This window comes from Pagrus pagrus (assembly GCF_965226575.1).
Source record: "Pagrus pagrus genome assembly, chromosome: 17".
NCBI classification, from domain to species: Eukaryota; Metazoa; Chordata; class Actinopteri; order Spariformes; family Sparidae; genus Pagrus; species Pagrus pagrus.
This window is the reverse complement of record NC_140201.1, coordinates 15801459-15907514: the sequence shown is the minus strand read 5'-3', so window position 1 is coordinate 15907514 and position 106056 is coordinate 15801459. Positions and strand designations below refer to the sequence as shown.

Genomic DNA, 106056 nt, shown 5'->3' with positions numbered 1-106056 from the left:
TCAGATTATACCAACACCATCGCTGTCAGAGGTAATGGACCAATGTGCACACAGTTTGGCAGCTGAATATCACACACACACACACACACACACACACACACACACACATACAGTATGTGAGGAAAAACGTTGTTTTATTTTGAACAAAAGCTAGTCGTAACATTTCATCCATGAACATGTTAAACTGATGCTGAATCCAGACTCATATGAGGAAAAAGAACAGTGATGTGCTACAAAACTCAACACAGACACGCAATTGTGACTTATTGTAGCCTCTGTCTCCATTGATCTCCATAGTAGTGTCACTGTCTCCGTTCTTATGGCAATACTTACGTTACACACTATTAAACATTACACAATCTGAAAGACCATACAGGATATTAAGTAAAGATTAACCAAGTTTCACTCTCCATTGACATTTTTCTGGCTGAGTTGTCAGATCCAGATCGCAACTTAAATTTGGCTAAGAACAGATCTATACCCTGCTGGAACAATGCAGACATAAGCATGACCCGTTTTTGTCTAATTAAGTGAAACATGTGAACGAAGAGAGGAAAAGCATTAAAAGCTGTCAGGTCCCATCTCATGCTCATTTTCAGGTTGATACTTTAATTTTGGGTGCTTGCTCCAAAAATGTAACATTCTTTAAATGCACAGTGTGTAATTCCTGCCACTAGGGGTCGCTCAAACAAAACAAAAGACGTAAGGAGTGTGGATGAAGATCTACTGTATCTACATGAGTCAAGCAGAAATGTTCACGGTAGTGTCACAGTATTGGAATTTCTAAATTTGGTACAATACAGTGAAAATATCGATATTCGATATTTTATTATAAGTATGTATGTTAACAACAGCATCTAAGTTCATCTTCTTCAGGAGGAGGGTGGGGATATATGAGCACTACAGCAGTGCATGTGTCAACTTGCTGTCGGAGAGGAAAGTGAAAAAACACAGCCAGTGTTGGTGTAATGATGTGAATGAGTATTGAAACCATTTCAAATATTCGATATGTGTCAACACTGGTTCACAGACGAGATCATGTTTGAAAGTATCATACATGATACTTTCGCTAACTTCCTTCCTCACTCTCGGATGGATCATCTTACAGCAACAAGCGACCAAATGAAACAAAGGTCTAGTCATTTTTTAGACAAGTCAATGCAGAAATGTTACATATTGTATCTTCAACATTATTTTTCTCAGACCATTGCTGCAGCAAACAATCAAAAGTTCAGCAAATTCTTTATAATTACTGCGTGGGTGTTGAATGGTGGCAATATGAACAAGCAAATCCTGACTGGGGGATGAAAATACGCGACATCATCTCCCCCACATCAAACCAGTGAGAGAAGAACATGCAAAAAAAGGAAACGCAGAAGGCTCTCATGTGAAACAACCGAAACCATTCTATCTTTGGTAGGTAAATAGCATGTTCATGTAAGGCCCCATCACTCATAGTAAGATAGTAAGATGATGACTGAGGAAAGTGAGTTTTTGGTGCCTTTCATAATTTTACAATCATGGTAAAAAAACTGGTTTCACTTGCGATTTGACAGGGGTATCTTTGCAGACGTTAGTTAGTTTAACTGTTTCTCCATGGAAATCACAAAGAAAATTGTGGCATAATCTGCTGAAGTGCGAAAGGAGAGCTAAACACAATAACTAAGAACCAAAACCAATTGGACCTTCACTCTGATCATTGTTCAGATAGCTGCCTTCTGAGATTTGGCGCCAAGGGAGAAGCTGTGAAGCTACAGTCAGCTGTGAGGAAGAGATATTACTGTTAAAGAAGATACTATCAGAGAGGCCACTGAGATTTTGCTTGCACTGAAATAAACAAATGCGAGTGTGAATGGTTGTTTGTCCCTATGTCAGCCCTATGATGAACCGGGACTTGTCCAGGGTGTACCCCACTGCATGCCCAATGTCAGCTGGGATCGGCTCCCCGCTGCCGCCCTGTAAAGGATAAGCGGTTCTGGGTAATCAATGAATGAAAATGAATAAAATAAACAAAGCCATTGGACATTTTTACAGAATTCCTGCAAAGTGACATACAGTTGTACAATTGTGTCACATTGAACAAGACTGAGGAGAAGTTTGATAATCATCGGCGGACTGAAGCGGGGAGCTGGTGCCCCCATGTTCGAAAAAATGCCCCGACCGCATACAGCAGGCGCCCTTTTTCTTTTGTCCGCCCCTGCCCCTCAAACATCCTGAGTCTGCCACTGGGTGTCCAGAAGCTGATTTTCAAAGGACTTCAGTGTCCATCACATGATTAGTAACTTCAGTAGCTCTACAGTAAATTATGAATAAAAAGCAGCAACATTTGTATTTTGACTCATAGCTCGAGTCGCCGCCTGAAAGTGAAAGAGGGAAATAAGGAAAATACTCTGTGTTTGTTGAATTGCTGAAGAAGCAAAAGAAGAGAAGGGGACTTTGGGCTTTCTTGTGCCGAGTCTGGAGGATGATGAAATATGCTGATCTGTGGTCCCTGGGGACGACTGGGACCAGCCGCTGCTACACACACACACACACACACACATGCACACACATACCGTCACATATGCACACACAGCAAAATCAAACAAACCTGATTGTACAGCATTTGAAGGAATGAGCCCTACATAGTAGCGCACATACGGTGCTATACAGTACACCAGGGTTACGTGATGATGCACAGGGAAGAGAATGGATTATAGGGGGAGGGGAAGTGGAGTAAAGGAGAAGATGGGGAAAGACAGAGCGAGGGGAACAAGGGGGCCGAAGCAGGGAGAGGGAGATAGTAAACCAATTACCACAGGACTGGAGAAAGCCTTTCATCCCAAAACTGTCACCACACACGCAAATATACACACTTCTATCTGCCTCTCTCCTGCATACAAATACAGTGTCCACACACACACACACACATGGTCAGACATCTCTCTTTATCACACACGCACACACATACTCGGAGCTCTCTTCAAACAAATGCACTCCTGATTAAATATTGAGGAGTGCCTGTGGCGAACTGAGCGGAGATACAATTCCTCCCGTCTCTTATGGAGCTCCCCATCTGTGGAAGAAGGAGGAAGAAGTGCCCAGAGGAAGTCAGAGAGAAGAAGGAGAAGAAGAAGAAGAGGAGGAGGAGGCAAGAACACAGTGGCCTGAGAAAAAGGCAGAAAGGGAAAGGGGAGGATGAAGGAAGCGAAGGATGAGAGGAGGAGGGATGGGAAAGCAGCTGGGCAGCAATGAAAAGAAGGGAAAGGGGAGCGGGCTGAGCAGAATCAGAAGGGAAAGAAAAGTGAGGCCTGCCATATTAAAAAGAGCTAGAAACCCGAGCACAATATGACAGATAAGGTCATGTATTAAAGAACAGAAGCAAAGCTCACACCATGAAAGAGCTGATAGTACTCTGTTTTAAGTAACTGCACTAACCTTTGGTGCATGACAGACATAAAAATACTAGCTAGCTGGTCGGTCCACTACTTTGGTCCAGACTGAAATATCTTGCCATGAAAGTGTGTCCTGTGTCCCCCAGAGGATGAATTGTAATAGCTTTTGCTTATGACCAAATACCTGAAAAGCTAAAACATATTCACTCTCAGCCGTAGCTACATTTACCCTGTGTGAGCGTTGTGACAATGTTAGCATGCTTACGTTAGCATTTAGCCCAAAGCACTAGTCAAAGTTAGACCTCCTGACCTCTAATCGTTCGAGGGGCATAACGCCAAAAGTTAATGAAAACATGGCTGACCATAACAAAATGATGTCTCAAGTGAACACGAGTGAACCCTCAGCAGTGCAGCCTCCTTTCATACACAAATGAAATGGAAGGAAATCGACACAGGTGGTAACGTTACCATCGCACATTTTATTTTACAGCACTTTTATACTAACACTGTCATCCTACCCCTTCCCCATGATGTTATTCTGTACTTTTTCTAGTAGGACGTTAAAATTTTTTGAGTCCAAGTCATATGTAACGCAGCATAAGATGGTGAACATTTCCAGCGTTGTGCTGTAATGTATCGCAAGTCGCAATTTAGACATTTCCGAGTCCATACTCCAAAATTACAATCTAAATGTGTCTAAAAGAGCGTAGAAAGGTAAAAAGAGAATTGTTCACTGTGTCAGTAAAGTTGGGATTGGTGGATCTTTCTCGACGATGGATGACCGTGGTCGTTTTTCAGAGTTCTGAGAACAATGGACTGCAGCGTTATACCCTCACAACATGTGAATGCTGATGATCCTCTGTGCTTACAGCCTCACAGAGCCGCTAGTGTGACTGTAGACACTTGTTTAACTCAATCTGGAGACAGGGTCCACTTTCGCTTCCAAAACGCTCACATGAACATTTTAGTGTTTGAGGTAGAAAATGATATAGACCCACACTGGCGGTAACATATGAGATGAGACTCCAAAGCAATTGCTTCCAACACATGTAGTACAGACTTTTAATCGAGCTCAGGGTGATGCTGATCCATTCCTGCTGAGACAATTAAAAAGTCATTAGATGACTCACACACTCCACAGTAATTCATACATTGACTCATTTACATTTCCTCAAACTCAAATCCAAACACACTTCAATGTCCACACAGGCCCTCAAGCAATTTCTGCTCAATGTGAGGGTCATACATTATTGCTGTGGTGGTGCGTGGGCAAAGCACAGAACAGTCGCTGCTGCTTAAGGATGTCAGAGAGGACTGAACGCACCTCTCGTCAGAGATGCTGCGTGATTGCCATCTAGCAGTGGCCACGGTGAACTGCAGACTGAACAGAAGTTCACTGTGACTTTATTCCAACCTCTTCAGTCATCACATTGTTTAGCACAAACCTTGAATACTCTGATTTCAAAGGTATGTGACCAGAGGTGCAGGCTTTGAGCAGTTCATGGTTTTTAAGATCAGACGCTGTTGTTTACAAAGGAAACACCTGGGGGCAGGTGGGGGCAGAGAGTTTAGAGAGAAGCCAGCGCTAACACACAGCTTTTATCTGGATTGGTATCTCAAAGGAGCGCACAGTGAGCACAGACAACAAAGAAGGACTATTTGATCCAGTGGGAAACTTTTGTGGAACCCTTTGAGATTCAGTCCTTCAGGTCCACTTTGTTCGACTGAGCGCTGCACTTAAACACTTGGTAGCACTTTATAATAGACATCATAGATTAATGGTAAATTTACAGTTAATAGTTAACAGTCATTTCCCTGTTAATAAACAATGAAATGCTTTATAAACCATTTAGTAAGTAGTTGTAATGGTTTATAAACAATAGTTGCAACGTTATAACATCATCCAAATAATGTTTATAGAAACAATTGCTTCATATGTTTATTGTTTGTTAGCATTGAAATAACCATCAACTAAAGTTTATTTAACTGTTAATTTACCATTTATTAAAGATGTGATTGCACATCTGGTCTGCATTTTTTTATTGTCCTGATCTCTTTTGATGACACAATATACTTACCATCCATCCATATTTCTTTATATCTATAATATAATTCATTACAAGAGAGCGCAAGTTAAACTTCTGGTTGAATACACAATGTTATTATTGCAATGCAATCCTGGCATTCTGGTTTGGCAGCATTATTATCAAAAGGAACCAAAACAAGACAAATTGATTTATTATTTATTTAAAAAAAATAGATTTTTAAGTATTGTTTCTACAAACTTCGACTATCTACATAATTTAGTATGCTACTTCACAGGGCTGTATATGAGAAGAAAAAGAAGAAAAAGATACAGTAGAAAAATAAGAAGAAGATACAGTAGAAAAATAAGAAGAAGATACAGTGTACAATATATTTAAACTGGCTCTCTACATTTAACACCTGGAGGAGCAGTGGGCTGCCAAAGGCAGAGCTCGGGGACCAACTGAAGATATTGGCCAGTGCCTTGGTCAAGGGCCCCAAATATACATGTCTTGATGGTGAGGGAAAAAGTACTGAAGGAAAGAAACCGATAAATGCATGGTGAGAATATGCACACCCCCAGCCAGGTTTTGGGGGCCTTCTTGATGTGAGGAAACATCACTAACCACAGCGACACAGTGCTATAATTTACATATCTGGCCAAGTTGATTGTCCCAAAGTTGGATTTACAAGACCCAGACCCTGAGGGGATCCAAAAGTCCCAGGTTGACTGCAAATCTATTGGTTTTGGTAGTATATGTAAATGTGTTGGGGAATTTGAACTTCTGTAGAGCTATTCAAATGTCTGTCCTTGTACATTATTAGGCAATTTTGTGGCTCTGTATATATAAATAAAATTGACTTCAGAAGTAATTGTATGTGTAGGAGTTTTGGTTTCACTTGACTTAATGGGAACGTGGGGGCAACACTTGTGTTTGGTCATTGAAGGCAATGTTGCACATCACTGAGTCGGACTTCTTTATGGTAATAATGGAATTTCAGGAGCATCAACGCAGTGAAGTATGTTGATTTGTCAAAAACAGACATTCCCTGGGTGCCCCGGTAGCTCAGTTGATAGAGCGTGCCACCTATGTACAGAGGCTTTGTCCTCAGTGCAGCAGCCCATCCCCCCTCTCTCTCATCCCATTTTCTGTCATCTCTCAAGCTACCTGTCCCAAAAAAATCTCATCAACATACAGTATTATGGCATATATTGGTATATATACAAAACATTGCATAACATTATATTGGCACTGGTTAGCATCAATCATCATCATACTACAACTAACAAAACAGGAAAGTGAACTGAATTTCCTTGAATTTGAGTTTCACTGATAATGAAAGAACCAAAAAAAGGATCTGACTAATTTAGGCACTAATTTTTTTCCGTTCTCACAGTGGAAATAAGATGGAATTGTCCGATAAGTGAAGCAACATATCAGATTCAAGTGAAGATTTATGTAAATACACACACACACACACACACACAACCACACAAACACTGGTGGGAGGTCAAAGTGTTAAAACCATAAAAAAAAATGTGTTAACGACTTGATCCCTCCCTTTCTTAGTCAGAAGAACTTCGGTGGAAGTGTGGAGGAACAAAAACTGCAGCGCAAGAGGAAACTGGCTGACGATGGACTGGTTCAAATGTGTTGAATCATGTTTGAAGTGTGAACTTGGCCTTAACCCTCTCTGCCACACTGTAAGGTGGGTGGGGGGAAAAGAGTTCAGTGCTATATGAGTTATAATGTTCTAATATTTTAACTCATGAGTTTAAGTGCCAGTCATGATCGTGATGGGAGTGTCCCTGCAGACGGCAGCATGACTCAGCGGGGAGACGGTCGGGGGTTTGTGCCCTGTAACCATGGGACCACCGATCAAATTTAAATGAGAGACGGGGAAATTAGGCAAGCTTTTTCATATTCAGTATTCAGTGAGAGTGACACGCTCGCTTATTGACTGCAACCCAATCTCCAGAATGAACGTCAGCTAAGTATGTTTCTACCAAACCACAGATTAGTTTAAATTGAACGTTGCAACTTTAGGTCAACTTTATGCCACAAAATAGGCTGAAAATATCCCTAGGTATCCTTCAAAATATCCCCAGGTGTCCTTCAAAATATCCCCAGGTGTGGCTCACACTGCGGTCAGATGTTTGGCAGCCTTGTTAGATGTTAAAACGCCACATCCGTCCATTCCACCTTGTGAAAGTCAGCTTATAAGCATTTGATGTGAATGTGATATGCCACATTTGCTACACGTCAGCCTTGAATGTGTCTGTGGTTTGCAGAAACATTAGCTGCAGACATAATCTGGCCACTGTGCCGCTGGATGTAGAGAGGGTCAAGTTCAAAATACTGTCCTCTGTATTGTGAAGATCGTAGCTTGATAGACTTTACTGGCCTTCAGATGATATGGTTGTTTCAGGTTGGCCTGGTCTTGCAGTATGTTCTACAGTCGTGTACTGATTTCTATAAATTTGTATGTATGAAAGACTTTTTTATTGGCCGCATGCGAGCGGATTGAACGTGGCGTGAAAAAGGAGACCTTCCCAGCGTCTCTCGGTTGCCTATACAAGCCTGTGGATGATTTCTTTATGTTGTTTAGTGCCGCTGGAGTGTAGAATTCTTCATGAAGGACTCGGGTCGGATTTTCCACGACAGTCCAAAGGATGTGATTTTATGCACGTTCTCTCAGTGCCTCTCTCAGTTCTGCTAACAGAGAACAACAGTAACTAATGAAGTCCACTAACATAAACTAACGGTGCTTCCTGCACAACACAGAAGTTCAACAGAGCTCCTTTAACCACTGAGATGGTTCCTATTAATGATGTTCTGTTCATGAATGAGCCAATTCTTTTTAACAGCTCCTGTTAAAAACGAAGGGATCAGAGAAATTTCACTGCCGGGGCCTAAATCCAGTCCAACATAATTTTAATGCACCCTCACGTAAAAAAAAGAATAATTTGTTACATTTTTGTTCGAGTTATCATTTTTACAACAAAAGCAAAAGGCAAATGTTTTTAATTTGGGACAAAAAGTTTGGAAAATGTTTCTTGATGTGCTTTCATAGTGCAGCACTCCTTGAGAAAAAAAAAGCATGCAATAAATCTGAATGTACATTCACTCCAAGCTGCTTAGTGTAAAGCCCCTTTTAAAATGCAAAGTAGCAGAGCGGAGAAGTAATGAGCAAACTTTACGCACACACACATACATGCACATCCAGATCAGAATCAGAACTGGAACAGATGTGTCAGTCAAATGTATTGCATGTCCACAAAGGAAACCAGAAGTGTGTGTCGAGTTCTTCATCGGGGAGGAAAAGGCCCCTGACCGGCACTTCCCATTAACCTCAGAGGCTGGCCTGCGGCAACTGAGCTATTCTAAAGTCTCAAACTGTTCACTAAATGTCCCGAAACACTCCCCAATCAAGAAGTAGGCACAAACCCGTTCTTACAACATCCTTCATAGAGCACATCTAGCGCCAGCTAGTCAGGCAGGCTGCTGCTTTTTTTGACCCATTTTGGGAGTTCTGCCGATTGATTCCCCATGAGTAATACCAACAGACAGAGGGAAAGTTAAATATCAAAAATAGGAGCAGGGGGAATTATAAAGAATTAAATATTTTGATTGTAAAGCATCTCACAGAGCCTGTGGAGTAAAGCACTTGTGCTAATGGTCTCAGATGTTGCAATGCTGGATTAAATGGAAACAAGTAAAGGTGAAAGTGTGAAGAGAGAAAGAAAGTTGTGAAAACATAACTGACCATTTTGTGAAGAGAGACACGTTTTTCTTTGGAAGCTTACGCAAAAAGGAAATGTGATATCTGGAGTTGGTTCTAAGATGAAATCATCAGTACTCACTTCTTCTATTAAATCTCCTTCGAGTGATTACAAGAAAACATTGTGCTTGAGTGGTTAGCAATTCATGGAAAAGCTCATATTCAGGTTAGGGTCATATTTTGGCAAAGTAATCGGCATCATCTCCGGGCAAAGTTTCACAGAACGATGACACAGTGTTGAATATCCTGGATATCGACATGCTTTTTTTTAATCATGGAAGTTGAACTCATGAAGGCCACATAGCAAAATCAAAAATCCCTTTTTCTGCATGTTGACAGACAAACAGATAGAGTCTTAATATTGATGGTTATTAACACTGCAAATGAAAGTCAAAACACCAATCTTACATCATCAGTGGAAATAGAAGAAGTATTCCCACTGAATACCAAAAATGGAAGAAACACAGAGAGGAATCCTTCTCTTCTGCTGACAAAAAGGGGCTGCGACACAAATAAGAGGAAAAAAGTTGACTGCAAATGTCTTTAAAAAAAAGTTAGTACATACACATTCACTGTTCTTGAACTAATTCCTATGTACAGGAACACCAACGATCGTGAGCTTCTCCTAAAACTGAGTTACTGGAATACAATTGGTCATATGACAGTCGACATAAAAATGTTGGACTGTGAATGAAAACATATTTCAGGACTTACGTTTATCATTAGAGCAGGGAGAGCCTTCCAGGAAAATGAGGGAGATGAGAAAGCCTTCTGCTGCTTACAGGACCACATACAGGAAGGAAGTAGTCAGAGCTTCACAATCAGTGGGTGCATGGTGGTAAATGGTACAGTGATAGCAGTGTTTACATTTTATATAAAAAAACACCTGGAAATAATATCAAAATTGAACTGTGTGTGTGTGTGTGTGTGTGTGTGTGTGTGTGCGTGTGTATGGAATAAAGAAAAGACGAAAACAAGAGTCTGCGGTTCGCGGCTCTGTGAGGCCGTACATGAGCACAGCAGTGCTCTGAGCTAAATGCTAACATCAGCATGCTAAAGCGATCATGTGACAATGCTAGTCTGACAACGTTTAGCCCAATTATTCCTATGTTCACCATTTTAGTTTAACATGTTAGCATGCTAATATTTGCTAATCAGCACTGTCAACACAGTTTAAATAATAAGATTGTTTGAACATAAAGCGGTAAAACAATAGTAGTTACACTGAAGACAGTAGGCAACTGCTGATTTAATGTAACTGACAGACACTTTTGAAGTTTAATTATTTTGCAGACTAGATTAAATTATCACAGGTCAACACTTAGTGTAAGATGCGTAGTTGGGCTTGCCAAAATCGCGCTATAGCTACAAATAGGCTAACAACTCGTTTTGCAGCAAGCTATCTCAGCTAACAGGTGATTGTTTTTAACATTAGTGCCTTCAAGACTTCTACAGTGGGATGAAGTTAATCACACTTCTGTTAGCTAATGTTAAATTTTTTATTAATTTGTAATTTAAAACACCTTGTTTTTTTTTCAATGTTCTTGCTAAATGTTGCTAAACACTATGTTGCTCAGCCAATAATTGTGTCCCTGAACTGCAGGAACTTAACATTTCCATACATACATTAATTTTATAAATGGTTTGATATGACGTTGTGTGGCATAGATGCTGCTCTAGCATCGGTTATATCAGAACTGGAGAGTATTTCTTCACTGAAAGAAGAGTAAAGAATGCTTAAAGGATGCTTTTCTAGATGGAAAAGATGTTTTGGCTCTTCTCTTGACCTTCTTGAGCAAGAGTCATCGTGTATGGAAATATCTAGTATGACGGAGGGGTTGTGGAAAATTACAACGTATATCTGAATCTGTATTTGACAAAATATCCAGTGACAAAGACGCAGGACTTTTTAGTGAGAGGAAGCACTACAAGGGGGAAATATCAGTGGGCTAAGAATTGTACCTTGTGGTGTCCCAGCATTTAGTTTGACGTGAGATATAACATGATTTGTGTAAGAAAACATAACAAAAGCACAACATCTAGAATGGCAAGTCTGAAAACCATCTCATATTACAAAGTAGACGACCATCGATATTTCTGGAATAAACTGTCTTCTTTTATTGTTTCTTTTCTTTTTTTTCTTTTTTAAAGTAAAGTTTAGGTTGAAGTACTATCACAGTTATTTGAAAAAACTCCACACACAATGTAGACATGCTTACTTATATTATTTGATGTAACGTAGGATTACAAGATTACTTACGAAATATGAAAAAGTCCTGTAATTTGCAAGATTTAGCTGTGATTAATCAGATAGTGAGAAAGTTATCGATACCACTCTGTATTTTTAAATAGATCTGTGAGGTGTTTTATGAATTCACGAGCCTAATGGATCATTTTAGAGTAAGCTTCTACCAAGTTAGCACACATTTTTGTGATTTAGCAGGTCAGCAAATGTTTACACGTTTGCTATAGCTCTTACTCAAGTAAGACATTATACAAGTGTTAAGGGCTAAGCAATACATTGACCTTGATATGTAAAAAATATAGGGACCTCTGAACAGAAGCAAAAATCTCCAGAAAAAGATTGGTAACAGGAGTGCCCCAGTGGGTGTTGTCCCTGGCTACTCACCACACATTGGAGGTGATGATGGATGGAAAATAAGTAATCCATTAGTAGGAGTTGGCATTCAAATCCAATTCCAGGCAGTCAAGTGGACAGTTACAAGCCCCAAATAAACATGTGGTGTATTGTGAAATACTAAGATGTAGAAGCACACGTCATGTGCACACAGATTTTGGATCATCATGAGGCTGAAAAACTCCAGGTGAACTTTTATGGAGTCTGACAGGTACCCTTTCCAGAGAGTATTCTGGTGAGCATACAAAAGATAATCACATTTCTGAGTCCCATATTAATTGTTGCCATCATATTCAAATCAGTGAGGATTAAGAAAACAATCTTACAGGCTGTGTGACCTGGATGGGACTTTTAAAAGCACTATTTCACTCTCTCATCCCTTTGAACAGCTCCAACTCATACATGGAAATATCTAGTTTCATGACTAATATTGAACAGGAACATGACACACAATCAGAAAAACACCAATTGCATGAAATAACAGTTAACCGTTGGAACACATCCCTTAGATACCCACCAGAATCATAAAAATACCTGTTTGATGGCACAGTGTCACAGACAGAACTACAGATCATGACGTCTGGCCTCGTTAGAGAAAAACATCTCACATCACACAGGTGTTACTAAAACTGGGAAGACTTCTGTACATAGACACGAATGGGCAAATCAGTGTGTTAACGAGATAGATATTTGAACAAACAGATATTGTTTGTTCATTTCGTCTATGGCGATTTTACCATCACAGCCATGCAAATGTAAGGTTTTCAGTGGATTTTCCCTTTAAATTATGGTTGTCCACGCAAGTTATTTCTGTGTGTTTTGTGTGGGTGAAACGTGCTTTTTTATTGTTCCAGTTATTGAAGCTTTTATTTTAAATGTCACTGTGTAGTTAAAGGGAAGGATTACAAACTCTTTATTTGTTTTTTACTGGTAATAACACAAACTCAGAAACACTTAGTTTTATTTTTTCCATAAATTAATAAAATATAAAGGAGAATGGGAAGAACAGTGTTTGAAACTAGAAAGGTGGCAGGGTCCACCAAATATAAACAAAGTAGAACAGTATAACTTTGTGTTATCCTGTAAGGTCAGTTTGTTTATTCAGATCTTTATTTTCCCCAAAACTACATAGTGCACCCTTAACTATAATTTAATTTAATGTAGACAACAGAATCAAAGCAGCTTCTCAATAAATTCCTGCTCTTGTCATTTTGAAAATTGGCACATCTCCACTCCTGCTATCATAACCGAAACCACCCAGTGTTGTGAAATGTACCTAAAAGTCATACTTGAGTAAAAGTAAAGATTTTGTGTTAAAATAGTACAAGCTAAAGTCTTAAAGGTGCACTATGTAGTTTTGGGGAAGAAATTTTAACCAAAAGTGAAAGCTCTTCATTGACTTTGACTTGATTTGTTTATGCCTAAACAAAATAAATAAACAAACCGACCTTAAACAACAACACAATTTCATACTGTTTTACTTTGTTTATATGTGGCGGACCCTGCCACCTTTCAAGCTTCAAACAGTGTTCTGGGGACCTTATTTTCCTCTGAGAACAGCTTGTTTATTCACAAAAATTATTATTCCAGAGTTTGAATTATTACCGCATTAATATCGTAAGTATTAAAATTCTGAGTTTGGATTTCTTCTCTAAAACTACACAGTGCTCCTTTAAAGTAAAGGTTTTCAAATGTAGGTGTATCAAAAGGTACTAAAGTACAATAAATGTAGGTTCAAATTACAACTGAAAGTAAATGACACATATATTACACATGTATATATTTTAAACTATGGGTCAGCCGATTATCCGATGTGATATTCTGTGTTTTTCTGTTCATCAGATCTGTTGTTTTGTTTTTAAATCAATTCCCTGTAAAATAAATTAATATAAAAATGTGCTACCTCTGCAGTCTGCAAAGTAACTAGTAACTTAAGTTATCAAATGAATGTAGGAGAGTAAAAATAATATTTGCCTCCAAAGTGTAGTTGAAGCAAAACATAGCAGAAAATGAAGCTATTCAGTAAAGTACAAATATCTCAAGTATTTGAGTACATGTAGCCTACATTCCATCACTCAAAGCATCATCATTCAGACAAAGCCAACCGGATGCTCGTCGTAAACTTTGACTTCCATGCCTGTTGCAGGGAGGGAAATCCCTGCTGGTCTGAAGACTATAAAATGACAGCCCATCGTAAAGATAAGACAACTCCCTCCTACCCTGACGGGCCTCAGCATCAGAGGAAACTCAACAAGTGCTTCCCAGCAGTAACATGCCCTCTAAACTCAGTAAGTTATTTGCAGCCTGTGGTGCGCACACTTCCTGCATTCCTTCCTCTTTTCATTCATTCAGTCATTCATGCTTTCTCTGCTACACAGACGCGTACTGGCTCTCTGCGGTGATGCTGGCCGCTCTGCTGCAGTGTGCTCCCGGGGCTCCGATTGATGGCGCATTCACTGACAATCCAGCAGGGGACACCTCAGGTGAAGAGTGGGAGATGGAGAGGCCCACTGGCCCACTGATAGCACTCTTGAAGACCGTGCTTGGAGCAATCAAGAACCACAGGAAGGAGGTAAGTGTCTTATCTTTCAGGGATCTCACTGAGTTACTTTTAAAGTTAGATTGGTGTCTCACTTTCTGAACATAAGCTTCACTCCTGACCATCATTTTTCTTTTATCATCAGTTTGAAACTGAATTCACCCCCTTTGGATATGATGTTCTGAACCAGTACAGCATCCCCTCACTTCCAGCAAATTGTCCTTCCTCCAACTTCAGCATGGTACTTCACCCCCTCCTTCATCGACCTGATACACTGATAGAAAAAGAAACTGGCCGGACGCAGTTCATTTGAGTGCTAACAGTGATTTTCTGTCCTCTATCCAGGAGGCTTTACTCCACAGGTTGCTCCAGGGCCTACCAGTTTACACAGTTCTTCTCAAGTATGTGGAGAAAGAGGAGCCACAAAGCCAGGTCCCCTCAACATTCAGACAAAACAGTGACAGCCTGAAACAAAGGATCACAGAAAAGGTAGGTCTGAGATGCTGCATACATGTTGCTGTGGTGGCCTTATCTTTATTATATACAGAGGTGGAAGAAGTAGACTTTGAGTAACAGAATCACTCCTCCTGTTAGTGTTGCATTATTAAAGGGTCACTATGTAGTTTTGGAGAAGAAATTCACACTCAGAATGTTAATATTTAAAATATTAATGAGGTAATAATACAAACACAGAAATATTATTTTTTCCATAACTGAATAAACAAGCTGTTCTCAGAGGAAAATAAGGTCCCAGAACACTGTTTGAAGCTACAAATTTCTTCGCTAAAACTACAAAGTGTGTCTTTGGGATGCACAGTATGTTTTTTTGCTCATATCCAAAATGCCAATATTTTTCATTTTGGCTGATTGCCAATGTTGATGTATGCACATTTTCTCTGACCTAATGGCAAAGAACATCAAGTTTTTCCTGGAGTGGAATTATTATGCCACCTTTTACGTCATGACCCACTGACAGATGCAGACATTCAGTTAAAAGGTCATTATCAGCGTGTCATGGTCACAAATGTCATAATGACGTGCCACTGTTACTGTGCATCCCTAATTCTGGTGGAATTGTGTGCAAATTGTTATTATCAAAATTACAGGTGTAGCTTGCCAAGGAGAAATTAATATTACCCACTTTGTATACTGATGGGTAGTTAAACAATGTCAGTGCTTTGTATAAACTCTGTATCTCATTGTCACCTGCAAAGTAACTAGTAACAAATGATTGTAGTTGAGTACAAATTAAAATGGTTCCTTTCTATATATATATATATATATATATATATATATATATATACATATATATATATATATGCCAGAAGTTTCTCGTAAAAAACAAAATTTTACATTAATTAAATAAACTAAAGACCATTTTGTGTGATGCCTGTCAACATGCAACATGACTACTCAGTCGTCATTACTGCAATATTACATGACCACGCTCATCTTCCAACACAGCCTTGATCGTTATCTCAAGTTTTGTGACTGCATCTTGCCGATTGTGACACTCATGTTGACAAAATCTGTCTACAGACGCACAGACTGTCATATAACCCTAACTAACAGTCCCTAATTGTTTATTAATTTTCATACGTTAAAAATGGAGGGCAGAGTGACGCAAGTCAGTCACTTATGGAAACTTGAGATTATTGTACAATAAAAACAATACAATAAAAAATAGGGAACCATTGATTTTGTTCACCACTGTCACTTGTGCCCCACAGATGAGGCACCCCGTTCAGGTCACACCACTGACCAGCAGCCAGGAGGAACAGCTGCTGAGGGACATCGACAGCTCCGACACTTTCCGCAGGAAGATGATTGCACACAGCATCCTGTACCAGCTCCGCATCTTCCTCGTCGATTGCAAAAATGCAATCAGTAAAAAGGAGATGCTGAGAGAAAGTAGGGCCAACAGGGGTATGACACCTGTCACTCTCTATTTCCAAAGGTAAAAGTATTAGTAATCAATTGTGAAGGAAATTGGGTGGTGTTAAGGGGTACATTCTGAAAGTGCATACTCTGACTATGGGTATGGGTCTATAACAAGCTATGATTGTGTAAATTTTGAGGCCTAAGGGCTTCAGTCGCCCACTGTTGCATAAGTTATTTAATCTATTTATAGTTGCTGAGAAGTGTTATTTATTAGTCATAGGAAAATCCATGAATGTAAGTTTCTTGCACTAAAATGTGTACTTGATAGGGACTGTATCTGACTGCTGATTGATTTCTGAACTGTGATATTACTTGAGCAGCATTGTTACTTTTTATAGGAAAGGTGGCAATAATTGTATCACCTTTTGGTGTGATTTTATATTTACAGTACAGTGTCGACTGTTGTTATTTATTTAAAATTATTATTATTATTAACTGAATTTGCTGTTTATTTAATTATCATGCAACGAGCATAAACTGTGTCAATTCGTGTGGAAGGAATATTCTGTATGCACATGCAGAAATAAAAAAACAACATTTGCATAGATAAGAAACGAGCATCTTCATTCCAACACTTCTCACATTCTCCGTGTCGCACAACAGTTGAGATTTTAATCAGTCTTCTTATATGCGTACGTAAGCTCAATAGAGGCTGGAAAATATGACTATCAGAAATAGATAAATATCTCATGAGCAATGGTTGATGAATCATTACTTCGGTTTTGTGTGGATGTTCCAAGAAATTAGTTAAACATACAACAATCGATTCTGTTTTTCTACTTTTGTCTTGTAATGGACCAATTTTCAAAATCAAAACTCAGCTTTGGTTGACTACAGATTAAGCATCAACGTGACTTCTGGTCGGTGGAAGTATTCTGATCCTTTATTTAAGTAAAAGTACTAATACCAGACTGTGAAGATACTCATACTTCATTCAAACCTTCCTTGAATGTACTATTAACTGGTTATAAAACAGTCTCAATTTAAAACCGATGCCCACCAGAAGACAGGCTATTTCTGTATAGTTATTACAGAATGCTTAATGTCTTATTCTTCACTGAGCACCAGTAGAGCAGCATGACATATTTGGGTCAGATAAGTCATAAAATAAAACTATTTTCATACTTAAATTAAGGAGAGAGCAGCTGGCACTAAATCAAAATTTACTTCCTTTCACCATCGCCATCTTTTGTCCAAGGGGGCCACCCGGATCAACAAAAAGTGAGAGTTCATTGCTTTGAGCAAAAGTACGTATATAAACACAGCCAGCTAAACATACTCAAAGTATCACAAGTGAAAGTCTCATTCATACTCATACTCATACTCATTCTCATACTGCAGTGAAATGGTCCCTGTAAGATGTTGGATTAATAATACAGGTGCATTAATGTGTATGTTGCATTTTAAGGTGATACTAACTTCCCATGAGCTCAGAGCCCTGAGCTCTGTGACAATCTATTTTCAACTTATCCATGAGGATTGTGAATAATTGTTTATTTGACACAAGAAGAATAATTTTCCTTTAGTTGATCATAAAAATACTGAAAATAGCGAGAAATGCTGTTACAATTACCCAGGAAAAGTGCCTAAAATTTGTACTAAAATACAGTATTCAAAGTAAATGTACTTAGTTACATCCCACCCATGCTCCTGATAAGAAAAACAAGAGTGACATTTCAGTGTGGATTTATTTCCAGATATTTTAAATTACAAATAAAAAGAGAAAAAACATGGAATGAATGGTATAACCAAACATCAGCACACACTCCCAACAAATACAGACAGTCCAGTCGAGACCGCAGATTTTCAGCGAAATAGTCTCGATTCCAGCTTGTTAATCCAAATATCTTCTGTCCATGTAGCTGACACTCTCCATTCATGTACTGTATACATGGCCGTAAACAGTACAGCAGCAGATAACATTCATTCCTTACTTCTCGCACACTGGGCAGTATGATTTATGGAGGGGAAAGTGAGGAATAATGTCCATCTCCATGGTCTCGGTGGCAGGAGGGGACTCGCCGTGTGGAGACAATCCTCAGCCCCATAGCAAACTAGAGAAAAGAAAAATCAACGGTCAAATCAGCCCACTAAAAATAAGACGGTATATTAAGGGCTATTCAAAGACATATTACAAACGAAAGATATCCTGTAACACCTGACGTACAGTAACAGCAGAAACCGATCTTGTAAGATATCTTGTGATGCAATGACTGTATAAATATTCGTGTTATGACACTGGTTTAAGATAGCATTCATGTGATTACAAGAATGACTGTGGTCATATGTCACCAAGAGTTATCTATATCTGGTAGTGTGGGAGATCTTTAGTAATTATAATTTAGTAATTTGGAATTTAAAGTCTACTATTCTGTGTTTGGGACTTTGGGTAAAGAAATTAAGTCATATGCATAAATGGCAGCAGAAAAATTTAAAATTGTCCAAATTATGGACAATAATGACCACAATTTGACTGTAATCACTATCACTATCAACCAATCAATTATTGTTAAAAACTTTTCCATTTCTCACCACAATCTTGATAACCCACATGTTGAACTACAGATTTCACTGTGCTGCCAGTTTTTAAAACCGAACCCCAATTCCCCAAAAAACATGATGTTGTGTAAACTTGCACCAGCCGGCCTGTTTAAGGCACAACCAGCAACCACCAGCCCGACCAGAAAGAATCAAACTAAATATTTTATGTCATTACCAAATGTATGTGTATTTCTTTCATTTCAGCCCAGTGCGAGAGTCTTTCCTGTGTTTTGCTGTCATTTTTGGGTGCACTTTCTAACACATTTCACCGGAGGAGTGGAGCAGGGACAGAGACATTAGTCGAGTTAACAACAAGGTGTTTCGTAAGACGGATTAGTTGCACCCGTTTCCTTTTCGGAAGTAAAACATTGTAGTTGAGCAGTTTAGGAGAAAATGCAAGAATTATTTTATTTTCAATTCAATATTAATTATAAACATACAAATATTTGTGTATGCCGTTAATTAAAGTTCAGTGAAAGAAAATCTGACTCAGGAAGTCTGACTTAAAAAAACTCTGCGACTCTGGTTGACATCTCTAGATGATGGAAATATGTCACTGTGGTTAATAGGCGTTAGAAACATCACATTTAGCATCACATTTCACACCGTTTGGTTTCCTGCTTCAAAAAGCACATATGACGGGAAGTGCAAATACAACACAATCAGTTCTCACCTCAATACCGTGGGTTCAGGCATTCCTGGATCCGCTCCTCGTTTGAAGCCTGCAAATCAAAAGTACAAAGGCGGATTTGAGCATACTGGTTTACATTTGAGCAGATGTCTATCTATTAATACAGCTAGTTGAAAGCATCTAGTATAGAAAATCAACTGGCTTATAAGCTATACAGTGTGGTCACAGAGTAAAACATATTGTGTAATGCCTAAAATGACACAGAAAACGTCTCCCCCTAACAATTAGGTGCATTTGTCTGCCACTGAATGCCTTAGCAAGTTTGTAAGGAAATTACAGTGCAAAGCATCAAAGACAGGCTCGGGTAACATTCAATACTGCTACGGGTACCGACTCAACGGTGCCCAAGCCTTATCAGAGAAGTCTGACATCATCAGAGGACTTGCAGATCTAATTTTTGAGGAATGGTGTAAAAGCACAATGTGTTACTACATCAAAACATAGTGGGCAGCACATCTGACTCACCACGTCACAAACATGCACGCTTAGAAAGGAAAAAAAGTCATTTCCCCATTATTTTTTTCTTGTTTCATTCACAGCCAATGGGCGTGTAAACCATGACGCAACTGTTTTCTAAAGAAAAGACGAGAGATTCCTGTAAACATAGCTTCAACTAACTCCTCCCTCAACCATGTGCTACAACTGATTGTTTGTTGGGTACTTTGATTTATCAAATAAAGGACTAAATGGAGTAGACTGATTATCGGCCCTGGCCAATTATCGGGGCTGATATTCAGTATTTTTATTGGTATCGGTGCTTGTCAGATTGCCGATTAAATAAACTAATTCAAAGCGTGCATCTTTGGTTCGGATGCAGCACCCTCTCACACAATATCCCGCCCACAACACTATCTGATTGGTAACACGTCACAGTTAATAGCCTATAAACACTGAATGATCTGAATCTGCAAAGTAACTAGTAACCAACTTTTTCAAATAAATGTAGGGGAGAGAAAATGAAAATATTCAAATAAAGTACCTGAAAATTGTACTTAAGAACAGTACTTGAGTAAATTGTACTCTTGACACAAAGAGTTTAATTTTTTCTGCAAGTGAATATTGGTCCCAAACATTGGTTTTCAGTCTCCTTGATTTCTAACCATTGGCATTGGAAAAAGCCATATCCTTCAACCCCTTATGAGAGCAGATTAAACCTAAAAAAGTGTGGCATGTCTAGTTTCATAATTTAGACTTTTACTGTTGGTTTACACTCATAATTGACTCAGTGTTTCAACGCTGTCTGATCACATTTAAGTGAAAGACGCAGCGCAATTCAGATGGTGGAGAGCAAAGCAACAAATTACATGTTTAGAAAATTCTGCCCTTGCAGAAGTAAACGAGTTGCGGGGAGAAAGTATGACATCAGCAATGGTCTTTCCAAAATGCTGAAGTCAGAGAAGATTCTCTCCCAGAGGGCAACTCCAGCGGCCGTGACGTCACACATGCAAAAAGCTTAACTTCCCCATCTCTACTCCAAACCACAACCAAGTATTTCAGTGCTCCAGACACACCACAAATAACTGCTAAAGTACTTTAAGGACAAGGGGTTTTTGACGGTTTTTGGATCCAAGCTGATGGGAAACTTGAAAAGTTCTGTCTACCACTCAATAATAATCCCCCACATGTTAGTATTTTTAGCCTGACAGCTTGCTTTCATAAGGATGAATAAGAGCAGTGACATCCTCCAACTGCACTGTTTACCAACGTAAATATGATTTCTTCAACACTTCAACCATTAAACACCATCAAGCATCACAGCAGCGTACATGCACTCCTCCTCCAGAGGGGGCATTTACAGGTCTACTCCCTCTTCGTTGTTATTAAAGCTAAACCTGTATGCTACAGAGCCACTTCACTTGTCGTTACTAATAAAACAACATTGCTAATGGCTACCTTGCTGTCTTCATATATTTTTAGCGGTCTATAATGGTTGCCGATTGCGGCTATATTAACTCAAAGTTGTAGCGCCCAACAGCCTTGAAAAAAAAAGACAAAAACAACATATATTAGCTAATAGTTGAAGGTTAGCGTGCTAGGCTAACTGGCTAACGTCAGCGAGGCATGCTTCCTCAGCCCGCCGTAACCCCCCACTCCTGTTCGGATACTGACCGAGGTACAGCACGGTTGGGATAAAACCCCATCGGATAACAAACTGGCTGCACTGGAACAGCTGCTGCAGCCGCTGTTTGGTCTCTTTGCTTAGTTTAGCCATGTGTTTATCCCGAATGGTGAGGATGCTGCCGCTGCTGCCAAGGACAGGGAAGAGGAAGTGACGTAGGGAAGCCGGCTGTTGTTAAATGTGTCCCTCTGTCAGAGGCCGCCATCTTGTGGACAGACGTGCAACTGCGTGTCTGCCAGCTACAACTCACACACTGATTTACCAGTTTATACATGTAAATTATTATTCACGAAAAACAGGACTGTTACTATAAAAATATATAATATTTGACCACTACTTTAAAGGTGCAATATGTAACAGCTAACTGTTTTCTGTTTACACATCTATGACTGTAGCTACTGTTAGCTTGTTAGCCATGTAATGCTGCACTACACAGCTAGCACAGTAGCTTTGGACCCCTGGCAGGAAGAGGTTACAGGCCCGGGGCTAGTTGGTAAGCATGCCAACTTCAGTAGATATCTCTGCAACACAATACACAGACGTCTTAGAGATGACATCGAAATATTTTAGAAACATTATTTCTTCGCAGTCTGTAAATTTTTGAATGTTTTAAACTAAAATTCTTACATATTGCACCTTTAAGTTGTTTTTTTTAATAAGGTACATTTTAAGAAAGTATATTCAGTCAGGTTAAAAATAAATACACATACATTGAGTTTTGAAGTGGATACTGAATTCATCATTAAAATGTTCAGCGATGCAGACACAAAAACAAAACTGAGCACACAAGTGAAATATAGAAACACTTTATTCCCAGAAGTTGTAGCAGTGAGTTATCTTCAGACATGAAAAGGCCAATATAAACCAACTTTAGTACAACAGTATGAATTACAACAAGAGCTTACCCATTCACATTCTGTAAACCCACATACAGAAACACGATGATTGTTATTGTCCCACCAAGCTACTGTAAGGACACTCGACAGCTCTAGTACACAGACAACAGGACACGCTTTTGCTTGAAGGTGGGGCAGCATGAACGCTTGATTTAGGACATCAAATATAGCAGATGGGTGGAGTTTATTTCCTTTTTGGTACAAGAGAATATCACCATGTCACGTGACGTGATGGTGATGATGATGTGAACAACAGGGAGGGACACAGGGAATACGTCACCAAAGTACTACAAACAGCTGGAATGGAGTGTAAGAGAGTTAAGATGCCTTGTTGCCCCGCACGCCTTCTTACTGCACAACACAGAGGAATAGGTTCAGTGACAGTTTTGCGATCAGATTCTTGTGCCTGTGTGCAAAGGTGGACTTCAAGCCTGGTTTTCAACTTGTTTTTCCCGGAGAAATTTGTACGGAGCAACAAAGCATAAAATACCACAGTTGAGAATCAAACGTCTCTTGTTCATCATAAGAAAATACCAAAGTTGAGAACACAACTCATTTGCTCCTTCAAGTGCAAAATTCAATACTTAAAATCATACACACCTATCGTCCCCCATCGTCAAAATCACCCTGATCATTTCTCAGAATTTAAAGTTTAATTTTTTCCATCAAATACACAGCAATTCAGGAAAGTGCTAAAGGAGCGTGGGGGGACACAAATATTGCTTCTCCATCATGATGACAATACTGTGCAGTTGTAAACATGAAGAACCGTTTCTTTTTGTACTAGTTGATTATTTAGTTGTTGTTTTTGCTGATGCTTTAAGGGAAGGATGCAGATTTTCTTTAAAGAAGCACAGCTGTGTGAACAGAGGGAGTTTGGAGGATCTTCCCAAAAGATGGAAAACACTGAATAGGAGAAATTTGTATTGCTACGGGAAGGGATTTATTATTTTTAAAAAAGTAGTAGAAAGACTTGTTCCAACTTGTAGAATCATACCTTGTTCTCTGTATCAATCAGCAGCCTTTATTCTAAAAACAACCGTACACACACACATACAGTACACACACTCAAGCATGCTCACACATACTCAACATCTGCCCTCTGACAAACATGGGCAAGGTCAGGATGGATGTATGGAAAAGCCATGCAGGGCAACAAATGCCAATTAAAATACTTTCCAAATACTTTTCCACACAGTTTGTTTTAGTAAAGAGTTTTAAGTGCACCCATTTACGACAGGCTGCTCTGCGACGGAGTGCAGTTCTGTCCTGGCACGACTTCACAGCAACAGTGCACTGGTAAAAATCGTTCGAGCTGGGGTGGATATCCTGCCTCCATCAGTCCCAGAGAAGGAGACCCTGCTGAGGGGAAAAGGAGCAGAGGGAGCTGACGGACATCCGGATGTCTGAATGTAGCAGGGCAGCAGGCTGGTTTACAGTACGGACAATCAAACACGTTAAAAAGGAGTGACGAGGGAACCAGCGGGAGTGTTTGTGCTCCGTAGTGGTTGGCATGGCTTGGAGTTCCAGGTCACAGGTACAGGGTCACAGGATCAGAGGCGACGGGTTCAGGTAGTCAGGAGTCATAAAGGGTTCAAAGGTCAGAGCCGAGGTGCACGCTGATGCTGGGAGAGCGCTGCGTGTGGTTTGGCGCCGGACTCAAGTACCCCAGCCCTTCCTCCTGCAGGCTGCATGAATAGCGTCCAGCTTCAGAGGCGGTGTGGTTGCTGGAGGGAGGGGCGTTGCCGCTAGCCACCTGCTCGAAGGAGCGGGAGAAGACGGCGCTGGCGGTGCGCGTCAGGCTCGTGAGCGCTCCAGCCTTGGGCACCGACTGGCTGGACGTGAGCGTCAGTCGCTTCACAGACAGCTCTGTGCTCTCGCTGGCGGCCCTGCCCGTTGTTAGAGGGCCCGCCTCCTTGTCCTTGTCCTTGCTGGTGCGCCCGCCAAGCCGACACTTCTTCATGGCCTTGGCCCCCAGGTTCAACGTTGTGACGCTGTTGCTGATAGTGATGGTGGGTGGGGTCATGTCAGGCCCCACGCCACCTGGCCACACCCCTTCATCCACCTCCGAAATATCCATCAGCTCATCCGGGGAACCCAGATCCACTGCGTCTGTGAGACAGACACACAGAGGGAGACAAAACAAGCACTGAAATGAAGAACAGGAGCGAGCAGAGGAATACATAAGCACCTCATCTGTCATCCAGCCCATCTGATCCAATCAAATTATTAAGATTAACATGCTTTAAAAACATAATGCATTAGCTGTTTGAATGTGTATGAGAAGACTTCGAGCTTTGTGTTGGGCTGCATGTCAGAGGAGTTCCATCACTGTCCAGCAGGTGGCACCTTCACACTGTAACCTCAGCTAACAGGGACATTTCGCCACCTGAGACAATGCAAGTTGTGTCTTCCAGGCCAGCACACAGGTTAGCTTAACAGTCAGTGGTTTATTGGCAGAGGAGTGCATGTTTTGTCCCAAAGGCAGGAGAGGGCAGAGTCTAAGAGCATAAGCCTTGGAAAGACCACGAAGGGAAAGAAGAGGAAGGCAAACAAAAGGCACGAATAAGTAAACCCTAAAGAACTCTAAAGACATACGCACAAAAACACCTTTCCTGCTTTTTGGGGCATGAAAACACACCTGTGAGTGGCCAACCAACCACATATGCACAAACACACACTTTTGATCTGATGCTATCACTGTAACAGAATACCTGGACAGCTGGTAAACAGACAGATAGGCAGGTCCTGTGAAATTCTTTCATGCTCAGATTTCAGCTGTTCAATAAACAGGTCCGGAGTCATCAGATTCAAGTCTCAGTTTAACATTGTGAGCAGCTTTTGCCGCAAGTAATTCAAGACCTGCATATCTTTCCTCAGCTCCTAGCTACCAGTCAGGAGGAAGTAATCTGTCTCCAGGTGCAACCCAGGGGAAATGTGTCGAGGCGTACAGAGGTGCGCCATCAGGGACCGAAAAGCTTGCCAATCCCACCAGTAAAAAAAAATCGAGGAGTAACCCCAGGAGCATGGCTACATGTACCACCAGAATTAAGGAGAGTTTTGAACAGCTTTCTCCTCATTTCAACGATCTGTGACCCTGTGTTAACCTACATATGACTAATAGAACGGAACTGAACTACACCGTAATCTCCTGGCACTGACGCTGCTACCACAGATATAATATCTGGGTTGATTCAAGGTCATCAGGGCATTTATGTTAGAGTGACTTTTACTAAACAAGATAGAGCAGGCAAAAGAGTTTGCAGTTTTATAGCTACAGTATGTGCGTCATATTTACTCCCCGTAAAGCTGCTTTTACACCTGTTGTTTATGTTCCTTGTTTAACTGATGTTCTGCTTTTAACAGGATCAATTCAACATAAACACGGAACATTATTTTTGATAAGCACATTTCATTATTATGCATTTATTAATAGGTTACTGATCTGTTATTCAGTTAGATCTTAAATAATTAATTGGATTCGTCTCAGCAGGAGATCTTCATGAGGAAGCTTTAGCCACAAAGGAGAGAGTAAATGAATGAGTGACGTTGGAGAGACAGATGAGAGGAATAGTGCAATTAGGCGAAGACAGGTTGGTGGAGCCCAGCGCAAAAAGGTAAAGGGGGAAGTCATCATGCAGCTTTTCAGACCACGCCCCCACACACGGTTACCTAGGTTACCCCAGGAGTGGGTCGGGGGGAAGGAGGGGCAGGACCTTAGTACTGGCTCCTCCCTGTGGAGGCCGACCCAGAACCCTCATTCTCCACCATCCGCCTCACAGACTTCTGCCTCCTGACCTCCTGACCCCGCGTGCCGGAGTCATGACCTCGGGGGTCCAAGCTGACCTCAGAGGCGGCGCCCAGGGCGTCGCAGTCGGGCTGGGCACGGCCGTCAGGGCGCGGCCGCAGGGAGTCTCCGTTGGGCATTCGCTCGCCGCCCACACCTGTCACACTGATCTCGGGGATGGCCACGCCCCCCATCGCGGCCTCACTGTCTACACTCACCTCCTGGGACTCTGGTGGGGGGTGGAGGGGCATGGTGGGTAGTGTGACAGTACATTGATACACACAAGACACACACACACACGTACACACACAGATGGACAGACGGATCATGCACACACATGAGAAAAACAAAAACAGTCATGTGCACAGGCACACACGACCACAGTAACACAAGACACACAGAAGTCATCAATGTAATGGCAGAAAAATAAAAAGACAAAATCATAGTGATCAGAACAGAACACATGGTCAAAGTTCATGCTATATGGAGATGAATACGGACACAGTATTTGAATGGAATCGCATTTCATACCGGCTCACTGCTCACCCCTACCCACAAATTAATATTTAATATTATTTTCCTCCATCATCTGCTCACAACAAAAGCTTTATGCATAAACAAGCAGCTGGCACCAATCAGCAGCTATCCATGAGATGAATAAGGGGTGTTAGGCTCAAGATGAAACCTACTTATTAAACTAGTTGAAGGCTGTAATTTACCTTTCGTATCTGTGCTCTGGGAAAAGGGAGCTACTCTCTCTTAATTCTAAACCACATACAGACTGTCTGAAATACAGAAAAAAAGTCTCATTTGTCCTACTGTCAAAATACCATGAATTAAAAATATTCAACACAGAGTTGTACAAACTGTACCTCATTTCTCTCCTCGCTGCTTTCCTGTCAAATTATCTCATAATGCTGTGTTGAATCTGTCTCAAGCTGCGAATGCTCTCCTGTCTCTGTACTGTCCTCAACTTGGGCAAATCCCAAAAGATCAGACAGGAAGTCATAGTTTTGAATGGGATGATTCTAAAACGGAGGTGGATGGATGGAGGGTCCTCTAAGAGATTTGGGATTGAAGGATGAAAACAACACTTATTAACACTGACTGAAGGGCATGAAATGATAGGGTGAGTGAACAATGAAGAGATCTAAACTTCTTGCTCTCTCCTTTGGCATGGATTTTTTCTTCAATCTAGTATTTATTTTTATTACTACATAAAAATTGGATTGCAAAATGTTTCAAGAAATGTGTGTGTAAGCTCAGGGACTTCCACAGTTGTGTCCCTACATCTCAATTTGCTCCTGTGTATGTGCCTTACCGTGTCTCTTCCAGCGGTGTCCCCTGATAGAGAGGGACGTGACAGCGTTTCGGGAAATCCTGGAGGAGGTGGGTGTGATCTCCACCTGGATACTCCGTGCACCCTCCTTGTTGTTGCTCTTCAGCGCTGCGCCATGCAGTGACGACTTGATCGCATTACCCACCTGGGGGCCGAGGAGAAGCACACAACCATGAATGTTACGGCTTCAGAGGATGCCAGAGTTCACAGAAGGATAAACTAGGTGCTCTCTGACAAACAACCAACCCAACATGTTTTATGTTTCACTTTTGTCTGTCCATTCTACTGCAGGCCCAATTCTTGTCTGTTGTGCACCAAAATAACAATTACAATTACTGCGAATTCACAGATGTGCACAGCTGATACAATAATTACGGTATTTAAAATTTAGAAAGCAAAAGTCAAAAGATACTTTCTTCAAGTGAATGACAATCCAGAGTTTGACACACTGGTGACTTCATGGTGCATTCAGGTGCACATCCTAAACTTTGAAATCTACATCGTTTCATATGGCAAAGGATATGTGCACTGACAGGAACGTCATGGTGTGTTCAAGTGCACTTCATTAAATATAAAAGGAGGAGGACAGGGACAGACATAAGTAGATCACCAAAAAATGGATCCAAGTATACAGGCACTGGTCATGTACACAATGCCCGTATGAGCAGCATTTCTGATGCCACTAAAACGTGTTTTGCTCTTAAGTCTGATTGAGTTCAGAACATGTTACCAAACTAATAACATCTAATCAATAAGCCCATTTCTACAAGATTTATACACAGGGATAAACCCACAAGCTTAGCCCAAACTGTCACACAGACTAGTGATATAAGAAAACAAAAAGGCTTTGTATTTCCCTCGATATAACACTAAGTCTTTTTGTAATAACCTCTGTTCTCGCCGGAAACTCTCAAGTGGCACTTGCATGAATGATCATGTAACAGTTGAGTATGTTACATGAAGTAAAAGGGATCATAATCACAACACAACATGTCTTTGTCTGTGAGGCTGCAGCACCTTGGTCTCATGAGCTACACGTCATCAAGCTATGCTAAGGTAGCAGCCACGTGTTGTGTTCCACCACAACAAATAAACACACTTGACAAAAATGCTAATATTTTTACCCTAACACACTAGTGCATGTGCACATTTGTGTTCATGGCATGTGTCCACAAAGCTTTTTCTTCAATTCGAAAACGTCTTTTAAAAAGCCCCATCACCATTCCTAATGATGTGAATCCAAAGGTCGTGTGTTTTGATTGTTGTGGAGGAATACACCTTGACTTGTGTAGTAATACTGTGAGCTTAGGTCCAATCCCCTACTCCCTGGGCCCCAAGGATTATAGCTTAACGGAGCAGAGTGGAAAGCATGTAAATAATCTAGCGGGATTACACTCTGCTTGCAGTCTCCGACACACACGGACAGCAACACAATACAGCACAGTGTGCTGTGCGTGAATCAAAACCACAGGCGAGCATGTGCGTCTAAATCACATGCTTTCGCCAACACTCACACACAAACTACAGGTCCAAAAACACACAGAGGAAGGAGATGTGCGATAGTAGCATAAAAAAAAAAGTATTGCACCCACCAACAGCGCTTCGGGGAATAGCTCCAGCTGGGCCCGATACAGAACATCATCCAGTGCTTTGGATCCCAGTTCCACTTCCCCATTACACCTACACACAAACACATGAACATGAAACACAGAATATGAGATACACATTACGGTTTCCCTGTGGAGTTTTAAACCTTTAGTAGAGCTCCAGAGATGGAGAGCTCGTTTTCTAAGAGTGGGTCCCAATTTTGTTTGTCTATCGAAGACACATGCATGAGCCACACTGCATGTAAACAATCCTTTTGTTTGTTTACAAGCATTCTCCATAGGGCCCCTTTAACAGCTTAGATAAGAGCTGAGAAAGTCTATACATATTCAAATGAGAATACCTATAGATAATGGTCGAGACGGCAGGCGCCAGTTAGTAAGTTTGATGCCAAATGCTTATACTAGATTCTGATAAAGATGTCAACTCACTTATGAACAGTGTTGCCAGATGTGCAGTAATTTTGCCCTCTGTACGATAAATAATGCCAAAAGTGCCATAATGTACGATACTTTGACCATTTTGGGATGCATACATTAGTAGATGGTTTTAGTCCTGTTTCCTGACATGATCAGGACAGCAAAATATAGATCCTAAATCTGCCATGAACTCTATCCAGCCAATCATGCATGGTGTAGGTTATGATGATGAACGTGATCTGCAGGCATGGCTGTTGTTATCTCTCCTGCCGCTCGACACTCATTTGAAGCAACTTGCAGGTGGAGCTTGAATTTTCTCACTATGGTTTGCCGTGTTAAGGTAGAGTTGTTTATAAGGCACCAGTTTGCCTAGTTATAATGTCGTGCTGTCTTGCAATTACCTCCACCAAGGAGGTTGTGTCGTTATTTGGTTGGTTTGTCAGCAGGATCGCACAAAAACTACTGAACGGATTTCTACAGAACTTGGATGGAGTATGGCTCAGAATAGACCCCATTAAATTTTGGTCAAATTCAGCTGTATTTAGGTGGCTGGTATCTATGAGTGAGTGCAATTTGATATGGATCCAAATCAAAATGTGGCTTGATTGAATTAAGGGTGGCTGTTGGCCTTGGCGGAAGTATGCGCTCTGCCATTCTAGTTTAATTTTGTATTAGTAGGCTTTTGCACACATCATGGCTGCATCAGCTTGCATAAAACTGATGTGATGTTTATATACATGTTCCGTAAAATTATGTACAACTTATGACTCGTGTATGATAACTTTTTGATCATTTTAAGCTGATATGAGGCCTTCCCATCTATGGCTACACTGTTTGTGAAATGTGCACCGTCATAGAGAATGAACACAGGCAGCAGATTGTAAGAAAAACATTTAGCAGTACACACACTTAGAGAAATAATCAGTGAGTCAGTGCTGCGTTGGTCTGGCTGTTTGTGCAGGCATGTGTGTACACTCACAAGGCATAGTGTATCCCTGTGATGAGCTGAACCAGAAACTCTGACGTGACAGTCAGCCGTGTGCTAATGCCCTTGTAGCGTCGGATCTGTTGCCGTGGGTAACCGCATATACACACCCTGGAGGATGACAAATGAAAAAACACAACAGGGAAGCTTCAATCGGGGAAACCACTCCACTGAGCTAGTTGGCTGCAGCTCCATTAAGAGGAATTTACTTCCATTAGGGGAATGAGAAATTAATTGCTCAGTATAAACACACACACACACATACAATATATATATACACACATATACATACAATGCATGACACACAATAATCGTAGTTAATTATTTCCAAGCAGGTATCACACAAGTTGCAACAAAGAGGATTCAGCTAAGACTGAGATAACACCTGTGCATTTGAAGCTTCACGAGCTGCTGTGTACTTTACACAGCTGACACACAGCAAACTGTCTAGGGGGAACTAAAAAGCTTATGACTTCTCTTTAGCTCTCTGCTTATCAGAGCAATGCTCAACTGCAGCTGGCAGATTACCAAAACCTCTGAGCTGGATGTGTCTACATCGCAGGGATACCGAATAGCGGTATCTTGGCTCTCTCTGGCACCAAAGTCTATAAGAGGATCAGATAAGCAAGAGCTTGCAAAATAGCGTCTGTGTGTGATTGTATGTTTTACCTGGAGCTGAGCTGGCAGAGGGACTGGAGGGAGGTGGAGGTCATGTAGCTGAGTGCAGCGTTGTAGCACAGCAGCAGGAAGGTCAGCACCTCAAATCTAAAAAACACAAACATGCCCTTAAAAAAAGCACATCTAATGATAATTACAGAAGTAAGCTCACGTCTTACGATTTTCAAACTTGTATTCGAAAGATAAAAGATGCCCAGACCAATAACTTTAACAACTACTGCTTCATTAAAGACATTAAGATCAAAGTATCTCTCACTGATCTTGAAAAGCAGCCAGACTTGTTTTCTATCATACGTTGGAAGTAAAACCTATTTTTAAAACCTCTTTCAAGTCAGTCTGAAACAGTATAAGAAGAAAGTGCTGAATGAAAAAAGTGGAGGACGTTTTACTTCCCTGACCTTCAGAGTTTGGCTGCACTGCAGCCGCATTTCATTAATTCAGGACACCCTTACAGCGATATAACGACTTCTAATGCAACAAAGCAAAGACAACTGCCATGGCCTATCACTGACGACAGTGCACCTTGCATAAAAATAATTGGCTCTGGCAGCAGCAAAATTCTCTATGACAAGACAGGAGTCACTAAAACTGACTTTTAAGGTAATCTACCATAATTAATGAGGCTGTCGGCTGTATTAAACTTGAAATGTTAGCTAAAATTCATACTTTTTGGATAGATTTGTGTCTCAACTTATCTTCACTATGACTGCATCAGAAACAGTGTCTGAGCTGGTTCAATATGTCCGAGTTTAATGGACTATTTACATTCACACACATCATGGCAGAAAACATGCAGCCTGACATGAACATGACTACTTATAATTTAAGAGATGACGCTTGTAAGATCTATGTATGATCAACATTAGGGCTGCACAACTAATCAAAATATAAATGAAATCGCCAAGTGCAATTTTCAGATCTCAATAAAAGGTGCAATTACAAACAGCATTATAACAAAGTACTGTAGAGATGTCCTGGCCTACAGGTCATGTCACATCATCAGAATTTTAATATTTTATTGAGTAAAAATGAAAACTGTGATGCAAAAATAATACATTCTGCTAATGTGCCCTTATCAAAATTCACATTTCTGTCAAATTTCATCATTCAGTTTTTTATAGTGCATTTAACTTTTTAAGACTGTTGATAAACCCTGTTAGTGACACAATTCAGACAGTCTGAAACGGTAACAATAGAAGAAAAGAGTTTCTTGGCATAATGTTGCACAGTTTGCTTTGAAAGCATAAGGGCATGGCCACTGAACTCCTCAGTGCTTCTTCGTCAGACTCCTCATTCTCCTTTGTGTGTGTGTTTCAAAAAATTGTGTTTGCTGCCAATTCTAAGCAGGCAGACTGGCGGCCTGCTGCCAGGAAAAAAGCCCATTTTAAAACAAGCTAAACTTCAACCCTGCTGACACGTCACCACCCAACAGGCCAGTCCAGACTCTTACCTGTTCTGTGCTGTAAAGGTTTCTCTCTGGAGGTGTGGCCCGCTGTACACCACCCTGCTGAGCCCATGATTGGCTAGAGCCCCTTCTGTAAGGGCAATGGAGCCGATGGCTGAAGGCTGGAGGCGTGGAGAAGAGAATTAAGTATGTAAATTAATATTTCTACAACAGCAAACTAAATGTTGTGTGTGTGTTTCTCACCTCATGGTACACCGACGGTTTGGAGAGGGAAGGGACGGTGAAAGATAATACTTTGCTTTGTCCATCTTTATCAACTATTTCCTGTGAAAGAGAAAGACAGGAAGACAATGAGAATGTTTCTGTGGGCGAGAAAAAAACAGAAGCTTTTTTTGTGAGTGTGCCCTGAACATCTAAAGAGCGTGTGCTCATCTCTTCAAGCACACTCATCTGTTATGTGTGGGTGTTTGTGTGTGTGGACCTCAGGGTCTCCGCTTCTCCGCTCAGTCTGCTGGTGTATGCGTGTGTGTGTGTTTATTCGTGTGTTGTGTGAAGAAACGCGCACAGACCCCAGGGTTTTGCTGTCCCCTGTGTGCATGTTAATGTCAAACAGATTAATGGGAGCCAGCCAGTGTGTTGACTGACAGCTGACCTATTCTGCTATTCAGAGAGGAAGTTAGGGGACACTGCACTTTGCTGATAGATAGGACAACGGGAGCCAAAACAGATGAAAATAGGACTCAACACACTGTAATAATAACTGCTAGTGCTCACATCTTTCTGTGGGAAGCTTGAAGGCATTTGCAAGGTGCATCCCATCCATATTGTGTGTTTGCAAAGTCACTGTGTTTCAATTCCCCTATCACTTACCCATACTTCCTGTCACTCTCCACGCATAGCTGTCTAACAAGGCAGAAAGGGCAGAAAGTAATCTTTCAAAACACATGACGCAGATCCTAGGAGTAGTTGAGCGGTTAAGTCCTCTGCTTCTGGAACTGCACGATCTACGCCCACTTGCTAAGGATAAAGGACTTTTTTCTCGTGTTTTTCCTTACCTTGCACTTATCACTCTGGAAACTATTTGTTATTATTAACAAAAGCAGCTCTCCTCTACTGATAATACATAAAACAGATCAGCTGTGACATTAGAATGTGCCACTGGAAAATACAATGCGCACACACACAACAGCAACCACCACTTTCATCATCTCCCCTACCAGGTTGTAAATGCCCAGCAGCAAAGCCTCGATGCAGCCGGAGGTGTGGGGGTCTCTGGCTGCACTGACAGAGAGGAGGCTCCACAGGAGCTCTGGCAGGAACTGTAGCGTGAAGCGCTGCAGCTGCGGCTCACCGCTCCGGTAAAACTCAAATAACTGGTGACACACAGGCTCCAGCAACTGGAGAAGACAGAAAAACAAAAACAACCGCAAATGTAATACAATTTGAATTTGGCATTTACGGTGCATTAATAATGTCGAGCATTATTCGGGAGATACAGTGTATTGGAGAGTCAGACAAAATAACAACAACAATTTTACACAGACAATATAAAATGAGACAACACTCTGTCTACATGATTTAAAAAACATAAAAGTGTGTGTCCATACGTCGCTGTAGTTCTCACGGATGACCTTGTAGAGCGCGGGTACCAGGGAACCTTTGTCTCTCAGTGAGGCGGCATAGTTGGACACAGCACTGTCCGGAAGGGTCTAAAACACACACGCACGCACACATCAACAGCTGAAGTCTGACACACTAACTGAATTCACAATATTCTAAAAATAAACACACAGCGTGATATGTTGGGAAGTCAGTACCAACTAGACAAACATTTGTTGATGTAGTCTAAATCTGATCTGTTTAAACTCGACACTCGCTGCACATTGATGAACATCCAGTCCAGGACACACAGATTAGTTTGCACAATATGAGGAAAATCTGCAACGTGTGATAACACTGTTCAAACCTGCAATGACTGTGTGACCTGTGATAACAAACTAATAATGAAGTGTGCATATAAGCTATACAGTTCCCATGTCTTGCCTTATAAATAAGTAAACTGATATCATATTTAGAAAATATGCCTATGTAGAACTGAATGGGATACTATGATTTTAGCATCTAATAATTAAAACATGCATCAGTAAAACAACTTGAAAATTATCACAGGTACCTGGGGATCTGTTGTACAAGAATGTGATCCAGTTTGCTGATAATTATTTGATGTTTTTAAATAAATGTTTTAGTGAAAGCACAAAAGAGTAATGCAAATGTAGGCCTAAACTTTCCCATTTTAAACAATCTCCATGGCAATTTGGGCATAGACAGATGTTATAAGAGAGGAGACAAACCACTTAAGCATTTCGAATATAAAAGTCTGCAACACCGGAGATGGCAGTTGTATGACACATATCCCGCCCCTTCCCTGCAAAAGCCAATAGTCTGCTTCATCAGAGCCACATTGTTTAGAGGCCTGATCTTGTTTGCCTGGAATAACTGTTCAGAATCATTGCCAAGATGGCTGCTGAGTGGCAAGACTTGCCTAAAAGGACTTTGGCGACATGCTCCCCTGATTCCACTGGGCACATCTTTGCTACCTGGCACCGCCACACGGTTTCATATCCACCTGGAAGCGTTTCAGAAGTGGAGCGTCATGCCATCCTAATATTGTTGACTTGCTCGGATTGTGTTTATTTCGTCGTTTCTCCTTGATTTCTGTGCCTGTACTGTGGTTGAGTAGGCTCTGTCGTTCATTATCTGTCTGTTTAAAGTGTGTTTATTGTTAATATTCCCGACTTCGCTTGGTTATAGATCCCGAGTCTGCACAAGGTGTTATATTTTGAAAACTGAGCAGATGCATTATGTCATTCCGCTGTCCGACTTCCTGTCTGGTTCGATCTGCTCTGTGCTGGGTGACTCGGCTGCGGCCCGCTTCCGTCAAAAATAGACTCGACGTGTTTTCTACGCAGAGAGCCGCTTCTGGGACACTGCTGAAACGTGCTGGTGGAAACACAAGCTATGGCTAGAACAGCTGCGATCAGCTCCGACACCTAACATGGCGGAGAATGGCACGGCGGAATCTAGGAGTAAGACTTTACGAGGTGCAATTGAATGCACCATGAAGCCTTGTCCCAGTGTCTGGGACACAGACAGTAGAGCAGAGGGCAGAAGCAGTGTGCCAGTAAATGGCACCAAAATGCAGTAGAGACTTGCTCCGTAGTTTCTAATTACATGACTATTTTGGTACAAACATTTACCCACGAGTGTGGTGGACAACCTTTAGAGTTTTATCACTGAAAAGAAAATCTACCCACGTTTGGCACTTGGCGGGAGTTAATTTTGGACCCACTGGAATGTGTAAACAGCCTAAAATGATTTGTCTTATTCATCACGTTTCAGTCTTTTGTAGTGACACATGTTCATATCTTGATGATGATGATTCATCAGTCAGCACTAATACAGTAACGTTTTAAGGCCAGAAAATCTGCCCAATATTATGGTTAGAGGTGAATGAGGCAGAACTGGTATCAATAAGAGTGATAATAATATTTTGACTAAAGCTTTCAGAAACAGGCAGTGATGGCACTGAAGCTGTCAGCCACATCCATCTGGTTGCATTTATAGGTCAACCTCACTGAGAGGGGACGACAGGCAGGTCCCCACACGTTCACACAGGAAAGTCTCATCTGCTCCTCTGTTGTTACACCTCACCAAGCCTCGGCATCGGCATCAGTCACGTATCGTCGAGTGCTCGTCTTTGAGTAGGAGCATGCAATTCTCTGGGAGCGGAGCACTTCAGAGAGAGTGTTTGTTTGTGTGTGGAAGAAATTTGTCAAATAACAAGCAGCAGAGAACGTACTGCATACTGATCATGGATATGTGCTTTTTAATATTGCTTTTTGCACAAACACACACACATACAAATACACACACACACACATAGTAAAGCAATACCTTAAATTCTGACAGCCATTCCTCCACCACTCCTTGGTCCATAGCCAACATGTTCCCTCATCTGCAGTGGAGTCACCTCTACCTGAGAGAGAAAGAAATGTCGTATAAACACACACTGCAGAATTATTGACACACAGCAAATATATAGCACGCGCACACAGACACACACAAATCACAGCTTGGCTCCTTCCATGTTCGCCAGTCTGCAATTATGTGCTATCCTGGTAAAAAATATCCTATTACAAACAGCAAACAGTGCCATGGCAGTGGTGAACAGTGCCTGCACACGCTCCAGGCATCAATTCAATACACCAAAGAAGCATACGTCTCTCTGTCCCTCTCGCATTTCTTTCCAGACACACACCTCTGCAGCAAGTACCTAACCTCTTCTCAACCCAGGCTTCCAAGTCGAAAAATCACCCACACAGAGAAGGCTGGCTACCGGCTTCACCATTGAAGCACTGATGGAAAAAAAAAAAAAGAAAAAAAAACATGGCACAGCAGAACTGCAGAATTTAGATGCTTGTTGAACAGGCTGTACAGTTCGGACGTATCTGAACAGAGATGGGCAGAAAAAGCAGTTCTTACCTGCTTTAGCTCACGGTGAAACGAATGCTCCCTCCATTGCTCTTGGTTATTTTTGATACCCCTCTCAATCCATCACAGCACTTACACCGTCTGCATCTTAACTTCTCTCTGTCACCCTCCAGGCACTCAACTTGTATGCAAGTATTCTTTTCTATTGAGCCTCCAATAATAACCTATCTTCTCTTGCTCACTCTCTGGACAGTGCTGTTTTCTTGGTCTCAATGTCATTTTAATTCTCCCTGTGTTTTTATTAAGCATCTGCTGGTTCCTATCTGACACTGCAGTCACAACAGAAGAAGGGAGACAGCAGAAGATATAAATATACATAGAGAGATTGCAACACAGAGCGAGAGAGAGAGAAAAATAAGAAAGAAATCAAATGAGCGATATTTCAAAATATCAATGTTCCCACAGCCCAAGTCAAAGTGAAATTTTCACCTGAAGTAGTAAGTCGACTAATCGATCAAAAAGATTAATCACCCAATATTTTGATAATTGATCAATAATTTCAGATATCTTTCAAGCAAAGATGTCAAACATCTGCTCGTTCCAGGAATGTGAGTCTTTGGGTTTTGGACTGTTGGTTGGACAAAAGAAACATTTCGAAGAGTCACTTTGGGCTCTGGAAAATTGTGATGAGCATTTTTCAAAAGGGCAGTAGATTTTAAGCATTTCTTTTAATTGATAGTTGGCTGCCTTAACAATTGATTATCAGTAAATCATTAATAATATATGAAGATAAGATATGTTGGATGTCTTTCCGTCAGAAAACTGTTTTAAACAACGACTTGATCCATGTTGTGATGATGAGTTTTCAGTATGACCTTTCAAAGATCGAACAACAATTCAATGAACTGAAACTAAGAAAGAGACATCATGATGATAATTTAAATATTCAGTGGTCCAGTCTTTCCAAGTACTTTGGTCGCCTTAACAAACTCTGCACTTTGTTGGTCACCATAAGACAAAAGCTGACCAGTGATATGCTGTCTCTACTAAGGAGGAGGACACATTCTCTCTGCATCTCTGATGGATTATCTGTTTTTCACTAGCAGTCTGTTTTCACTGCGGGATATGTCGCGTCTGTGCTCTGAAAATGCAACTGCACAAGGCTAAATTGGCTGTTGAATGCAGACGCAAAGTCCATGTTTGGTATGTCTGATCCCAGAGGCTGGGAAACAGAAAGAGGGGGGAAGAAGTCCTTCTATGTGCACACTTGTCATGCAGAAGTATGTGCTTAAATTTGATCTGACGGTGGCATAATTCTGCCTTTTAAAACTCTTCCGCTTCCAACGCGTCACTTAGAGGATGACAGACACACAGACACAATCTTTCCAGCTGTGAGATAACATTTCAAACATATTCTGGAAATGAATTCAAAGACATACACCACCAACTTAGCCCTGATATTAAAATCAGAGTGATAATCAAAAAACTTTGCCATACAAATAATCAAAATAAATCTGTTAATGTATGTGTAATGCATGGAAAATAAAAAATATCCCCCATCCTTGCTTCACTCCCTCCATTCCTCCGTTCATCCGCCCACACAACATCACTCCTCTCTTTCCCACCATCTCCCTTGCCCCTAAAATGTCTTTCACACATCCAAATGCTTTTTTCTGTATTATTCCAGTGCTTGGTCCCTCCATGGCAGCCAGGTGTCTATTTATGGACTGTACCAATGACAGGAACGACAAGGGGGGGAGGGGAGCCAGTGAGTCATGAAATGGGGAAGGATTATAAAAACAGAATAGCCTCCATTTAGAGAAATTAGTTCTTTGTGGCGCTCTGTTGTTCTGTTCTCGTGCTGGTGAAGACAGAAAGGAGGACAGCGATATCTACAGCCAGCGTTTTAATGGCAAGTTCGCTGAAAGACAAAATAAAGGGCTGTGATTAGAGTGTGGATGAGTCAGTCTTGTAAGAGGACGGGTAACTCCTCCTACAGGGTCACATTAACGTGTCAACTCTGTCCATGCCATCATCTGGGGCACATCATCTGTATCATCTGCATCCAGAAAAAGACACTTGAAGACTTAAATCAACAGCCGCCTACATATGTGATGCGTCTTCCTTCACCCTCAGCAGCAGAGCGTGGACGCTCGGGTACAAAGTAACTGTAACCAGATGTAGTAGTTCATTAAAGCCTATTTGAAGAACTATTTCCATCATGAGGAACTTGACATATTCACGTAACATATATGTAACAAAAAACATGAGAAGAGTGCAAAGGGTCTAAGGACAGATGGTGTTGTATGCTGAACAGATTGGCCTGAGAGAAACACAACTTGGATTTATGATTTTGGAATAAATAAATAAAATTAACTTGAAAGGAAATGCATAATATCAAAAACAAGTGTTCAGTAATAGTGATTATGATAATATGAACCGGAACAAATCAACTGTACAGAGCAGAAGACAAGAATGCTCAATATTCAAAGTTTTTAAATGCCAACTAAAGGTACAAACTAAGAGGTAATATCACATCATCATTTCCTGAAGCCCAAAAATTGACATTATAGAATAATATTCAGCATCTAACAGACAGTCCAAATTACACAGATATTCAGGTTTAAAAATAAGAATGGGAGGACATTTTATTGTGGATCAGGATAAAAACACTCTTAAGTTGATCTCCCTGAACTGCCATTATCGGGATAATCGTGAATATCTTCACATGAGTGAAGAATCTTGATTACTGGAGTCCTATACTGATTTCCTGATTTATTATGAATTGCCACAAAGAAGAATTACAGAATCCTAAGCCTGTCACCATGGATGAAGGTACTGCTACCCCATTGTATCCCACAAAACATAGCTAAATCCGATGTGTGTAGATGCCATGGATTCCTGTTCACATAAGGACAGGGAGATGAGGAGCCCACCATTTACTTAGCCTTTATTTGTACAGGGGGAAGTCATGAATTATGATTACCTTGTTAAGGCTGTTTGATTCTTTTTTACACAAAGAAAAAAGATGCCAAAAAAAGCACCATTTTAAGAGTTTTAAGCATATTTTGAAGATGATCTGGATAAAATCGTTTAAAAACTATTTTGGCCAGGATAATTGCAACATAACATTTTCAGGTAGTAAATAACCTAGACAATTAACTGATTGTCTAAGATTATTTTGCCCTTAAACTGGTTTATCAACCAACCACTTTTCAGTCAGTAATGATACACATCTATCACATAAAGTTAATAGAGCATGAAGTTTTCCATCCCCTTCCAACAGCTAAAAGAATCATCATTATGTTTGCTGCAGTGAATTGATTAATTGGTTTGTTTATAACAGTGAAACTTTTTAATTACCTCGAGCCAACATTAACCTCCAGCAGCCCTAAAGATATTAATTTGATGATAAGAAAATGTATACAACACTAAGAAGAGCAGCGAAATATCTCACTGGAGAGTAGCTGCCGTTTGATTATATGTCCTTGATCCACCAATTATTAAACCAAAAATTGTTCCAGCTCTAACATTGATATATTGTTAATTAAGATGAACACATGGCACATCATACCCGTTCTCAAAGATTTTTAGGCTCTTTTGACAAACTGCAGATGAGCACGAGCAACTGGTGGAGGAAAATAGAAAATAATTGCGATGGGAGCTAATCATGTTATAAGGCAGATGTTTGTCTTCCATCTTTGCCTGGCTAACTGTCATTATGGACTCACAGATCGTGACGGAAATCAATATAAGCCAGAGAGAACAAACAAGGACATACAAAGGCTACAAATGAAACAGCAGCTGGTGAGCTTCTTCTGTGCATCTCAACCACACTGACCGGCACAAACACACACACATATGAATAAAATAGTGTTAAGGATGAGTGGCTGAGAAGGATTGACAGGCACAAGTAACGAACCAAGGAAGTGGATGAACAAGGAGATGGATGATGAGGGTTAGGTGTGGAGTGCAGGATGAGGGCACAGATCAATGGCTAAATGAAAAGAAGGAGAGATAAATGGATGTGTAGCAAGATGAGGGATAAAATGGATGTCTGACGACCCAGGGGATGGATAACTCAAGAGGAATGAGACAGCAGGGTCAATAACAGAGGAGAGTTCATTTTGGTTTCAATCTGTGCTACCTGTAGCAATCAAACAGACTCTGAAAAACCTCTTTGTGATCTACAGTGGATCTAACTAGTGCGTTTACTAGCTTCGCCCTGGCTTACTGAGTTTTTCCACCAATGCAAAGCCCTGACGGAGCCAACTACTTGCAAAGCAGTGACAGAGAATGTGTCATGCATTGCACAAGTGTGTGTTTATTCAATTCTGGTTTGACAAAACCTGTTCCTGTGAGCTAGCTAAAGTTGACAGCCCGTTCTCTCTGAATTTACACCCACGCCTCTGCCACACACACACAAACGCACACACGCACTGGCCTGGCAGTCTAAATGAGCTTATTTTTGACTCCTCCTCCCGAAGGCTTCGTCCAACACAAACAGGTCTCCTTTTGAGTTTACATTCCTAATCCTTGTTGTAAGTGTGCTTGCGTGTCCTGACAAGAGTTGCTGCAAAACACCTGAGCCAAACACACATACACACACACGCTGTTTCATACAGTTTGATACAAATACCGCATGAAATCAGCACAATCAAAACACAGAGTGTCCTCCCGCGCTCAGCTGGAGTGAGAACATACCTGTCTGAGGAAGCTGGCGGAGATAATGTTGAAGCAAGTCCATGTGAGAATGAATTAAGGGGACACCCACACACATACACATCCCTCCCTGATGTCATTTCCTATTACACATATGCTTTGGAACGTTTTTCATTCTTTTTTTTTCTCCAGGAACTGAGTGGGCCAATAAGAATGAATGTTTGAATGGAGGGAAGAAAGGAAGCAGAGAGAGAGAGACAAATGGGTGCTTTTGAGAGCGACTGAGCTGCCCAAGCTGCTTTTTCCTGTGGTACAGGGTGCAAGCCACACAAGCTACTGGTTAGGCTGATAATGACACACACATTACTGAGCCCTTGATGAATTAAAGCTATAGGGAGAGATGTGGAATAGATCAAATCAGCTCCAATGAACCTTCAGTAAACTAGCTAAAGCGCCCGGAGCTGACTCAACACTCTTTCGAACACACCCAAACCACTAATAAACTGTTTTACTGCATTGGGCAACGTCAGAACCAGGAACTACAGCAATTCTTCCACCTAAAATCTCCAAACTAGGTCACTTAATAACTGTCAACAAGCTGTACCAGAGACGCCAAGCTTGTTGGAACCAAAAGCTGTTTGGGAACTGTTTTGAGGAGCTGTGAGATGTGTGTAAAGGTGAAGGCAGCGTTATATAACTGTGTTCATAAAAGGGCACACGCCTATAGCTCACAGCTTGACCTGGTCTCCTGTGCACCACCCCCGCAAAGAGCTGTTCACACCGTTGGTCCATACCTAAGACTTCAGCATTTTGTTTTGACATATCTCTTCAGTTTATATCACATCTGCCTCATGCAGTATTCTTTTTTTGGACTATCTTGGCCTGAGGTTAACCCTGTTGCATACACGCCTCCCACCTTGCTCTCCCCCTGGGTCTTCTTCAATAGCAGGTTGCGTACAGCTTTGAGGAAGGGGGAGTTCTGCTTTTTCTGCTTGTTTTCTTACTCATCCGCACACACATATATACAGCAGAGGACTGCCTGTAGCTAAGTAGACATGACAACAGAGTCTGTGGTTTGTGTGTGTGGTTTTTGCTGCTGAGGGAGACAGATAGAGAGATCTGACAGGGAGGAATCCTCTTATAGCAGCCTACGCGCCTTTCTCCTTTGCCGTTAAGCCAGTGATGCATCTTCGTCCCTCCTCTTGCCCCTCCAATACCCTGTCTTTCCTTCAGCAAGTGAGCCTGAGGAGACCATTGATTTACATCACGGATTTTTCCAATTTCAACGCTCTCTTTTATCTTATCCTTTTCAATGCATTTGTCTCGGCTTTTCTTGTGACAGTTAGATAACTCTCTCGTAAGTCTATTAATGTTCAGCCTTGGAATTTCACATTCAAATGTCATTTTTGGTGCAGATAATTTGCTTGATTTTCTAGATTTTTCACGGAGCTAAAAGTATACATTTCCTGGCGTCTATGAGCACATAAATATGCTTTAGCGGGGACAGTCAGAATCTGTATTTCACCTAGCATTTGGTGCAGAATTGAATTAAAGGGGGGAGCGATTGCAACCGTTTTATTGCCCAACTTGTCAGGATATTTCATGAAACCGCAGGCATGGGTGACTCTAGCTTTGATGCTAGATGACAGCAGAGACCACACGATCTTCATGCTCCGTGACCTGCCGGGCTTCACTGTCAAAAAGCATTAAAAGGCCTGAGACAGTAGGAGCCACACATTAACAAGTGTGCGAATTCTTTTCATGCGGACAAACGCCCCCACCCTAATGACAACACTTTAACAGCACACAATCACACAAACAATCTATTGCTTAAAGGCAAGCCTCTCCCTAAGGACGGACGCAAGCACAAACACATAAACAAAGCTAAATGGACAGTATCTTGTTTGAAGAATAACCGGCTTTGTGTAGGATAAGTAATGTAAAACGACACTTGGTTGTAACTTTTGACAGCATATGCAACAGTGAAGACAACACAGTGAAGGAGCTAATTTAATGTAGCAGGACTGGCTCTGCAGCAAAGCATCACACTAGCCCCCCTCAAGCAGGAAACCCCTGAACTGGCTGAGTGGTACAGAGGAAAGCTGCATCACATGATAGCTATGAGAAAAATCCTAACAACGCATTATCCAACAGCCCAGTCTGCAGCGGTGTCTCTACCCATGCCAAACTCGTACACACACACACACAATCACACAAAGGGAATCACCTGAGGATTCAGAAGTACCTGAACAAGGTCCTGCAAACACCCACACAGCTTTCACTTAACAGGATAAAGTCAGGTGCACAGTCCGCATGACAAACGGGGACTTATCTACTACTGTAGCAAAATGGTTGCAATAAAAAGCTCGTTAGCCGCTTTCTGGATCATGTTGTCTAGCTAGTTTAATTGATGACTATAACGTCACCCGTCCCTTGGCACTGCTCACCAGCTAGTTTGCCACAATGACAACTGGTAACACAGCTTGCGTGTGAACAATGTGATGTCTCAAGGCACTGGTGGCTAAATGGCAAACATTAGCTTTCCCAGACGAGATATTCATTAACCTGTATCAGCCAGGGACTGTAAATTAATCCCCCGCCGTCACACACTCTCTATCTCGGCTTGCTGAATGACTTACCAACTGTCACTACGGTTGCTTACAGATTAGCTTGCTAGTTAGCTTGCTCGGCTAAGGCGCGACACCAAGTAAACTGGGGGAAGTTGCTGTTTACTTACTGGCATGCTATCTGTCAATTTCCTGGTATCGCTGTCCTGTATCGTTCCCACAAGACGAGTACACGGCTATCACTTCGCTACTCCATAAACCGCCTCAATAATTCATCTACATCAGCTCCTTCCATCTTCATTACTTTCTCTACTCAGACTACCTTAGGCGAGAGGGACTCGGTCTCCGCGGAGTGACAGGCGTCCGCGCCAATGAGCGAGCAGTATATAATCTAACTGCCGCGCCCCCAAATTCCCGCATCCAATCGGATTCGACGCTGGGGCAGCAAGTTCATAATTTCCACGATCACGGTAGGTTGTCGCTGTCAGTCACTGCTCTTTGACAGCAGAGTGATCCCAGAGATGTTCTCAATTAATCACATAAATTAAGTCATTAATTGACAGCTGGCTTAAGATTGCATTGTAAGAATAACTGGTTATACTGCAGCATATTCATTTTAGTTGAATGATGTTTCATTGATAAATGCTTTTTATTCTTTGTGTTAAAATATATACACATTTTAATTATGAATATAATAAGTTACAATAGTTTAACCATTTCAACACGTAATTAGGACACAATTAATAAAGGTTGCCTGTATTAAACATACACAATTATTTTCTACAACATTTTAGCAACTGTTTTATTTTCCAGATTTATTTTCATTTAGAGATGAATAACTCAGGTTTTACTCTCCGCGTCCTGCACACTTCATTGCAAATTAATCTGTAAAGCTTAAGGCGAAAGCAGTGCTCTAAAACTGTCTCCCTTGGATAAATAATGCATGACCACTTGACAATGACCTCTGGAACAATGGATTTTCCAAAATTAATTATCAAGATGGCATATGACCATGTGTTTGCTCTCACATTAATAGCAGATGGAAAGCTGCAGATTGTAATCAGTTAACATGGGCCTCTGTGGATGATAAGCAGCAAATCTGCTTCCTCTGAATGGTACAATAATACTACACCCACAATCACAACAAACCTCCTGTCCAGCTCACACTGCTGCTATAAGCAACTGTGTCCTCTCCTGTCCTTTTCTGTATTAGAGAAGAAATGTGTTGTCCTGTGTAGTTAAAACCAGAATACTTCCTTATTTACATACTTTCTACAATCTGTGCCTGTGGCAAAAATGTAAGAGTCTAATCAAGTACAAAATAGAACAATAAAAAAAGTGACACAGTTATCATTTTAATACCTGACGTGGGGATTTAGGGAATAATTTTCCATGTAGCTATGAAAGACACAGACTAAATCTGAGCGATAAGAATTGAAGAGCAACTGTAAGAATAGTAAAGTGAGTGTGCACTGCCCCCTAACGTTAGCTTGTAAAAGCACAGCCGTCAAGGAAAATACTTCAAGTCTTTACACAAACAATATATTTTAAGTGTTAGAGTCCCTGCTATGTTTCTTAAAATTTAATAAAACATATAAAAGGCAGATATGGTGGCAAGTCTTCATGTTCTTGTAGCAAACGTGATACAAGGGGCTGCAATGGCCTGCGAAGGAGAGTGTAGACTGAATATATTAAGCACGATTTTCTGTGTGTGCATGTCTCATTTGCTGTTATGTAACATTTCTAACACTCCTGACGTTGTTGCAAATGCTTGGATATGAATGCAGGTTGCTGATGCTGGTATTTGGCAGCTCTGACCCTTTCCTATACTCGAAACTGTCAAATAGTGTGACCTAGTGTGAATATTTGAATCCTGTACTCCTGCATTGTAATTGGTGTATTCAAACAGAGAATTTAAAATGTGCACGGACTACAGAGAAGCCCCCGCTATCTGTGCAGCCTCAGTGAGGACCTCCCCGGCCTGTTGTCGGTATCCCAGCGACAGCTCCTTCGCCCTCCTCACTTCCTTTATGTTCTCCTCCAGGTTCTCATTAAGTCTTCCTTGCTCCTGGTAAGTTGCCGCAGCCCCATTCACTTGCTCAGCCATTGGATCCTTGCTCCGCAGCAGCCAACCAATCATCTCCTGAAGCGTGGTGCCCTTTGAGATGGTGGCCTTGGCGCTCTCGGATGTGCCCTTCAGTTCATCCTGAGCCAGTCGCAGATGTGGAGGCAGCGGTTCCTCTTCACTTTCCCCCTCAAACCCCACAGGAACCACATTGAGGGAGAAGTCGTAGCCCTTAATCTTGAGGGAGATTCTGTACTTGGCCTCTGGAAGTGGAGAGAACAAAGAAAGAAAGAAATTAGAGACTGGCATCACATTTCCTTTACAGGGAGGTGTGAGTGTAGGGAAGTGTGTCACTTACCATGCTCCTCTCTGATCCTCCCCAGACATTCAGCCAAAGCCAAGCTATCACTGTGGTTACAGCCGTAGATCTGTCGCAGGTTTCTGATGTGTCGGACCATGGCCTCATAGCGATGCTGCTGTTCGTTGAAGGTCTCAGCCATGTCACAAAACCTCTGGTCCAGCTCGGGCACACACACTCGCCTCATCACCAGCCTGCCGATACGCTTCACGGTCTGTGCATCTTGGAAAGAAAGAATATCACACACACACACAAAAACACAGTAGTTCAAATTGTTATTATCTTCTTATATGCATTGGAAGTTAACAGGTGTGAGAGACAGACACATAAAGATTAGAGGGACGATGTACCACTGTGTGCTGTCCGGGTCTGCCTGGCTGATCCAGCTCCGTCCAGGTCAGAGGGTCTGGGTTGCAGGAGAGGCTCCCTCTGAAATAACAGTTTTCTTTACATCTAAACTTCATTTTCATTAGACATTAAGCGCTAACGAGGGTTGTTAACACCTACAGTAGATGTGTGTAATTAGTATGCCATAAAGTCACCATGTTGTGTTTTCATGTTTCACATCTCAAACAAAAAATATTTAGTTCATATCGCCTTTATTGAGACCTTACTGTACGTGAAGGTCCTGTTGTACAGTGCTGTAAAAAGTACTTCTTTTTACAGGACTGTAAAATCATGATTGCGTAAAAGTAACAATATCATGTTAAAAAATTACTTTGGTTTAAGTCTCCCACACAAATAGTACTTGAGTAAATGTCTCAAAAGTCTCAAAGTATCTGATATCAAATTGTATGACGTAAAAGTATGAAAAAGATCTTTTCTGGAAATAAATGTACTTGAAGGTGCACTTTGTAGTTTTGGGGAAGAAGGAAGGGAAGAGAAAGATTGACTCTCTTCCTTGTCATGGCTGAATAAACTGAATAAACAAACTGACCTTAAAGGACAACACAGTTTCATACTGTTTTACTTTGTTTATATGTGGAAAAAAGTACAATATTTGCTTCTGAAATGTAGTGGAGCGAAAGTCTGAAGCAGCAGAGAATGGAAATACTCAAGTAAAGTACAAGTAACTCAAACTTGTAGGCTACTCATGTTCAGTCCTTGAGTAGATGTATTTAGTTACATTTCATTACTACTGTCGTGTACTTGGTATTTGTGGCAGAACAATACAATTATAGTGGTTTAGTTCATGGGACACCAAGGAAATACTGTTACATTGACTTTTTCCTGTGACAGCTGTATAACATGAGCACATTAAAGCTTTATAATGGGTGTAGACCTCTCCATTCTTACATTCAATTAGGCTATTAGTGATCAACTGAATCAAACTCAAGTATCTCGTCTGAACTCTAATGAAGCCACTTCATAAGCTCATCGGCACACACACACATACAACTCAACACATACCTCGTTGTCGGAGTTTTCATCTGAGGAGTAGCAGCAGCAGAGAAAACGGAGCATTTTCTGCAGCTCGGGTGTCTCTCAATTTGTTTTCGGTTCAATTATTTCTGACAATGCATCTGCAGTCCGCATTCCACGTGACGTCACTGTCATGAGACTGCTGGCAAACTTTTCTTCCTGGTTTTGTTATCTGGATCAATGTGCAGATATGAAAATAACTGACAGGTACACCTGCAGGTGAGCTGCTGCAGCGAGGTAAACAAAGCGCTGCTGTTGTCAAATCATTGGCTGTTACTGAAATAAAATCTGAAATATACTTTAACAAGGAACACAAGCTGCTAAAGTGATTTTCCTCTCAATGCCAGAACATTTTCCCAACATGAACTGTGTTGAAGAATAAATCAGTTTCGCAATCCTGCAGGTTTGGTGTGTAATTTCGCCGTGTCTGTCGGTAGAGGGCGAACGCGAGTATGTCCAAGCAGAGAACCGTAGAAGAAGAAGGAGGAGGAGGAGGAGAAGAAGTAGAAGAAGAAGAAGAAGAAGAAGAGCTAAATAACTGATTCCTAGCTTAAACATTTCACTACGCTAACCAGTTTTTATTACTATTCCAACTCTTGACAGTAAGTCCATCTTTATGAGCCTCCTTCTACGAGTCTTAAAGGAGAAGCTGTCGTCAAACTGGTGGCTTATTATTCTGTAATATCACAACAAGCTGCTGGCTACTGCTAGCGAGCAAACTGGCTGTAGCTTAGCGAAAAACAAAGAGACTGGAGCTGCACACTGCTGGCAGTGGTGCTGAGAGGGTTGTAGTGTTAACTTAACTGAACTGGTGGGTGACATTTATCAGGCTGACATGACGGGGGTGGCCTCTCCAGAGAAGGCGACAAGCTCCAAGAAGAAGAGCGAGAGGAAGTGTGCAACCAAAGAGGAGTACAGACAGCTGTCCAGCATCATGGGAGTCATGAACAACCTGAGGAAACAGGTGTGTGAGAGAGGAAATACAAAATAACAGCACACATGAGGGATGATCTGTTTGTGTGTGTCCCTCCTTGTCCTGGTAGTTTCTAACTGTGTGTGTGTTTCCATCAGGGCACTCTCTGTGATGTGACCCTGTTGGTTCAGGGGAGACACTTTCCTGCCCACAGAGTGGTGTTGGCTGCTGCCAGCCACTTCTTCAGCCTCATGTTCACCAGTAAGTGTGGACACAAAAGTACACAATCACGGACAGGACAGACATGCTTGATAGTTTATACTTTGAACCCAGGTAGACCAAAATAGTGATACAATGTGTGTCAATTGGTGTGTTGATTTCTGTCTAAATAATTTCATTAAAAAGATACTGCACCTTTCTCAACATGATGCCTATATTAGCTCCAGACACTAGAGAATGATTACTAACTTTGTAACCAAAATCATAATAAGATTATGCATAGTTCTTTGTGCACATCTCCCTAAACTGTAGCCAAGCATTGCAGAAAACATGTCATGCTGCTGTGTATTGTTGATATGTTTGTCATTTCTGTTAAGTCTACCTCTGTTTTTCCCCGCCTCCAGCCAGAATGATGGAGTCGATGTCCCACGAGGTGGAGCTCAGGAATGCTGAGCCTGAGATCATTGAGCTGTTGATCGAATTTATCTACACAGCTCGGTAAGAATCTCTGCTAAGAGTAGAGCATAAATCACAACACTCAAAATTGCTTAGAAAAACAGCTTAACGCTACGAAAGATTAGACAATCCTCTTCTAAATGTTACTTTCACCTACTTCCATCAGAAACACCTCTTTGATCGTAAAGTGTGTGCGTGTATGTGTGTACCAGGATCTCTGTGAACAGCAGCAACGTTCAGTCGTTGCTCGATGCAGCCAACCAGTACCAGATTGAGCCAGTGAAGAAGATGTGTGTGGAGTTCCTCAAAGGACAAATTGATGCAACAAACTGCCTGGGTAAGAACAGAAACACAATCATCTCATTTGGCTTAACCAGTTAACTCATAATTTGCCGAGGCCTTTAATGAGTCATTAGCATCAATTATACAACCAGTACCAAACAAAGTCATTGTCCCCTCACATGTATTTGGGTCAGGCCTGTAATTATGTATCCCATTAGTCTGACTGATCCTTGTCCCATCCCCCTGCAGGTATTTCCTCCCTGGCAGACTGTATGGACTGCCCTGAGCTGAAGGCAGCAGCAGAGGACTTTTTCCAGCTCCACTTCACTGAAGTCTACAAACTGGATGAGTTCCTGCAACTGGATGTCACACAACTCACACATCTCCTGCACCAGGACAAACTCACTGTCCGTGCTGAGGCCCAGGTACACATGTACACATTCTTCTTCTGCGCCAAAGTTTGGAGACTAGTTTGGAAATCATGATAACTTCAACCTGGAGGTTCTCATGTGTATTTTTTTATGATTTATGTTCAGATTTATGATGCAGCAGTGCGCTGGCTCAAGTACGACGTGTGTAACCGACAACAGTACATGGTAGAGGTGTTGGGGTGCGTTCGCTTTCCTCTGGTCTCCAAAACCTTCCTCTCCAAGACGGTGCAGGCTGAGCCCCTCATCCAGGACAACCCACAGTGCCTGAAGATGGTCATAAGTGAGTATGAGGAGGAAACAGAGAAACACTTACACACAGACCATAATTTACAAATGACCGTAATAAACACACAGAATACTGAGGGTATTGTACTCATGTGAAGGGAGGGACAAAAAACTATCCCTATCATACTGTAATTATAGTAGTAAAAGTTTTAAATATTCATTATTATTAAAGGTAAAGGTTCAAGGTTTTGGCAGGGCTATTGTAAAGGCATATAGAGTGAGCCACCACCACCACAGAGACTCTGGTGTTAACTCACCTAAATCCCAAACCCTGATTTAACATTTTATTTATACCCATTTTACCTTCATTATATCATAGTGCAGATAGTTCAGATAGATAAATGAGAACAGGTTGCAACACAAACACACACACACAAAACAAGAATCAAACAGCCTGTGATTTTGTCCCAGGTGGGATGCGCTACCACCTGCTGTCCCTGGAGGATCGGGAGGATCTGGGAGAGAGCAGCCGACCGCGACGCAAGAAGCACGACTACCGCATTGCTCTCTTTGGGGGCTCTCAGCCTCAGTCCTGTCGCTATTTCAACCCCAAGGTACCGGGCTCCACACGCAATGTTCCCTGGGGGCAGTTGATCTCTTGGGCTTACATGGTTTTCATTAGATATTGCAGAAACAAACATAGCTATAGTTTTGTATAGTTAGGTCTATTGAAATTATATTTGCCAGTGTTTGCATGACTTTCTGGCTTTCCTTGCAGGACTCCACTTGGACAGACATCCGCTGCCCCTTTGAGAAGCGCCGGGACGCCACAGCCATCTTCTGGGACAATGTGGTCTACATCCTGGGTGGCTCACAGCTCTTCCCCATCAAGCGCATGGACTGCTACAACGTCCTGAAAGACAGCTGGTACTCCAAGCTGGGTCCACCCACGCCTCGCGACAGCCTGGCAGCCTGTGCCGCCCAGGGCAAGATCTACACGTCCGGGGGGTCGGAAGTGGGTGAGCACAGGGAGGTGGAGGGGGTGCACTTGGGATCGGGGATTGGGTTTATGTATCTGGTACGTGGGTTGGCGATAGTGGATTGCTAGTGTGAGATAGTTAAATTAAGTTTTGAGTTTGATGTGGTCCATTATGATGTACGTTGACGATCCTTCATGGGGGAGAGACGAGCATTTAATCATGGTGTAATGTACTGTTTGTGTGTGTCTGCAGGCAGCTCTGCGCTCGACCTGTTTGAATGCTACGACACAAGAACAGAGTCGTGGCAGGTGAAGACCAGCATGCTGTTGGCGCGCTGCAGTCACGGCACAGTTGAGGCCAACGGGCTCATCTACGTCTGCGGAGGGACGGTGGGCAACAATGTGTCCGGCAGGGTCCTCAACAACTGTGAGGTGTATGACCCCAACACACAACAGTGAGTTCTGAAAACATACAGCTCAAAGCTGCACAACCAGAGGGATGATGTGTGATTTTTTTTTAGCTTTTTTACAGCATTGATGGATGTAAAAATGATGTAATGATGAAATCATGTTGTGTTGCACTGCTACAGTAATCCATGTCCCTGTTTTCCCATCTTTCTGTCCTCAGATGGAGGGAGTTATGTGGGATGAGAGAGGCCAGGAAGAACCACGGGCTGGTGGTGGTTAACAACAGGATCTATGCTGTTGGAGGGCAGGGGGCAATGGGTAAAAAAAAAAAAAACGGATATCACCATAACCACTACAGTGATGAAGAATGACTATTACTGTAATAACATGATTTAACATGGTAGTATATTGTAACGATATGATACAGTTTGTGTGTGTTTATTTTCTAGGTGGACTGGACTCAGTGGAGTACTACGACATCGCCAGTAATGAGTGGCGTGCTGCTGCGGCGATGCCGTGGCGAGGCGTAACGGTAAAGTGTGCAGCCGTCGGTGAGGTCATCTATGTGCTGGCAGGGTTCCAAGGTGTGGGGCGGCTCGGACACGCCCTGGAGTACCACACTGATACTGACAGGTTGGTGTAACAAAGGTCCCATATTGTGCCCATTTTCAGTTTTGTGTTTTTATTTGGGGTTTCTACTAAAAAAATATTTACATGCTGTAATTTAAAAAAACAGTAAAGCATATAAAAAAACTTATTTTCATCATACTATCCATTGCTGCAGCACCTCTATTCACCCTCTGTTTGAATGCTCCATATTAGTACTTTCTCTTTAAGGCTCCCCTTCCTAAAACACCAGGCTGCTCTGACTGGTCAGCAATCACAGGCTTGAGCAGGCACCACCCACTGTGTTTCCACATCAGTTGTGCTTGTGGTTTTTGACTCACTTATTAACCCTGAATCTAATTACACCCCCACTGCTGAAAGTTTGGATCTTTGTTAATGTTTTCATGCTGCCTCTGAATCAGTTTTCTTCTGTGCGTTCAGGTGGGTGACCTGTAGCAAAGTGCGAGCGTTTCCCGTCACCAGCTGCCTGATCTGCGTGGTCGACACGTGCGGAGTCAACGAAGACGACGACATGGACCTCATAGACTCTCAATCACATCCGGCGTCTGCTGCCTCGTCAACTGCCTCAACCTCATCGTCCTCATAGGACAAGAGGATTCTGAGCATTCTGTGTATATTAAGTTGGAATGGGATGGGATGAGTTAGGCCAGATCAGAGCTGATTTTCAGAAGGCATGGCCTGACAGCTCAGAACGATGTGTATATTCATGTTCGTATTTGGGAAGCAAACTGTTGTTTTTTTGTTGTTTTTTTAAGTCCAGCAGTCACAGTTCTTTGAAACTGTTGGCTGTGTCTGAGTTGTAGGTCCTGATTTTAAAGTGCCATTGGGACACTATCCACAAATTTATGTTTTAAAGGTCTTTTAGTGACAGAGGATTGTTAGGTTGGATACTCGGATTGGTTTAAGAAAAAAATATAAATATAGTCTGTGTATTAATTGCTGTTAGAGATTGTAGTCATACTGCAGTTATGTATAGTTGAATGTTGTTTGTGTTGTGTATATATTTAATAAGAAAACTTGAATGAGAAAGAGTAAACATTTTATTCTCAGCCATATGTTACAGGTAAAAACAAGCTCAATATGATCATTTAAAAACATTTGTTCATAAGTTTGATTTGTTTTTGTTTTTCTAATGTACATACAAAGAAGAGTTAAGGCAAGCACCAAATTCATGAGAATTAAGGCAAATACTTAAATGACATAAGACTTAAAAAGCTGCTCATTAAAAATGACACTAGCTGCCAAGAAACTTAATGAAAAATGGAATTTCACCTTCTGGTCAACCACTTCTGACATTTCTACATTCACTGTTAAATCTTGTGTTGGTGTTGCTGAATCAAACTGTCATGTTGAGAAGTGTTGCATTAATTACAGTGATGTTACTTTAATAAAAGCTCTTAAATCTGCTAAAATATGGCAAGAGAATGCTTTGGGAAAACTGGCCTGATTTGAGGGGCGGTACATATTGTAGATGGTTAAATTAGTGCAATAAAAGGTAGAAACTTGACAATGACTTTCTGTAGTATTCCCTGAGTATGTTTTAGGAAACACTGGAATGTCCTCCCTCATTTGGCACCTAGCAAGTGCTGATATGTTCAGTAATCATCATCAAACTCTTCCTCACTCATCAGGAGAGTAAACCTGTTGTTTATCTCCTCAGTCCCTCTTCCTCCTCCCCTTGCCCCCCTTGCTCCTCTCCAACCTCCGCCTCTTCCTCTCCTTCCACGTCCTCCACCTCTCCTCCTCCTCCCTGCTGCTGAGGCTGGAGGATGGGATTTGGAGCTGCAGTTCCTCACAGCGTCCAGCAGGGAGGAGTAGAGTTGTCCGGAAAAGGGACCCCCGAGGAGGAGGGATTCGGCCGGTTGGCCCCCTTTGAGATGCCTGAGGAGGCCGTGCACCAAGGTACCACTGAACAACCTGAGACAGAGGAAGACGGGGGAACCCAAGTTACAAAATAGAATTTCTTACTTACCCATGGTAATGTATTCAGATATTTTTGTTATGTGTCATTGTATATTGAGTGTCAGGGCATTTTTCTCTACTTCCTGACAGTTAATATAGTAAACGCTGAAAGAAATGTCACTGATTTATTGATACGAGTTCTCACAGGTGGAAAATGAAAACTGTGTATTATCGCTCTTCTTTCTGGTCCCTGTGTTTTACCATGACAGGTGGGGTCCAGGCATTGGCAGCAGCAGTAGCTGATTGAGAGACAGTGCACTCCAGAGGCAGGCCTGCCATTGGCTGAAGCTGTGAGCCGCTCCGACATCCAAGCCCCGTCTTTCCCCCGGCCTCATGCGCAGTCGATCCAGCCCTGACCGCACGTTGTGCTCTGTAAAATAGTTCAGCTATGGGACTAGATGATACACAGCAGCAAGGACAGATCACAGTTTGCCTTTTTCATTGAGATACATTTAACTGTTTTGCAACTTTGTAGAATACAAAATATACTAACCGGCGTGTTGGTTGTGGGTAGCTCCGGGCTGGTTGTTCCAGGACAGCTCTCCGTAAACCATGCCCAGCACCAAAGCCTGGAGATGGAGCTTTGAGGGTGTTGGTATGATCTCTCGCAGCCAGAAGCCTGTCACCGCTACAGCCAGCCTTAGTTGCTGAGGGACAGCAGCCAGGGCAGACTCCTTTATCCCCAAGACTTCTAGTAGGACACCAAGACGAGCTGCCACAGGAGCCTGGATGATAACATGAACAATTTATTTTAAAAACTTTTAAGTCCCAGATAATATAACCAAAATTGTTGCAATTAGAGAACTGTCATGGTTACCTGGCTGAGTGTATCCAGACGTAGGGGGGTTCGGGGCAGATGTGCCTCGACTTGGTTTTTCTTAAGGTTAAGATCCAGACGGTCGTATTCTTCTACACACATGGGGGCACTACAGCCCTGAGCCTGCACTGTACCTGCACCAGCTGCTACATTTACACCCTGCTGTGAGGGTAAAATGACCTCCTGACCTCCACTAATCCTTCCCCCTCGCCCTCTCCCACCTCTCGCACCCCGGCTGATGTTCTCCTGCGCCCACATATCTTGTGCTTGGACATCTTGGCCTCTCTGCAGTAATATCCCATATACAGCCTGGCGTATGGCTCTGGCACTACAGTGGCTGCTGGCTAGCTTGCTGTTCTCCACCTGTGGGATGAGCAGGACCCGGTGCATCACCGCAGCATCCACCACCAAGGGAGCCAGCATTCCCTGAGCTGCAGCCAGCGACAGACAGTCGTTCAGGCCAGAGAGCCGCCCTCCAGGAGCTGCCTTACCTCCAGAGAACCAGCGAGCCAGAGAGCTTTGAGGGGAGATTTGGTACTCCTGCATACATGCCCACAGCTGTGAGCTCAGCCCACCCTTCCGTCCTCTCCTGCCCCTACCACCTCCATCCCTGCCTTCCTCTCCCATGAGCCTGCTCACTTCCTCCAGGGCCTCCGCCGAACTTGGAAAAGAGGACAACCAGTGGAGGAGACCCTCAATACGGGATGAGCTGGCTTTACCCCTGCCACCACCTCTCCCTAATGCACTCACATCCAACAGGCCCAGGAGGGTTTCAGCATCTTTCGGAGCACCGTAGTCATTGCCAGTAAGGACGGCACATAGGGGGAGCAACTCCTGGTTCATGCCCCCAAACCAGCGACACAGGCCGTTGGTAGTGTAGCACCGAGCCGAGATGTAGCGTTGACAAGCTTTACCGTTAAGGTTGGTCCACTGGAAAAAATTGAATGGCAGGTAACCACCTAAAATAAGAAAACAAAGCAAACAGCAAAATCAAGATCACTGTCACTACCATCCATTACAAAGATCTACAATTATAAAAGTCCTGCTGCTACCCACACCTGGCAGGTCAAATATATAAAAGTCACTGTCATTGGTCAGAACCGGGCACTTCCACTGGTGAGCCAAACAGGCGATTTCGCGGTCAGCCTCAAATGGACACTGGACCAGCGGGATTCCTCTCTGGATGAGGACCTGAATGAAGACATCTCTTGTGAGGATGGGGAGAACAGAGCCATTGCGGCCGTGGGAAAGGGCATCCGCGTCCTTTATCTTGGACTGCAGACGCTGACGCAGAGTTGCCAACTTCCTGTCACTGGGGTCAACACCTTGTGATCACAAGGGGAAAAAATAAAGAAATTAAAGTTTTATGGGTGCAGATACACTTGAGTATATTCTGTAGAAAATCAGGAAATCAAACATCATTCTCACAGAAATCAAGGTGGGGCATGTGTAAATATGTGAATTTCTTTAAAAAATAAAATATACTATGATCTACAAGATTTCCCTCTTCTAAAACTACCAGGAAAGATTGACATCACAAGTTGTAAAAAGCTGAGTTTCCTAAAATAAAGGAGCTGCTGGGGCATTGCAACTCTAAAGCATCCTTACCTCCATCCAGCACCACATAAGGCTGGATGTTACAGGCTGCCAACGCGGAGAGGAACTGTATGAGCAGGCAAGCGAAGGCATCATAGTCCCCTCCATGCTGCTGGTCCAAACCGTGGTTAAAGTAGAGGCGGAAATACAGACTGCAGCCATCAATAACCAGGCGACTGTCCCTGAACTTCACATCTTGGAGGAAGCGTTTGTTCCCCTCCACATAGGTGGTCAGACCCTGGACACCCATGGGACCTCAGGGCCTGGGGAAACATGGAGGGAGAAGATGATTGCTGTGCAGAAAGTCAGCTGGTCATGAGTGGATTTCTCCGAACAGTGACTTTTTTGGAAAATTACGACATAACGGAAATCACTGCAATAAAACATTCCCTATAAACGAAGTGCAAATGAACAGACAGCATGTTAAATACATTTTCAAATAATTTCTTCGCAAAGCAGTTCGAGCATTTAAATGTATATGAGTTGTTACTGACCAGTGTTACTTCAATTCACCTTACTTCTGTTTACATGCACTGCGCAGTTACTTCCGTGCACTTCAAAGTAAAAGTCGTTTGTAAAAAAAAATGAATAAATAAAAATAAGAATAAAGGTTTTTAATGTGTGGTGGGTATACTTTTTTGGACTTTTAAAAAAATTGACACTGATTTTAAAAAAAATCCCGCAAGTAACTTTAAAAAACACGTAAAAATAATAGAGTAAATCATTAAATTGAAAATTCTTATGCCCAAGTGTGACAATCGCGCTGCGTCTCGCGAGAGAACGCGAGAACACACAGGCTAGCGAGCGCGCTAGCCAGTTTTGTTCTCCGGTTTGAGATTAATCTCGTTTTATTATGGCCACAATGTCCGGAGGAACAAACCTTGGGGTTCCCGGGACAAGCCAAGCCGGCTCCGGAACACCCACTCATCGGAAAAAAGACAGCACTCCGTCCGCTAGGTTCTGGGAGAGCACTGGAGCCCAGCTGGAGGTGGTGCGACAGTGGATCGGGAAGCACTACAAAAAGGTAGTTAGCTGGCTGGGAAGCTAGCTAACAAGCTAGCCGCCCCCCTGCTAGCAAGTCCGGTGGCTCAGACTGTAAACAAACGTCTCATGCTGGATAACGTTACGTTTACACTGGCTAGCAAGATGTTTGCGATGAAGTTAATGAGCGCCGGATCTATTTAACTGAAAAATGAAATAAAAAAGATGATGTTCAAATGCTGCCCGGTCCCAGAGGTTAATCAGACCAAATACAATAGATAAGTTGTCTAGACTGTCAGTAAAATGATAACGAATCATTCTTCTCATAATCATTACAAAACGTGTGTCTCTGTCTGTCAGTACGTGCTGGTGGATGCTCCATCGTGTCAGGCTCTGTCTGCAATGACCGTGCAGCTTCTCCAGTTCCAAGAGGATGCCTTTGGTAGACAAGCTGCCAGTCCTGCTCTCACCAAACTGCCCGTGAGTCTGTCTCTCTTTATCCCTCTGCTCACTTGCAGTCTCCCAAACCTCTAATGTTCTGATTTATGTTGGTTTAGACTTCTTGTAGACTTTTTACTGGGGTTAAGATTACAGTATAATTGTATGACGTGACAGAAAGCAATACACTAGTAATTTGATAAATACCTTTTAGTTGACAATTGTATAGATACAACACAGCAGTCACCCAGTTTTGACATGTAATTAGAATAAAAGAAGATAAAAACACAACAATTCACAAAGCTTCTTTCACTCATGCTCCTCATTAGAAAGGGAAAAGGTCACAGAAAAGATGGGTTGAAAACAGGCCAAACAAACTGCTGATCTCACATTTTTCTCCGCAGGCAAAATGCTTTCTGGACCTGCAGCCAGGGGGTGGACTCTGTCACATTCTTGGTACTGCCTACAAGTTCAAGGCTGAGCAAGGCTGGTGAGTTTCAGGCCTCCAGCATAATGCCCATTGCTTTTTCACAGCAGCATCCTTCATATCATCTCTCTTCCCTTCCCTCCTTTTACAGGCGGAGGTTCGACCTGCAGAACCCATCCAGAACTGAAAGGAACGTAGAGATGTTTGGTGCTATTGAAAGAGCACTCATCCAGGTGACATAGACACACATATAGGTACACACTCACTTAAGCCTAACAAGGATACACAAGGAATGACCTTGTCTGTTTTTTGTGTGTCTACAGAACAACTGTATGTCAGTGCCTGTGGTATATCTGGACCCTGCGCTGGATCAGGAACTGGCTAGCCGACTTACTGCGATTATCACCAAACACCAGGTAAAATGCTGCAGAGAGCATTAAAGATGGGCAGACAGAGGGTTACACGGAGTAAGGAGACAATGTTTAGACGTAGAAGTATACTGAGACATGTTTGGCTGATTATAAAGTAGGGAGAGCATTAGAGTATTTAGCGCTGTAACACAGTTTAGTGCTGCTGGCTCATAGTTTGTTCCTCCACAGGGTACACTCACAGAGGACCGAACCCTCGCCAGTCACCACATCTACCCCTCACTTTCTTCTTCAGAGGAAGGTCAGAAAAAGTTTGTGCATGTACATGTGTGCTTTTCATCTTTTTGAAATGGTAAGCATGTATTTAACTTGATGCATTTGTTTCATACACATCTATTTTCAGATGAGTGGATGCGTCCTGTCATGCGGAAAGACAAACATGTCTTGGTACACTGGGGCATGCACCCTGACAGGTAATGCACAGACACACACAAACACAGATGCTCATACACAAACACAATATCTTCTTACTATGTCTCTTGTCACTTTTCAACAGCTATGACAGTTGGCTTTCCTCAAGTGATGTTGAAGGAGAGGTTGAAGAGCCTCCACAATCAGAAAAGCCGTGGCGGGTAAGTAAAATAGCAGCAATACCAATAATACCAATCCCCAAATGCTATAACATTTTGTATACTTAAACATACCACAGTGACTTTTTAGCTGGTTATGAAACAGTATTAATTTAATACTGATGCCTCTAAATGACCCACATAAGTAAATAAGACCATCAGCAAGAAGATTGGCAATTTCTGTGAAGTCATTTTAATGCTTGTCTCCAGGTTTGGTCAATACATTACCAAGGAATGTCGATGATTTTTGCTTTCTCATAAAATTACAGAGCAACCAAATCTGTTAGCTGTGGGCTTACATGTGACCCGAGTGTGTAAACTGCACAAAAACAAAGTTTAGTTTGTTCCACCATCATCACTTTCCAGTTCAAAGCCTCATCCTCACACATCCTGCAAACACCTACAGTATGTTAAAAAAAGAAAAATAGCATCAAAAAGATGTTGTGTCTTTCTTTCACTAGGTCCACTCTGGCTGGGTTCTGGACACAGATGTTTTCAACGAGTGGATGAATGAAGAAGACTATTGTGTGGATGAGAGGAATGTACCAATCATTCTCCGCCGGCGCATTCACCTCCGAGACGAGCAGGTTCGTGTGAAGCTGTAGACAGTCTGGAAGGCTTGTGAAGGAAATGGTGTTCTCAATTATTGATACTCAGAGTTTACTGGTGGGAAATGGAGGAAACTGAACCACTAGAGTCTAGATTTTTGATATTCCCGTTAATGACGCTTAAACTCTTGCTTTCTTAGTTCTTCTTAGTTTTTCACCACTTCTACCCTCTGCTGCAGGATTCCAAATCTACCCCGTCCAAAAAGAGAAGACGCTCCCCCTCTCCTCCCTCCTCTGAAGGCAGAAAGAAAGGAAAGAAGGGGTAAGAAACAACAGTTTTAAATCAACAGGACAATATACTCAGTGTGCGGTCTCAGCTACAAACGGTAATATATTACTTTCAAGCTATAACAGAGTAATAGAACATGTCTAATACGATTTGTAATATTACTGTAATATTATTACAGTTACTAAGTCCAGTAATGCATTACCACCCCAAATAAAGACCCAACGAGTGTCCAGGCAGCACCTGGATCTTTGCAAGTGCTCCCAGTTTGGAAGGCCAATAGGCTCTAGTCACACTGAGTGCGGTTTTTGCCAAATGTTAAATGATGATTAACAATACTTCTTGAATTAAAATAAAAGGTTTTACGGTCAATAGAGACGAGGTTAATCCAATTTTATAGCAGCAAAACATTCACCCTCTTCCATTGTATAATGCAGAGTTCCCCATCTGCAGTTATTTTGGTGAAAGTAAGGCAAGAGTAGTGTGACAAATTACGCTGCACAGACTAATATAGTGAAGAAATGATACTAGTTACATTTTAGAAGTAACTTGCCCAACACAGGCCTCAGCATAATTTTTTTTGTGTGTGTGTGCACAGGAGAAGGCGTGGACAACAGGAAGAAGAGCCAGAAGAGGACTTGACCAAAGACATGGAAGACCCTACCCCTGTTCCTAACATGGAGGAGGTTATACTGCCCAAGATTGGTAATACACTAAAAAAAATAGTGATGATGAAAGCATTTGGTAAAGTAGCATTTCTTCTCTTAACCATTTTTAATGTGTCTCCATCTCGTGTAGTCAACTTGAAGAAGGACAGTGAGAATACTCCTGTCAAAGGAGGGACCATGGCTGACCTGGGTAGGTTTACGTGTGTCATAGCGAATGTTTAGTGTAACGTGTAAATATTTCTTCCTGTTTAAAACATTAAAATACGAATTATGTTTGCTTGTATGCATCTTGAGTTTTCATCTTCTTTCACTTTTCCTTTTTTTTTCAGATGAACAAGAGGATGATTTCCCAGGAAGGGTGAATATGATGTCATATTTCAAAATCAGAATGTAGCAGGAGGGTTAATTAGTCTGTGTCGATTATTCAACTCTGTGTGTACGTGTGTGTCCAGGAAGATGAGGAGGGGAGAGCGGAGATGCCTCGCCTGTCAGAGGGAGAGGACCACATCACAGAACAAACCCACCATATCATAATACCAAGCTACACGTCTTGGTTCAATTACAACAGGTAGATGAATACATGCAGATGTGAACTCTTGTTGTGACATCGACCATTATTCCAAACATCCACCTTGAGAGCCTTAACACCTTTCTGTCCATGTATTCCAGCACTCACTCGATAGAGAAGCGTGCATTGCCTGAATTCTTCAATGGAAAGAACAAGTCCAAATCTCCAGAAATGTGAGCACAGCAGACATTCAGACTTTACTGCTCAAGTCTTGTCAGATGATTGCCACTAAAAACACGATCTCTCCTGTTCAATGCAGCTACCTGGCGTACCGTAACTTCATGATCGACACTTACCGGCTCAACCCCCAGGAGTACCTCAGTTCAACGTCCTGTAGGCGCAACCTGACCGGAGACGTCTGTGCTGTCATGAGGTATGATTTAGTGTGTGCACGTTTGCTTCCGTGCACTATCTTCTGCATTTGCGCAGCCGCAACATAGTACAATGAAAGGAAAGATAAAAATACTCTTTGTGTCCAGGGTTCATGCGTTTTTGGAGCAGTGGGGCCTGATTAACTACCAGGTGGATGCAGAGAGCCGACCCCTCCCTATGGGCCCCCCTCCCACCCCTCATTTCAACGTACTGGCTGACACACCGACCGGGCTGGCCCCCTTACAACACAAACCCCTTCAGGTAAAAGCGCACACAGAGTGTGGCGTCAGCTCTACACACATGTATTTGAAAAATATCTGCAATGCCTCCTGTTAAACTTTGCTGCTTGCTCTCACTCTCGCAGGTGTCGGCCTCCCAGCACATGTTGTATTTCCCAGAAAAGAGCAGAGAGAAGCCTTCAGACTGCCAGAACTTTGGCCTCCGCAGCGACATCTACACCAAGAAACATCCTAAGGTCTCACACTGAAACAATGCAAACATACAAGAAGTGTACAGATAACCAATTTGTCCAGATACTGATTCTGATACATACAGGTCCCATTTTTTATAAATACATTATATGATATCGGATTGGTGCATGGAATCGTGTACTTGCTGATACTGGTATCGGTGTGGGAGTAACCCTAAAATATGTTGTCTAAAAAATGTTTTTATTTTTTCCATATCTTATTTTACATTCATTTAGTGACAGATTTTACTAGTCGCTCATTTAAACATTTTCTGTAATTGTTTGTAAGTTATTTGAATTATTCTAAACTGATTCTCACTACACTGTCCTCAGACTAAAGGAGCGAGTGCAGGAAGAGAATGGACGGAGCAAGAGACGCTCTTGCTATTAGAGGTAAGACATTCGCTTATGGTTTTTGTTTTATATCATAGATCTCTCCTTATATCTCCCTATATCTGACTCTCTCCTTCCTAAAAGGGACTTTTTTTAATGTTTGAGTTTACATAAGCCCTGAATTTTGCAACTCATTCTCAGCCTTGCCTGTTCTGTCTTTCCTCTTTGTCTCTCTCAGGCCTTGGAGGTCTACAGAGACGACTGGAACAAGGTGTCCGAGCACGTTGGCTCCAGAACGCAAGACGAGTGCATCCTCCACTTCCTTCGCCTGCCGATAGAAGACCCCTACCTGGAAGACTCCTCGGCCTCCCTCGGCCCACTGGCGTTCCAGCCTGTGCCTTTTAGCCAATCAGAAAACCCCGTCATGAGCACTGTGGCCTTCCTGGCATCTGTGGTGGACCCACGGGTAGCGTCGTCGGCAGCTAAGGCTGCACTGGGTGAGAGGACAGAGAGAGCAGAGTTGCTATAGTGTAGCCCAGGTCGTGGCATTTTTCTGAAATAGTCCACTGTATGTACAGCATGTGTCTAATGATTCTAGTGATTTTTCTGTCTTCAGAGGAGTTTTCCCGAGTGCATGAGGAGTCTGTGGATAAGATTTCTGAGATGTCCAACCAGCCTGACAAAACAGGTAAGACTATAATAAATATGCCTGTAATCACACACAAATTACTCTGTTTCTCTCTACTGTCTACAATGCATCTCTTCTGTCCTCCTCTGATTTTCAGAATCGATGGATGCTGAAAAAATCGAGACCAACTCCACCTCCCTTCAGGTGAAATGGCAGGAAGAGTTTAAAGAGAGTTTTAGTGTAGCTGCTGGAGATCTTTGTGCCTAACTTTGAGCGTGCATGCTTCTGTTTCAGGTCCCTTTAGGAGTGGATGGACTCAAGGTGGAACCCAGTGGGGCCCAAGCAGAGGGGGTTAAAAGAGAAAATGCTGAAAATATACTTGCAGAGGAGAGAGACGGTGTGTAAACACGCACAGATAAGATGTATTCATACGTATTTACTTCACGTCTGTCGGTATTCAAGAGCTCTTCTCTCTGATGCAGGAAGGGGAGATGACGACGAGATCATGGGGCAGCGGGAGGGAGACGGGGATGACGGGAGAGTGATGGAGCAGGATCTGGTGGAGGGCAGCGTTGCCACAGCGGCAGCGGCTGCTCTGGCCTCGGCTGCCACGAAGGCCAAGGTAAAGCCCGTCCTTTTTCTCTTCCTTACTGTTTTGCATGATCTTTGATCTCTACCATCACTACCTTTATCATTTTCTTTTTTTCTTCACGTGCCCTCACCACTCAGTTCCTCACTCATTCTAACTTTCTTCATGTATTTTGCAGCACTTGGCAGCAGTGGAGGAGAGGAAGATCAAGTCCCTGGTGGCTCTGCTGGTGGAGACCCAGATGAAGAAGCTGGAGATCAAGCTGAGGCACTTTGAGGAGCTGGAGACCATCATGGACCGTGAGAAAGAGGCTGTGAGTGAACACAACATCTGCTGTACCCATCTAAACCCTCTGTCTGCTGACCAGCAACAGTAACGTGTGTGTGTGTGTGTATGTGTGATGCAGCTGGAGCAGCAGCGGCAGCAGCTCCTGTCAGAGAGACAGACGTTCCACACGGAGCAGCTGAAACAGGCAGAGATGAAGGTTCGCCAGCAGAGGGAGCAGCAGGGACAGCCGGGATACACAGTGCAGCATACAGGTCTGACCACACACCAGAACTCAAACACCCTCTCTAAGCAATGACACACTCTCAGGACACAACAAAAGCACCGATTCAAACCGTAATATGCACCCGCTGTCAATCAGCTCTTTAATTTTGATCCTGTAAAGGAAAAAAAAATTATTTAGGAGAATGTTGCAACACTGGTGCGTTGTGAAGCTCCAGAAATGTTTTATGGACCTTGGACCCTTCATTGGCATCGGGGTTAAAAGATAATGACTACATTTTCATTTTAGCCTTTAAATCATTACCATCTGAAGTTTTCTAGTTAAATTTTAGCCCTGCCTCCTCCTTCAGGTCAGGCCATGCCCAATCGGATGATGCCTGCAGGAGGAAACGCCCAGCCGATGGTGCCTCGACACCCTGGAGCTCCAAATGGAATGTGTGAGTTTTCTTTTCTGTTTCCACAAACCGCAGTTTTTGTGCTATATCGAGTCTGTGGTTGTGTTTACATTAACTTTTCCTGTAACTTTCTCAGATCCATCCTCGCAGCCTGATGGAGTAGCACCAGCTCAGCCGGGTCCTCCGGCGTCCAGTCACAGCTGAAGTGACCAGAAAACCAGACACACTCACACGCCAGGCCTCTTTCAACCAGCACACACACACACGTAAAAATGTAACACTGGCATAAATGTTCAGGAACGACTATGAAGAAATTGAAGTCTGTAACACTTGAGTAGACACATGTTTATAGACTGAAAGACACACAAGCACATATACACAGTCGATGTGTATTTGGTCAACGGCTCAGTCCGTCTTATATCTGTGAAATATTTGTGCTCTGACGTAAGAGTTGAGAACGCAACTCATTAAAGTTGTTTTACATGAAACTAAATTATCTTCTGTTGTTGTCCAACTGCGTGTGTGTTTTTATTCATTCTGAGCAGCTACACAACATTAAAATTACAACTTTTCCTTTCTTTTCATTGGAATACTTGCCCGTTCATTAAGCACACTCAGGGAATCCAGGTTCATTCAGTTCTGTTTTTAATTAAATCATACAGTTTTCATTTAGACAAGTTTTACATTTCTTTTATTGTTGCATTGTTTTGGTTTGGTTACACACACTAGTCAAAATGTCAGATTTTCACAGTGATGGTAAATGAAAACATTTTCTTTGTTCTACATAGGTCGTCTGTTTAGTTTGAGGTGGTCAGCTGTCGTGTCTCGATTTCTTATTCTTTCTTTGTTCAAAAAGGTTTTTCAGTTTCAAAAAGTCACCAATAAAAAGGAAATAATATCCAGGAGTCCTCCAAAGCTGAGTGCAGTAATGTTTAATTGTCGACAATTAAAACATGAGATCTCACAGACAAAAGCCCATGAAGAAAAGACCCAAATTCTCAATACAAAATATCCTGCTTATACTCACTAAGATGGGGGTTGGGCACCATGGTTTATCCAATCCTTGCTCTTTCCTTTGTCTATGTATCAAAGTTTGCTGGCTCGTGTATTTCCCTGCACGAGGCTAAACATGTGCCCATCTATGCCAACATTGGTCAAGACTTCCTTCTCACCGGGGATACGCTTTGCAGCTGGTATCCTGGACTTCCCCTGTACGTCTTATCTATTGTGCTGCCAATTCTGGCTATCTGTGAACGCTCTTCCACTGTGCTGCAGTCTCCTCCTTGATATGTTCCACTGCCCTACTGACTGCATTTCTTTTAAAATAATAACAGTGCTTTAAAAGTGTTGTATACAGCATTTCATTACAGGATCTTTTTCTTGTATATTTGGTTACATTTTCACTTGTGGATTATTCAACTGATGAGTGCACATTCAATCAACTGATGCAGAAGAATAAGAATAAGAATAAGAAGAATAATACATATTTCAACCATTTCATCCATTATATTCTTCTTTTTAACAACACAGCAATTATTGCCTACTACTTACTTATGGTTTTATTATATTATACCACACAACCCTAAAATCATCCTTGGCTCTCTGGAATTTTTTTTTTTCTTTGTCGTTCCTTTCAGCATCAGAAACAAAACATAAAAGAATTGAAACAGATATATTCCTGCTGCCAGCAGCATGCGCACCACCACTACTACCACCACTGCCCCAATTGCATACATGGCCAAAAACTCAGGGAAGGACATAGACACTTTGTCGGCTTGCATTGCAAAGAGACCAAACAAGATTGTGAAAGACGCAGCCTCACTAACAAGAAATGAGAAACAGTCTGTACTCACTCTGTGCAGCATGACACACATATTTAACGCCATCTTCAGCTGATTTTTTAATGTATTCTTTAGTGAACGATTAAAGAACTGTTAAATAGGTTAAATTGTTAAACTGTTCAGACAGAACCCCATAATTTATAGTTGATGGCCAAATTACTTACAAAGCCACAGTCATCCTCTCTCTTTTGTATCTCTTAACAGCAGATTCAGCTGTATCTCTCAGATTTAAGGGGAAGTTTGTCTTTAGTTTCATCTCTCTTCATATGTGTTTGTAAAGGCTTAGTCAACATGTTTCCTCTCTTCCTGTGTGGCTTTCCGAACTGATGAACTGTGACCAGCACCTTGCAGCAGCTCAAAATCAAGCATTGAGAAGCCTTTGCTATGTTTGCCACTTTCCAGTACTTAAATCTTTTACTTAAGTAAAAACAGCAACACCACAGTGTTGAAATACTCCGTACAGGTAGAATGAGTAGCTCCTCTTACCGTGTCTGTCCTGCTGATATCTAATAACATGGGCATATTTAAAAGTAAACAGGTTTTCACGCACAAAAAGTAAAATTGTATTCCTCACAATAAATGTATTTATTTAGATATGTTTTGAGTTGTATCTTTTTGTACAATGCCGCTGGGTTACAGTTTATGAGTGATGATGGAAAATTACTGATTTGCAACAACACTTCAGCTTCATTCCTTCTCATTAAAAAAATCGTAAAGCCAAATGGTCAGTGTTGACTGAAAGTTCTATTGTTCATGACGTAAAAAATAATTTAAAGTCAACGTTCTCTGAAATACAAACTATAATCATCCTCTGATAATAGAACCTGTAGTCACACTGTCCGTACACTGCTCCAGTGATGGTTTATAGTGAAATAACCACCACTTCACTTAAAGGGCTCTGCAAACTGTTTGTGTGTTCAGTGCTCTGCTTCATTTCATTGGTCTGTAAAACAGGCTTGTGTGTATTCCGCTATTTAAACAGCAAATGTCACAGTAAGAAGGGATGATGAGATAAACTCACATATAAAAAATATAAACAAATTAAAGCTTCCCCAAAACTACATACTGCACCTTTAAACAAGCTGGCCAAAATGTCAGATTTTCATAGTAAAGCTAAATTTACTAAAACATTTTCTTTGACATGATCTGAACTCATGTGGTCAGTCTACACTCTTCTGGTCAGCTGATCGCTGGTTCCCATTCAAAGACCTAAAGGCAAGTATGAGTATTACAACAACAACTTTTAAGTATCCTCCAACAAGTACAATACAAACAGAGCGCTATCACCTAGTTTGAAGGGAAAATTACTCACAGAGCAAATGCATCCTCAATACCTTCTCTGTCTTCACAGTGTCCTGGGAGCAGCTGTCCTTCAGATCGAATGTCAAGTTAGGCCGATGTGTTTTGTTTCAGTTTTGTGTGTTTTTGTAAGGCCTGTCAGCAGGAAGGGGGGTGTTTCATGTTTAATTAGACAAATGAGGCATTATCTACTTAAAAATGCACTAATCTGCGAACATTTCCAGGACAGAAATCTGATCATTAGATAAAGTCAGGTACAAAATTCTTGTTTCATTTTGTTGATAAACCAGAGTTAAAGGTTTCTGCCGAGAGAATTCTGGATATCTTTTTTTTTTTTTATCATTATTAATCCATAGATGAGAAAATACTGTTCATAGCCTTGAGAAATCCATTTTCAGGATTAAAGTGATAAGATACAGAAATCAGGCTGTGACTGAACCCTGTAAAAACCTTTAGAATATAGATCAGAATAATTTTGGTAAGTCTGAAGTGGAGATTTCTGGCTCAGAGTGTGAGAAAAAAGAAACTTATTATGAGAAAAATGGCCTTTTTCTATTATTTACATTACAACAAGTATTTGCACTTCTTTGCATGAATGTCAAGAACAGAAATCTGAAGTAAAAATAAAATTTTGGACATGCTCTTTACACTAGTCTGAAAGAAGACATTGTTATCTAAGCTAACTGTAAAAAAAAAAGACAAAAAAAAAAACATACCAGCTTTATGCTGTAAGTCCAATAATAATCACTGTTATAGAGCCGGATCCTCCTGTATGCTGCTACAGTATGTCTGGTGATTCCCACTGTGAGTGTAGTGTCATGTAGGGATACAGAGTGGGGCGTGGCTGAAACAAGGACAATGCTTACAGCAGCTTGTTTTTCCCCGGCAGTGCTGTTTCCTCCCTTCCTGTGTGGCCAAAAGTGGTTTGAGTTTTTCCTCTGCCCCTTCTGTAACTTCCTTAAAAGGTCTGCATCTAAACACTGCAGTGGGATTTCTTTGGCCCAAATAGTGAACTGTACACCAGAGGAGTCTCGATGAGGTTGGGTAATTTTTAAACAAGATATCCCAACTCAAAATGTACCCTACTACTAGAGGAGAACATGAAAATGTTTAACAGCTGAACTCAGGGTGAGAGGTATTGAATCCTGTAGGCTACTTTCACTTCATACAACTCCTGTTGTTGAGGTCAGCGTTTGACATCCTCTGTCACAAACAAACATCTTTGGTTCTTTCCCTCGGATGATATTTTCCAAGAGTGGTGGAACTCACAGCGGCCATTAAATCATAATATATCTTCACCTACAATAAAATATATTAAATAATTTATGTCAGCCTGAGGTAACTGAAGCTGAAACAGTGACAGAGAAAATTCATTTTTGAGCACAAACTTGTATTTAGGCTCTAACTGATCAGTACAGTCGCATCAATAATGTGTTCAAAATGTTTACCATGCAGCCAACAGTGACGTATACTTTTACAAGCTGTTAGTGTGAATAAATAAATATACATCAAAACCAGAGATTGTCTTAAATTGTTTTTATTGGAGAGATTTGGTTCCATCGATATTTCTGCTCTTTACTCCAGAGGAAGGAACTCGTCAGTCAGTAATCCTTATTCTTTCTCTACAAAAAAAAAACAACAACATTTTAAACTGCTATTGTGTGAATGTAAAGTGCTTTAATATTTGAATACTGTGCATGTTATTCAATTCTCAAACAAAACAAGCTTCCTTTGGAGAGAGTGTTGAATCACTCACCGCGCGGCGGTAGAACACAAATCCCGCTATTATCGCCACCACGATCATCAAAATACCTCCAATGACCAGTAAGGAACCCGTGGATACAAACAAGCCTTGCAATGCAAAGCTCCCAATACTCATGCTTTCCCTAGAAAAGAAAGACAAACAGTTCAGTTCTGCGCAGCGTGACAATATTACATTTTATTTGTCCAATGACATTTATGTTCTCCTCAGAATTGTGAGAGAAAAAATGTTCCTTCTTATTTTGATATATTGATCTTATTATGAAACTTAACAATATTGATACAACATTATTATACTTTGATGTGATGTTATGAGTTTGCAGAATATGAATGGATGTCTTCATGTATTGAATATGGTAAAATGTGCCGTGAAAACTAACATAAAGGAACTTAGGTAAGGAGTTCATCCTGAACGGGGTTGGTGGAGCCTCTTCTGTGTATAAGTGCTTTGACCTCAGTTTGATGTAAGACACACAACAATGGTTGAAGTATATAAGAAGTTTATGTGTATCATGAGATGGAGGTGAAGATGATTGGAATAGTGTTTTGAGAAAGATCATATGTAATCTTGTGACTGTTACAATTGAATGTATTGTTTTTGATTATTACAAATGCTGAGGAAAGACTGCCTTTCCTCAGTCAACACCTAAGCGCTGCTGGTGTGTGGCTCTTGCTTGCAAACAATAAAGAACTTCTAGAAAATAAACATTGTGTCGAACTTGGTGTTTGACCAACTCTCATCTGCACTAGACAAGCGACTGATTTTCAGCTGCCACGACAGAATGAACTGTAATAACTTCAGTAATGCTCTGACTTTTAGTGTAACGTCACCATCAGGTCATATTTTACTGTACGTCTGAATAATGACCTCCACCTCAGTATCTGCTTGTGTTGTGTATAATCAGCAAGAGTTAGCATGCGAAGGTGGTGAATATGGCAAGTTAAACATTGTATCTGCTGAACATCTGCATGTTAACACTGTCATTGTGGGGTTAGCATAGTTAGCAAAGAACAACATGGAGACTAATGCTGCATTGAAGTGCTCCTCTGATGGTCCCGCTTCCTGATTTCAGTGTGTTTATGTTGCATCAAGAAGGAATGTGGGAGCAACATGGACGACGTTTTGCATTTTATCGCTCACAGTCTAAACAACACATGGACAGAGGTTTCCGGTATAAGAGACAAGGAGGAGCAAAGGAGGAGCAAAGGAGAGGGATTATGTAAGCCATGAAATACTTTTCTCAAATAAGCATGTTAGCACAGCATTAAAAAGGAAATCTGAAAATCTTATTAAAAACATCTTGAGCAGCACACTGACCCAGAAGAGACTGACTTGCCTCTCATGCATATATGAAATCTTTTCCCATGGTAAGACATAATAATGAGTGTAGTGTTGACATCTCATGTCATAGTTAAGACTTTTGTATCGCAATTTAAATTCTTATCTTATAAGTTATACTTTATAACCCATACTTATGACTTACTAAATTTTTTAACTCATAATTATGATTATTTGACCACATTATTTCGACTTTATGTCATTTTAATGTTTTTTTTAATCTCATCATTTTGAATTCGATTTCATAATTTTGACCTTTCTCTCATTGTTATGCGCTACCATGGGAATATTATTTCGTCAAGCTCAGTTGTCATCTATCGTTTCCAACATTTTCTCCAACTTTCCGAGCTGGCACCTGTTGCTTCGACTTGTGGGGGCCTTCGAGTACATTTTCCCAGTCGGGAAGTCATTTTTCCGATTATCCCGACACCACGTGAACGCATTACCAGACACCGTTAACTCCAGTTCAAACAGACTACAGCACGACAAGTGTGCAGGCTTAACCTTAACTATTATTAAATCAAAGCGCGTGCCTCACGTGAATATGGCTATTGTTTGGCTATATTCAATGTAAGGCAACACACACATCAATAGGCTACAACTCTTGATCACTGGATCACATATAAAAAACAGAATCCTAAGTTATTTTTAAGGTAAAATTACTCACACAACCAAAGGCATCCTTGATGTCTTATCTGTCTCTTCACAGCAGTGATCGGGAAGCAGCTTGATTGTTCAGATTCAGTGTAAAGTTTGAGTTTCTATTTTCGGTTTCATGCGTTTATGTAACGGCCCCTCCTAAAGGGGTGGGCAGTATATTTCAGCAAATAGCAGGTCATGTGTTACATACAGTACACTACTGCCATACTGCAAACAGTGCCTATAAAAAGTATTCACCCCCTTGGATGTTTTCCCCTTTGATTGCTTTTATAAATGGAAACAATATATATATATAACAAGGTCTAATGACAATTAATTAAAAATATGTAATGTAAAATAAGGGATTGCATAAGTATTCGCCCCCTTTAAAGTGACTGACCAAATTCAACAGAGGCCCAGCCATTTGGTGCTAGATATCAAGGTCAATGTATTGCTTAGCCCTTAACAGTTGTATACTGTCTTACTTGAGTAAGAGCTAAAGCAAACGTGGAAACATTGGCTGACCTGCTAAATCACAAAAATGTGTTGAACCACCTGCTTACTGAGCTCATTCATGTGTAACGGAGTAGATTTGTGCTTGGTAAACTATGGCAAAAAAAGGTGCAACAGTGCCATCTGTTAGCGCAGTGGTTGGCGTGGGAACTGCACAGAGAAAAAAGGACTTCACTGTGGTGAGATGTCCTCTTGCATGGTCCGGGATAATTAATGATTTTGTTAAAGGTTTCAGATGTTCATATTTTATATTTTGCTGTGTAATGTACTCACTGAGATTTGTGCTAAGTGTTTTGAGCGCTTACTGTGATTTGTTAAGCCATAAAGCTACTTTTTGGAGACTTGTAATGATGCTAAACTTGCTTAAATGCTTCTCCTCTTTTCATGTGTTGTTCAGATTATTCTGAGACTGATGATCATTTTCACACGCCATTGCTGTGCTGTATGCTGTGTTGCAGATAATATTTTGTGCATTTTGTCGTGTTACTTTTCTTGACGTTTTTATTATATATTTTGTCTGTGTGAGCTACTTGTTCAGCTAAAAGGCTCACATTCATGCATCTAGCTCTGAATTTAGTGTATTTTTATACTTACCTCATGGTAAATGTTGAACATGTTCTTAAAATCAATTTTATGTCACATAATGGATTATGCGGGGGTTTTTATGTTTGTGGAATAACAATATACACTATACGATCACACTAGGATATCATTTTTGTTTCTATTTTATATGACAAGATTTGTGTATTTTATTTCATTGTTTATTGAGCTGCACAGAGAAAATAGGACTTCACTGTGATTATCCTGAGACTGATGATAAATTTCACAAGCCATTGCTGTGCTGTATGCTGTGTTGCAGGAGGGAACTGTGTGTAATAAACACCCCATAATCCACCTGGTCATCGTCTGTGGTCTTTAGAAGCGACAGTAGTGTGGAGCTGCATTTCACTAGCTGTGACCCGTCACACATGCTATGTCCAAAAGAATGAAATATTGCCTAATAAAAATAAAAGTTTCAGGGAGGGCATCACCTGTTTGTCAGGCTTGTGATTTCATAAAAGACTTCACAGATCTATTTCAAAATACAGAGTGGTATCGAGAACTTTCTCACTATCTGATTAATCACAGCTAAATCTAGCAAATTACAGGACTTTTTCATATTTCATAAGTAATCTTGTAATTGTACTTTACATCAAATAATATAAGTAAGCATGTCTACATTGTGTGTGGAGTTTTTTTTCAAATAGCTGTAATAGTACTTCAACCTAAACTTCACTTTAAAAAAGAAAAAAAAGAAAATAAACAATAAAAGAAGACACAGTTTATTCCAAAAGTATCGATGGTCGTCTGCTTTGTAATCTGAGATGGTTTTCAGACTTGCCATTCTAGATGTGGTGCTTTTGTTATGTTTTCTTACACAAATCATGTTATATCTCACGTCAAACTAAATGCTGGGACACCACAAGGCACAATTCTTAGCCCACTGATATTTCCCCCATGTAGTGCTTCCTCTCACTAAAAAGTCCTGCGTCTTTGTCACTGGATATTTTGTCAGATTCAGATATACTTCGTAATTTTCCACAACCCCTCCGTCATATTAGATATTTCCATATACGATGACTCTTGCTCAAGATGGTCGAGAGAAGACCCAAAACATCTTTTCCATCTAGAAAAGCATCCTTTAAGCATTCTTTACTCTTCTTTCAGTGAAGAAATGCTCTCCAGTTCTGATAAAACCGATGCTAGAGCAGCATCTATGCCACACAACGTCATATCAAACCATTTATAAAATGAATGTATGTATGGAAATGTTAAGTTCCTGCAGTTCAGGGACCCAATTTTTTTGCGACTGAGCAAAAGTTTTAGGAGGAGCTCACGATCGTTGGTGTTCCTGTGCATAGGAATTAGTTCAAGAACAGTGAATAAAGACATTTGCAGTCCTCAACTTTTTTCCTGTTATTTGTGTCGCAGCCCCTTCTTGTCAGCAGAAGAGAAGGATTCCTCTCTGTTTCTTACGTTTTTAGTGTTCAGTGGGAATACTTCTTGTTTCCACTGATGATGTAAGATTGGTGTTTTGACTTTCATTTGCAGTGTTAATAACCATCAATATTAAGACTGTCTGTCTGTCAACATGCAGAAAAAGGTATTTTTGATTTTGCTATGTGGCCTTCATGAGTTCAACTTCCATGATTAAAAAAAAGCATGTCGATATCCAGGATATTCAACACTGTGTCATCGTTCTGTGAAACTTTGCCCGGAGATGATGCTGATAACTTTGCCAAAATATGACCCTAACCTGAATATGAGCTTTCCTATGACTTGGTAACCATTCAAGCACAATGTTTTCTTGTAATCACTCGAAGGAGATTTAATAGAAGAAGTGAGTACTGATGATTTCATCTTAAAACCAACTCCAGATATCACATTTCCCTTTTTGCGTAAGCTTCCATAGAAATACGTGTCTCTCTTCACAAAATGGCCAGTTATGTTTTCACAACTTTCTTTCTCTCTTCACACTTTCCATTTAAGCCAGCATTGCAACATCTGAGACCATTAGCACAAGTGCTTTACTCCACAGGCTCTGTGAGATGCTTTACAATCAAAATATTTAATTCTTTATAATTCCCCCTGCTCCTATTTTTGATATTTAACTTTCCCACTGTCTGTTGGTATTACTCATGGGGAATAAATCTGCAGAACTCCCAAATCGGGTCAAAAAAAGCAGCAGCCTGCCTGACTAGCTGCCTCTGAGGTTAAAGGGAAGTGCCGGTCAGGGGCCTTTTCCTCCCCGTTGAAGAACTCAACACACACTTCTGGTTTCCTTTGTGGACATGCAGAGTTTTGACTGACACATCTGTTCCAGTTCTGATTCTGATTTGATTTGTATGATTATTGTGCGATTTTATTATTTGTGACCCTAGTAATTTATGGTTTGCCACAAAATTCCCCTCCATCAAGCCCAGACAAAGTTAACTTAATACGAACCTTAAGAGAAGTTTTACTCTTTGTTCTCCATTGTAACTTCTCAGTGCACGGAAAGGGGATTTGTCTAGGATGTGCATGTACAGTATGTGTGTGTGCGTAAAGTTTGCTCTTTACTTCTCCGCTCTGCTACTTTGCATTTTAAAAGGGGCTTTACACTAAGCAGCTTTGAGTGAATGCACATTCAGATTTATTGCATGTTTTTTTGTGCTGCACTAGGAAAGCACATCAAGAAACATTTTACAAACTTTTCGTCCCAAATTAAAAACATTTGTCTTTTGCTTTTGTTGTAAAAATGATAATTCGAACAAAAATGTAACAAATTGGGTTTTTTTTTTACGTGAGCATGCATTAAAATTATGTTGTCTCGCAATTAGTGAAATGGTGATCACCTGAGTGCAGTGAATGTGTCTCAAGTGTAGTATAAAGACACTTGTGTAAGAAGACATGTTATGGAGGATAAACAGCCCAAAATCAGTGCATAAAAATGGTGCTTTCTTTTTAAGTGTTTCCCCTAAAGCGCTGTGTTTCCTCTCTTCCTGTGTGGCTTCATAACTGATGTGTTTCAGCTCACTGGAGCGATTTAAAAACAAGCATTGAGTGGCCGATGAGCTGTTTGCAACTGTCCAGTTTTTAACAGCAGTGGAGGAAGTACTTCAACCTTTTACTTTTTTACTGTGTAAAAACAGCACAGTTTAACAACAGTCAATAGTACAAGTCTTAAGACTCTTGTTATCCTGTCTGTCCTGTTATTATCTAATGTCATGTGCACATATAAAAACGTACAGGTTTTCACACACAAAGTATTCAGTATTCTGCATGATATATGTATTTATTTAGATGTATCATGAGTTGTATCTCTCATACAATGCTGTTGGCTTACAGTGTGTAATTTCCATGTCATGAACACTGGCATGCACTGGTAACACTTTCAGTTTCAACTCATTCTTGCTTTTCAAGATAAGAAACTATTAAATTGCCAGTGTTGACTGAAGGTTTCATTATTCATCCTGTGAACATACACATACAAACGAAAGACATACATACAGAATACCATTTATTTTAAACCCACTTGGTGTTATATTAGATTATCCTCTGATAATAGACCTCCAATGCAGTTGAGGTGCCTTAAATAACCACCGCTTCACTTAAAGTGCTCAGCAAACTGTATTTGTGTTCAGTGCTCTGCTTCATTAAAAAGTGCTTGTGTGTATTCCACTATTTAAACAACAAATCAGTTATCTCCACCAGTTCAGAAGGAGAGATGAAATAAACTCACAAGCTTTGTCACCACCTAGTGTCAGCACTAACACACCTTAAGTTTATTTTCTGTAATCTGTATCTATCAAGCAGGCCGATGCCCCTGTTGATAAAAATTAAAAGCAGGACCAAATCCAGCTCTGACGCTTAGAGATGTGGGTGGGAAAATAAAACATGGAGGGATCTGTGAACAGGCAGAACATGAGAGTCCAACCAGCCTCAGTAAACCACCCTTCCACTGGAAAGGATGTCACCAGCCCCGAGAGGCTATTCAGTGGTGCTCACATGAGATGAGATGAGATCAGACGACCCTGTCTGTTTGTGAGTTATGGGTTTATTCTGCTTTCAGTAATGAGTGTATCTTCATGAAACATTTCCAAGTGCTCAGCGTCAGCTACACAAAATTACAGCTATTCATTTCCCTGTGCCCCTCTGAGAGAAAGTTGGTAAAACTTGTCTGTTCATTAAGCACACTGAGGGAATCCGATTGCATCAATTTCTGTTTTTTATTAAATCATACGTATTCATTCATTAAGATTTCTGGAAGCAAATTACATTTTTCAAGACGGTTGGTTTGGTTAAAGGGGCACTATGTAGTTTTGGAGAAGAAATTCAAACTCAGTATTTCAATATTTGTAATATTAATGAGGTAATAATACGAACTGGAAATATTTATCTTTTCCATGAGTGAATAAACAAGCTGTTCTCAGAGGAAAATAAGGTCCCCAGAACACTGTTTGAAGCTAGAAAGGTGGCAGGGTCCGCCACATGTAAACAAAGTAAAACAGGATGAAACTGTGTTGTCCTTTAAGGTCAGTTTGTTAATCAGTTTATTCATTCATGAAAATGAAGAGAGTTTGTTTATTTAGTTTGTTTATTCATAGTGTACCTTTAAACAAGCTAGTCAAAATAAAAAGTCAAATCATATTTTTGCAGGGAACATAAATTTACTAAAGAAAAAGAAGAAAAGAAAAGAACAACAAAAGATCACCACAAGATTGAACCCTGTAAATATTTTAGTCCCAGAAATGCGTCATGTGAACAGTAATAGTGAAGCTCTGGTTCAGTTCAGCAGTTATGTCTTGGCTGCAGTCAGATGATCATTGTCTATTCAAACTGTCCTGAGGCACATTGTTCATGAACAGGTTATACAGTACATTCCCTCTTGAAGTGTCTTATCAGTCTGTAAAAATGTGATATCAGGTGTTCCTTCATATATCACAGTCTTGCAGTCTAAAGTCTGCCTTATCTGTTTAATGGTGCTACCATTTTAAAAAAAACAATCTTACTCGAGGCAACAACAACAAAAAACACATATTTTCATTGAAAACATACAATTAAAAATCATACTAACATTTACCAAAATATAGTGTAATATAATTTGATTAGTTTGCTCACTGTTTTATCAGAAAATGTTGTTTTCCTCATCAATATTGAGTTTTGGTACTGTTTGGTACCATGAATAGACATAAAAAATACATCAAAACCAGAGGTTGTCTTAAATTATTTTTATTGGAGAGATTTGGTTCCATTGATATTACTGCTCTTTACTCCAGAGGAAGGAACTTGTCAGTCAGTAATCCTTGTGCTTTTCCTACAAAAAAAGAACAAAAAAAAAAACAACAACATTTGAGACTGATATTGTGTGAAAGTAAAGTGCTTTAATATTTGAATACTGTGCATTTTATTCAATTCTCAAACAAAACAAGCTTCCTTTGGAGAGAGTGTTGAATCACTCACCGCGCGGCGGTAGTACACAGTTCCCCCTACTATCGCCACCACGATCATCAAAACACCACCAATGACCACTAAAGAACCCGTGGTTACAAACAGGCCTTTCAATACAAAGCTCCCAATACTCAGGCTTTCCCTAGAAAAGAAAGACAAATAGTTCAATTCTGCGCAGCGTGACAATATTACATTTTATTTGTGCAATGACATTTATGTTCTCAGAATTGTGAGAGAAATTCTCAAGTGTCCCTTCTTATTTTGATATATTGATCTTACATATGAAACTTAACAATATTGATACAACATTATTATCTATGTAAAGTGAAATCTTATTGTTTGTGTGTTTCCTACATGAGTTCTGTCTAGTGATGTTATGAATTTGCAGAATATGAATGGATGTATTCATGTATTGAATATGGTAAAATGTGCCGTGAAAACTAACATAAAGGAACTTAGGTAAGGAGTTCATCCTGAACGGGGTTGGTGGAGCCTCTTCTCTGTGTGTAAGTGTTTTGACCTCAGTAAGACACACAACAATGGTTGAAGTATATAAGAAGATTATGTGTATCATGAGATTGAGGTGAAGATGATTGGAATAGTGTTCTGAGAAAGATCATATGTAATCTTGTGACTGTTACAACTGAATGTATTGTTTTTGATTATTACAAATGCTGAGGAAAGACTGCCTTTCCTCAGTCAACACCTAAGCGCTGCTGGTGTGTGGCTCTTGCTTGCAAACAATAAAGAACTTCTAGAATAGAAATATTGTGTCGAACTTGGTGTTTGACCAACTCTCATCTGCACTAGACAAGCGACTGATTTTCAGTTGCCACGACAGAATGAACTGTAATAACTTCGGTAATGCTGACTTTTTGTGTAACGTCACCATCAGGTCATATTTTACTGTACGTCTGAATAATGACCTTCACCTCAGTATCTGCTTGTGTTGTGTATAATCAGCAAGAGTTAGCATGCGAAGGTGGTGAATATGGCAAGTTAAACATTACATCTGCTGAACATCTGAACATCCAACATTTTCTCCAACTTTCCGAGCTGGCACCTGTTGCTTCGACTTGAGGGTAGGGCTGGGCGATATCTCGAATATACTCGATGTATCGTATGTAGAAAATTACTATATCGTGAATATTCGAGTATACATTCAATTGTCACGCAGTTGCTTCGAGTCGCGTGCATTGCAGTACAGGTTGCTCTCACTCTTTCTCATCTCTCCGCACAGAGAGATAAAACAAGCGCACCTAGTTACGTACATCACATTCTGTCGTGTGTGCAACGTCATACGCCCGGCAGCATGTACTGTAGCAACAGAGATCTCAGGTAGCGGTAGCGGCAGCAGCAGGTGCTATGACAAATGGCGGTGGTTTGGGTACAAGAGGGAGGACGTTGAACAAATAACCGTAATATGTAAAGTATGCCGCAAAAGCGTCGCCACAAAAGGTGCTAGTACAACGAACTTATATCACCATTTGAGAAGCCGCCCGCTAGAAAACGACGAGTGCTTGAAACTCCGCACGAGCGCACCTCCGGCCGTTACCATATCGAAGAAAGTGCCGGAGCAACCAGCACTGACGCAGCTGAGTCTGACGTCTTCTTTTTTTCAGAACAACAGCACACGACACAAATCGTCAAAAACAGAAGGAGATCACGTCCGCAGTAACCCACCGCATAGCGAAAGACATGGCCCCAGTGAGTGTGGTTGAAAAGCCCGGATTCAGAAAGCTCATCAACACACTTGACCCAAGATATAATCTACCCAGTCGCGAATATTTTGCAGAGAAAGCTCTACCTGAGTTGCACATTAAAGTGAGAGAAGAGTTGGCCAATACATTTCATACAGAAGAAACCAAAACTAAAGCTGTGAACTTTTCATTTTCACCATTTGATTTACTGTTATGCATCTTATTTTTATTTTACTGTTCTTTGAAATTACCTGTGTGACATCCTGCACAAAAGTGCATGTATTTCTTTTAAAATATCCTAGTGGCTTTATGTACAAAATGTGCACTTTTATTTAGTGTTATTTTGATACGTCATATTAGTTACATCATGCATAAAGGCACTTTATTTATTTTGAAATGACATGTTTGTGCCACTGCTTAAAAAGTATTTAATAAATAGCCTACAGTTTTGTATGCATGTATTGTATGCATCAAAGTGTTAATTCATGGCTAAGGCAAAATATCGAGATATATATCGTGTATCGTGACATGGCCTAAAAATATCGGGATATTAGTAAAAGGCCATATCGCCCAGCCCTACTTGAGGGGGCCTTCGCGTACATTTTCCCAGTCGGAAATACATTTTTCTGATTATCCCGACACCACGTGAACGCATTATCAGACACCGTTAACTCCAGTTCAAACAGACTACAACACAAAAACTATGTAGGCTACCTTAACGATTATTAAATCAATTGTGCCTCACGAGAATATGGCTATTGTTTGTTTGAATATTCAGTGTAAGGCAACACACACATCAATACAACTCTTGATCACTGGATCACATATAAAAAACAGAATCCTAAGTTATTTTTAGGGTAAAATTACTCACAAAACCAAAGGCATCCTTGATATATTATCTGTGTCTTCACAGCAGTGATCGGGAAGCAGCTTGATTGTTCAGATTCAGTGTGAAGTTTGAGTTTATATTTTCGGTTTCATGTGTTTATGCAACGGCCCCTCCTAAAGGGGTGGGCAGCGTGTTTCAGCAAATAGGTCACGTGTAACTACTGCCATACTGCATACAGTGCAATAAGTGAAATGGTGATCACCTGAGTGCAGTGACTGTGTCTCAAGTGATTGTAGTATAAAGACACTTGTGTAAGAAGACATGTTATGGAGGATAAACAGCCCAAAATCAGTGCATAAAAATGGTGCTTTCTTTTTAAGTGTTTCCCCTGAAGCGCTGTGTTTCCTCTCTTCCTGTGTGGCTTCATAACTGATGTGTTTCAGCTCACTGGAGCGATTTAAAAACAAGCATTGAGTGGCCGATGATCTGTTTGCCACTGTCCAGTTTTTAACAGCAGTGGAGGAAGTACTTCAACCTTTTACTTTTTTACTGTGTAAAAACAGCACAGTTTAACAACAGTCAATAGTACAAGTCTTAAGACTCTTGTTATCCTGTCTGTCCTGTTATTATCTAATGTCATGTGCACATATAAAAACGTACAGGTTTTCACACACAAAGTATTCAGTATTCTGCACGATATATGTATTTATTTAGATATATCATGAGTTGTATCTCTCATACAATGCTGTTGGCTTACAGTGTGTAATTTCCATGTCATGATGGAAAAAAACTGGCATGCACTGGTAACACTTTCAGTTTTAGTTTCATTCTTACTTTTCAAGATAAGAAACCTTATCAAATTGCCAGTGTTGACTGAAGGTTTAATTATTCATCCTGTGAACACACACAAACAAAAGACATACATACAGAATACCATTTATTTTAAACCCACTTGGTGTTATATTAGATTATCCTCTGATAATAGAACCTCCAATGCAGTCGAGGTGCCTTAAATGACCACCGCTTCACTTAAAGTGCTCAGCAAACTGTATTTGTGTTCAGTGCTCTGCTTCATTAAAAAATTCTTGTGTGTATTCCACTATTTAAACAACAAATCAGTTATCTCCACCAGTTCAGTAGGAGAGATGAAATAAACTCACAAGCAGACCGATGCCCCTGTTGATAGAAATTAAAAGCATGACCAAGTCCAGCTCTGACGCTTAGAGATGTGGATGGGAAAATAAAACATGGAGGGATCTGTGAACAGGCAGAACATGAGAGTCCAACCAGCCAGCCTCAGTAAACCACCCTCTCACTGGACAGGATGTCACCAGCCTCGAGAGGCTATTCAGTGGTGCTCACATGAGATCAGATCAGATGACCCTGTCTGTTTGCACCTGTGTGGGTGCGAGTGATTGTGTGTTTATTCTGCTTTCAGTAATGAGTGTATCTTCATGAAACATTTCCAAGTGCTCAGCGTCAGCTACACAAAATTACAGCTATTCATTTCCCTGTGCCCCTCTGAGAGAAAGTTGGTAAAACTTGTCTGTTCATTAAGCACACTGAGGGAATCCGATTGCATCAATTTCTGTTTTTTATTAAATCATACGTATTCATTCATTAAGATTTCTGGAAGCAAATTACATTTTTCAAGACGGTTGGTTTGGTTAAAGGGGCACTATGTAGTTTTGGAGAAGAAATTCAAACTCAGAATTTCAATATTTGTAATATTAATGAGGTAATAATACAAACTGGAAATATTTATCTTTTCCATGAGTGAATAAACAAGCTGTTCTCAGAGGAAAATAAGGTCCCCAGAACACTGTTTGAAGCTAGAAAGTTGGCAGGGTCCGCCACATGTAAACAAAGTAAAACAGGATGAAACTGTGTTGTCCTTTAAGGTCAGTTTGTTCATCAGTTTATTCAGTCATGAAAATGAAGAGAGTTTGATTATTTAGTTTGTTTATTCATAGTGTACCTTTAAACAAGCTAGTCAAAATGTCATATTTTTGCAGGGAACATAAATTTACTAAAGAAAAAGAAGAAAAGAAAAGAACAACAAAAGATCAGCACAAGATTGAACCCTGTAAATATTTTAGTCCCAGAAATGCGTCATGTGAACAGTAATAGTGAAGCTCTGGTTCAGTTCAGCAGTTATGTCTTGGCTGCAGTCAGATGATCATTGTCTATTCAAACTGTCCTGAGGCACATTGTTCATGAACAGGTTATACAGTACATTCCCTTTTGAAGTGTCTTATCAGTTTGTAAAAATGTGATATCAGGTGTCCCTTCATATATCACAGTCTTACAGTCTAAAGTCTGCCTTATCTGTTTAATGGTGCTACCATTTAAAAAAAAAAAGCAATCTTACTCGAGGCAACAACAACAAAAAACACATATTTTCATTGAAAACATGTAATTAAAAATCACACTAACATTTACCAAAATATAGTGTGTAATATAATTTGATTAGTTCGCTCACTGTTTTATCAGAAAATTTTGTTTTCCTCATCAATATTCCGTTTTGGTACTGTTTGGTACCATGAATAGACATCATTTACATCATTCTGTTTAGTCAACCCTCTGAAATGAGACTACATTTTAAAAAAAAGATCGCCATTGAAAACCACACACAGGCACGACTGTAACTTCCTGATCAGAGACACCTGCAAAGATCTGATTCTGAACACCTCAGTGCACCCTTGGGATTTTTTTTTTTTTTTATCAATACTCAAAAATGCCGTTCTACAAATGAAGAACATTAAAGGATTAAAAAGCCCCAAACTGAATCCAAGACTGATGAGATGTACAGTATCCTGTACTTTCATTTTGCATAATTGATGTTATTGAGGTCAGCATTTTGACATCCTCTGTCACCAAGACAAACATGTTTTGCTCTTTTCCAAGAAGAGTGGTTGAACTCACAGCAGTCATTAAATCATAAAAAATCTCCACGTCCACCTCAATCATAAAATATACTGACATACATTATTCAGTTGTAAAATGTATTTTATGACTGAACAATGTACCTCAGCCTGAGGTAAGTGAAGCTAAAACTATGACACAGAGTAAAAGTATTCTGCAAGCACAAACTGAAGTTTGTATTAACTGAAGTAACACTATGATGAATGGAAAACACTTCTTCTCCATCTTTCACCTTTTTTGTTCAGTGTTACATTTACTACAGACAGTGCATACATAAGTGTGTTGTAAAATATTTTAGAATATTGTTTTTATACTCAGAACACACAAATACACAGTAACAAATATATTTTATTTTTCCCACAAAAACAATGTACACAGTGTACATCCCAACCAACACAAAGTTGCACATACAGTGGTTGACATACAAAACAACAGAAGAATCTGCAGTTACAGTAAAAAAAACAAAACAAACTATGCTGCATCCTCTCTTCTGTTTCGGTCGGGCCACAGCACCTCATCCACATTGCATCATCATGTTGCCCTTTTATGCTAAAGCTCTGATTGCTAATTGTAAAACTGTGTGACAGGTGTTTGCCCATGTGATGAGTCAGTGTGCATAGTGGGGCAATTAACTTTAGAATTTTGAATAACAGTGTGTTCATTGTGAAAACAAGAGATTCCATGGAAATTGTGCCAAATGCAGAGAATTGTGCGTAGTGTTCTGAAAAAAAGTGTGTTTTAGAACTGCAATTTGAGTGTAAAGCAGGAATTGTGCTTGTAGTTTAGCAGAATTGGTTCAGGGGGTTGGTGCACAAGTTTCATGTTGAGGTCATTGTGTCTCAAGTACCAGTAATTGTGTGTAAACAATTGAGAGAAACTGTAATAGACATCTCGGTTTGGGGGTTTGGGGAGGTGCATTTACACCATTCTGTTTAGTCAACCCTCTGAAATGAGACTATATTTTTAAAAAGAAGATCACCATTGAAAACCACACACAGGCACGACTGTAACTTCCTGATCAGAGACACCTGCAAAGGTCTGATTCTGAACACCTCAGTGCACCCTTGGGATTTATTGGCCCTAATATGGAGTACTTGTCTGTAAACCAGAGATGGCTCAATGAGTTGAGTCATTTTTAAACATAACACAGATATCAATACTCAAAAATGCCATTCTACAAAAGAACAACATTAAAGGATTAACAAGCCCCAAACTGAATCCAAGACTGATGAGATGTACGGTATCCTGTACTTTCATTTTGCATAATTAATGTTATTGAGGTCAGCATTTTGACATCTTCTGTCACCAAGACAAACATGTTTTGCTCTTTCTCTAAGATCATATTTTCCAAGGGGAGTGGTGGAACTCACAGCAGTCATTAAATCATAAAAAAATCTCCACCTCCACCTGACATACATTATTCAGTTGTAAAATATATTTTATGACTGAACAATGTACTTCAGCCTGAGGTAAGTGAAGCTAAAACTATGACAGAGTAAAAGTATTCTGCAAGCACAAACTGAAGTTTGTATTCAGGCTCAGATGTATGTATCTAAGTGCAATAGCTTCAATAATACAGTTAGGTATCTGCAAACTGCTAACCCTAACCCAACACAAACATGTACTTCAAAACCACAGATTGTTTGACATTTTAATTTTGAAGTTATGGCTTAATTAATACATGGAAAACATCTGCTGTTAATTCCTGTACTTTACTGGTACTTTTACTACTTCTTTCTCTAAGATGATATTTTCCAAGAGGAGTGGTGGAGGAAGGCACTCATCTGTCATTGTGTCTTCGGTTTGTTCTACAAAAAGAAAAGAAAAGAAAATTATGGAACTGCAACATGCCTTAAAATTCACATTCACAATTTCATATTTGATGTTTAAATAACTGTAATTTATTCATTACTCAGACAAAGCAAGCTTCTTCTGTAGAGATTTGAATCACTTACCAGATGCTTGTAGATTAACACTCCTGCTCCTACTGCTACCACTGCCCCTGCCACAGTTGCTAAACCAGCGGTGGATAGAGTCACTTTCGCAACCGTTATGAAGATTTTCTTCGCGAAACATGACATCACTACATTTTCCCTAAAAAGGAATGAGAAACAGAATCTCTGTTATTCTTGCCATGACATTTGATTCAAAAATATATATTCCCATCAGGATGAATGATAACTTCAGTAGGCTCTGACTTTTCATCAGGTCATATTTCTATTCCATATGGCATTATAATAATGACATTTACATTAGTCTGTTGTTTTTGTACTAAAGCAAAAGTTAGCATGCTGAGGCAGTAAACATGGCAGGCACAGTTAAACACATCCTGTCATATCCGCTAAACATCTGCATGTTAACATTGTTAACAAAGCAGGTAGCCTGGCTGCAGACTCAAACACAACTGAATCAGTTAAATTGTGATGTGAAATAACATTAAAATCATATTGATGAAGGTTCTCAGTCATCCAGGTTATGGTACATCTACTGCAACTCCATTTATTTGTCACTTTATCACCCAACATACAAACAGAACCCCATTTTTGTAGTTAAATAACTTACATAACCATAGCCATCGTTGATCTGACCTTTAGCAGGCGCGTTTCAGACACAGCGTCAATGTAAAGTTTAGTTTGTTTAGTTTCTCTTTCTAGTAATTATGGTGGTGTGCGGAGCGATACAGAAATACTGATACTTCATATCCCAAACGTTTCTGTTCTAGGATCGATTCCCATGCTACGAGATCGATATCTACATGCTACACTATTTTTGGGGGGTATTTTTTGTCACCAACAGGTACACAGTAGAAAGTTACTACGCTATCAACAGGGTCTATTACGCGCCGTGCCATAGGAACTACTTTTCATTCCGCCTGTCACAGTAAGCGTGCTGCGGCGCTACAAATGGCGCCGGGCACTACTTCCAGGCATGTTTAATAGTGTAAACAATTTGACTTCTAGGAATCACATCGAAACTTCCCCAGTTGATTACTTACAATAAAAACGTTATTTTTTGTAGGCTACTACAGGTTTTCTGATTTGTTTTTAAATTATGTAAATTAAGCTACTAAATGTGCATTAATCGGCATAAATGTCCAGAACAGAAATCTGAACTAAACTCCTAAATGTGTATTTTGGTCATTCCATGGGTTTGTAAGAAGACATGCTATAGAGGCAAAACAGCCCCAAAACTCAAAATTGACCAGTGCATAAAAAACAGTGCTTCATGTTAAGTGTTTCCCCTGAAGCGCTGTTTCTTCGCCTCTGTGTGGCTTCATGACTGATGTGTTTCAACACACTGGAGTGATTCAAAAACAAGCATTGAGTAGTTGATGATCTAATCTAATCAATTTTTAACAGCAGCGGAGGAAGTTCTTCTTACAGCACGGTGTAACAATAGTCAACACAAGTTAAAGTCTTCAGACTCTTGTTATCCTGTCTGTCCTGTTATTATCTGATGTCATGGGCATATTCAAGGTTTACAGGTTTTCACACACAGCAAGTAAAGCTTTTCTTCTGTGCAATATATGTGTTTATTTTGATACATTTCAAGTTCGAGTTCAGTTTTTGTCCAATGCTGTCAACTTACAGTGCATAATTTCTGTGTCATAGTGAATAAAAAAACTATTATACTTTATATTATACTTTCAGTTTTATTCTTACTTCATACTTCAAAAAAAAAACAAAAGCAACGTTGACTGAAAGTTCTTTTGTTCATGATGTAACACATGTATGCCAAAACAAGTATAGTCACCGTTCTCTGAACAGTCACACATACAAAAATGTACATACATGGTATAATCATCCTCTGATAACAGAACCTCCCATGCAGTCACACTGTCCTTATACTGCTCCAGTGATGGTTTACAGTGAAATAACCACCACTTCACTTAAAGTGCTCTGTGTGTTCAGTGCTCTGCTTCATTGCTTTGGTCTTACAGATATGCTTGTGTGTATTCCACTATTACATCAGTCACTTGATGTTCTTCATTCCATACAAGCTCTCACACAATGTATTGGAACAATGCACTTCACTGGAATGAGACAAGTTTCGGTTTCGGTATCATCCGCCCATCTCTATTATTCGACCTACGTTACGTTCACTCAAATATTTAAGGCAGCAGGTGAACTGCACACTGAAATGATTAAAACAGAAATAATATTAAAACATACTTAAATGAAAACAATGAAAAAGGTGAGGGTCAACAAAGGTTTATTAAAATGTGATTTAAAAGTTTTGCTGTGACAGTTTAAGATTAGAAGATGAGGCTGTGTAGTCTGGTGGTGTGGCAGCAGATACTTCTGTATCTTTGCCAGGTGGCAGCAGGGTGAGCAGACTGTGGCTGGGTGGGTGAAGTCTTTAAGTACCCTTTGGCTCTGTGCAGACATCTCACTTCACTGACATTAATGATGCTCTGCAGATGGGTACCAGTGATGTTCTGGGCAGTTTAAACACCGGCTCTAGAGCCTTCCTGTCCTGGGCTTTGCACCAATTATGCCAGTTTCGCTCTTCTGTAGAAGTTTACAAGAACTTGGCTCCAGAGTTTAACCTTCTTAGGATTCTTGAGAAAGTAGTGCCTTTCTGTGCTTTTTTAAACAAGGATGGAGATGTGCAATGACCATGATTGGTTAATTCCCTTTGTAGATGCCAATTTAGGTAAAACAGTTCTGAGGTCTGATTTTAAATGACCAGCCACACTAAAAATTCCATCCAGTTGTTTTGTCATGTTGCTGTCTTTTGTAGGAGTCTAATTTTATCAAACATAAAATAACTCTCTCTAAGAAGCAGCCAGTATCATTGAGGGTCAGAGTTTCCACACGAAGCAGCTGAAACAGGCAGAGATGAAGGTTCGCCAGCAGAGGGAGCAGCAGGGCCAGCCACAGGTCCACACACACACACACACACACACACACAGTCCTCCAACAAGTTGTAGCAGTGAAACATTGACGTCACTAGTTTAACTGATTCTAACCAGATCTTATACGTTAATAAGGAAATCAAAGTGTGTGTGAGCAGGTAGATGGATGTGGATTTACTCAGAAGAATGCTCTTTGTTCAGCATGAAGACATCCAAGAAGAACAAGTCGTTCCTACCGTCACACTAGGATTCAGTCTGAAGTCGGCCCTTTGTTTAATGGTGTTCTACCCAATAAAAAAACAGCAAATATTTTTTACTAGGATTTCTCTGTTTGTTTAGGCAATAAGCAAACATGTAAAGAGGAAAAAAAGGAAATCAAACAGGCAAACCAAAGCTTATTTTTCAATCTGAGCCTCTATTGACCAGTCTAAGACAAGCAACTTTTGTATGTGTTCATAGTGTGTAATATGCGGCCAGCAGCAAAGTATCTGCCAACTGTTAGATAGAATAAATGTTCTAAATGTCAACACAAAAAAAATGGACTTCAAAACCAGAGATTGTCTGACATTTTTGGTTTCATTTCAGATTTATGACTCCATCAATACTTCTGTAGTAGATTGGAATGATCTTGTCAGTCAGATCTTCTTTTCTTTCTTCTAAAGAAGAGAGAGAGAAAACAATATTCTTTAAATTTGAAATAGACAACATGGTAGTGTAACATGCTTTATCCTTAAAATTTTAAATGTAATTATTGTGCGGTTTAATATTTCCATCACCACAATAAGTTTCGGCAACGTACGATTCCTTCACAACCACAGATAACTTAAAATTTGACATTTTTTGTGTTGCAATCTTAAATTTTTTTGGTTCAATTTTAAAATGTTTGTGTTGTCACAATGCTCTGTTTATGCTCATGTGAGGTTAAGGCTCAAAAACCACGCGAGAGATCATTGCAAAGGGTTAATGTGTCAAGAATGTGTGTATACTGTCCGATGTATCAATATCAGAATTCTTTACACCCTAGTATCAGCATTGGTATTGGCCCAAAAAATCGCGTATCGTTGGGTACAAAAATCATTGTAGAGGTGAGTTTAATGTGTGTGGGAATTTAACTTTTACTTACTTTTCTATACGCAACAAATACAATAAACCCTAAGGAGCTAAAATTAACTTAATCATTTTTATTCAACACTCCTTTTCCATGTTTTACCATCCACCTAACACAATACAATCTCTTGTGCAAGCAGTCAGTTTTCTAGGTGACTCTTGTCTCATAGAAACCACAGAAGGTAAAAAATAGTAAAACCAGAGTCAAATTATTTGTGTGTACACTTGGCCAATTAAGCCAATTCTGATTCTGAAAATCCTGTCCTGAAACTGAGTGACGTGGGTAGGATAAGCATACATGGAGGGATCTTGGAGTAGTAGTAGCAAAACAAGAGAGAGACTTCAGGAGTTCAACCAACCACCTCCAGCTACTGAACCACCCAGTCAGTCGTCTTCAGTGGGCCTTACAGTGCAATGACACTATCATCCTCTCCTTAGCTCCTCTTGCTGCTTTCCTTGTAATGTCTTTACCTTAATTTCAAATACACAAGTCACTTAATTTGTTGTCTATCTTTAGCAGCTGGATGTGAGTTGGTGACATGTCACAGCAGCTAGTGTACTAAAAATTTGCAATACGCACATAACCACACATTGCTGCAAACTGAAATGATTAAAAACAGACATGTGCAAACATACTTGAATGCAAACAACAAAGAAGAAGGCGAGGGTCATCAAAGGGTTACTGAGATTTGATTAGACGCCTCATTTGAGGTCCAAAAGGGAAAGTCAGAATCTGAAAGTTGGGGTGTACTGCATAATGAAGAGCTGACAGCTTACAATGGCTATTAGGCTATATTAGACATGTATTAGGCCTTGTGGACAGAGGTAGATATAGTTTGCTAAGCAGCGTCTTCTCCGCCCTGGGTGCTGCAACGTTGGACCCACACCCCCTGACACACACAGGGAACGCGCTGGAGAGAATTTGGACATCCTGTCCGCCCCTCACTGTTCCACACAGGAACAGGATGGAAAAACCAACGTGGCCTGGGCACAACACGCACAAACTCGTGCACGCACAGAGCTTGGCGTCCACCAAGGTGTGCTATTCTTCCATTCGGGTTCTCAGTAAGATCCATCTGTTCATCCTGCACTAAAAAAAAACACGTCTCTTTCGTCCCCTTACGGTCTGAAAACGAACCTATCCTGCCTGTAAAAAGCCAAATAGTGGAAGTAATTCAATCACTATAGGAAGAGAGTTTAAAGATAGGATGTGTGTGCTTGTGTTTTTATAATGGCATATGTGTGTGATTTGTGTGTGTGTGTGTGTGTGGGGGGATGTGGATGCAATTTTGTTCTGCTCTGTTTGGCAGTGCATCAGTGAACATTTTTCTGTTTCTCCAGCTCCACCACTGACGTTCGCCCATGCCAGTCCATCCTCTGAATCCCATCACACACACACACACACACACACACACACACACACACACACACACACACACACACACACACACACACACACACACACCCTCTTTCTCTCTCTCTCTTGTGGCTGTCACTTTCTCTATCTTTCCCGCTCCCTCTCATAAAAAAATCCTCCTCTCCCTTCGTTGAGAGTGAGGATTCGAGGTAAGGCCTCGGTTTAAATTTGGTGGCATCTCTTGGAGGATAATTGATGGGGAACAGCGGGACGCCGCACACAGCAGGGGACGGGATCAATTTACTCTCGATTCAATGAGTAATGAGTGAAACTGCATTTCTTTTTTTCTTTTTTCTTTTTTCACCAGGAACAGAGCATTTGGCCTTAATTATTTCATAATGTATTTGACATAATCTCACTTAGGAGGAGAGTCGGCAGTCAGCCCTCCATTGGCAAGTTTGTTAGCTGTTTGTGACAGTGGAAAAGGGAAAATGGATTAGTGTCACAGAGCAGTGTTGATAACATTTGAAAAACAAAATGATGGCATTTAGGGCGGCTGAGGGACAGACACAAATGTAGTGGTGTGCAGGAAAAGTGATGTGTGTAGGGTGTCCTGTGGGGAGGGGAGACAGATGGATGATTGAATGGAAATGATGATTTTTGGTCAGGACAGTGTGTGTGCATGCATGTGTGTGTGTGTGTGTGTGTGTGTGTGTGTGTGTGTGTGTTGGGGGGTGATACAGCAGCAGATTGCCATTGTCTGGAGCCTATATCACAATACAGTACAACAGTAAGAGGATTACCCATCCACTGTGCACACACACACGCACACACATCTTATCTTTGCTGGCTAAAGGCAACGTGCACCCAAATAACCCTCTGACATATAAACACCACCCACAGAGAGAGAGAGGGAGGGAGGGAGGGAGGGAGAGACTATTGGAGGTAAGGCTGTGGTGTGAAATGGAGCATATTGACTTCCAGTGACAACAGACGCTGCTTAAATCCCTCATTCAGCCTCATTCTGCATCAGCTACAGCAGGCTGAGGCTGGACACTGACAAGTGCGTGTGTGCGTCTGTCTCTGTGTGTGTGTGTGTGCTGGCACTTTGACACCCCAAGCGCACAGTGTGCGCGCGCCGTAGCCGTGCCGTGCCTTTCTGTGCCGCGCCGCGCCGCGCCGCGCCGTGCTTTGCCGCTCATCGCGTATGTAGCCAAAGGGAAGGCTTAGCAGACGGCAGGCAGGCAGCACAACCCGGCTCATTAAAATCTCGTCTGCAGACCTTCCGCCGGTCGCGCGCATTACTACTACAGCTCCTGCTGGACCCCCGAAGCGCGCGCGCTAAAGGTGTGGAGGAGAGGGCACCCGCTCGGTACAATGGAACCGAACCCGAGCCGTTAAACTGGTCACACTCACACACACGCACAAACTGTCGCTGTGAGAGAGGACGACGTTGGGGAGGGTAACGGCGACATGGAGAAAACAGGCAAGATCTGAACTTTGGAGGATCCGCCGTGAGGATTATCGTTCAGCACCAGGATCTGACTGACCGGCACGACGAGGAGCGGGATCACAGTTTGCACCAGAGAGTCCGAGGGACAGCCTGCGGTATGGCGCGCGGTGACAGTCGTTTGGGGACCTGGCAGGTGCTGCTGACCATCTCAATGGTCATCATCCCCCTGTCTGCTCACGGTAAGTCCACCGGAGTCCCACCCTGTGTGTGTGCGTGTGTGCATGTGTGTGTGTGTGTGTGTGTGTTTGGGCAAGAAAGCGCGCACGTGCGTGAATCAAATCACACCTGCATTGACATGAAATGGAAAATGACAAATACAATTTTTCACATATGCGACTGCCATTTAAAATGTGGACATACTATAATGGGTTTTTTTTATTGTCAGGACTGAAAAGCCTGCTGATAGTAACCTGCTGAGCACTGCTGATTTTAAATCACCTTTTGCATGAACATTTATATTTTTAATGATTTCTTTTTTGTATTAATTATGTCACCGGGCTCATTTTTAAATACAAAAAGACTCAATCAATCAATCAGTCAGTCAATCAATCAATCGGGCTGTGCTGATGAGCCCAGTGGTGTGAGCTGACATGTTCTCTGTCACGCTGGGAGCTGCTGTATTGATCACTAATGACACTTGAACCTGGCTGTGGACAATCTCATGTCCATCTCATGTAAGGCAAAATAAACCCTCTCCCTTCTATAACTGTTCAATAGCTGCAAAGGTAACTGACTTCGAAATGTTATAAGCCCTGGTATTACACAGAGAGACGGGCCTGTGGGTGATCAGAGACATTTGACAGTTCGGTACCGCAGCTGCGACTCGCCGCGGCGGTGCGTGGCCCAGACAATGGCGGGATTAGGTGCACCGTGGCCGGGCTACAGGAGGCCCATTCACGGCGCGTAGAGGAGCGAATTCCTCCAGACGTGCAGGGGAAGCCCGAGACAACCGGGCCCGCAGCACCGCTCCCCCCTCCGCCTTCTCATTTACTGACCGTCCCTTGAGACAAGCAGTGTGAGAGCGAAAATCTGACAAGTCTCGCTCTCTGCTCTGCCTGTCTGTCTGCCTGTCTGCCTGCCTGCCTGTCTGTCTGGCGCACACACCAGCTGAGAAATGTGTAAAATCTTGGAAAATGTGAAAATGAGGCTGCCGCCGCTGCCCAGCAACAGGGTGGCTCGTGCACGGAGAGGGTCGCCGGGGTTCACGTGGGCACGCGCTGCTGCCACCGTGCAGCCCCCCCCCCCCCCACCTCCTTTCTCGCCGCATCTCGCGCCCTCGATGTGTAACCAAGCGTTAACACTGTGACATATTGACCAGTAAATACACGCCCGGCGTCCCCTCTCTCGCACTTTGGTTGTCGATATGTGATTCATTAGCAGCACTGTATAGGTCTTCATTTCATCGGCTATCATAGAAGAATATGAAGACAAGTGTGAGATCCACCCCTCTTAAATGGTGGCAGAACCAACAAATAAAGGAAACTCACAGTGGAAAATATAGCCTTAATATTCCTTATATTTTCCTCTAGTTGACTGTAGAAAATAGAGACGGAGCCGAAGCGGAGGTGCCTTAAACCTGCTTTCTTTCAGCAGGAGGCGACCCCACTGGTTTCAAAAAGAAGTCCCATTGCATGTAAGCCTATGAGCAAATTACCCTTCTTCTCACTTGAATTGTTACCCCAGTAATTAGCTTCCCAGTGTGTTTGTGGTCTCAGTCGCTCGTTTCAAGAGAGAGGTAGGGTCATTTTCTCATGTGACGCCACTGGTTTCAAAAAGAAGTCCCATTGCATGTAAGCCTATGAGAAAATGAACCTTCTCACTTGATTTATTACCTCAGTAAATACTTTCCCAATTAGTTTATAGTCTCAATCACTTGTTTCTACTCTTTCAATACAGCATGCTGTTCATCTTGTAAATTATGGTCCCATTAAGAGTAAAATAGAGCATAAAGATGAAGCAGGGTATACGTTAGGGTGTGGCTACCTTGCAGTTGACAAGGCACCATGGCAAGTGTCCTCTGGTTCTCAGTCAGATCCAATCCGGATATCCTCCCCAGCTCAACCCTCTCATAATATTGTCACGTCTGGCTCCAAAAATATGAGATGGTGACTGTCAAAATGCCAATCTCATCATTTTCTGAAGCTCTAGTTGACATCTTCTGAGTGCTTGATTGTCAAGTTATCTTTTGTCTCCAAAATTTGCTTTACTCTGCTCATTTCAGCTCTATGAAAAGCCAATAAATCAATCCATGCACACACACAAACATACAGAAACACAGCTTGTCCTTGATAACCATGTCAAGCAATATGGATCAAATCCAGACTCTCGGGTGCTTTGCTGTGGGAGCGTGTGTTTGTGTGTCCACTGTCTCAGTGAGCGCATACTGTGAGGTCCATCTGCCCTGTAGCCCCAGAAAGCTCATGATATGTCACAATAAATCAGATCATCAGCATCTTCCTGACTCCCTCTTCTTCACACACACACACACACACACACACACACACACACACACACACACACACACACAGGGGGAGGAAGATAACTATTAATAGTTTAGAAAAATGCACACAGGTTAATAGGTGGATGTTGATGGGGCTCTGCATGTTAACTGGTTTGGTGTTGATAGTTACAGAGTACGACTAGTTGTACAGGACACCTTCCCATAATTCCTACTGTAGCCAATCACAGTGACCTCAGGTAAAACTTGTCACCATGGTGACATGCTCAGCGTGAATCCAGAGGTGAAGAGCTGATCAACAGTTAAAAGCACAAATCACACCATTTCAGAGACGCAAATCAAATTGCTAAGCAGGGGCTCGTGCTTTCAATTTACCCGTCTTGCTCTTGTAATCTCTTCATGTTCCCTTTTGCTCTTGTAATCGCCATACGGCTGCCAGCTGTGAACAGGAAGCTGCATCTAAGTCTCGACAGGGAACAAATTGGCAGATTGAACCTTTAAATGAAATTTGAATCAGCTGTAATCAGTTTACACTGGTGGAGCATGTCTATCTCTTTCACAAACTGTGAAGCGTTCGAGTTCATTCCACCTCAGTTTTCCCAGAGATGGAGTTGGCATATCAACACTTACTGACTGGCTGGCTGATTGATCGAAAAACAAAAGCGAGAGAGAGCGAACACTGGATTCTCTGTTTCCACTGCAACTCCTTCGCTCCACTCCTCCTTTCAACATGGCACCTCTTTACATCTCACCATGGCAACTGCGGTGTGTGTGTGTGTGTGTGTGTGTGTGTGTGTGTGTGTGTGTGTGTGTGTGTGTGTGTGTGTTTGTGTGTGTGAGGTGAATCTCATGGTTTCTCAGCCACCACTAGTCTTCGTGACTCGAGGCACGTTCAGATGGTTTTAGCATTAGCTCTGAATGAAGTGCCAGACACTGAAAGCAGTGATCTCATTGGACACGCTGATTTCAGGGTGGCAGTGGGAGAGAAGCCGTCCAGCCAAGTATTTGGTCGAGGTTGGCCGTTCGTGCAGATGTATCAGGCCAGTGGAAAAGTGTGAAGAAGTGTGTTCTTGAAATTCTGTCAACTGTGGGAAAATTACCTCCAGTGCATAAAAACTGTTCCTAAATTTGTGCAACAGCAGGGTCTGTCTTTCTTTCTTTCTTTCTTTCTTGTAGGGTTCCCTTTAAATATATAGTTTGATATTTTGGGAAATGCACATATTTGCTTTCTTGCCAAGAGTTAGATGAAAAAAATCGATGCAACTTTCATGTTTAGCTTACCACAAAAACTGTAAACAGCTGTCCAAAGCTAACAAACTCACGTACCAGCACATTTAAAGTTCAGAAATTATCTTTAGAGATGCTGGTAGGTGGAAATAGGATAGCTCTTCCTCCGTTTCCAGCCAACCAGCTGCTGGCAGTATCTTCACATTTAGCTAAATCTTGGCTGCACCATTCGCTCAAATGGAAATCTCTCCCCAAATTCAGCCTGACTGGTTTGGTATTTTGGGAAACTTTGGCATCTCCACTTGAATGAAAGAGTTCTGTGGCTTTGAACAATGTCTGACTGCACAGCATGAGTTTGTAATGACCGGCTCATCGGTGGCCTGCTGCATGTTAATAGGTTTTAGCTCCTGTCCTCTCTCTTGTTCTTTCTCTGTCTGTGTCTCTCAGCCTCTTTCTATGCAGATGGCCAAGTGCAGGAGAAGTGCCTGACCAGTCAGCCTCTAACCTATAGCTCTAAATCCTTATCTAATCCTCAACCAGTCTCGGTCAACAGAGCACATTAGTCGATCACTCAATGTGCCTAATCCTACATCGCCATGGTCTGATTACACGGCGGTCTTTAGCTCTTGTTCTGATTTCTTTGACAATTAATCACTTAGCCCTTTAATGTGAACCACAGCAGGGTTTTAGTTATTTATTTATCTTTCAAATCATATTCTCTTTGTCAAATTCAGCTCTATTTAGTGTGAATGATATGGTGACACAACAGTGTTATCTTAGAAAACCAGCATGGTACAGCCTTAAGGCATCTCTGCAGAATACTGTAGGGACCCATCCCAATTATTCTTGCCTCATCCTTGGGCCACAATCTTTATCAAACAAAACTGAGCCAGTACCATGGGATTAGCTCAATATAAAACAAAATGCAAGCCTATGTTTATAATATTGTCGTTTACATTTAGACAAGATCACAGACAATACCTCAGTTATTTACACATTCAGTTCAGACAGTTCACCTGTCATATGAAGTACTACTCAGCCTGTGAAAACAGCTGTATGATGTCTTTAGCGGCTCTGGAGGAGCCTCAAGAACCCTGGTGCTGTCATCAGACTTAAATCTCGCCGAATGGAACAGCCAGTTAGCTTATCACAGCACCATGACTGGAAGTAGGGGGACAAAGCTAGCCTTGTTCTGTCCAAAGGTAACAACATCCAGCAAATAGCACCTTAAATACTTGTTCAAACTGTACAAAGACCAATGTATAAAAAGGAACTATTTCTTGGTCAAGTGCAGTAACATCTTGGAGTTTTCTCTGGTTGTCTGGCAAGACTTTAGGAAGTTGCAGCTGCTAGCCAAGAGATGGAGCGACGCGTAACGCCTCATTACGCCACAATATGTCGTTTTTATCCATTTTTGAAGGTATAGATGGGCTGGTTGATGGATTTTGTCCAGGTAAAGGTGGCTGCTAAAAAAATGAAAGAGCAAGTTTCTTGGACCTGCTCACTCTGTTGATATAAAAGTACTAAAAACACAACTCTTAGTTTCAGGTGGTTCTATACTAATTAAAACTTAGTCATGAATATTATGTTCCTTGTCTGGCAATGATTTCCCCAAATCCCCCTAAATGCTACAAACTGGACCTTTGACACATATTTTAGATAAGGTCTCATTAAAAAAACACAATCAACTTGAATTCTGGGAAGCCTCTGGTCATGACCACCCCTTGTTTCATCCCTACACTAAACTTTATACTTTATGGAAGTGTATACTTAACAGCTGGATTGCCTCTTTAATGCATCTTTGTGTCTGACTGACAGGGAGGCATTCATTGACCAGGCGCCATCATCACCACAACCAATCATCTGTCAACAAGGAGGCCTTGAACACTAGGATGGTGCTCAGCGATGACTCAGCAGAGAGAGAGCACCTGATCGGGGCGGGGCTCGGGCTCGGGGCTAAACTCCCTCTCAGCTCCACCAAACATCACCACTCTCATAAACACGCTCACCTAGACTTCGTAGAGGAGGACCCACCTGTGGGGGAGGAGCTCACTGCCGGAGGGGCGGGTCCAGACCAACCCGGAAACCCCTTATCCGATGAGGTCATCACCGTGGAGTTTCACAGCCCTGCGCCGGATATTGTGCCCTCCGATGATGCTCTAGATTTGGCCAAAGTTCCCAAACCCCAGAAACAAAAAGGGGGAGAGCCTACTGCATGGACACTCTCAGACTTTTACGACTACCTGTCCCCTGATGATGATCTCTCGGCATTAGATGCGACCCCAGAACCAGAGCCCAGCCCTTCACCGCCGGCCGACATGGAGGACGAGAATCCTCTCCTGGCAGGTTCCCCTGCTGTTCCTGACAACGTGAGGCCTAAAGCGGATAGCGGGCCCTCCTTATCAGCGCCTCCCGTGCCAGGGCTGGAGAAGGGTGATGGGTTCGGCTTAGGTGGTGCCATGGGGGCTGACGGCTGCAGGCTGGGCTTTGTGCGCTCTGGACCTGGGGTTTGTGTGTCTCAGTGTGACATTGAACCCAATTTCTGCTTCAATGGAGGAATGTGCACTGTGGTGGCAGGCATGGGAGCCTTCTGCAGGTGAGGAAAACACAAACATTTTACAGTCTACAGTCCTATTTACAGTTGAACCACACTGGCTGGTTTGTTGTCCTTGGGTAAATTGTAAGGAGGATTACAGTCTTCCTTTTTTCATCACGTTTAGCAGCATTAAGAAGCAGGCATTGACATTTTAGAGTTAAACTAGTACACATGCATGTGTCCACTGGCAGCAGGGGTGTTTGTGGGGAGGGGGGTGGTGGGTGTTGGTGGCTAAAACGTTCCCCTTTTTAATTTGTTCCAATATGTTCCCTCTCCAACACAAAGGAGAAGATTTAGGACACTTGAGACAAGTGTACTGAAAACACAGACACGCACATAGATAGAAGGTTGGCTTTATGTGCCACGAGGGTTCGTCAAGATCGCAGCGGGGTCGCTAGAGGATTAGCTCAGTTTTGGGGGCAGGGGGTAAAGAGTGTGTTTGTGTGCTCATTGGCTGGTGACAGCTGATGGTGACACGCACAGACACAGTATGCACACATAGAAAATATAAGGAAAATGACAATACAGTAAGGTCAGGGAGGGACACACACAGTAACAGACACATACACCATGCCTTGATAGCACCATCTGTCCTGTCCAGCAGTCACAGTGTAAGCTTGGAAGTAAACTGTTGATCATCTCGCCATACCTGCTGAGTTGTAACACACACACATACACACCCTCCCTCATGCCGGCCTCACTTCAAAAACACGTTCAAACACTCGCATGCGATTGCACGGACAAAGGCAGGAATATGGAAAAGATGCACACTCATGCACGCACGCACGTGTCCTGATCCTTTGATCTTATTAAGGGCTAGGCTGCAGGCCGAATCCCTGCTTTGCTGGACGGACCTCAGGACATCATGTCATCAGCACTGAGTACCACTTTACTCTGGCTTACTAGCTGAAGCTATAAATGTGGTAAATAGCCAGTGCAGTGGGTACAAAAACATATGAAACCTCTTGGCGGTTTCATACAGCAGGTCAGGAGAGAGGAATGTTGATGTCTGGTGTTTTGTCGACCACAAAAACGTCAAACTCTAAGTGTTACACCGATCATACAGGCCAATATTGCCTCCTTGTGTTGCTTTTTCGTCCAGGTGCAATGTGCAAGACTACATCTGGAACAAAGGCACGCGCTGCGATTGGGCGGTCACGGAGTTCCAGGTGATGTGCGTGGTGGTGGGCGTGGCCTCCGTGGTGCTCATCCTCCTCTTCATGATCATCGTATTCTTTGCCAAGAGGCTGCACCGCCTCAAGAATGAGAACAAACGCCTTCGCAAACGCAGGTGTGTGTGTGTGTGTGTGTGTGTGTGTGTGTGTGTGTGTGTGTGTGTGATGGGGAGGTGAGAGTGTAAAAATATGCCTTGTGAGTTTCACTTCATGTGCTGAGAGAGGTTGATAGGCTGGGACTATGTCTGTGACAGTCTAATTCAAGTAGGACTTAACAACTGATGATACAGAGAGCAGAGGAACAGCAAGAGAGAGCGAGAGTGTGAGGGAGAGAGGGGAGAACTCACGTGAACTGAGATGAAGACAGGGGTAGAACGAAGGAATTTCAGCACAAAGGAAACATTTCTGCCACCGTGCAACCAATACAGGAAGAGGCATTGTTTTCTCCAGTCACTATCCCCAGGTAACTGTGGAACAACTGGACCAACTGTGGAAGCCCTAGGAAAAGTAATGTTAGCAAGGAAGTGGTTGAATGCTAACGTTGGCTGTTGTCTAACGGATGCTAACAGGCTAATTGGACAATAGTTCAGGGTAAAACAACATATTGATAACCTGTTAGCTTCCGTTAGACAGCAGCTAACAGGCTAATTGGGCATTAGTTCAAGGTAAAACAACATATTTGAGTATCAAATATGTTGTTTTACCTTGAACTAATGCTCAATTTCCCCTCTAGATTTTTACTGATTGATTAATTAAGAAGCTGTGACATGCTATTTGTTAGATTCCCTACATTTATGTGACTTGCAATCTGGAGCACAGCAGTATCACATTTGAGCTTCCCGCGCTGAGCAGGATTTCATGGGAAAGTGGCCGTCGTGTGAATTTGTCTATTCCCTTTAGTATCCACTGAATTATTCACCTTCTGAGACTGTGATGATACATTTTGCTGTGTGATGTGTGTGTGTGTCTGCCAGATATTATACTCCGGTTTCACACTGTGCAGAGCGGAGCAGAAAAGCGTGGACCTGAAGAGATACGAATGCACAGATCGCTTGAAAGGGAAAAAAAAAAAAAGACTGCAAATATTTATCACACAGATCTCTCTCTCTGTTTGCCCTCCTGCAGTAAGTACCGCCCACAGAGCAGCGAGCCGCAGACGGACGGCCTCTCGGTTTCCACAACAGCCGACGGCTCGCAGCCAAACGTAAGGAAACTGTGCGACACCCCTCCGCCCGCTCCCCAAGCTCACACTCACAACCTGGCGTACTATGACAACATTATCTGTCAGGTACGCCCCAACTCTCCTCATGTTTAGTCTCCTTTTTCTCTCCGTCCATTCAACATTCATTCATCCTCTATTTATCTGCATCTAAGATTTCTTTCCTCTTTATCTTTTTCCTATTATCCTCTTTCTTCATGATGTCCTCTCCCATGTTTTCTCTCTACCGGCTTGATTTTTTTTTTTCTTCCTGTCTCTACGCATGGCCGTCTATCTGAGTGTTATGCACACATCTTACTGACCTTGCTGCCCTGCTAAATCAATAACTTCTCATTGGGATTTCCACCTACATGTTGTGAATGTACAGTACATGTGTGCTCTTAATGACTCTCACACTCACCGATCCCCATCAGAGGCCACCATCAACCAGCTACACATGGGAATATAAACCCAGAAACCCTTATAACCACTTCCAGGTAAGCAGAGCGGAAACGTCCACGTTGCCTGCAGCAGTTTCCCTCCCCACCTTTGCTTTGAACTTAAACGCCGCTAGATACCAGATTCTGGCTCTCCTTTTCGCTGCAAACCTCACTTCCACAAACTCCCCCCTGCATCTGATCTTGTATCAGGCTGTGCACCATGTGCGTTGTAGGTGAAATGATTAATCGCCTCCTGCAAAGCTTACTGCAGCCAGTTGTTCAGAGGTGTTATGTAGTCACCGCTGTGTGAATAAATAGCAAGTTCCCACATTCGCTGCCTCTCTTACCTGTGCCTCGGCAGCTTCCTGACAAGCTCAATGAGGAAACAGGGCCTCCATTTTGTTCTCAGTGCTCGCTTCGCTCTTGCACCCATAAAGCTCAGACGGCCATTTTAGGGTCCCTGTGCAGCAGCGTTTCCCCTTTTCTACCCAGTTCTCTTCCTGAGGTTGTGCATGTAGAGCTTCTGTAAAGTCATTCTGTAGCAGCATGTGTGTGTGTGTCCGTGTGTCCATCGATATGACTGTGTATGCGTTCATTTCCATCCGTGTTTGTGTGAGTGTGTTTGTGTTTGCAGGCAAATTCATGTGTGCCCCTGTTTAGTATTCATCAATCATACTCGCCTACTGGGTTACTGAGCCAACACAGTATTTAAGGCCACTGACGCATGGTTAAAATTTTAATCTCAATAAACAATGAGGAATCTTGTTATTAGAGGCAGCCGTGAACAGAGACAGGGACAGCGTAAAACATCCATGAGATCGACAGAACAAATAGGCTTTTTGAACTTGTTGTTTCTGATGTGAAAGGCCGTTTAGTGAGTTTTGACCAGCGGTAGCCAGAGTGACTAATCGATGGTGTCCTACTTCCTGCCTGCTGTGCCGATGACCTTCATATGTCTGTGACATGCCAATCAATCGATGGCCTGAACATTTACAAACTGGCACATGCGGCGGACACAGTAGTTTTGTAGTGACATAAACACTCTCTGACATGATGGCACGCATTTACTGCATTTGACGGAAATGCACTCTGCAAAACACAAGCCCACCCTTATGGATTTTCAAAACCATATATCCATTTTCACACCATTTCCCATACTCGGCAGGGCTAGATCAAGTGCACAGATTGTGAGATGCTCTTTTTAATATAAGCCACTGCTCTTAGAGCTCTGCTGGCATTTCAGTGCAGTGGTTATAGATGAGTGTCTGTGACTTCCGGATGCTCTAAATGTCAGGTCTGGAGGCTAAAAAGCCCCTGCAGACACATGGTCTGCAATGCAGTTTTTAAATGTCAGAGGTCCGGTATTGCTATTTTTTTTAATGCTAAGGCATGATTAGAGGTGCAGTATCAGTCCATACAGTTCAAGATGGATTGTCTTTAACATGAGAAGGAGCTCTAGGCGATTTGGACACTGAACTGTATGTTTCTTTTACTTTTTTAGTTCAGCTTTTAGCTGAAATTCCCGTTTAACCAGTCAAATGTGCTGGGAAATTCAGTATGACCAAAGCCCCTGCAATGTCCTTGTCATATATAGTTCCAGTATTATCTGGGGAGGGTGCAGAATCCGGTTTGCTTCTTCTATTACACAACGAGTAGCCAGCCTCTTTTCATCTTTTGGCCGCAGGCTTAACCAGGAAGGTGTTTTGCACCACAGAAGTTCAGGCAATCCCTGTATTCTGTGCATGTTTTGCCAAAGCACAATAAGTAGGTTTCCTCTTTAATGACTACCATGAACTGTCAAGAAATGCCGCCCTTAAAATGGTGTAAAACACACATTTGATACACGTTAAATTCTAAAATAACATATCAGAATTCAAACACTACAAAGCAGCTTGGAGACATGCAGAAAAAACATTTTAAGCTCTGCCCAGACCTTCAGGTGAACACACATCCACAGAGATGTGGTCGTTGTCACTTGGCAAAGTGATCTTGACTTGACAGAAAATAAATGGCTTGACTCGACTTGGACTAGGAAGTAAAAGACTTGATGACTTGTCTGTGTTGCTTTTATATCTTCATTTTAAATATAAACTATTTTCAAGGACATTACCATCATCTCCAACACAGTGTTTATTAGGGGATAGAACCCAAATACACAAAGTATTGAATTTTCGGTGATCATGGTGGACATCACAGTGGCCACTATGATAATACTCAGGAATACACTGGAAAACACCCAAATCTCTCTGACGAGAACAGCTTCTCAAAAGTATATGCTCAATGGGAGTGACGGGACCAATGTGGGACCTTTTTTAGACTCATATCACTCTGATAAAACTGTAGTATGAATGCTGCCTCTTGATAGAAACTAATATCACTGTCTGTTGCATGGTTATTCTTTCACCAATTTGTATTCATTTATTTGGCCATTTTTCTCTCCTTTATAAATAAAGTAAGCCAGTAAAAGTCACAACCTCTCCCCACAGGATGAGCCTCAGAAGCAGGAGGACCCGGCAAAGTCCCCTCAAGCCAAGGAGGAGGGCTCAATGAACATCCTCAACTCTCATTCCCCCAAACACGAGAACAACCGTCCAACCTCCGTCGTCCACGACCAAGAACACACCCCCAACAACACAGAGGAGAGCGCTGAGGTAAACATGCTCCAGAACAACCTGGTATAATATCAACATCTGGCCAAGTGTGCTGCCGGAGAATCAGACCAAAATATTTTATCGCGCACACAAACAACAACAAATGGTTAAAGGCTAGCATTGTTTACAGCTTGCAAAGTGCATACTGTGTATTTTTCAAAAGTCCAATCAGGCCTAATGTCAAAAAGTAAGCACAATATGAGTTTAAGGATACAACTTGAGAAGCACAATAGTCCTGTTTACAAGGCTGCCATGCCGATGCTGATCACATAGTGGCGCCGCTGCCTCCTTTCTTTCCTCTATCCGCTTCTTACGCTGGACTAAAATCTCTGGCTTGGACCAACTAATGACTGACTTTCCTCTCTACTGATGCCCTGCCTTGGTCTTTGGCCAATGAACTCTTGCTTCTTCATTGTCTCCTCTCCTGTTTTCCCCACGAACCCCTTCCCCCCCCTCACCTCTGCCTGCCCCGCCTTACTGTCTCTCTCTTGCCGCATGCATTGGTGTTACTGACGAAAAGTGTCTGAAAACGTAATATTTGCAAAAGAAGTAAGTGGAAAATCAAGTGAATCTGTATTCGCGAAATATTCATGTTTGACAATGCTAATAAGTGGATATGTCTAGATTACATGAGGTCAAAGTAATTGCTTGGAGTTGATATTTGAATCTATATACATATATTACACACACTGTGTCTTGGTTTTCAATGTGATTTATAATACTTTAATGTACTTGAGGTTCTTTTGTACTTTTTTGGGTATACATGGAGGATTATAGTTCACAGTTGTTGGAATAAATCTTTTTAATTTTATCCAGCTTGTCCCTGTGTGTTGCTATGAGCTCTACTTTCCCTCCAGCCTCTCTCTCTCTCTCTCTCTCTCTCTCTCTCTCTCTCTCTCTCTATCATGCTCCCTCTCTCTCTCTCTCTCTCTCTCTCTGCATGTCTGCCCGTGATGAAGCTAACTACTGCCCAACTGCTCCCATGCTAATAATAACCGAATGCACGGCTGACCCCGCTTTTGTGCTACAATAGGTTGCTCACAGATTACACCGCACAAACAATGATGACCGCGTGCCCATTCAGCACCGCGGACAGCTCTCCAACATGAACAGGAGCGGCCACAAGAGTAACTCTATTTTAATTTCAAATTTAAGTCTACGCCTCGCCTGTCTTTATTAATAAGAGACGGACACGGATGTTTGAATGTC

General features: G+C 41.6%; 8 protein-coding genes and 3 long non-coding RNA genes across 16 annotated transcripts; 4 read left to right on the top strand and 7 right to left on the bottom strand.

Moving 5' to 3' along the window:
* Nucleotides 1–14092: 14092 nt before the first annotated feature.
* Nucleotides 14093–16320, top strand: LOC311272291 (interleukin-6-like; the record flags this gene model as incomplete). Its single annotated transcript, XM_084378634.1, has 5 exons — nt 14093–14108; nt 14199–14392; nt 14505–14600; nt 14705–14848; nt 16090–16320. 5 exons carry the CDS (start codon nt 14093–14095, stop codon nt 16318–16320), a joined length of 681 nt encoding a protein of 226 aa, XP_084234760.1.
* Nucleotides 16321–17969: 1649 nt separating this feature from the next.
* On the bottom strand, nt 17970–21813 carry tomm7 (translocase of outer mitochondrial membrane 7 homolog (yeast)). The gene is made up of 3 exons (XM_084379644.1): nt 21642–21813; nt 19515–19563; nt 17970–18354 (listed from the first exon to the last, which is right to left on the bottom strand). The coding sequence occupies exons 1-3, from the start codon at nt 21742–21744 to the stop codon at nt 18339–18341; spliced, it is 168 nt and encodes a 55-aa protein (XP_084235770.1). The 5' UTR covers nt 21745–21813; the 3' UTR covers nt 17970–18338.
* A 628-nt stretch (nt 21814–22441) lies between these two features.
* On the bottom strand, nt 22442–44827 carry hycc1 (hyccin PI4KA lipid kinase complex subunit 1). Of its 3 annotated transcripts, XM_084378744.1 has the most exons (12): nt 44656–44827; nt 36720–36801; nt 34373–34474; nt 33983–34162; nt 33009–33089; nt 32811–32926; nt 31352–31447; nt 30677–30793; nt 29266–29353; nt 27656–27818; nt 26220–26563; nt 24521–24659 (listed from the first exon to the last, which is right to left on the bottom strand). In XM_084378744.1, the coding sequence occupies exons 2-11, from the start codon at nt 36768–36770 to the stop codon at nt 26265–26267; spliced, it is 1293 nt and encodes a 430-aa protein (XP_084234870.1). In that variant the 5' UTR covers nt 36771–36801; nt 44656–44827; the 3' UTR covers nt 24521–24659; nt 26220–26264. The 3 variants fall into 3 exon arrangements, with proteins under 3 accessions (XP_084234868.1, XP_084234869.1, XP_084234870.1); XM_084378742.1 differs by lacking the exon at nt 26220–26563 and having other exon boundaries at nt 22442–24659; XM_084378743.1 differs by lacking the exons at nt 26220–26563; nt 44656–44827 and adding an exon at nt 37308–37573 and having other exon boundaries at nt 22442–24659.
* Nucleotides 44828–45857: 1030 nt separating this feature from the next.
* Nucleotides 45858–48491, bottom strand: LOC311272841 (uncharacterized protein). The gene is made up of 4 exons (XM_084379540.1): nt 48319–48491; nt 47259–47337; nt 46909–47130; nt 45858–46813 (listed from the first exon to the last, which is right to left on the bottom strand). Exons 1-4 carry the CDS (start codon nt 48370–48372, stop codon nt 46416–46418), a joined length of 753 nt encoding a protein of 250 aa, XP_084235666.1. The 5' UTR covers nt 48373–48491; the 3' UTR covers nt 45858–46415.
* Nucleotides 48492–48827: 336 nt separating this feature from the next.
* klhl7 (kelch-like family member 7) lies at nt 48828–53618 on the top strand. The gene is made up of 12 exons (XM_084379549.1): nt 48828–49294; nt 49402–49504; nt 49867–49960; nt 50131–50255; nt 50450–50625; nt 50737–50911; nt 51328–51470; nt 51635–51875; nt 52089–52290; nt 52464–52561; nt 52693–52876; nt 53291–53618. The coding sequence occupies exons 1-12, from the start codon at nt 49166–49168 to the stop codon at nt 53454–53456; spliced, it is 1836 nt and encodes a 611-aa protein (XP_084235675.1). The 5' UTR covers nt 48828–49165; the 3' UTR covers nt 53457–53618.
* Nucleotides 53619–53892: 274 nt separating this feature from the next.
* On the bottom strand, nt 53893–58209 carry aste1b (asteroid homolog 1b). 2 transcript variants are annotated; one of them, XM_084379547.1, is made up of 7 exons: nt 58126–58209; nt 57258–57508; nt 56708–56974; nt 55650–56608; nt 55326–55557; nt 55034–55202; nt 53893–54787 (listed from the first exon to the last, which is right to left on the bottom strand). In XM_084379547.1, the coding sequence occupies exons 2-7, from the start codon at nt 57493–57495 to the stop codon at nt 54466–54468; spliced, it is 2187 nt and encodes a 728-aa protein (XP_084235673.1). In that variant the 5' UTR covers nt 57496–57508; nt 58126–58209; the 3' UTR covers nt 53893–54465. The 2 variants fall into 2 exon arrangements, with proteins under 2 accessions (XP_084235673.1, XP_084235672.1); XM_084379546.1 differs by lacking the exon at nt 58126–58209 and adding an exon at nt 57740–57811.
* Nucleotides 58035–65944, top strand: smarcc1b (SWI/SNF related BAF chromatin remodeling complex subunit C1b). Its single transcript, XM_084379545.1, has 28 exons — nt 58035–58269; nt 58587–58706; nt 59069–59154; nt 59243–59324; nt 59415–59507; nt 59691–59760; nt 59863–59932; nt 60016–60091; nt 60550–60675; nt 60876–60958; nt 61521–61627; nt 61721–61780; nt 61920–61948; nt 62043–62158; nt 62260–62331; nt 62418–62531; nt 62638–62791; nt 62895–63005; nt 63333–63392; nt 63571–63829; nt 63949–64020; nt 64118–64164; nt 64255–64357; nt 64443–64582; nt 64728–64862; nt 64956–65088; nt 65407–65493; nt 65588–65944. Exons 1-28 carry the CDS (start codon nt 58099–58101, stop codon nt 65653–65655), a joined length of 2844 nt encoding a protein of 947 aa, XP_084235671.1. The 5' UTR covers nt 58035–58098; the 3' UTR covers nt 65656–65944.
* A 4168-nt stretch (nt 65945–70112) lies between these two features.
* LOC311272707 lies at nt 70113–72471 on the bottom strand. The gene is made up of 3 exons (XR_014624591.1): nt 72359–72471; nt 70348–70477; nt 70113–70213 (listed from the first exon to the last, which is right to left on the bottom strand). It is a non-coding gene; the product is annotated as an uncharacterized lncRNA (long non-coding RNA).
* A 6107-nt stretch (nt 72472–78578) lies between these two features.
* Nucleotides 78579–81454, bottom strand: LOC311272907. 2 transcript variants are annotated; one of them, XR_014624615.1, is made up of 3 exons: nt 81385–81454; nt 78826–78955; nt 78579–78679 (listed from the first exon to the last, which is right to left on the bottom strand). It is a non-coding gene; the product is annotated as an uncharacterized lncRNA (long non-coding RNA). The 2 variants fall into 2 exon arrangements; XR_014624616.1 differs by lacking the exon at nt 81385–81454 and adding an exon at nt 80298–80378.
* A 4450-nt stretch (nt 81455–85904) lies between these two features.
* LOC311272729 lies at nt 85905–86917 on the bottom strand. Its single transcript, XR_014624596.1, has 3 exons — nt 86830–86917; nt 86223–86361; nt 85905–86075 (listed from the first exon to the last, which is right to left on the bottom strand). It is a non-coding gene; the product is annotated as an uncharacterized lncRNA (long non-coding RNA).
* Nucleotides 86918–92602: 5685 nt separating this feature from the next.
* Nucleotides 92603–105658, top strand: cspg5b (chondroitin sulfate proteoglycan 5b). 2 transcript variants are annotated; one of them, XM_084379397.1, is made up of 5 exons: nt 92603–93281; nt 98606–99383; nt 100486–100674; nt 101684–101846; nt 104683–105658. In XM_084379397.1, exons 1-5 carry the CDS (start codon nt 93200–93202, stop codon nt 104875–104877), a joined length of 1407 nt encoding a protein of 468 aa, XP_084235523.1. In that variant the 5' UTR covers nt 92603–93199; the 3' UTR covers nt 104878–105658. The 2 variants fall into 2 exon arrangements, with proteins under 2 accessions (XP_084235523.1, XP_084235524.1); XM_084379398.1 differs by having other exon boundaries at nt 92604–93281; nt 101684–101762.
* Nucleotides 105659–106056: the final 398 nt, after the last annotated feature.

Bases quoted from the DNA above. Each gene is read 5' to 3' on its own strand.
- tomm7 (XM_084379644.1), bottom strand. From the start codon at position 21,744: ATGGCTAAACTAAGCAAAGAGACCAAACAGCGGCTGCAGCAGCTGTTC. The intron at 19,564-21,641 runs GTCAGTATCCGA...TTTGATTTGCAG, and splicing joins CCCAACCGTGCTGTACCTCG to GCTTCAAACGAGGAGCGGAT.
- hycc1 (XM_084378742.1), bottom strand. From the start codon at position 36,770: ATGTTGGCTATGGACCAAGGAGTGGTGGAGGAATGGCTGTCAGAATTT. The intron at 32,927-33,008 runs GTGAGAAACACA...CCACGCCTCCAG, and splicing joins AACCGTCGGTGTACCATGAG to CCTTCAGCCATCGGCTCCAT. The intron at 30,794-31,351 runs GTAAAACATACA...GTCATCCTCCAG, and splicing joins CTCTGCCAGCTCAGCTCCAG to GGTGTGTATATGCGGTTACC.
- LOC311272841 (XM_084379540.1), bottom strand. From the start codon at position 48,372: ATGCTCCGTTTTCTCTGCTGCTGCTACTCCTCAGATGAAAACTCCGAC. The intron at 47,338-48,318 runs GTATGTGTTGAG...CTGTTATTTCAG, and splicing joins ATGAAAACTCCGACAACGAG to AGGGAGCCTCTCCTGCAACC. The intron at 47,131-47,258 runs GTACATCGTCCC...TTTCTTTCCAAG, and splicing joins GACCCGGACAGCACACAGTG to ATGCACAGACCGTGAAGCGT.
- klhl7 (XM_084379549.1), top strand. From the start codon at position 49,166: ATGACGGGGGTGGCCTCTCCAGAGAAGGCGACAAGCTCCAAGAAGAAG. The intron at 49,505-49,866 runs GTAAGTGTGGAC...CCCCGCCTCCAG, and splicing joins CTTCAGCCTCATGTTCACCA to CCAGAATGATGGAGTCGATG. The intron at 50,912-51,327 runs GTGAGTATGAGG...ATTTTGTCCCAG, and splicing joins GTGCCTGAAGATGGTCATAA to GTGGGATGCGCTACCACCTG.
- aste1b (XM_084379547.1), bottom strand. From the start codon at position 57,495: ATGGGTGTCCAGGGTCTGACCACCTATGTGGAGGGGAACAAACGCTTC. The intron at 55,203-55,325 runs GTTAGTATATTT...ACTATTTTACAG, and splicing joins TACCCACAACCAACACGCCG to AGCACAACGTGCGGTCAGGG. The intron at 54,788-55,033 runs GTAAAACACAGG...CCTCTGTCTCAG, and splicing joins CCTGGACCCCACCTGTCATG to GTTGTTCAGTGGTACCTTGG.
- smarcc1b (XM_084379545.1), top strand. From the start codon at position 58,099: ATGGCCACAATGTCCGGAGGAACAAACCTTGGGGTTCCCGGGACAAGC. The intron at 58,707-59,068 runs GTGAGTCTGTCT...TTTTCTCCGCAG, and splicing joins CTGCTCTCACCAAACTGCCC to GCAAAATGCTTTCTGGACCT. The intron at 64,863-64,955 runs GTGAGTGAACAC...TGTGTGATGCAG, and splicing joins TGGACCGTGAGAAAGAGGCT to CTGGAGCAGCAGCGGCAGCA.
- cspg5b (XM_084379397.1), top strand. From the start codon at position 93,200: ATGGCGCGCGGTGACAGTCGTTTGGGGACCTGGCAGGTGCTGCTGACC. The intron at 100,675-101,683 runs GTGTGTGTGTGT...GCCCTCCTGCAG, and splicing joins AAACGCCTTCGCAAACGCAG to TAAGTACCGCCCACAGAGCA. The intron at 101,847-104,682 runs GTACGCCCCAAC...CTCTCCCCACAG, and splicing joins ATGACAACATTATCTGTCAG to GATGAGCCTCAGAAGCAGGA.